Source organism: Erpetoichthys calabaricus, chromosome 13 (genome assembly GCF_900747795.2).
Source record: "Erpetoichthys calabaricus chromosome 13, fErpCal1.3, whole genome shotgun sequence".
In the NCBI taxonomy this organism is placed as follows: Eukaryota; Metazoa; Chordata; class Cladistia; order Polypteriformes; family Polypteridae; genus Erpetoichthys; species Erpetoichthys calabaricus.
Window position 1 is genome coordinate 48,168,917 of NC_041406.2, and position 144,179 is coordinate 48,313,095.

Consider the following 144,179-nt stretch of genomic DNA (forward strand, 5'->3'; position numbering starts at 1 on the left):
CACAAACATGTGTTGTGAAGAGCAGACTTTGATAGATCCCTGTTCTTTAAATAACACAAGGTGCCCACTCACACCTGATTGTCATCCCATTGATTGAAAACACCTGACTCTAATTTCACCTTCAAACTAACTGCTAATCCTAGAGGTTCACATACTTTTGCCATTCACAAATATGTAATATTCGATCATTTTCCATAATAAGTAAATGACCAAGTATAATATTTTTGTCTCCTTTGTTTAACTGGTTTCTCTTTATCTACTTTTAGGACTTGAGTGAAAATCTGATGATGTTTTATGTCATATTTATGCAGAAATATAGAAAATTCTAAAGGGTTCACAAACTTTCAAGCACAACTGTAAGAAAAAGTCCTATGGCATGTGGAGTTTGCTATAACATGTTCGTAAAAGCATTTTTTAGAGTTGGCATTTTGCTGAGAGTGCTTCAAAATTCATTTCAGTGTTTTTCAAATTTTAAAGAAAGAAAATTGGAAGCTTATAATAGTATACTATTCTTGAGCTCTTCAATGTTTCAGTAACTTTTCTTTATGTTCCAGGCAGTGACTGGCAATGAAGAATGTGTAGAGCCACTCCTTCAGCATGGTGCCAGCTTTCTTACCCGAGACAGCAAGGGTAGGACTCCACTACACTTAGCGGCTGCATGTGGCCATATTGGAGTACTGAGTGCACTGATGCAAGCTGCACAGTCTGTGGAAATCCTTCCCAGTGTGACAGACAATCGAGGGTACACGCCTCTCCACTGGGCATGCTACAATGGTAATTTTTTTTTTTTTTAATTTTGTAAAGAAAATAAAATTTTAAGTATCTTTTTTCTGTGTTTATTTATATGTATGACTGTGTTTAGAGCTGGGCAACATTGTGAATTTTTTTTTACAATTTTGTTGTATTCAAAAATATAACCTGTTGCAAAACGAGTGAAAGCAAATCTTGTTGCCAAAATTCTGGGATATTTTAACCCAGAAATAATGTATAGTTTTTATATTTTGTCATATATAGATTACAGAATATATACATACACACACATATTACATTGTATGTATTACTACAATGTATTTTTTCATGTAACAATAAAAGAATGATTTTTAATTTACTTAACACAAATGTTGCAGGTTTTATTAAAGTGTGCTTTACAGATTCCAGGTTAGAAGTCAGAACTAAAGAAATTTCCATTTTTGGTCTGCTTTGTAGCCAGTTGTTAAATAGTATTTTTCTGGCTCACATTATTAAATGGTGGAAATATCGTTAAAAGGTCATTCTGAAAAATCATTTGATGTTTGTTTAAGTACTCCCAGCATACAGTGAATAATCAACAAAATGCATGTAATGGCTATGTTACTATTTCAGCTAGCTACCAGTCTACCTGTAGACTAATATTTTCAAGTGTAAATATCCCCTGATTGAGCTGTGAGGCTATCTTCCTCACGCCTGTCCATTGCAGGGAGAACACACCCACACACTAAACACATAAACTAGGGCCAATCCACTGTCTCCAATCCACCTAACCTGCATGTCTTCAGACATTGGGAAGACACGCACACAGACACAGGAAAGAACCAAGGACTTGTATTACTTTTTTAGATGTGTGAACTTTTAGTTAGCTCATCCAGAATTGTTTAGTGTTGCAGTTTACACATTAAACTTAATATTCAATTCTAGCGCTGTTTAATGTAAACATTTCATGCATTTTACAGGACATGATCCATGTGTTGAACTTCTGTTGGAACAAGAGATATTCCAGAGGATGGAAGGAAATTCTTTCAGTCCTTTGCACTGTGCTGTGTAAGACAGAATAATTGTGTGTCACTTGCAACTTAATTCACATTTTGTTTGCGTTACGTATGCTGTTATAATATTACAATTCTATCTTTGCAGAATAAATGACAATGAAGGTGCAGCTGAAATGTTAATAGATGCTTTAGGTGCAAACATAGTAAACTCTGTGGATTCAAAAGGAAGGTAAGAAAATTGTTACAATTATTTAAGCACCTGTAGTTTGGTGATCTTGTGTTAATCATCTTATTTTTTTACTTACAGAACTCCTCTTCATGCAGCGGCCTTTACAGACCATGTTGAATGTTTGCAACTTCTGCTCAGTCACAATGCCCAAGTCAATGTAGTAGACTGTTCTGGGAAAACTCCTTTAATGATGGCAGCTGAAAATGGGCAGACAAATGCAGTTGGTACATTAATTTTATTAATTTTGTTGGTATGGAGATCAGAATCACTGAACATTCAAAATTATTGTGTTTGTGTATGTATAAATATGTGTGTGTGTGTGTGTATGTGTATATATATATATATATATATATATATATATATATATATATATATATATATATATATATATAATATGTGTGTGTGTGTATATACATGTGTGTGTGTATATAATACTAGCTGTGTCAGCCCATGCTGTAAAAAGCCTGGGGTCCTAAAAACTATTGAAATCGTCAGAAAAAAAAAAATGAAATGTAGAGATGTCAGGTAATGCAAATGAACTACTCTAGGCATCTCTTTCCTAGGTGGATTTTGTTTGCCGAGCTGCTCACATCGCTTGTGCATTTGCGGCGGAAGGAAAAGTAAAAGGGATACCGTTTTGGTGATGTTAGCGGCTAAGCGACTCTGTCTTTCTTCTGTGGTTTCCTTTTGTAATGTGCTCGCCTCACTTCAGTATTAGTGGCTAAGCGAGTGACTCTTTCTTCAGAGGTTTCGCTTTGCCGACATGCTGGCCTCGCTTGTGTCATTAGCGGCTAAGTGAGTTTTATATATATATATATATATATATATATATATATATATAAAATATAAAATTCACATGCACAGATTATATATGCAAAAAATTGGACACCCCTGCTTAAAGTGTCTGTTACCATGAATAGTTAAATAGGAAGATGAATTGATCACCAGAAGTCATAAAGTTAAAGATGACACATTTGTTTTGGCATTTTATGCAAGATTAGTGGATTGTTTTTTGGTTTTGTACAATTGTACAGTGACAAAAGGAAAGGAACACCAAGCAAAGGTTTTGGCACGCCACAATATTTAAGGTCTCGGGTAACTTTCTGAAAGAACTGCTTGGTGTACTGCTAGAAAGGGAAATAAAAACCCCCATTTGACTGCAAAAGAATTTCAAGAAGATTTAGCAGATTCTGGAATGGTGGTGCACTGTGCTATTGTGCAGCGACACCTGAACAAATAAGACATTCACGGTAGAGTCAGCAGAAGAAAACCTTTTCCTGTGTCCTAGCCACAAAATTCAGCTCCTGAAATGAACATCTAAACCAGCCTGATGCAACTTGTGGACTGATGAAGTCAAAGTAGACCTTTTTGGCCACAATGTGCAAAGGTATGTTTGGAGAAAAAAGTGTTCCAAATTCTAGGAAGTGACATCTCTCCAACTTGTATTACGCATGGGGGGTGGACAGATCAGGCTTTGGGCTTGTGTTGCAGCCAGTGGCACAGGGAAAATGTCATTGGTAGAGGGAAGAATGGGTTTAAATAAATACCAGCAAATTCTGAAAGCGAACATCACATCTGTAAAAAATTTGAATCTGTGGATAGATCTCAAAGGAGCAGTGCATGCAAGACGGCCCAAAAATCTTGCAGAATCAGAAGCCTTTGGCAAGGACAAATGGGTGAAAATACCCCAAGTAAGAATTGAAAGACTCTTAGCTGGCTACAAAAAGTGTTTACAAGCAGTGATACTTGCCAAAGGGGGTGTTACTAAGTACTGACCATTTTGGGTACCCAAAACATTGCTCCAGGCCCTTTTCTTTGACATTTTGTACCTGTGAATGATGGAAATAAAAATGTAGTCTTACTTGAAATAATAAAGAAATGTGTCATGCGTTCTGTTCATCTTCTGCTCACTTTACTATTCACCGTACCAAACATTTTAAGTATGGATCCCCAAACTTTTGCATTCCGCTGTATACACGCAGACACACACAAATCTACAGGGAGGCTTCAGGTTACCAGTGAGTGCCATTCCTGCAGACATGGCCCAAATGCTTTGTTATTTATTTTACAGAAAACCTTTAAAAGCTGTTAATGAAATGGCATCGAAGCAGTAATTTTCTACTTTTAAGTCATAAAACACAAACAATTAAAAGTAATTTAAACTAAGTTAAACCACTGGCATGTGCAGTTTATCCACCGTACGTTTAATATTCCTGTACATTTTTCCGCAGCCTGTGACCTGTTTGTCTACACCAGGGGTGCCCAACTCCAGTCCTAGAGGGCCGCAGTGGCTGCAGGTTTTCATTCTAACCCTTTTCTTAATTAGTGATCTGTTTTTGCTGCTAATTAACTTCTTTTGAATTAATTTTATTTGACTTGGTTTTTAAGAAATGTTTCCCTGAATTTCTTCATTTCTTTACTTAAGTGGCATCCAAACAGAAGTGAAATGTGAAGTGAGGGAGCCAGCAGAGGACCAACTAAGTCAGGGCCTCAAACTCCAACCAATTTCACTCCAAGCAGTTGGTTAATTAGGCGCCAATTCTTGTTGTTAATTAAACCCGTTCTTTAATTCCATGGCTTGTTGCTGCTCTCATTGTGCAATATCAGATATTTCTGAAATTGTGAATTTTCTCTTTTCTAAGAGCAGATCAGCATTCCTGAGACCTTCACCTTTCTTTATTTTCAGACTTTGTATGACGGTTTGCTTGCCATATTTTGGCTCATTTTGTATCTCATTATTGTTTGGCTGCTAATTAAGGAAAAAGAAACCATTAAGGAGTCTGAGTGTTCAAGAGCAAGTCAATTACAATTAATTCAAAAGAAGTTAATTAGCAGCAAAAACAGACCACTAATTAAGAAAAGGGTTAGAATGAAAACCTGCAGCCACTGCGGCCCTCCAGGACTGGAGTTGGGCACCCCTGGTCTATACTGACTATGGTTTATGGTGAAGTGCAATAGCCTTTGATGAGCTGGCAGTTGTGAAGGACAATGCTAAATTAAAACCTGGTTCCCTGTACCTAGTTAAATGGTATCGGACATAGAAACTATCACATATTATTTAGTCCACTGTGATACAAATAACACTGCTGATTGTTTACAAATGTTTACACAATTATTACAGTAGCCCCATTTAATCATGAACACACTTGGCTTACACAGTTTGATAGAGCAAAAGTTCAAATTTTAGCCACAACTCAAAACTGTGTGTTATAGGTGAAGGATAAGCAAGAACTTGAGCTGGCTAGGGTGGTACCATTTGTCATTGCTGTTTGTGTTTGAGCTTAAATGAGAAGCATTCATGAATTCTGAGAAGGCCAATTTCTTACCAAGTAGTCTTCCTGTCAGCAGTAGCTTCTATACAAGCTTCAGAGAGTGAATTTTTATAATTGTGGTACATTTTTAAATTTGAGTAACTTCTTGTGTTAAACTGTCTACATTAAGCTGATGCGCTAATTTTTCTAGCAATTATTTAAGTTTTCTAGTATGTTATGTATGTAAGTGTGATCTGTCATGGATGACAATTGCTAAAAAAATATATTCCAGCAATGCTTTCTGCTGACTATTTTGTGTTTTTTTTATTCTTTTTAATTACAGAGGTATTAGTGAGTAGTGCAAAAGCAGATCTAACCTTGCAAGATGCTAACAAAAATACAGCACTTCATTTGGCTTGTGGCAAGGTATGTAGCAAGCAGTCTTTAATGTTGTTTAGTTTAGAATTGGTAAACTGTACATTGTTAAACTCAGTCACTAAACCTAAATTTGAAAGTTCTCACTGACAAGGAAATCGGTCATGGAGATGCTGTCCTCTCGGCCGCTACACATCCTCCATGACACGTTTTCAGCAGGTTTCTGGAATCACAGCTGCCAGTTCTACTGCTCAACTAAAAGTGATCTCCATTTCACGAGCTGCAGATCTGACAGCTAGCTTTGTGTCATGACGTTTGTGCACAGTGGCTCTCTTTTACTGTATGCACAATACGTAACATTTTGCTTAAATAAACTCCCCTCTCTAGGCATGCTTTTTGTTTAAACTGAATTTTACTTATTTTACAAATTTTTCTCTTAACACATTGAAGGCAGTTCTTGTGATTGTGCTGGAAAGATGCCTTTTAATTGCAATGTATTTAGTTAACTACTGTTGTATTTTTTAAATGGATTTTTTTCTGTAGCTTGAGCTCCATTTTTATGCTCAAATGTTTATTTTATTTTGTGACGCACTTTTCTGTATTTTTAAGGCTTTCCGCCCATCTTTTTGTATATATTAATTTTCTTTTACCTCAATGAATAAACTGAATGTGTTTGAGAGATTTTTCCTTTAGCCTGCATTTTGCCCCTGCCCCTCTTCCTTTGCCTGTGTCTATTACAGTATCAGGCATGCAACAGTCACGGGATGGAAGTGGCAAGGTAACAAAGAGGCTGGCATTTGGTACGGCCTTTATGTAGCATTGTGCCACCTGCCTCGTCAGTATCCTATCAAGCACAGTGGGTTCATAAAGTATTTAGAGCCCTCCACTTTCTGCACACTTTATTGTGCTGTAGGTTTAATTTTAAATTGATAAATTTGCCTTATTAGGCCAGTAATCTACTATCAAAAACAATGAACATGTGAAAACGTGTTTTCAGAAAGGTCTGCAAAATTATTTAAAAATCAAAAACTGAACTCCTCTGTATTTTCAAGAGTCAGTTTTGATCTGAATTACAATTTATCCTTATAACTGTACCACTTTTTCTTATTTGTGTGCCTTTTGGTGTTTTGATATGCCTTTTTTTAATTTGATTTGTGTTGTGAACTTTAGTCTACACCCTCAAGCCAAGTTTGTGCTGCCAGCCTTGCTTTAATGGGCAGTGCACTGTGCTGTGGTCTTTCGGCTCAGGTTTTTGCTTTGGATAGGCCTGAGGGGCTGAGTTACTACACTAAGCGTAGTCTTTGCTTTTGGCTGCGGCAGGCCACCAGGTGCATGACAAGTCACTGTTAATACTTACAAAATATGTTACTACTTTTATTTTTTTGCCGTAATCAATATTTTTCTTTTATTGCAAATATTAGGGCCACGAAACCAGTGCCTTGTTAATTTTGGAGAAGATAACTGACAGGAATCTCATCAATGCAACTAACGCAGCTTTGCAAACGTATGCCGTTTTCATCTCTTTATTTTTGTAACAAAGTGCATGTCATTGTTGACTTTATTCAAATATTAGATGCCACTGTTCTGATAACAATGGTTTTTGGCTAACTACAGGTATTTTCAAAATTAAAAGGAAATATTTAAGTCCAAACCGAAGAAGAATGGTCATTGGATCTATTTTTTATATTTAATCGTAATAAAGCTCAAATATAACCCTGTCCTATTAAGAGGAAAACTGTTTGTTTTGAACACAAGCATATTTTTTCCATTCCACTAAATGTTCTGTCTGTTCTGTAGGCCTCTACATGTTGCTGCCCGCAATGGTCTTACTGTAGTGGTGCAAGAACTTTTAGGCAAAGGAGCCAGTGTACTTGCTGTAGATGAAAATGGTAAGAAGAGTACATTAGGACTTTGAATAATAATTGTTGTGTTGCTTACTCCTGTATTTTTTATATACGGTTTGAATCATTAGAGGACATCAGACAGTACATGCTATATTTCTTGATGTCTGATCTTTAAAGGTGTTGTATCAAATCTTGTGTTATACAAAATACTGCAAATATGAAATGTAGCCTTGTAAATTGTGTGTCATTACCAAATGACTGGAATGAAACACATAAGCAAATGAAAACATTTTTCCTCCAAATCAGTAGTTGAAAAATCTGATTGAAAGCCAAGGTATAACATGGCAGACTGACCGGACTTTAGCAGAACTGTTATTCACTGTGGGTGCACAGCATAAGCATCACACTATGTAAAAGCGGGCTTACTTAATTTAGTGAGTCGCATCCTCACACAAGTACATCGAAATGCACCACAGGCTTGTTTTCACATTTTGCTCTATTGAGACCCGTAAAACACAAACTTACCATCATATTGGAACAGAACAGTTCTCATACTCACATGCCACTGGGAGCACCGACCTGCAATTGCTGTAGCTCTCAGATGTGAGAGTGAGTGGTCCGACTTTGATACACCTTTTTATTGGTTCTCATTCATAAACAGAGGTAGATTTACAGCAAGGAGAAAAGTTACAGCAATGAATGTAGTTTTGCTCGCAGCAACTGTCTAGCATGGCAGAGAGAGAAGCAGCCAAATTCCCGATGCGATGTCTGTACCCAGTGAGCGAGCATAAAGTCACAGCGGAGAGGGCTTAACTTAATGTGTTGACATTCTTATAAAAAAAAAAAAAAAATTTTTTAAAAATAAATTAAAAACAAAAAAATTATAAATACTTCTTAGATCCAGTCAGGACAAGGATTGTCATGATACCAAAATTTCAAACTGATACAATACTAAGAATAGTACTGAAATTGAATACCCAATACAATATATAATTATTTTTAAAATGTTATTGCAATTCTATATGCATTAAAATCTTAACATTGATGAAAACAACTATTGGAAATTTTAGTCATTAAATGCAAATACTTCAAGTAGTGCAGTCTTTTGTTAAAGGTAAGAGTTACATTTTGCAAGCAATAAAAAGTAAAGAAGTTTAAATGTCAATATTTTTATTTTTATTGATGAAAACAAACACTATTACTGAGGTTTTACAATGGAATGTTAAAGTAAAGCTACTAAGCGTTATTTGAATAAGTATTGCAATCTTTTGTAAAACAAACATTCAAGAAAAAAACATTAATGTGGTCTTTTGTAAACAGTTACTTAGAAAAGTAACACACAGGGACCACTAACACACACTGTGCACTTAGCATTTCTGTATAAATAAACTGCAATGTTTTTGTAACTTAAACAACTTTCAAAAGAAAGGCTAGCATGTCAGTGTGCTCTTCAGCGAGGCTGCAGCATGCTGTGTTACCATAACAAGCTGAATGGACGCTCTGAAGCAAGGCTGGAAGTGCAGGAGCACGCGGAGGAGTAGCGCCACAGTTTCTGAGCACTTTGTATTGTATAGTAATTGTAATGAAATATATTTTAAAAAATTGTGTAATAAAAGAAAGTAATGGGCTACAGCATCATTCAGTGAGGGAGCTCTACAGTAATCTCTCCTCGATCGTGGGGGTTGCATTCCAGAACCCCCCGCGAAAGGTGAAAATCCACAAAGTAAAAACCATATGTTCATATGGTTATTTTATATATTTTAAACCCTTATAACTCTCCCACACTATTATGAACATTTCCCACACAAGTATACAGCATAAACCCTTTGCATTCTCTTAGATATTAGGTAAGATTCGTTGAAATTATGTATGTAAACACAGTTTATATACAGTAAAACCTAAATATTATTTTAAAGATATCGAGCGTCTCCGATATCACATATGTTACAGCCATTACGACAGACAGGCCACCAGCAATAAATACATACAATGCAAGAAAAATTGTATACAGTAAAATGTGTGTACAGTGACACTAAACTATGCACATGTAATAAGTACTGTATGTAGAAAATTAATTATGGTTACTCACCAACAATGACACGACAACTTGTCTGATAATGATGAGTTTAATTTTACTGCACAACAAAGGAGAGCGTTACAGCTCTTCTAAAGGAGCCTTTTCAGGCGATTGTGTAGCACCGCCATTGTTCTTCTTCCGGCAGTCTTCAATCCAGATCCCTAAAGCAGATTCCATCCGGACTACCGCCTTATTACATCCATTTACCAATCATTTTGCGCCCTGGTTAAAGGACACTGCGGCCGTAGATCTTATATTCTTTTCCTCCTTTTTAAATAAAAAGAACCGTGGACTCAATGATGCCGTAATGATGTCCTGCAGTGGTGTAGCTGTTCCCTTCCTTCAACATATCCAAAACTTTTACCTTTTCGTCAATTGTTAGCATCTTCTGTTGGCGCTTGGGCATGGCCCCTCAAGCTGTAGCAGGAGCACATTGATGCTGAATAAGCGAGATGAGACTTCCTGGTTAACGCAGCCAAATCGAATTCGGCGATCCATCGCTGAGCCAATCGGCACACAGGAACTTAACTGCGTGCTCTGATTGGGTAGCTTCTCAGCCATCCGCCAATAGCGTCCCTTGTATGAAATCAACTGGGCACACCAACTGAGGAAGCATGTACTAGAAGTAAAAAGACCCATTGTCTGCAGAAACCCGCGAAGCAGCAAAAAATCCACGTTATATATTTAGATATGCTTACATCTAAAATCCGCGATAGAGTGAAGCCGCAAAAGTCGAAGTGCGATATAGCGAGGGATTACTGTAGTGCTAAAATGAGTTGTGTCCAAATGAACAGCACAGAATAAAACTGGACCGGAAGTAAAAATAATTTAAGGCCCCGTCTTGGTACGTTAAATGGTTGACTGGCTACAAAAAATGTTTTAAGCTGTGGAAAAAAATAAACACATCACTGCTTCAGATGCAACAGTTTCTAGGTTTATAGGCCTGTTAATGTTTCTGTTATTTAAAAATAAGATACCTCTCAAAAGTTTTTGAATTGACATGACTGCAAATCTTGCTAACACGTTTGCATGCATTTTGTGGTTGTCTGTCCCCATTTGCCACTAAGCCAGAGTATTCCCAGAGCCACCCGGCTGCCCTCTTTGTCAGTAAAGCGTGTTGGTGAAGGCGCCACCGCTGCTGAAATTGTCATCTTATTAATACCCGTGAGTGGAGGGAAACTGGAAATGCATTCATAACGTAGCTGGTAGAATTAGTATCATGAATATTGAAATAATTTTAAATTGTTAAAATTGATACTTTTGAGAACCCTAGTTAGAACTCGCAACAAATGGGTCAGTAACGTGTTCAATCAGGAAATAAAAGGACAACCAGGAATCAAAAAGATAAGATGAAATGTGGATAATTTAGTGGTGCGGTAACTTTATTATTTATTGGATGATTATTGTCTTATGCACAGAGCACAGTGAAATTCTTTTTTGAATGTGCTAATCAACATGTAACATGTCTGATCTTACTACAGCACAAATTTTCTATGTTGATATCTAACAAAAACTGCATTAAAACTTGTGTATTTGCAGAGTGTTTCAGTTTATGAATGTCAAAGAATAAGTAACACTACAAACATGCTGTACATTTCTTTTCTGAAACTATCAAATAGTGAAAGTACTGTATCACGAAGCTTGATTCTCGAAAGGTATTATGGGCGAAGTGTTTTGTCTCATGGCTAATATTGATGTCTTTGTGCTATATTTTTCATTACTATTTTAAACTGTCTTCTCATTGTTTGTAGGTTACACACCTGCCTTGGCTTGTGCCCCCAACAAAGATGTTGCCGACTGCCTCGCCCTTATTTTGGCCACCATGATGCCTGTATCTCCCACCACTACTTTGCCCACCCTTCATTTTAATGCCATTAATCACTACACCAGCCCTTCAAAGACGGTCAGTTTTGATTCACTAGCCATTATGAGAAGTGAGCACAGCTCTTATCGTGGCTTCAATAACATTGGTAGGGAAGATGGCTACCCGTTCAATGAAGATGATGAACTCAATGACTCTGATTCGGAGACTTACTAAAGAGAATAACGTCATTACATCCTGTGGCAAATGACCATGAACTGAGCTCAAAGAAAGCTTTAACTTTCTGTTTATGGAGCTAAGAGGCAACCGACTTCCTTTGTTCGGTGACTTTGTTCGGAGGAGCCTTAAGAGTTTATTTAGCAAAGGATGCCATGCTTCTTAGAATTTCTCAAAACTGCTGGAAAAGCCAATTTGTTCATAACCCCCCCCCCCCCAATCAATTGTACCATATAATTTTCAGTGCCAGAATGTGTACAGTAATATAAAATGTGTATTATTTAGATTGATGCAAAATTTTAAAATCTAAGGAAGACACAAAATTAAAAGTGTCAAAAATAATTGAAGGCAATAATCCAGTATGAAATTCACACTTGAACTATGATTTGCCAAAGGGACCAAACAGTTTTGTTTTTTTTTAATCCCATTTCAGCATGGAACAGAATCCCGTGCAAATGAGACAATTCAGCTTCACGATGGTGAAAAGTCAACAGCGTCGTCGTGCCCTTAACTCTTTAAAATCCACGTCTGCTCTGTGGTTGACAAGCAGGGAAGGGAAAACCTGTTTTAAGAGAATTGCCTTGTGTGCTTCTGGTATTTTAAATGCTCAGACGAGCATTAATGGTGCAGACAGGGTTATAAATTGTACACTAGAAAGAGTCAAATTCACTCAAGAATTTCCAAGGGGAAATTTTAATGTTTTCTCTGATGGAAGAGCATTTTGAAAGAAATTGACAAGTAGGAGTAGGTGTCTGATACAATCCAAATAAACTCCATTATGATGGCCCAGGCCATGCATCATTAATGCAAAATTAATTTGAATATTTTTAAGGTATGTGTTCTCTACAACCGCACGTTCCTTTTTCGTGCCTTCATATGTTTAGATTTTTTTTTTTTTTTGGAGGCAACCTCAGCTAGTGTTTGAAAAGCAATGTTATTCAGTATAAAATAATGACACTAATTTTCTACAAAGCAAGATACTGTATTATTGCAGGCCTCTGCAATCACCGTTTGCTTTGAAATGAAGTATACTGTATATACCAATGACAGGATTGCATTGGATTATCTTTTATCTACAAGAAATGATTGCAATTGTTTTAATATTCTGTTTAAAAGAACCTGGTTTTGCATGCAAGATGTTTACAATCTTGCCTGTAAATGTTTAGGAGAAAGCAGATTTTTTTATTTTCAGTGCATTTAAACTGAAGTTCTGTACAGTATATCAGCTGGTTTTCTGAAAAAAAAAATGTGGAACAGGACAATTTTGTCTTAATACATTTTGTGATATTTTTGGGGAAAAGATTAAATTATAGCATGTATATAGGAGAAAGAGACTGCTTGGGTATCCCGCCTTCCTGCACTCTTTAAACACATCACTGAGATTCCTGTATATTTTATGGATTATAATAAAAATCCAAATGTGGGATATATGTAAATTTCACTTGGAGTTTGTGGTCCTTTTGAAGGTCAGTGAAAATAAGTTAATCTTTTTTTTCCCAACAAAATAAAATTTTAGGATATTTCTTTTATAATTGTTGTCAGCTGGTATTTTCTGTAAGTTTGAAATGGTACCGTTGATTTTTGCTTTTCTGCGAATGCACGTGGATCAAACTACTCGGCCCCGTTAAGGTCACCACACGACTTCCAGAGATTTTTCAGTTGTAGCTGTCACTGACGCAGGCCTAGTGAGTCAGAGGCAGTCGTGTAATGTGACATGCCAGTTTGAGCAGAAATGCGGGTGTTTTGGACCTCGCAAACAGAAGAGAAGTTTATCTGCCTGACGTCTCATGTTTTACAGTAAATGCCACAATAGAATGGAAAAAAGGGAGAGACTGAGGCTGAACTTGCTGTATTATTTTTTATAACAGCTCAGTTAGGCAGAACATTGGCAGTTACAGAAAGCGGTAAGGACAACTGTGCTGGAAGGTTGGCACCCGTTTGTTAAATGATAGATAGATAGATAGATAGATAGATAGATAGATAGATAGATAGATAGATAGATAGATAGATAGATACTTTATTAATCCCAAGGGGAAATTCACATACTCCAGTAGCACCTTACTGATACAAAAAAACAATATTAAATTAAAGATTGATAATAATGCAGGTAAAAAACAGACAATAACTTTGTATAATGTTAAATGTTAACGTTTACCCCCCCGGGTGGAATTGAAGAGTCGCATAGTTTGGGGGAGGAACGATCTCCTCAGTCTGTCAGTGGAGCAGGACAGTGACAGCAGTCTGTCGCTGAAGCTGCTCTTCTGTCTGGAGATGACACTGTTTAGTGGATGCAGTGGATTTTCCGTAATTGATAGGAGCCTGCTGAGCGCCCGTCGCTCTGCCACAGATGTCAAACTGTCTAGCTTCATGCCAACAATAGATGTCCAGCGATTTTCAGCCTTTTAAATTGACGTGGTGTGGCAGTGAGATCAGCAGCTGCAGTCCGCAAGTCTGCATGAAATGTGACATCAGCTTTAGGTGTTTGATAAATGAGCAGATACAGCGTTGTGTCTGATAATCTGACTTTCTTGTATAGATTATTCAGAAGTTATCAATATTTGCTTTTTTCTTTTTTGCATTATTACTATTTATGTATATTATTTATAAATATGGGTCTTCCTCAGCAAATGTGCATTTAATTCAGTGGTCCTCAATTGTGGTCTTGGAGTGCTGCAGGTGTTCGTTCCAGCCCAGTTTCTCTAATCAGAAGCCAAATACAGTGGACAACAAAGATTTTGCATTGGTGGATGCTGCTGGGTGTATCTTACAGATTTGGGGTTTAATCACCTTTACATTTTCCTATCACGTACCATTGTATTGCATTCACCTATGTTTTGGTGATTTCTTCCCCTAAGTTTACATACACAGTACAATAACTAGAACTGCAATATCTGTGGTGATCTGACAGTAGTGGCACTGCGCCTCGGGGTATACCAAGTGCTGCTGTTTCACTTGCAAATGGGCCAGCCATGCTAAAGAGTCTCATTACATTAACAAGAGGGCAGAAAGGTGTGGCATGTAAACTACCCAACAAAGGTATTGTTTCCTTTTCTTCATATAAAACTTGGACTGATAAAACATTTTGTGAAAGCAATCAATAAGGAAGATGAAGGATGTGAATATTTCTGACTGTTTATTTCCACAGGTAACTGATGCCAATATTAAAAAAGGCGTTTACACTAGGTTGATCTACAAATGAGATGCATCATTAGTGATGAAGGTTTGAAGATTTGCTAATTGGGACAGAGGAAATCCCTTTTGAGCAAATTCAAGCGTGTTCTTGGTAACTATAAAACACCTACAGTGGGGCAAAAAAGTATTTAGTCAGCCACCAATTATGCAAGTTCTCCCACTTAAAAAGATGAGAGGCCTGTAATTTTCATCATAGGTATACCTCAACTATGAGAGACAAAATGAGAAAAAAAAATCCAGAAAATCACATTGTCTGATTTTTTGAAGAATTTATTTGCAAATTATGGTGGAAAAAAGTATTTGGTCAATAACAAAAGTTCATCTCAATACTTTGTTATATACCCTTTGTTGGCAATGACAGAGGTCAAACGTTTTCTGTAAGTCTTCACAAGGTTTTCACACACTGTTGCTGGTATTTTGGCCCATTCCTCCATGCAGACCCCCTCTAGAGCAGTGATGTTTTGGGGCTGTCGCTGGGCATCACGGACTTTCAACTCCCTCCAAAGATTTTCTATGGGGTTGAGATCTGGAGACTGGCTAGGCCACTCCAGGACCTTGAAATGCTTCTTACGAAGCCACTCCTTCGTTACCCGGGCGGTGTGTTTGGGATCATTGTCATGCTGAAAGACCCAACCACGTTTCATCGTCAATGCCCTTGCTGATGGAAGGAGGTTTTCACTCAAAATCTGACGATACATGGCCCCATTCATTCTTTCCTTTACATGGATCAGTCGTCCTGGTCCCTTTGCAGAAAAACAGCCCCAAAGCATGATGTTTCCACCCCCATGCTTTACAGTAGGTATGGTGTTCTTTGGATGTAACTCAGCATTCTTTCTCCTCCAAACAAGACGAGTAGAGTTTTTTTCATCTGACCATATGACATTCTCCCAGTCCTCTTCTGGATCATCCAAATGCTCTCTAGCAAACTTCAGACGGGCCTGCACATGTACTGGCTTAAGCAGGGGGACACGTCTGGCACTGCAGGATTTGAGTCCGTGGCGGTGTAGTGTGTTACTGATGGTAGCCTTTGTTACTTTGGTCCCAGCTCTCTGCAGGTCATTCACTAGGTCCCCCTGTGTGGTTCTGGGATTTTTGCTCACCGTTCTTGTGATCATTTTGAACCCACGGGGTGAGATCTTGCGTGGAGCCCCAGATCGAGGGAGAATATCGGTGGTCTTGTATGTCTTCCATTTTCTAATAATTGCTCCCACAGTTGATTTCTTCATACCAAGCTGCTTACCTATTGCAGATTCAGTCTTCCCAGCCTGGAGCAGGTCTACAATTTTGTTTCTGGTGTCCTTTGACAGCTCTTTGGTTTTGGTCATAGTGGAGTTTGGAGTGTGACTGTTTGAGGTTGTGGACAGGTGTCTTTTATATTGATAACGAGTTCAAACAGGTGCCATTAATACAGGTAACGAGTGGAGGACAGAGGAGCCTCTTACAGAAGAAGTTACAGGTCTGTGAGAGCCAGAAATCTTGGTTGTTTGTAGGTGACCAAATACTTATTTTCCACCATAATTTGCAAATAAATTCTTTAAAAATCAGACAATGTGATTTTCTGGATTTTTTTTTCTCATTTTGTCTCTCATAGTTGAGGTATACCTATGATGAAAATTACAGGCCTCTCTCATCTTTTTAAGTGGGAGAACTTGCACAATTGGTGGTTCACTAAATACTTTTTTTGCCCCACTGTAACTGTGTCCAGTTGGTTAACAACACGCTTCAAGCATATAAAACCATGAAGTGCAACATGTCACTAAAGGATGATTTTCTGCATTCACCACACTTGGACTTTCAGCCTTGCTGCACTCTCACCTCCTACTGTAATCTCCTTGCATAAGAGTAGCCATCATTTGGTCTAATAAGAGCATCAGTGAGCACTCAACCAAAGTCCGAACTGGTCCACCATTGAGTTAGCACAGGTGGGTGGCCTGTGGTTTAATCCTGTAATATTTGACCAGGAGCAGGACATCTAAAGTGATGGTCATTTTATGAACATCACCAAACCTTTCAGTCCGCTTGCTTAACTGCATTTATCCACTTTATATGTTAGACATTCACTGAATCTTCTGCTGCTTAGCTCATGTCATTTTCTTGCTACATTCAGACCTTTTCCAAAAAGCTGTGGTGTGTATGCATACGTTCCTGTAAAACTCCTCATGGCTGTCAGTCTGAGTCCCAGAAAAGACCCCAACAAGACATAAAAGGCAGCACATTGACCAAGTGTACAACATGTTGTCCTTCCAGCGTGAATCAGAGAGGCCAGTAACAATTAGGGTTAGGACAATGTGTACCTCAGTTCATACTCCTCCCAACTTTGGGCTGGGTGGCAAGCAGTTGTATGTTGTTTCTCTTTTGAAGACCCTCAAAAGATTTAACGATCTGCAAAAATCAAGGCGGACATTCTTGTTTTCACTGCACCAGCTGTAAACTCCAGTCCTCCATACTTGAGGTCTGTGCCAGTGACTAAACCCAATCTGGCAGGAGATGCCTTCAAACTTCAAGAAGGGAATCCTGACCGCTGAACTTGAGTCACGCTATCCCCTAACAAAGTTGCAGAGGACATGGATGAAGGTGCACCTGGATCAAAAACGGGTAAGTGTACACCTCATCGGACATCCTCCTTAAAAAAACTGTTCATCTGTGCCAAGATAAGCTAGAAGTGTAACTAGTGAGTTATCAGACCACTGGAGATCTGACTCTTTGTGTTGTTACTGAGTAACAAGCTCCTGATTTACATTTGTAACTGATTTAGAGAAAAGGAGCCTTGGCTCCCATCCTAATGGCTTCTCACCAACTGCTGTGTATTCGAGTGAGGTGTCTGTGCCGTCAAAGGTTCCAAAAATAAAACGCTCAACACAAAAGGCCTGAAGAGCCCATAAACCAGGGGTCTCCAACTCTGGCCCTGGAGTGCTGCTGTGGCTGCAGGTTTTCATTCTAACATTTTTCTTGATCGGTGAAAAGTTTTTGCAGCTAACGGACTTCTTCTCCCTTCATTTTAATTGACCTCTGAATTGCACGACCCCCAAACAGAAACAAGATGTGAAGAGATGACCAGCCAAGTTGGGGTCTCAAACTCCACCCGATTTCTTAATTAAAAGCCAATTCTTGTTGTTAATTAAACATGTATGTTTAGTTCCATGGCTTGTTGGTGCTAACAGACATTTCCAAAACAGTCGATTTTTGTTTTTCCTAAGAACAGTGTGAAAATGTCTTGTGGACTTGAGCAGATCAACATTACTGAGACCTTCACCTTTACTTATTTTCAAATATTGAATGATGGACATGTGTTCTTGGTCATGCTTGTTTTGTATCTCATTATTGTTTGGCTGCTAGTTCAGGAAAAAATAAATGATTAAGGGGTCCGAGTCTTACATAGCAAGGCAATTTAAAATAAGAGTAAAAAGTGGTTGTTAATTAATAAAAGGGTTAGAATGGAAACCTGCTGCCGCAGCAGTGCTCCAGGACCAGCGTGGGAGACCCCTGCTCTAAATGAACCAAGAACAGCCTCTTCCATGATGATTGTCTATTTTGAGTCCCTGCTTTGATGGCAATGCATCTCCTGAAGGGATATCATCATAATTTTGGAACTATTGACACCAGGTACAATCTGCCTCTAGTGCATGTTTTTGCTCCGAGGACTATGATGATCTGTAAATGAGTGCTTTGGGACTCTTGAAGGCAATTTATAACCCGACTACATCTGTGCATCCTTTGAAAATGGAGAATATGCTACAGGAGCAAAAGTAGGTTAGACGGGAGGACTGCGCTATTGCTACACGAGACTGCTAATTGCACCACCCCATACCCACTGGTCCATGAGGTGTGACAGGAAACCACAGGACTGGCAGAAGTGTGGCCTATCCATCTTCCAGAAACCACTTGTTGAATCTTAAAAGCCACCCAGGACAACATCCTCTTTTGGTACCGCTGTAAATTTTCAGTACCGTTTCTCAGACTAAATTATATATATATACACACACAGGGTCGAGTAATCAAAGTGTTCTTTCCGCATGCATTCTCCGGTGCACACAGTTGGTTAACTGGTGACACTAAATTGTCCCAGACTGATTTAGTGAATGGCATGCCATCTGTCTGCCACATCGCTCCTAAAAGGTCTGTGGAAATCACTTTGATTGACTTTGAACTACGCAGTGTATCTCCCTGACTCTCCGCTCCATTTCAGAATTGTGACCCCAACACTCGCATTACAGTACACGGACTCAAACTGATTTTTAGCTCACAACCCCGAGGTGAAGAAAAAAAAAAAAACCAATGAGCACTGAACGACGGTACTTCCTATAAGACGAGAGGGGGGCTGGCCGCAGTGGGAGACGTCTATCACAAGGGGCTACCTTTAGAGTTTGGGAATCATTTTTGTACTCTGTAAGTGCTCACCAATCATCAATTTTAATTATTATTATTGTTGTTTTATTTATTTTATTGCAACACCATTTTGTTTAGTGCCTTTGTTGCTAAGGCTACTGTTTTGTGCAGTTTTCTCACGGTTTGTAGTCACAATATGTGGATACAAGATGGTACTGGGATGATGGCACATTCCAGCTGTTGGGTTAATATACAGCAACAGAGTTTTGTGATAAATTATTTGTGTTGGTGAATTTAGCGATGGTGCTGACACATAGCTGTTGCCTTCTTGACTTTTGACTTCTGTCTCAGATACTGAAGTTAGTTACCGTATGTACTCGCCGATAAGTCGGGGCTTGATTTTACTGTGTAATTTCCGGTATTTTATAATGTCGGTCGTATAAGTCGAATGCGGAAAACTCACGCTATTAGTCCAAGAGACTATGATATGCTAACACCCACCTGAGAGACCACGGAGCACACAACCTTTTTTTTTTCCCCATGTATTGTGCCCACGTGACCACACAGTAATACCCCGAACTATTCCAAAGCGACGTTTGCACTGTTTTGTGTTTTTTGTATCTCTCGCCCTCATACATCCTTTATCTACGATGGAGCATTTCGATATGAAGAAAATATGAAGCTGGCTTGAAATTAAAAGTCATTGAAGTAGTGAAAGAAATTGGTAACTACGCTGCTGCAGCAAAATTCGATGTGTCTGAGAAAACTGATGCGAGATTGGAGGAAGCAAGAAGATGTAAAAAAAAAAAAAAGTAGAGTGCTGCATTTTTGAACGGGCATATAAGTCGGGTTCTGATTTTATGATTGATTTTTCGGGACTTATACGTGAGTATGTACGGTAATACAATTTCTGTAAACTTCAAAAGGTAGATTTGGACCGGTTTTTTGTTCACCCCCTCTAAGTTATTGAATTCTTCCAGTCACGTTGGACTCGCACTTTTCCCCAGAATAACACACACTTCATGGTGTCCGCAAGTGTGAAACTGCTGCAGGCCCACAGCATGTGCTCGACTGCTGGTACCAAAGTTACATTGCATACGATCCCAGCGTCTCCTGGGTGAGCGTTCCAAGAAATGAAGTGTTGGTTACACAGAAAATTTCCCTTACAGGTCACCCAAAATAAATTAAAAAAAAAAAAAAAAAGTCTCGTCACAGTGGACAACGTGACATCTCTGCTGTGTCACTCGCCATGTACACCGCTCAATTAACAGAACTGTTATCCCAGACTTAAGTAGTCCAATGAAAAAACTTACTGGACAAAGCTGTCAAACTTCAGTTAAGGAGAAACACTCCCATCAGTTTGCAGATATTTTAAAATTTTCTTTTACTTACTTTTTTAGTGGGTGTTTGTTAGCCCCGCCATGTGTCCATTACTGCGTGTAAAGGCAGCTCAAGCGGATTGGAAGCTCATCTGCCAGCCACGTCCATCACATTCGACGGCTCTGCTCGTTTCTGACTCGCTGCACATCTTCAGCTTGACTTACAAAGGCAGCGTTCTCGCTAGATGGAGACCTGGCCTTCTGGATATGCGACGCTGTTAATGGTAGGGTGGCGTGGCACTTTACTGCACCTGGCTATTCAAGATGAAGAAAGATCTGCACTTGAACTGCTAGATTTGGGCGCTGGAGGCTCCTTCTGTATACCAATTAGCTTTGTCTGCTCCATCTTTGCCTTTCTCATAGTGTAGTATCCAAGCAGCATGTGATTACTGTTACAGCCCCCATAATTGAGCTCAACTCTTCAGAGAAAATGAATGCCTGAATAGCAGTTGACGAGAGCCGGTAAATGAGTGAGGACTGAAGTGACCCTGAATAATGAGCAGAGCTTTCATTCTGAAGGGCTGCAAAGCATTTAATCCAATCCTGATTTTTTTCTAAAAGACTGACGGACACAGTATTTTGAAACAGCTAAATATTTAAAAACTAAAATAAAAATGGAGAAAGACGATCACTTGTCACAAACACACTTGTATCATCGCAATCTTGACCCTCACCTTTGCCACTATTGTCAGTTGTTTTTTCTAGTATTTTGAGCTGAAGCCTTTTTAGAAGCATGAGGTGGATGACAGAGCGCCATGGGAGTGGGACACACACATTCACCATGACACGACTGTTTGTCCCGAGAGAGGAAGCCGAGATGAACAGAGGGGACATGCCAGCTCTGTAAGATGGCACTAAAACTGTTGTTGCCAGGCTTCAATCAAAGGCATTCTCATTCTAAAACATTTGCCGTGTTAAATCTTCGCCATTTGTCAGAAGACACAAGTTCTTGCCTGGTGGTCTCCACGAGTTGTGATTCAGAGATGTGATAAGTTCTAGATGACTAGAAGGATCAGAATTTCCTCAGCAATGCTTGGGACCACAAGAGTGTGTTAAGAGGGGGCATCTGCCTGCCTGGTCAAAGGCGGCTGGGGTAACTGCACCATCAAGGTGGCATAGGACAGAGGTAGGTCCACAACCATATTGGTAAAATGAGAGATCCTGTGCATACCATGATAGCAATTGTGGGCACGCCTTCCTTGGTAAACCCTACCACGTGTGGCTCTTTGTGTAGCAGACTGAGTTATGCCTAGAAGTGAAACAATTAATAGCAGAACGGAACTTTTGAAAGTAGGTGCCCAAGTCACATGAGCCAACACTTGGTAGCGGGGCTACATAGTAATAGTGTTGTTCAATGTTTGTACTGAGTGCGTTTTGTTTCCATCGTCCGGTTTGCTGTTTATGTGTGCGTCAGTGAATGTCATCCCCGTTAGTACAGGGGGGACGGATGATGGAAAGAGACCTGTTTATAATCAATCAATTACATCCGGCTCAGTACTATATAAACAATCAGGAGAGAGAGAGATTGATTGATTACAGTTTCGCGTCAATGTACCACCTTTACCTGCTGTTTTCCACATCGCACTTTGTAACCAGTTTGTTTTTCATTCCGCTGGACTTACTTCAAATCAATCATCACCAGAGACCCTGGGGTTGGACTTCATCATCCACCACAAGCCGAGGATTCACGGTGAGGTTGCACCAGTTTTTCCGGGAAATACAAACACATCACTTATCTGTTGACCAGTCGTCCGCATTCAGGCCAGTTGTGTACTCGGACTCAAGGTCACTTTCATTGGCTTTTTCCGTATTCATTCATTGTTATTCGTATTTTGTGTTCGTTATGTTACTGGGACCAGAAAGGGTTTGTTATTGTGTATATGGTGCTGTCATGTTAGTTTGGTGGAGGGATATACATATCTATATCTATACTTATTTTCCATGTGTGAAATTTGCATTTTGTTATTGTTTCATTTAATATATTGATCCACCTACTTTTACATATCTGCTTTTTTGTGCTTATGTTTAAACCGTCGATTGTGGAGAAAATATTATTTGTTAGAGGTACGGCTTGGTATTTATAGATTAGCCTCAGTTATTTATCCAGGTCACAGGTCTTGGAAGTGTAGCTGCCGGCTGGGTAAGGGGTCAGCCGTTACAAGGTCATGTATGGCTACGTGTCAGCAATGGGTTCCTCCTCTTCATCATTCTCCTTCCACCTCACTGTGAATGGACCAACCAAGGTTCCTAGGAGGGTCTAGTGGGAAACCAAAGCCCGTCTAGGCTTCCTCTTTAAGAGTAAGAGTAGGTGAACAAAGGGCCGCCTTGGTAACTGGTCTTTAAGGGCTACTGAAGGATCGGGGATGCAGGGACAGCCTGAACCACTAGACGGAGTTCCAGTTCAAAGGGGATGACTCTTCTGAATGGATACTCTGCCCTTCCCCCCCCTCCGTCTCTGGTCACGAGTCCTCTGTTTGATTCAAAAGCTCCAACCCTTCTGAACACACCCGGCACTACTCGGACTTTTCATATGTAATTAGTTAACAGCACTGTAGCACAAAATGCCTGCATTTGGACTGCACAACTGATATGTGGATTATGCCGATCGGGCTTTTTCATAGATGTTCCAATATGGTTTGCCGTCCTTCACTATTGGCACCACTGCATCATAAAATCTGAGATCTCCATTCTTCATGAAAACGTGACATTAAAAATATTTCTCACCTGTCATCACAAACTACAAGGGATAAGCAACAGCTAACAAAATATCATTTTTGAGTAAAGAATTCCATTTATTAACATTTTTGTACAGTAATCACAACAATTTTTTTTAATATAAGAAGACTAAAACCACACATCCCAGGCTACTCACTCTGTCAAAGAAAAAAAAAAATAAAAGAAGAGCAACTTGAAAATAAAGTAAAATTTTCGACAGGGGCAAGTGAGGATATCAAGCAATCACGAGCGAGACCTGTAGAGCAGTTTGTGAAGAAAGCGATTCTAAAAGAGCTGCCATGCCAAAGACGTTTGGGTTGCCGGGAAGTGGCTGGGGGGGTGCGTTTTAAGGGACCGCTCAGCATCTGCACGGGTTAAGGAGCCTTTTTCCATTTGGATTGATGGGTCAAAGTCGCTACAGCCAGAGTTTCATTTGTTTAGGCAGGATTGGGGTTTGTTTGCAAGGATATAAATATGAAAGGCCAGAATTTAGCCTAACTTGGCCCATACTGACAAAGTCAAACATTAAAACTGTGAATTTTCAGGATCTGACACTGAGGCCAATGCTTTTGTTATTTTTCACATAAATACCAGCTCACAAATCAGAACCACAATACATTTCTGTACGTTTGTCTAGATCCGGAGCAGCCTCAATCTTTTTCATTGTGACGACACCCAGAAAGCTGACACCATCAAAGACGCTGTGCCTGATATTGTCAGCTATGGTTTGTCGTCGGGCCCTTTGTCCTTTTCATAAACTCTTCCATACAGTGCAGCTGTTATCAGACCAGCAGACATGTTGCTCTTCGTCATAAAGAAGTTTGTTTTTTCCCAGCCCATTTTATCAGGAATATGCAGCTGCATCTCACTCGCTAAGATCTGGGGGAAAATAAAGCGAGTGGTGAAATTACCCCATAAGTGAAAATTTAGAGCGCTGCTAGCATGTATTGTCCCTCCACCACAGCTATGCCAGTGTGAGCCCGGGCATTTCACAAGTGCACACACTTCAAGATAGTAAGTACCATGAACCACGTGTAGACCGTTAAAGGCACCCAGTGCATACAGCTCACTAGATGGAGGGGACCGCTCGTAAGACAAGTGGCAGCATAATGAGCCATCACAAACGGCAACATTGCCCTTTGCTGCCAGCAGCGGAGTGAAGGTGTAGTTATCATACATCATTAGTGCGTGGAAAGGTTTCATAAAAGGATCTTGACTGGGAAAATGTCCTGAACACTCTTCAAATTCATTGTCACAGAACTGTAAGTTGTTTGTCTTGGCCATATTTAAGGTTCTGGAGGAAATTAAATGCCAGTTGTCTACGAGTGTATCATCGTTTGAACTGTCAGAAATGACAGGAATCGTGGCTACAAGCAGCCTGCCATTATGACTATCCATGTCATAGTGATACAAGGAGTGTGAAGGGGTGTAAATGCCACTTCCTGTCATATCCAAATCAGTTTGGTGGATATTAGCAGCCAGAAGGTTCAGTCCAAACGCGGAGGCAAAAGACCGCTGTATTTGAATTGCAGATAAGAGAGGAAGCTGATTCATCCATGCAGTCGGAAAAACAATTTGTTTCAATTTAAATTTTTCTATTAGGGTCACGGCTGGTTCATAGAAAAGTATGTCAAAACATGTAAATATGCCAAAGGGGCCAGCAAAAGACGTATCAAAGATAACATACTCGTAATCCACAGGGGTGTCAAAGGCTGCTTCAAAGTACAAGTTTTGCTTGTGGTACCTAGCAACAATGGTGCCGTCATCGCTGAAGACCACATCCGTATTGAACTGGTACCTTCCATCAGGTGGACAGTGTGGGTCTCTAGGCAGGCAGTCTTGTCGATCCGGCATATTTGCTACCACATAAATGCGGTTAGTTTTTGCCATACAGCTCAATCGGTGCAAAACCTATCAGTGAAAAAAATGACAAGATAATGGTGTGTAACAGCCGGAAAAAAAAGTCACATGAACCGAGAGCGTCTTGAGATACAAAGGGTAGACTAAAATCCTAAATCCTCTAGTGGCTCCCCTTTAGGGAGATCTGATCTGCTTGCTCACAACTGAGTAGACATGACATTACGAATCACACAGTCCTCAGTGGCCAGTTCACTAGATCAGCGGTGGGCAATGCCCGTCCTGGAGAGCCGCAGTGGCTACAGGTTTTTTTTCCAACCCAGTTTCTTAATGAGAAGTCAATTATTGCTGATGATGACGCACTTATTGATGCTTCATTTTAGTGGTCTCACTTGTTAAGGTTCCCCACCCTCGATTGCTTATTTCAATCTTAAACTGCTGCCTTCAGTGTTTTAATGGCTCCTTATTAGCAATAAGATGTAAATGACAAAGCAGCCAGCAGTTCTCCATCTTGCTTGTTTCCATTTACATCTGTGTGTGTTCATCATGCACTGTTTGGTTTAATAAAACATGTAATAGAAAATGTGACAGACTGAAAATGATCCGTTTTAGGCTTCCAATCATTTGGATGATATCCTTAGAGAGGAAAAAATCTACGATAGAAGAAGCTTACAGACTAACAAGCCATGAAATTAAAGAAGGTCTGAGATTGGCAAGGATTGGTTTCTAATTAAGCAGGTGGGTTGGAATGAAAACCGTCAGCCACTGCGGCCCTCCAGGACCGACACTGCCCACCCCTGATCTAGAGCATCTTAAATGCTTCAAGACACAATATTCAACAGAGTGCCACAAACATTTCTTTGGAATTTTGGTCCATGCTTTTTCTCCTCATCCCAGAGACGCTCTACTCAAATGACCTGCACCCGTCTCCTGATCTCAAATCAAGTAAAGTCAAGTTAGTGTCGTATTTATGGAATCGGCTTGAGAAGTTGTCAGCTTTGTGACACGGCGCATTGTTCTGTGGGAAGCAGCCATTTAGAAAGTGGGACTGTGGCTACAAAGTGAAGAAGGTGGTCCGCAACAATGCTTAGCTATGCTATAGCATTCCAGTGAGACTCAGAATTTATTAAGAAGCATAATGTACACCAAGAAAGAGTACCAGCAATATGGCACTAGCACAATTAGCCTGTTCCATTGCCATTAGTTCAGCGGAGTCCCTGCGGTTTACACCAAAGTCTGTCCTAAAATCAGCATGTGTAGTGGAAATCAAGCCATGTCAGGTGAGATGGCATTTTTCTAATCTTCAGCAGGTTGTTTATGATTATGTACCTACCGTATTCTCATCATCCTGTTCTTAGCTGAAAGATGTGAAGTCGTTGTGTTCTTCTGTTGCTGTGGCCCACCTGCTTCAAGGTGTGATGTACTGTACATTTCGAGATGTCCTTTTGTACACCACTGCTGCACAGACCTGTTATTTGAGTATTTTTGGCCTCTTTGTTCGACTGAACGAGTCTCCTCTGATCTCGCTCATTAACACGGTGTTCTCGCCCACACAACTGCTGCTCATTGGATGCTTTGTGTTTATTACGCCATGCTATGTAAACTCTAGGGGCTGAAGTGTAAGAAAATCCTATTATGAAATGAGATGTCGTAACCACCGTGTCTGACACCAACAACGGTCACTTGGAGCAAGTGTCTTTAATACACTCATGTTTGGTCAAACAACCTCTTGACCGTATTTACATGCAGTGTATGAACAGACAGAGAGAGCTACGGCCTCGTGATTGGCCTTTTGGAGTAGCAATATACTGTGTTTGCATTAACGGGCAGGCATAACTAGTAGAGTGGGTGCAGAGTGCAGTCTGGCACAACTCAACACAATGCTTTACTTATTTTAAAAATGTAAACTCCTCTCCATTTCTCATACAGAAAAATGAAATGGTTAAAAACATCTTTCTCTGTTAAACAATGTGACATAAAGCCTTTCTGGACAACAGATGTGTGTTCTTCTGTTTAAGCATACAAATATGAACAACAAGGTAACACGGTTAAGTCTGCTCCATTTCAAATTATTGCATGAAATGATCGATGCATATTTTACTTTCAAATTTCATATCCCAGTATGTTTTTAAAGAAATAGAAATTATATCATCTTAAAATATTAAGGCATATTTTACTTGAATGATGTCTGCATCTATGAAATACATGTAAAAGTGTACATTATCTTTGGTGATTTAAGAGCTTTAGATAATTACTGTAAACATGCTGGGAACAATAACTCTATAACCAAAGGTGACCTGTACGGCCATGTCACTGGACCACAGCCCATTGTTCATGTCCAGTTGGGGGGGGGAAGCAGTTTAAGCTGAACTAATGTCGCTAACAGATGGTGCAGTAGGTAACTAAACTACCTGACCACTCCAGTGGTCCGAGTTCAGTCCCAGTCTACTTGCTGTTAGGGTAGTGTTTAAACAGTCTGCCCTTGTTTGTGTGTGCGCATTTCTCAAATTATTCCAATTCCTTCATCATTCTAAAGCAACGCATGAGTGAAGATCGAAGTATGTGTATGTAATGCAACAAACCTGCAACCTCACATGTTGACTGATGTGTTGTGCCCAGTGCTGCTGAGAATCTCCATACTAGGGATATGAAAAATAAATGAAAGAATGAATGAAAAAGCACTTTCTCCTTATGTATTGTTTTCATGTGCTTTAACCTTTTTACTTCTGATTGAGGTGGAAATACCGGGCAATGTATAATCAAGGAGGACATGCGCTCATTTTTGTCCACACTTCTACAGTTTTTGTTCATGCAGTTTAACTCAAAGAAAACAAATTCTTAATGTTATCCACTGGGAATAATCTTCATTAGCCACAGAATTGTGCAAAGCCAAGTGCTTTGCTGGTCGGGTACTGCCATTCAGATACAGTGAATGATTTACTGGGTGACCGCAATCTACCACATTTCAAAAGCAGAGCTCTCAAAAACAAATCAGATCTGACTGTGCGAGTGTGGGAATGTGCACAACTGGACCCTGCAATGGATTGGCATCCCGGCCAGGGCTATTTACTGCCTTGTACCCAGTAAGGCCAGGACTTGATGGGTTTGAGAAAATTAGGGTTAGGTTACAATACATTATGATAGATTGAAGATACATGTGATTTTAAATTGAGTTACACTCCGACACACTCGCTAATGACATAATTCAATACTTTGCCACAATAAAAAATGACACATAGTAACCGGCTTCATCAAGTGAATGTGATAAATGGATATTGTCATTGTTTTATTTCTTTAAAATATTTTGCTGTAGAGAAAGAACTAATCCATATATATTGACTCTGTAATTAAAGCAAAATAACATCTGAAACAAAGTTAACTTCTGTGCTTCTATATTACTTAGATTAGATCACTTCTAGTCACCACAGTACGACTGACATATAGATATATAGACGAGTGATTTTAATCTGCCCATTATTTAACTGGAAGGGATATATAATGTACATAAACACACACACACACACACACACACACACACACACAGTAGACCCCCCCGAAGTCGCGGTTCAGGGTTCGCAGACTCAGTCGTTCGCACATTTTTTCCTTAGAACCTAACTATTAATTGTTAGCGAAAAGCGCAAATATCCCCTGCAATTTTTTATGGCTTTTTTTGTGGCAAAACTGTGCTGTAGAGAGAACAGGAAGCAACCGCTGAGGGAAACGCGGTTTGGGGTGGTGAAAGTAGCCAATCTGAGAGCGTCATTCATTTCTCCTTGCTGCTGATTGACTGCTGCCCTGTGACACGTCTTCAGCTGAGTGTCCTCGTGTTTTCCATTTTGTTATTGTATTCTTTTTGTTATTCATAAACGCACAAGATGTCGCCAAAACGCCCTGCACCTTGTAAGACTTCTGGCACTGAGCCTAAGCACCAGAAGAAGTTTAAAACACTCCTGGAGAAGGTTGAACTACTGGATTTGCTCCAGGAACTTAAAAGTTATGCTGCAGTAGCACACCACTATGGCATTAATGAAAGCACCGCACGCTACATAAAGAAGAACAAAGCAGCGATCTGGAGTACCGTATCTGTAAGTTTCTGTGATAGTGCCAAAAAGGTAACAACTGTAAGGAATAAAAATATCGTCAGGATGGAATCTGCCTTGGCATTGTGGATCACCGACTGCAGGAAGAAGAACATCCCCTTGGACGGTAACATCATCCGTGAGAAAGCTTGGATATTGTACCAGCAGTTCACTACAGGAGACAATGTAGCAACTTCCCATCACAATGTTCCTGAAACCTATAAAGAAAAACCAGCACGAAACACCACCAGAAGAAGCCCGTCCAAATTTACAACTCCTCCTGAAGCGCCTGAAGAAGAGGCGCCACCCGAGGAGTTTTAAATCCTCAGCCTCATACTGCACAGCTACTTCATAATCATCATTCATCATTGGTGAGTACCCGTACATTTTACTGTATTTTAATTAAATGAAATTATTATGTATTTACTCATAACAAAGAAAACAACAGCGCATACCAAAGAAAACGCGCTTGCCTGAATTACAGTACGTATAGTGGTAACATCGGTATTTTACATTCTAGCACTGCGGGAGACATAGCAGTACAGTACTATACAGTAGACGGGTTTACCTTTACATTCTGTTTTTAGGTAATGTATTAATGTATTAAGCTGAGTTTGCAATGAAATTAAAGTGTTTGGGGGGCATACTGTACTTAGGGTTTAAACTATAAAAATAGGCATTTTAAAGGCATTTTTTAACCACATCCAAAAGTTGCATTTTTTCACAATTCGTGGGTGCTCTAGGAATGTAACCCCTACGAATTTTGGGGGTGTACTGTATATATATTATTTATATATATTAATTAGAGATATAGATAGATTATAGATATAGAGATTTTATATATAATATCCCTTCCAGTTAAATAATGGGCAGATTAAAACCTCTCATCTACCTTTCTTTTGGAAAAAAGTAGTAGAATGTTTCAAATGAGCTGCAAATTGCACCATTTTCTTTTACCTCTGTGTTGGGAAACCTGCCAGGGTTCAAACATGGACTCCACTTGATAGATTTAGGATCTGGTATCCTCTCCAGATACGGCTCAATAGACTGCCTTGTGAAGTTGAAGCCATGGATACCATCCTCTGGAAACACAATCAACTGAGCTCCCTTGTGGAAACAAACAGGCAGTTACTGACTAAGCATGAATGTATGAAGCAGAGTAACTGAAAGAACACAACTGTATAATTTAACTGAAGAACAATGATGTGTGGTAAAGATGCTTTTAGACATGAATATTTTGACAAAATGTCAAGACTGATGGTTTGTAATATGCACTTTAATACTCTAAATTATATACATTCTCTTAGCATTACGCACAGAAAATGCTGAGATCATCAAACTTCACAGTAAGCCATTCACACTGGAGAATTTCATTAACCTCATACATGCCAGGAATCATAAAGAGATTTGACACTTACTGCATATTTACATTAAAGTGGACAAACCGTATTGCAACAGAGACTGACAGCCCACATTGTGTGTTGCATTTTGTTATACACATAATGGTTTCATTCCCTAAACATGAAGGAGCATCTGTTCAACCAAGTGTCAAGTGTGAGCTGCAGTAGGCAGATTTCTCCCTCAGCTGTCACCCCTTAAATTTTATTTTCAACGTAAAATACATACAGAATATCACACCCTACTGTCAAAACAACTGGTTGATGGTCTCATTTACAGCCACCCTTTAGAAATTAAGACACCTACCTAGGGCTACTTTTCAGGATGTGTGCATAAGTACCCAAAATGAATCTTCACATTACAATCTACAGGTTCTCATAAGATATTGTTTCAAGTGTCAGACCTTCCAACGTTTATTCAAATCTAACATGTTTGCTTCTCACATGTAATACTTATTAACATTAAATTTCACTTGCCACTAATCTGACCAAGTCTGAATTCTATTCAGATCTCCTCTCTCTAAACCCGTAATGACTGTTCACTAACGCATATGAATTGGACGTGTTAATTGCCTTCTATTAATGAACCCATGACGCAAGTTAATCTTACTGACCAATATTTATATGAATCGGTGCAATCATTTTTTTTAATAAAACAGCACAAAATGTGCTCGCTTTTCTAAAATATGTACTTACTAACTTCCTTAAGCATTCTAGGATGGCTTTTTCCTCCAAGTTGCCTTGACTATATAACACGGAGCGTTCCTACACACATTTTTTTTCTCCCTTCCTTCCCTTTTCCTCCATTCCAGCAAACTACACTGGGCCGTTAGTACTCGTACCACAAAATTCACTCACTGTTTTTATTCACTTTTATTCATATGACTTGATTATGTGCATTAATATTTCTTGTTATGTTGTATTTGCTGTCTGTGTTTGTGTTCTTTGTCAGTTACAGCCTGTCAGAGACATGCAACTACGATTTTCATTGTATTATGTACACAGTGGATTTGGAAAGTATTTACTCTCCTTTCTTCACACTTTATTGTGTTGTAGATTTAATTTTAAATGGATACATTTGCAATTGGTGCCTATCAATCTATCCATAATAACAAAATGAAAAAATTAAAGAATTTTTAAAAGAGTTCAGAAAACTACACCACAGGATGAATATTGTAATTTCACATTCAAAGTAAATAAATAAACTCAGGAAAAATATACGCATTAGAAGCAGTAGTCCAGTATACATGAAAACTGGCAAACAGGCCAGCGAACACGAGTAAAAACAAATCCCAAAGCCAGAATACATCTACAGAGTAAACGTCCCTCATTGGCTGTACTGTATAAGAAGCTCTGCATCATGACATGGAGTCACACATCCTGTGCTTTATACTATTCAAAATTTCACAACTGCTCCTCCATGGAGGCTATCAGTGCGTAGAGCAGACTTTAGTTTATACAGTATTGCAGAGTTTTGTAAATATGCTCTATTGGAGACCCAGAAAGGTAGTGATGTCAGTGAGAAAGAGTAGCACAGAACTCAGGGAAAAAATAACACAAAAAGTCAAACAATGGTATTTTGCCTACATAGAGAGATGAAGCACTGTGGGGTCAACCGAACCCTAACAAACAGGGCTATTGCAGATGATAGTGTGCGACATCATGACACACAGTGTTTTTGGTGGTATGCTATTAAAGAAAGTTGGCCAGAGTCAACATAATCTCTACAATTTTATGCGTGAATTGATTTAGTGTCAGCCTTAATAATAATACTTTGCATTTATATAGCGCTTTTCTCACTACTCAAAGTGTTCAGCAATTGCAGGTTAAGGGCCTTGCTCAAGGGCCCAACAGAGCAGAGTCCCTTTTGGCATTTACGGGATTCGAACCGGCAACCTTCCGATTGCCACTGCAGATCCCTAGCCTCAGAGCCACCACTGCGCCATAGAAGAAGAAGTAGGACCCATAGCTGAAGATGACCAGACATAAGTCCAGGCCACTCAAGCCCGACTCCAGACCCGATGCACAATAATAGAAAACAGTAAATCACTGATGTTATCAGCAAGGTCCCACGCACTGCATAGTCCAAGCTGCTCTCAGTCATTGAAGAAGGGCGCAATACCTCTGTAGATGGTGAAAACAGTACCATGGGCACTGTGCTTTTCCTGTCACGAGAGATATAAGATCATTCTTGCAGTCATCAACAGCAGTGCAGATGCTACAAATGTACCATATGTGACCATCCATCACCTTGACGGCCAAAAATTCTGTGCCCGTCAAGCCCACCTGACTGTTTGTACAAATCATGGAGGAGTCCTTGTGCTGTCTTAGTGGTGTGTAAGTCCTGCTTTGCAGATCAAGTTGCGTGCCAAACATGAGAGCATCAGACATACAAACATAATCGTCTGTATACTAGGCCATACACGTATCCAGAGCTCTTTTTCATTGGTAATGGACTTCTGCTTATGGATAGCACTATTTTTCTGTGCACATACCAACTACTTCTTTCAGTAGTTATTGTTATATTTTTTAAATGAGAATAACTGCATCTTAACAGTAACAAAAATGTGTTTTTAATAATTTACTGTCAAGTCAGAGGAAAAAGAGGAAAATCAAATACTTTTTTATTCCCAGTAAATATAAATTTATAAAAATACTTATGCTTACCTGCTTAGCTGCTAAGGCTACTTGCTCTTCATATATGTCAAGATTTTTCTTCATATGCTTCAGTGCAGACTGGCGGCTTAAAGGAACACTGGGATTGGGATTCAGTATTACCTGATGTTCATAAACTGCAGCTGTAAAGTTCCCTCTACGGTGCAAAGATGAAACTACAACATGGCAAACATAAAAGCCTACACAGTAGGCCAAGATTTTCCAATCCATTCCAATAAGCATCTGCGGAAAAAAAACATAGCATTGTAAGTAGAGGGGTACAAACAACATTCACCAAGGTTTTGCCTCTTAAAAATTTGATTATTTTATCATTGTTGCATTTAGTCTCCATATATTACAGATAATTGATAATAAAAATATAACCTTACTCAACTTTTTACCTGAATGTATTGTAAAGATGCACATCCATATGTCCCCAACTTTAAGGATGCATAGCAAGCAATACCGGGAACAAGGCATGAACCAGCCCTGAACAGACACAATGTTCCTAAGATATATCAATTTGATTTACCTTTCATTTTATTTAAGCTCACCTTGAATAGATGGCCCTTTTTTATTTAAAACGTTAATGTTCTGGCAAATCGGCAGCAACAAAATAAATTTTACTCTTCAAAATTGGCTTACACGTTTTAGTTCATAATCATTTCGTCAATACTTCTCTTAAACAGCTGAAAGAGTTTTGACTTAGCCAACAGCTTCATAAACAGAGTATTCGTAGGAATCGCATGCATTTTACAGCAGACACATACCTAGGCTCAGATTACAGAACAATTCACAGAAAGTATCAATGAAACCTGACATCTTTATAACAAAAATAAAAACAAAACATGGAAAGCATGGAATAAGCCCATACTGCAGAAAGGCAATGCTAATACTGGGAGATGATAACTTGGTAACATCTAACCCATGTACCTGTTAACAGGCATTACAAATATATGAGAAGCTTGTATCAAAACTTCAAAATAAATGCCATTCTGTTGTGAGTTGTAATAAAAGTTACAAGTGAAGCGAGTCCATAGAAGCACCTAAGAATCAATAAGAATTTACACGTGTTGTAAAAACATGCAGACTTTATGAATTCCAACAGCATGGTGATACTGGATGTCTGTTGACTTTGTTTTGTCAAATTTCACAAGTTTTCTTTGAATGGTGAATGAATATAAAAAACTGGCATGGTAGGTGAGAGTTTGGAAAAGTTTGGAGCCCACATGCACCTACAAAAATGCAAATAGGTAAAAGATTAATTCCACACTTAAAAATGAAAGGAAGGTTTGAAATGCAACATTTTGGATGTTCCTCTTTCTGAACTCAACAGCAAAAACAAGTACCTACCATTCTTTACATTTTTACAGAATTAAGAATGTAATTAAACTTTTTTTTGTTCTATTTTCTTTAATAAGATTATGCAATTGCTTTTAAAATGGGCTGCTTAAGTACTTTAAGATACTTTAATGTACAAACAACCTGGGAAATGAGTAAATGTTGTTTCTGGCAATTGATGTTCATGATGAAAACAACTGTAAAAAAAAATAAAATGAAGGCACTGCCCTGTCTAGTTTCCGATGCTGTATATTCTTATTGAAACAGTTCAATTTGGCAACTTAAGTGTTGGGTTTTAAAGGGATATTGGAGGAAAAAACATCCCTTTAAGTTGCTAGCCATCAAGAAGTGGACAGGAATGAGGTTAAATAACGTTAACACCCTGCAGTTTATGAGGAAATCAAGCAGAAAAATCTCTAGCAGAGTTACAATAAACTGGAGTGTAACTGGACTGCAGTTTTCGGGAATAAACAGTGGCACTGTCGGTGGAAATCCAAAAAACTCGATTGCACCACATGGTCCTACCCTTAAGACACTGATTCCTTACAGCTTGCTAGTTAAAACAAGCGGAGCATGGGCATAGGAAAGGCAGAATAAAAATCAAATTATTACTATTGTGATATATGACCGGCAGTTTATCCCGGGCAATACCCCCACACCGCTAGATGGAGTCCTCCCTGCAACATGGAGGGGCCCCGAATTCCCGCAGGGCATCATGGACATTGGAGTTTTACTTCACAGCCCTGCTGGATACTATGGGGGCCCCCAGGGGACGCTGCAGGGAGGCATGGGGATTTATATTTTCCATATAGCCCGGAAGTACTACCTCGTCACGAGGACGGAAGAAGCGAAGTACTTCCAGGCTGAAGAAAAGGAGTTTTTCATCTGACCCGGAAGTGCTATGAAATCACATGGACTGAGGGACAGAAGCACTTCTGGGTCAGGGACTATAAAAGGATGATGGGAAACCCCAGCAGACACAGCTGAGTTGGGTGGGAGTGGAACGGAGCTGCTGGGAGTGGAGGAATTGTTATGGATTAGTGTGGTTGTTATTATTGATTTATTATTGAGTATTGTGGAGTGGAGGTGCTTTGTGCACAGTATTATAATAAATTTAATTATTGGACTTTTACCTGGTGTCAGGACGTGTTGTCTGCGGGTTCAGGGGTCAACAGCGCCCCCCATCTGTCACACTATTAAGAGGAACATGTCATGAAAACTAGGCTAAAATGTATATGCCAGAGAACTCATACGGGCCATCACTTTACATGTCAAAACTACAACATATACATTTTATTACCATACCAACTGAATATCACATGTACAAGTCAATTTAAACTCACTTACGTGACTAATATTAAATAACTAGTCATTTAGCCCGTTACAATAACGGGCGCTAGAACAGTAGTGCATAAACATTAGTAGGAACAGTCTATATTAAATGGTAAGGAACTTTGACCTCATTCTTTTTGTTGGTCGTATTTTTCTTTCTTTCAGCTTCTTTTGTTGATGTTTACTTGCTGAGCTGACCGTTCTTCGTGGGCTGCCGCCGTGTATTGTATGTCTTTAATTTTCTGTGACAGTAATACTGGCTTGTACGTCCGATGGCTTGAACGTCCGTAATATACCTTTAATTTTCTCTGGTGGTAATACAGGCGTGCGCGTCGGTGATATGCCTTTAATCTCCTCTGACAGTAATGCTGGCTTGTATGTGGCTGTAATATGAGTCACTGTATTGTGTACTTTAATTTCCTCTCACAGTAGTACTGGTTTGTATTTCCGTAAAACACCTGTAACTTTCTCTGACAGTAATATCGCGCATCGCACCGCGCCCTGCGCATGCGCACTTCACCAGAAGACACACACACACAGACACCTGGACGCACACAGGGATTTTATTAAGGAGGATATAAAAATGACTGTCTTTATGGCACAGTAGTAAGAAAGCAGAGGACAGAGCCTTGGAGAAGAACACAGCTTATGTTACTGAGAAAAGCAATATACATTTTTCTGTTAAGTGTTTGCAAAGAGATTAAAGAGGACTTTAAGGAATTAGACACCTCATCACTCAAGAAGTTTGACTCCTATTAAAATTAGGGATGAAGAGTCATTTTCGTTAATCTTTTAGTAAACTATGCCTAATATTTGAAAAAGACAGCACCACTGTGTAATACATCTTATTTAAGGCTTTAAACGTTTCAGACTTATTGTTTTGTGTGTAATAAAAGGAACGGTGTAAGGGTTTTGACCCCAGTCCCCTGCCCTGCCATGCCATGCAAGGAAGTGCTTTCAGATTGGTTCCCTGAGAGTGGAGCCGCTAATCAGATCGCCAAGGATTGTCTCGGAGAGGTCCCATTTACCAGTTTTTTTTTTTTTTTTTCGACCAGGATGAGAAGCTGTACTCATAATTTATGAACATGTATTAACTTATGAACAGTTGGTGAAGATAGTTTCCCTTTTGCCCATTGCTAGAGTGTTCGTAGCTGTGAGGGTGCGGGCTGAAGTTTCCTAAGGGTCTTTCCCAGCTTCACCTCTACATGAACAAGTGTGTTTTCCCCCTTCCTTTACTTACCTACTTGGGACTTTCTCCAACTGCATTTGCTCCTGCTATTGCCTTCAGTAGGAGTTGTGACACAGGGAGCCCTGGAGGGCACCACCTGCCGTCTTCCTCCCTGAAGAGGTGAAGTTCACGGGACTTGGCCGAAGAAAGCCAGTGTGAAATGAGACTGCACTGTGTAATAAGAATGTAATCACAATGCACCATCAATGATCTCAGCCATTTGTTTCCTATTTTAAAAGGATAATGGAAAGGCAACCGACCAAGTGATTTGAAACCCGGGGCAGTCTGATCCTTTTATCAGCAGAATTAACTGTTAAGATCAAAATTCTTAAAGAGCGCTAGGCAGAAATGGAAATTAAATGTGGCAGGAAAAAGTATATTTCATGTGCTTATGGACCTAGCCCCCAATAATTAGTATCTGTTAGAAAAGAAATTAGAAGAAAAATCTGTGTAATACATAAAAAGATGTCAAATAAATCATCAAGTCCAATCAAATGTATTCCACTTTATGTTCTGTAGGTAGCTAGAATATCATTTCAAGAATAATTGTTTTCAAGCTAAAATATATTCATTAATACAAGTAAACTCACAGATTCCCCAAAGCCAGTCTTCTAACTGATCAGATGCTAATGAGGGCATTAAAGGAGGATGTGTCAAAACTAGTGATGACCCAAACCTGAGACCACTTTCACTGTATGGGAGTGTGTGTAAACTAGAATTTTGTTTTCCTCTTCCACACTGTTAGTTGACCTCAGTGTAATACAGTAACCTTTTTCACTGTAACAGTTAAGGCTCAGTTTAAATAAATAAATAAATAATAAAAAAAATGTATGCCTATTTGTAAATTCTGTACCAGTGCTGATGCTGCTGCAAGTGGTCCGTGGAATATCATTCTGTTTTTTATTATAACTACGATGCATCTCTAAATGTGTGACAAACACTAGACTTGTCATTTGGAGTACTCTGTACAAGAATGAATCGAATTTCACGGTTTCAGGTTAATGCTCATTCTACTTGGTGGCACTCCTCTCCATACAACTCCCATTTAGTATGTTTATAGAATTCCTTCACTCCAAATGCTGTAGTGGTAGGGTGTTGTGTTGTATTAGCTATTATGGATGCAATACGAAGTCAAGCAGAATGACACCTTTTATTGGCTATCTAAAAAGATTTCAATATGCAAGCTTTCAAGGCAACTCAGGCCCCTTCTTCAGGCACTTCTCATTACTCCAAACGCTGAAATGTAATCGGAGGTCCAAAAACTTCTATACTGCATTCTTCTCAATCTTACTTTTACTGTATAGTTTTCAATTTATCATCACCATCATTCAGCATTATATTTCATTGGCCCTTATGCTATGCAATGTATATTTACTCCTTTCTTTGCATTCTTAAATCTCAATTTAATTCCCCTGAGCTATAAATTTTATTTGCTTTATTAAAATGAATAACTCATTTATACACATATGGTAGGTCATTAGATGGCAAGATAACTTCATTCAAATCTGCTTGCATAACTTTGCAAATTTTCTATAATGAAATGACACAGGGATGCCAAACAGAAACATAATGTTCATTAAAATCTTTACTGATGATAACCCAGGAGATGTAGGAAGCAAGGTAAAAATATTATGACTCACACTGAATAAAATCTGAATAAGTACTGGATAATTATGCCCACCCACACAAGAAATGTATAAAGATCATTCAACCATTGATGATTTTTGAGAAGATTAATAAGGGCAGCTGCCTTTTAGATGTAGAAATATTAAAGTATGACGCAATTCACTTGCTGCTATTTTCCAGGAAAATTGTGCCTGGTTCAGATCAATAATCTTATGTGTGGCAAAATAACTGTAATTAAGACTTCTTATTAACATTTCAGTCATTAAAGTGCACAAAAAATTTTAATGAGGATTTTTTTTTCAGAATTAATTGATGATTAATAAATAAGAACAACAAATCTTCATAGACTATATTTTAATTATTGGCTGCTATAATTTGATGTTTTCAGCACAAGTCAAGGAAGGGGCCTTGTTCAGCAGTAAATACTGTAGAAGCTCATATGTCTTGCTCGGCACTGAGAATTAAGTCCACAGGACAATGGTGTTTGATTTAGTTTTAGGTTATCAGACCAGCTATGTGCAATATTTAACTTTATCTCCTCAAACTGCTCACATATTACAATCTGCTACTCCATTTTTATGAGCACAATTTATAATATAACCTTCAGACCAGCATACATTCAATCAGTTCAATATTCACAGTACAATAGCATACGTTTACTGATGTATGTGAAGATGGTGAAATCAAGGGATTGCTTATTTCGTTTAAATGAAACAAATAATACAATATCTCACCTTCATTTTAACCATTCGTGTCTGTTTACTGAACCCACTTATCCAAACGCAGAGCTTATAAAGAAAACAGTGAAAGTGACCAAGCTGAGATCTGAACCCAGTCTCCTTGGGCTGGCTGTAAGGCCTTAGGTTTAACCAATGCTCTGCCATGCCACCCAAATTTATTTAATGCCTAAGAATGGAGCAATAATGTATAAAATACAAAATGCAGAGAAAATAAATATTGGGAATACTATGTATGAAAAGGCCAAATAAAGATGATGTTTGCTGTACTGCTGCCACGTATAATCTACAACCGGAAAGTAATAAAGAATGGCTTGATTGAACATATAGAATAAAACCCCTGACAAAGAAAAACATTTCCAAACCTTGAGGTCTGCATCCTTTTAAGAATTATTATGTACATAATCAACTAGGCACAACAAACTGATTTTCTAAACATTAAGATTTCTTCTTAGTTGTGTGCACACACACACACAGATATATATATATATATATATATATATATATATATATATCTATCTATATATATATATATATATATATCTATAACTATATATCTATAACTAATATATATATATATATATATATATATATATATATATATATATATACACACAGTGATCCCTCGCTATATCGCGCTTCGCCTTTCGCGGCTTCACTCCATCGCAGATTTTATATGTAAGCATATTTAAATATATATCGCGGATTTTTCGATGCTTTGCGGGTTTCTGCGGACAATGGGTCTTTTAATTTCTGGTACATGCTTCCTCAGTTGGTTTGCCCAGTTGATTTCATACAAGGGACGCTATTGGCAGATGGCTGAGAAGCTACCCAACTTACTTTCTCTCTCTCTCTCTCTCTTGCGCTGACGTAGGGGGGTGTGAGCAGGGGGGCTGTGTGCAGTTGCTTCCTGAAGGACATGCTGCACGGTGCTTCGCATACTTAAAAGCTCAAAGGGCACGTATTGATTTTTGACTTTGTTTTTCTGTGGCTCTCTCTCTCTCTCTTCCTGCTCCTGACAGAGGGGGTGTGAGCTGCCGCCTTCAACAGCTTTGTACCGGCGGTGCTTCGCATACTTAAAAGCCAAAAAGCCCTATTGATTTTTTTTTTTTGACTGCTTGCTTTGCACTACTTTGAAAAGGAAGATATGTTTGCATTCTTTTAATTGTGAGACAGAACTGTCATCTCTGTCTTGTCATGGAGCACAGTTTAAACTTTTGAAAAAGAGACAAATGTTTGTTTGCAGTGTTTGAATAACGTTCCTGTCTCTCTACAACCTCCTGTGTTTCTGCGCAAATCTGTGACCCAAGCATGGCATTCTAAAAATAACCATATAAACATATGGTTTCTACTTCGCGGATTTTCCTATTTCGCGGGTGGCTCTGGAACGCAACCCCCGCGATGGAGGAGGGATTACTGTATATATATATATATTAGTAACAGTAGGGGGCGCTAGTGCTCCCTTGAACCCTCAGGTAGCACGCCAAACACCAGGTAAAAGTCCAAGACTTTTTATTTTTATAATAATTACGTGCACAAAAGCACCCTCCACTCCACACTACTCATATAATCAATAATCAATACAATGACCAATCCTCCTCTCCCAGACGCGTTGCCACCCTTCCTCCCAGCTCAGCTCACTCGTCTGGGTTTCCCACAGTCCTTTATAGTCCATGACCCGGAAGTGTTTCGCCCTTCTGTCCATGTGACTTGGAACACCCCCGGGTCATATAAAAACTCTTCTTCTTCACACTGGAATTAGTCGTTTCCCCTGTTGCGGTTATTAAGACGTACTTCCGGGTTATAGGGTACATATAAGTCTTTGAGCCTCCCTGCAGCATCCTCTGGTGGGCCCCACGGTGTCCAGCAGGGTCGGGAATAAAAACTCCATTGTCCATGATGCCCTGCTGGTCTTTGGGGCACTCCCATGCTACAGGGAGGGCTCCATCTAGCGGCCTGGGGGTATTGGCCGGGATGAACAGCCGGCCATTTCCCACTAATATATATAGATATATATATATATATATATATATATATTTGCAGTGGGAGATCCACAAAGGGAGAAAAAACGAATCACGTATCATAAAATAGTTTTATTCCTGAGCTTTCAACCCCTATCAGGGGTCTTCATCAGAGGATAATGCTTAGACTTACAAGAATCAAAGGCAATATATAGCAACACATTCAGTATGGGGGTTCGGGGGGATGGGTGGAGGTGACTAAGTCAGTATGATCAAGGGGGGGGAGGGTTGTATAGTTTAATTAATGTGTATATGTCCTTCTTAAGTTGGCATATGCTGGGTTTATGTCCAAGTGTCTGTTGATGGCGTTTTCATCTGATAGCCAAGACTCGGCCCCGAAACACGAAACGCAGTTTATAGTATTCCATGCAATTCTTGCTCAGCTGTATACATAGGACAAACGTCAAAAAAAATCTCAACACGTGTACAGGAACATCGCAACGCCGTCAGAAGAAAGGACGCACTATCTTTGATATATGCACATACTAAATCGACAGGACACACATTCAACTGGGACAACGTAAAAGTAAAATTTAAGGCCAGTACAAAAAGCGCCAGAGAGTTGGCCAAGTCTTGGCTATCAGATGAAAACGCCATCAACAGACACTTGGACATAAACCCAGCATATGCCAACTTAAGAAGGACATATACACATTAATTAAACTATACAACCCCCCCCCCCTTGATCATACTGACTTAGTCACCACCTATATATATAGATATTTATATATCTAAGTCAATGTGTGTATGTATGTTCCAGCATCCCTTCCGAAAGGTTGGTACTTGGTACACGTTTCTCATTGGTCGACTAAAAATACTTCAGGGTGAAATCAACTCGAACGCATCCCCTTCTGGGTAGGGTGGGGTGGGGGGTGATCTTGAGGTCTTGTATACATGTTATCGTCCAGTTGACACTCTGAACAACCACCAGAGGGCGAATTGGAGGTGACTGCCAGCATTCTGTATGTTTGAGCCCACGTGCCCCTGTAGCTTTTGAAATTAAATAGAGTTGGCCGGTTCAGAGCGTCGACTGGATGATAACATACATACAAGACCGCAAGACAAGCACATTAGTGAGTCTTCATTGTTTGTTAATTTATTTTTATTTTTAAAGTTGTGGGGTTTTTTTTTTAATTATTTTTGTCAAACAATTAAAAAAAAAAAAAAAAACACTTATTTTCCTCCCGGGCAACGCTGGGTATTTTAGCTAGTTAATAATGAAACATCAGGACAGAATAATAATCCTAGTTTATTCTTGAGCAGGACTATCTTCCATATCCTTGAATGCAGAATGGGTCCAAGCTGAGACATTTTTGTTTAAGGGTACAGTATTCTTAGTGGAAAATCCGAAATATTGCAAAAAAAGATACAGGCACAACATTATTTATATAGTACTTGCTACAGTGGAAAGGAAACTTTCACTGCTTCTGTGGTCCCAAGATTTCCAATGGAACAAATAATCGAGTCTATACCATATTATAGCAAATGGTATAATAATGATATCCTGTTACACACATTTTAATCCACAAAACATGATACAGAAACACCATATCAATTTGGTGATGCCCACAATACAAAGTGCAAGCAAGGCTCCATCACTTTACAGTACATCCTTATGCAGCTGTAACAGTACTGTACTGTATATATATATATATATATATATATATATATATATATATATATATATAGCAAGGAAAGTGAAGGTGCAACACTTTTGGCTCCTTCTGTTTGTGTTTCTGTATTGCAATATAATATGCTATATGGTCAACTCCACTTCTGTGAATTCATTCTCCACTTTCAGAACACAAATTCATGTGCAAGCATCAGTGACATTAATAAGATGTTAATCACTTCACTGTGATCAACAGAAAAGCAAAGCTACCTGTAATTTGCTGCACAGAGAAAAATCATACTTAAAAAGAGGGACATAATAGCCCTGTTTTTTTTTTTTTTCTTCCGACTGCAGTTACTAGTCAGAACCAGGGTTAATTTTCTGTGCTCATCTCATTGCAATTCACGTATGCATGAAGTGTGGGATGGCTATTATAATCCCAAGGTATAAATGAGAGTAGAAAAACGCACTCACAAAAGAAGGCAGAATATTATTTTATGCTGACTGTTTTCACATTTTGATTTCTTCTAAGAAATATCCAGAATTAACGGCAGGTAATACGTTTGTATATAACTAGTATTCATGTGTAGGGATTTCTTTTTTTACATTTTACATTTTTTACATTGCAATATTGTGAAACTTCTCTTTTATTAAAAGTATAATAAATCTAATTTCTTCTTTATTATAAGGCTGATACAATATAAATTTAAACATACAGTGTTGCAAACTTTCTTACAATAAAAACTGTGTATTATATAAATGAAATTTGTTGTTCTTTTATAAACAGGATGAACAATGTTTACTTTGTGACACTTATAGTGACCATGCTGCTTTGTTCTTGTGTGACTTCTGAATTTGATTCCAGTGAGGAAGAATGGAAATCTCTGAGAAATCCTCAAAATCGAAATCTGGTAAGTAACTTTTGTTATGACTTTAAACACAAGGGGAAATTTAAAGAATGTATCTTAGCTGGCAGATTACTAGAGATTAAATGTTCTTGAGGAAAGGGGAAAATTAAAAGTTAAACTTCAGTTTATTTGAAGTAAAATTACCTTGGAGGTACATGAACATTTAATGAGTTCCTGCAATATTAATATTACAGAACATAATGAAGAATGTCCTAGTCCTTTACAATGAATCAGCATCACTAAATACATTTTATAAACAGCACTAATCAAACTCTCTGATTTATCATCTGCTACTTTGTATAAATAAATAATTTTACCAATCACACCATTTAGTAAATAACTGTACAGTACTGTGGTGATTTTTGGGACATTAATACCAAAAAAAAAAAAACAGAATAAAAATGTTTTAACATCTAATATACAGGCGTGTTCAGACATTACTAAATGAGACATCTCTGGAAAAGATATTTTGAATACTTGATCTTGCACATGATCCACAGCATCTCATATAACACCTGAAATCGGTTACGCAAGTATAATATAAAAAGTGCTAAAACTTACCTTCCATTATTTTCCATCAATATTTTCTATTTAAAATGTAAATGTAATGCACTCACAAAATAAACATTTTTAAACAGGAGCTTTCTTGAAAAGAAAAATCTCAATATAAAAACATCTTACAGCGTTTAGTGTCCACAACACATTGTGAGTCAGCACTCAGTTGTATGTATGCAAATCAAATGAATCTCTCAGTGTATACAATACAAGCTTACATTTGAGCATTACTATGATCTTGACTGGCTTAACGTTCACAGAGGCGCATCACAAATCAGTAAAGCTGGAAGCAGCCCTGTGATTCTAACTTCTTGTCATTAACATGCTTAGCTGTGCACACTGAAACATGAGCTCCTCATTTGTTTGTAAGTAAACTGGAAATCACATTAGCCTTGCTCTGGCATCACTGTTTTTGAAGACAATGTATATGTAACCTTAATTTAAATTGTGTATACATAATCAAATCACTCAGGAGTTATATTTCATAATTCAAAGGGTATGCCAGCTGAAGGAACTTTACAAAGCAAACAAATGTACAATTGAACATAACAGACAAAATACAAGATTATACAACACATGATACAAACTTAGAAGATTCAACATGGTAAGGGTGACCTAATAGTACATGGAAGTTGACAGAGAGCTTAAAACAACAATAGGCTACACAAGAATCAGAATATGTACTGTTGGTATAAAGGACTCAGAATTTGGAGGATGGGTTCAGGTATAGTTGAGTAATATGCAAAAGTTAATTTTTAAGAATTAATTGATTTTGAGCATTTATGAAGCATCACAAACAAGCAAAGTAAAAAGATTACTTGTACAGTAGTGTAAGCCACTGCAGAAAGATGTAAACGTATTCATTAGTTCATGCTTCAGTAATTTTTACCCTTAATTACAAAAGGCATTTTTCTCAACTACTGCAGGCAGTAAAACGTTCATTTAAAGAAGTAGCTACAGCTATAATAGGGTGAACAAAGTACTTCTACTACTGGTAAAACTAAACCTTTTTACTTTTGTTTTATAACTTACTTTAATGAAAACTGATCAAAATGACAATGAGAAGGCACATTTAAACAGTTTTATCAAGGTAGTGTATTTGAGCCTGGTAAGCAAAATAGCATTTAGAATTTAGTCAGACTGAAAGGGATGATTAATTTAAATATTAACAAATTATTAATTGAAAAACGCTGTTTTCCTAACCAGAAACTCATTTTGATTTAATTGCCAGGAGTCAGTAGTACTAGGGTGTTGTACCGTGTTAGCCATTATGGATGTAATGAGAAGTCATCTTGCCTGAAGAACGGGCCCGAGTTGCCTCGACAGCTTGCATATTGTAATCTTTTTAGTTAGCCAATGAAAGGCTTCATTTTGCCAGGAGTCATAAACACAATAGACTGAAGTAAACTTTTATGTCTTTGAGAAGTTATACTTCGTTATTATGTCATAATCCCTCTCTTGCTTTCTTTCAAAACATTTCAAATTGTTCAGTACATGTAGATCTGCTTTAAAAAGACCAGCAGATGCTTAATAGGAAGACCTCTAAGCATACTTTATAGCTTGTGTGGATATTTTTTGGTGTATTTTTCACTTTCTGCGGTGGGCTGGCCCCCTGCCCAGGGTTTGTTTCCTGCCTTGCGCCCTGTGTTGGCTAGGATTGACTCCAGCAGACCCCCGTGACCCTGTAGTTAGGATATAGCAGGCTGGATAATGGATGGATGGATGGATTTTTCACTTTAAACAACAGCAACTCTCAAGTCAATTATAATATACATTTAACTGTTTTTCATCCTAACCAAATATTCTATTTTAGTTTCCATTTCCTGCACAGAGAGACAAAGACACATGGTTAAAATCATTGATTTTTTTTTTTTTTTTTTTATATAAAGTCTTAAATATTTTATTGTCCATTGGTTCTGACAAATTTAGCTACATCGAGAGCGGACACTTTATTTTCCAGGGTAGCTTGACTCTCGTCTGGCTCCACTGAGAACATCAGAACTGGTTAAAGTGGTACTACATAACTATCAATTCAAGGGGGTACTAAGAAAAAGACATAAATAAAACATTATCCTTGCACAGACTTCAGATGCTTTGAGACCTGTGTTGATTTTGATTCCACTTCCAATTTGTCTGGGAGCACCACGAGCAGCTGCAATTTTTGCCCTTGAATATCTAACGTTAGTAACTGGAACTAATTAGGGTTTGGAGTAATATCAGGAATAAATTCTGTGTATTTTACATATTTATTTCAGTGTGGTACAGCAGCACAATGGTAAGAGATGCTGCTTTATAGCTCCAAAGAACAAAGTTAAATTCCGTTTTATACAGTATATAATTTGTACAGCCTTTAGGTTTCTCCATAGGGCTTTCCCTGGGGACTCCAGTTTTCTTCTCAGATTCCAGATATGTGCAGAGTAGGTTAATAATCAAGTCTGTTAAATAACAGACTAGTACCCCTAGCAGTGTTGGTTCCTGACTTATACCTGATGTTGTCGGGGCAGTTTCAGGCTCCCTATCACTTCAAAATTAGCTCAGGAGGTATGTTAGAGTAAATGGCACTCATGCATAGCCAATTATAGATGCTAATTAACCAAATATGCATATTGTTTGGAGGTGAAAGAAAACTACACTCAGACATGGGAAGTAAATGCAAATTCCAGGTTTATTCAGAATGTGATTATATTTGAAGTCATGTACCAGTGTGGGGTAACGTGCTAATAAAACAGTTTCAATACACAAACGTTTTCACACATAGTATTCTATGGGTATTGTAACCTGAAGGGAGGAAGAGGAGGAGGAGGTATGAAGCACGCGCTGATACAGCGCATTGCTGCACCCACCACATGACAAACCAACACAGAATGCCAGGTTAGGACCCGAGTGCGGCCATGCAATGGGTGACCTGAAGGGAATTGATTGTAATATGCAGTATCATTGGGTCAGTTCCGGTCAATCAAAATCTGATAGTGCTCTATTATAGCAGGGGTCCTCAATCACAGTCCTGGAGGGCCACAGTGGCTGCAGGTTTTTGTTCTAACCCGGTCACATAATTAGAAAGCAGTTCTTACCAATAATTTAATTTCATGGCTTGTTAGTGCTTTAACTCTGCAATGTCAGGTAATTCTCATATCCTAGATTTTCTTCCCCTTTCTAAGGATGTCCTCCAAATGATTTGAAGGCTAATTCTCGTCCTTCACTTTTTTTTCTTCACTTTCCTTCGAAGTATTTAATTAAACCAAATAGTGTGCAATAAATACACACAGATGTAAATGGTAAAAAGCTAATTGGAGAAATGCTGCTCTCTCTTGTCAAATGCATGCTATTGCTAAATAGGAGCAATTAAAAACCAAGAGTACAGCTGTTTAAGATTAAAATAAGCAATAAGGGTTCAAAATCTTAACGAGCAAGACGACTAAAGTGAAGCTGAAGTGTTACTTGACCAATAAGTGCTTCTTATTAAGCAACTGGGTTGGAGCAAAAACCTGCAGCCACTGCGGCCCTCCAGGACTGTGATTGAGGACCCCTGAATTATAGAAATGAACAACTGCATTGAGTAGTATTAAACAAAGTCTGCAAAGAGTACATAAAAATAAAATTGCTACCCTAAAACCCACAGAAAATCTCAATCACAGATGTGCTGCAGCCATGTGGTGTTCCCTCTAGCTCACCTCTAGACACTGCTGTGGGGTCAGCTTTTAGCCCCTCTGTGATGTGTAAGTGGCTTTGGAATATGTCCAACTGTAGGACTTGGATTTGCACATTGTGATTGAGCTAATCTGCTACTGTACTTACTGTATAAATACATATTTGTTTTCCTCTTTTTCTAGTTTATCAAAATTCTCCAGTCCTACTTAAATGGAAGAGGTATGAATCTGGTCAACTTGGGCAAAAAGGGAAAACTTACAGGTAACCTGGGAAGCAAAACCAAATCCAACTTTGACATTTATCAACAAGACCTGGAAAGCAACAATGCTTTTGATGTTTGAAGCATCTTCGTGCTAGTTTAAAGAACATTTTTATTCTTTACCAATTTGTTTACTTCTTCCTGTACAATGAACATTTTTGCAGTTCTCTGTCAACCCTGTAAACTATTTAAAATGTGTTTTCTTAAAGCAATATTCAAATCATTCCATTCTGGTTTTGTAAACAAAGCTGATGCAGACACATTTAAAAATTACTAATATATTTCAACTATAGCACAATGTAAGATTCTATTTCATTCTTGCATCATACAAACTTTGCAATACTATGATGACCTGAAACATATACTTTCTAAAAATAACAATAAATATCTTTCAGTAAGTGTTACTGAGCTTATCTATTTTGAATATTAATAGGAAACAATAAAGCCAACTGTATAATTTGTAATCACCTTGAACCTGAAAGATGTCTTTGGATCTGGTAAATTTATATAAATAAATGTGTAAATATCGCCATCTACAGAATGCTTAGGAGAACAAAGTAAAAATGTTTTCAGGCACTCAAGGAGCTTGCCTGTCATTCATTTCTGACTGAAGATAGAAATCAACGTTTACAAGGAGGCTGCTGCAGAGGTAGCACTAGGCAAGTATGGCAACTGTTAAAGTCCGGACCTAAAAGGGTCATAAAGGGTTTACATTATCCAACATTAGAGGATAAATATTACAATGGAAAGTGAGATAGCAGTCCTATCGTGGGATTATTTAGTGGAGCGTTCAGCAAAGATGAAAGATATCAGAATCAACAAACTAACAAATGGCAACCTCATAGCCACATAGTAGTATTTCACCTACTAGCTATACAAGATCATTAAAACAAAAACGGTGGCAAACCTTTTATGGTTAATATGGCTTAAATAATAATAATAAAGGAAAGAAACATTGAAATCTCCTCTCCTCTCCTCTATATTCAGAAACAGGAATTTCAATGATCCTGCCACTTTAAGGGCTCAGTTTAATGTTCAGTCGTACACCTACTACATTTGATCAATTTATCATTAGATGTAGCCACTTTAATTTTGCTTTATTGCTTATCACTTGCACTCCGCACCATCAAGCAGATATGCTCTTGCAGCTAACTCTGAGCTTCCCAAATCCCAAAACACATTAAATAATTATTACTCTTTTACAGAGTTACATAATTTAATGCCCTTATTTTAATTACAAAGTTTGTATAATAAAAATGTTTTGGAGGCCTAGGACCTTCCGGAATTGAACATATACAAGATACACAAAACATAAAACTGTTCTTATTTAAAACAAAGTATGGCTTGTAACAGCAACAGGCAAAAAATAATAAGTGCATAACAAGGCAGCAGAAAATAATCCAATATATTCCAAAAAATATGCAAGATCCTAAGGAGGTGGTAAGTACATTGTCTTTTAATATTGCCCTACTTTTTAACTGTGTATAATTATTTTTAATGTTTCATAGTTTCCATTTATACTTTGTCCAGCCATGCATGCTTCCACTTTTTAAACCAGCTAAAAAGAATTAGTCACATGCTGTATACTTAAAATAATTACTATATTATTACTTACCCCATTTGATTTGTAGTTATGGCTGAGGAAAAAAAATCTCATGCTATAATAGTGATAACAAAGTTTCTGACAGAACAGGCATCTATTGAACTGAAGACTCCCTCATTTTTTGGTCAAGAGCCTTGTCTTTAATTCAGATGTCCACTCCTATTGGAACACATTTCTGTCTGTGGGTTTCTCGCATTGAATTTTGAAAGACTGTTTGGAATATCAGTATGGGAAGATTAAACAGCAGTCTTATGGGAATCGAGTGATATCATTGGGATCAAATCTAGGATTAAAGCAATATTCAATAACACACTACATAATTTCAGTAAGGTCACCATGGTATTTATTTGGGCCACGTTGCTGCACCCACCACACAATGAAACAGCTCGGGATCCTGGTTGGCAACCCCAGGGAATAGTACCACATGGCCATATTGCCATAACTGACGCTCCCTCACAATGTAGGTAATGTGCCTCATTCGGGACTCCATGAGCAGCCACTCGTTCCACACAGTCAAACCAGCAGCACCCTAGGACTCTCTGAAAAGACACAGTACCAAAGGTGTCCAGTCTTCATCTCAAGCAACTGGACAGTGTCCATGCCTCGCAACCATATAGCAAAACAGGAAGCACCAGGACTCTAAAGACTTGGACCTTCATCCAATTGCATGACTAACCCCCCATACTCTCCCAATGCGTTACTAACTTCATAGGAAGAGTCACCAGAGACATGAATGTTGCTGCCGAGGTCGACTTTCTCTCCGCAGACAGACACACTGCTTTACGAAAATTGACAAAGGCTGCAAGACTCTGCCGATATTCGCGTTTGCGATCCATGAGAACACTCAGTGCCAGGATGCAGTCGATGGTAGACTTCTTGGGCGTAAAACCAGACTGTTCCGGTTGCTGGTAGGTGAGCAAGTGATCACAAATCCTACTGAGGAGGACCCTAGCAAGGACCTTACCAGGCACAGAGAACAGTGTTATCCCCCTGTAATTGCTGCAATCCAAGCGATCACCCTTACCTGAAAAGGCAATATAAGTATTATATTCAAATACTAGCTCTCTCCCGCCGCATCGCCCGCATAGTAGTGAAACAGGACAAACTTTAAAAATCAATAAACAAACAGGTATCATGAACTAAGCGGAGGCAGGGTATGCTCCAACACGTGGTGAGAGGCAGAGTGACTCCAATGGAGGCTGGCGTGTGAGTGAGGATGGTCCCGCCTCCCCCTCCCCTCGGCCTGCAGCCTCTGTCTTGGATTCGCACGAATAAATTGCTGCCGTAACCAAACTATAATACTTAGCAGGATAAGAGAAGTTGCAAAATCAACTGGGATGTTCAAGCAAATTACAGAAAAAAAACAGATCTAAATCCGTTAAGTAGTTCTCTCGTGAAATGCGGACAGACAACAGACAGACAGACATTGGATTTTATAGATATATGTGTGTGTATATTTATATATATATATATAGATATAGATAGATAGAGAGAGAGAGAGAGAGAGAAGTAGAGAGAAAGATACAGGTGCTGGTCATAAAATTAGAATATCATGACAAAGTTGATTTATTTCAGTAATTCCATTCAAAAAGTGAAACTTGTATATTAGATTCATTCATTACACACAGACTGATGTATTTCAAATGTTTATTTCTTTTAATTTTGATGATTATAACTGACAACTAATGAAAGTCCCAAATTCAGTATCTCGGAAAATTAGAATATTGTGAAAAGGTTCAATATTGAAGACACCTGGTGCCACACTCTAATCAGCTAATTAACTCAAAACACCTGCAAAAGCCTTTAAATGGTCTCTCAGTCTAGTTCTGTAGGCTACACAATCATGGGGAAGGCTGCTGACTTGACAGTTGTCCAAATGACGACCATTGACACCTTGCACAAGGAGGGCAAGACACAAAAGGTCCTTGCTAAAGAGGCTGGCTGTTCACAGAGCTCTGTGTCCAAGCACGTTAATAGAGAGGCGAAGGGAAGGACAAGATGTGGTAGAAAAAAGTGTACAAGCAATAGGGATAACCGCACCCTGGAGAGGATTGTGAAACAAAACCCATTCAAAAATGTGGGGGAGATTCACAAAGAGTGGACTGCAGCTGGAGTCAGTGCTTCAAGAACCACCACTCACAGACGTATGCAAGACATGGGTTTCAGCTGTCGCATTCCTTGTGTCAAGCCACTCTTGAACAAGAGACGGCGTCAGAAGCGTCTCGCCTTTGGACTGCTGCTGAATGGTCCAAAGTTATGTTCTCTGATGAAAGTACATTTTGCATTTCCTTTGGAAATCAAGGTCCCAGAGTCTGGAGGAAGAGAGGAGAGGCACAGAATCCACGTTGCGTGAGGTCCAGTGTAAAGTTTCCACAGTCAGTGATGGTTTGGGGTGCCATGTCATCTGCTGGTGTTGGTCCATTGTGTTTTCTGAGGTCCAAGGTCAATGCAGCCGTCTACCAGGAAGTTTTAGAGCACTTCATGCTTCCTGCTGCTGATGAACTTTATGGAGATGCAGATTTCATTTTCCAACAGGACCTGGCACCTGCACACAGTGCCAAAGCTACCAGTACCTGGTTTAAGGTCCATGGTATCCCTGTTCTTGATTGGCCAGCAAACTCGCCTGACCTTAACCCAATAGAAAATCTATGGGGTATTGTGAAGAGGAAGATGCAATACGCCAGACCCAACAATTCAGAAGAGCTGAAGGCCACTATCAGAGCAACATGGGCTCTCATAACACCTGAGCAGTGCCACAGACTGATCGACTCCATGCCACGCCGCATTGCTGCAGTAATCCAGGCCAAAGGAGCCCCAACTAAATATTGAGTGCTGTACATGCTCATACTTTTCATCTTCATACCTTTCAGTTGGCTAACATTTCTAAAAATCCTTTTTTTGCATTGGTCTTAACTGATATTCTAATTTTCCGAGATACTGAATTTGGGACTTTCATTAGTTGTCAGTTATAATCATCAACATTAAAAGAAATAAACATTTGAAATACATCAGTCTGTGTGTAATGAATGAATCTAATATACAAGTTTCACTTTTTGAATGGAATTACTGAAATAAATCAACTTTGTCATGATATTCTAATTTTATAACCAGCACCTGTACAGATGAATCTAAGGATCCGAAGAAAAACTGGGTCTTGTTCAGAAAGCGGACACCAACTCCTTCGTGTTGTTTGTTTTAGACTGGTCTACCCCTACTACAAACCCTGAACTTAAGGTTCATGGGGGTAAGGCCAGGTCCACCAGGGTCCCTAATCTTAAAATAGTGTAAGGGTGCCAAATCGTAAAAACAAGTGGCGTCCGCTTTCTGAACAAGAGCTGAAAAATTGAGTGGCACTGGCATTGGCAAATGAATTATCAGGTTTTTCAGCCTAAAATGGTTTCAATTTCTTTACCTTTTGATTGGGTGACCGTTAAATTGGCAACTTTCTAAAAAAAAAAAAAAATTTTAACATACATTATAATCCTTACTACCATCAGAGTCTGGGCATTTGGAAGATATGTAAGATTTGATTTTAAAAGTACAACACAAGAGGACTATATATGAATAAGGCATTAGGAAATAAAAGTATCCTGGGTAATGAGATTACTGATAAATTGAAATGAAAGGCACTGAATAAAGAACTAATAGATTTTGAATTACCTTTGGGGAAAAAAATGACATTAAAAATGTGATTATAAAATGAATTATAAATGAGTGGCAAGTAGTATGGCAATATGGTAATAAGGGAAGGAGCTTATATCAGTTAAAACCAACAGTTAATAATACAATTAAATTTAATAGCCAATCAAGGGGAGGTGATAACAGACTTCAGTTAGGACATTATGGATTTAATCATTATTTATGTTATTTTGTAAAACATTGACACAGGAATTGTATATAATACATGGGATGGGAGAAATATTATAATGCCTTGCAAAACGTTTAGGAATGAACGTCAGAAATTAATTTAAATTAAACGAATAATGAAAATCGTTCAGTAATTTTAGTGATACAGTATTATGAGGATACTTATAGACAACGGACGTCTATCAGGATGATTTACAACGCATTTTAATGACACTGGGGAAAAAATAGCTTTTGTGAAGAAAAGTCCATAGCAAGGAATCCAGGAAAGAATACGGTTGTTTATTCGGCAAATGGCAGCCTGTAAAACAACCGGAGGGTTAAGAAGAAGGCGTTTCCTGTTCGAGCACTGCTGATTTTCCATAAGTATTTGTATGCGCACATTGTAAGCATACGCCTGGATGACTTGAGGTGTGGAATATGTGACACAAGAAACGGGAAATTTTCTTCGTGGATGTTTTGATACTGTTTGTTGCTGTCCAGCGTTGGCCTCCATTGACGCCCATTCTCTCAGAAGTTTGTGTTCTCTGTTCTCCTTGAAAACAGGAGATTTCGGTTTTTTTCCGAAAGCACATTAGTATGCAAGATAGATATCTATCACTATTGGATGAAGAATTCCATTAAAATAAAAAATTTAAAAAAAGGTCTGGGTGATAAAGCCTAGAGTTCCAGGATGGGTTACGTTTGTGAATGTTTTATGAATCTGGAAACTCCTGTCCCCTCATGGACAGTCTTACCTACACGTCCGCGCCCTGTCAGTCATTCCTTACCTGTTAAATGGCCATTAACTGTGATACTGTATTGTAATTTGGTATAGTCGTAGTCATTCTACGCACCCAGCATGGATCTGATGAACCTGGTATTTTCATACTACTACAGAATGCAAAGATATTAAACAATAAACAACCACTTGAACAAAAACTAATTAAGCAAACAAATCCCCATGCTTTTTGTGAAACGGTTCTGTATTTGGCATTACACCGGCCAAAGAACCGAAGGGCATTCCGCCACCAAAACCAACTTAACGAGACTCCATAACTCGACACACGGAAACCCAAGCATTCAATTAATCCAGACTTTATTCTGAACAAGGAAACTGCGTTACCTAGAGATGCCTTTTGAAAATGTTGGAACACAAACAGGACCCGAACACTCCAGGAATACAACACAGGTGCTTCTGACTGTGAAAAAGCGGCTCAATCTACGTCGTGTCTGCGAAGAATAACATCTAAATATTTTTAAATGTTATATTATGAAGCTAGAAGAAGATTAATACGTTATCCTTATTTCGAGGAAAAAGAAACTGCCACTCTTAACTGTGGTATTTTATATTCTGTGTTTCAAAGTCCGACGCACTCTTCATAAGAACCCGCCCCTTCTCCTTAATATTCCATCCTGAGTGGCTCAGTCAGCTTTCAATCATCACCAACACCAAGTCACAAGACGGTTATCGGCAGTCTAACAGTGGCATAAAACGCGTCAGCCTTCAGTTTTGTATCTCGCTCTATCTTAATTTTACTCCCTTAAAATTAATTCAGCAGAAATGGATGACGAAGAACTTTCGGGTGCTCAGCTTTTGGCAGAAGCTCTGCGCACGCAAGTGAGTATACACTTTTTCATAGTTCAAAGCAATGTACACTTCTCTGTGATTCATAATTCATTGTATGTTTTCTCGACATATATCCCTTTAACCTTAAAAAAAAGCCACTTGTTCCAGAAGTTTTGATTTTCAATTCATGGTGCTGTGGAGGGAACCAATCTTGTCAATTCGTTATTTTCAGTAGGGAAGAAGTATATTGTTGCTCCAAATAAAATCGGGGCAGAAGTTTACCGGTCAACTGAAAACAAATCCCAGGCTTTATCATTAATGTTTACAATTGTCACGAATGTTTGAAATTTATCATTATTAGTAACTTTTAAAATATTCCGCCAGTTCCTGCTCTAATGCAATTCAGTTTGTTCTTACTGTATGCATGTGTTTTAAATCCTTAGGCAGTCACGGGGTAATTCTTTACTATTTGTACACGAAGTACACATGGAGTAGTTCAATCGTGTAGGTGGGTGAACGTTCAGTTCATAAATAATCAGTCTGACATTGTATTATAAGTAAACTTGGAAGGTTAAGGGGTAAGATAGTAAATGATTGTCAACCTGCACTGCCATGCTATATGTACAGTACGTCATTGACTGTAAAGAGCACCATTTCATCTCCCTTCAGCATTCCTGAAATATGCTCTACATCAGAAACGGTTCTGGGATTTTTGATGCCCTAGGCGAAATTGTAAATGCGCCCCCCACCACCCTCTTTGCTTTGAGAGGAATCATCACTGCCAGACCTGTAAATTGAGACCAGGAGACAGGAGAGGACAGCATTTAGGACCTCAAATTAAAAATTTGAAAATGCTGAATTATAGCAATGTCTGTTCACCATCTCAGAAAAATACACTCTTGAGGGGTACAGTTTCATAAAATAAATAGGAACATGGCAGTATCAGTAGTCTATATTGCTTTAACATCCATCCATCCATCCATTTTCCAACCCGCTGAATCCGAACACAGGGTCACGGGGGGTCTGCTGGAGCCAATCCCAGCCAACACAGGGCACAAGGCAGGAACCATTCCCGGGCAGGGTGCCAACGCACCGCAGGACACACACAAACACACCCACACACCAAGCACACACTAGGGCCAATTTAGAATCACCAATCCACCTAACCTGCATGTCTTTGGACTGTGGGAGGAAACCAGAGCGCCCGGAGGAAACCCACGCAGACACGGGGAGAACATGCAAACTCCACGCAGGGAGGACCCGGGAGGCGAACCCAGGTCCCCAGATCTCCCAACTGCAAGGCAGCAGTGCTACCCACTGCGCCACCATGCCGCCTGCTTTAACATTTCTCTAAAAAAAATTACAAGCACTTGAATTTTTGCTGCAACTACAGTTTGATTTCTGTAGTTATCTATTTAAACCACCATCTAAACTTGTGCTTTTCGATGATGTGGACATTCTGCATATAAACATTTTTTAGCTGAGAAATTACCATAACATCCATCCATCCATCCATCCATTTTCCAACCTGCTGAATCCGAACACAGGGTCACGGGGGTCTGCCGGAGCCAATCCCAGCCAACACAGGGCACAAGGCAGGAACCATTCCCGGGCAGGGTGCCAACCCACCGCAGGACACACACAAACACACCCACACACCAAGCACACACTAGGGCCAATTTAGAATCACCAATCCACCTAACCTGCATGTCTTTGGACTGTGGGAGGAAACCGGAGTGCCCGGAGGAAACCCACGCAGACACGGGGAGAACATGCAAACTCCACGCAGGGAGGACCCGGGAGGCGAACCCGGGTCCCCAGGTCTCCCAACTGCGAGGCAGCAGCACTACCCACTGCGCTACCGTGCCGCCCTTACCATAACATATACATGTCATTTAAATTAATAAAATAAATTGAAAACTAAGCATAATGACAACATTCAGTGAAACTGAGAATATAGTGATTTTCTTTAAATAGGAATTGTTGGTAAGGATTCCTATTTTCCTCAAATAATGCAATATGCCTATCCAAAAAAAACACACATCTGCTTTAGCATGCCCAGAGCAAATCTCACAAATGGTGGTGAGCAACAGAGGACAATGTTTGCAAAGTTTTACAAGTTTTAATGTATTTCAATTTGGGAGACAGTTATAGTTTGGGTTACAACTGCTTTTAGCAATTCACTCAAGAACTACAGTCCTGTTGCAGTTTTGATCGTTTAATTTTATTTCGCCATGTAAGTCTCTTCTATGCCACAGTTTGAGGACTATAATTATTGGCATCATTGTTGTTGTTCGTGTTGTTGTTGGACTGTGTAGGTTGTCAGATGTTAAGACCAAACATCTCAAGTATGTGAAAATATAAAAAAATATAATCGGACTTTCACTTTGAGTCTGAGTGTTCATAGGTCTTAATTGTTTAAAAAAAAAATGTTGTGTCACCCAGGGCCGTTTCTGGGCAACAGATTGTGCTGGGTGTAGTGCAGAGAGTGCAGGCGCTGCTGAGGCACACAACACAAACATTTCATTGCGTTCCAGTCTGGGGGTATTTTTCGTATGTCGCTTAAATCATCCGAGATCAGGTGCCTCATCTTTGATAAGTTAATGCCGGTGACACTCATCCAGGATAGGTCGGTTTTTCAAACGCAGTCGTGTGTTTGATTAGTCTAGCTGGATCTAATCATCTGAGATGAATGCGCGCACCCGCGCTGATTGAAAAGCCCATATATATCTAGAAAACATGATCAGCAAGTCTTTGATAGGCTGTAACAAAATGACGAAAGAACGGCCGCATTTTTTTTTTCACACACGCGGCGCAAGACCTTTTATTCGAAGGACATGAAAAATTTCAAGATTTAATATGCACAAGGGGTAACACTGCAAAAGCAGCCCAGACCAGAAAAGACGGCTGGCAAAAAGTGGCCGACAAATTAAACGCGAAGTACTGTGCATTGTACTTACTGAATGCAGCGTTTCATTTCCTATGTGTCAGATTAATTATTATTTAATATGTCATAATTCCAGATCAAACGTGAGCACAAGGAGAAAATGGGAACAGGTTAAAGTGAAGTACAAGAATATACTTCAAACTGGTAAATATTGGTATATAACTATTTAAAGAATTGTTGACACAAAGAATCATATATAATATAAAAAACATTAATTTTAAAGCTAATAAGAAGGCAGACAAGCAAAAAACAGGTGGAGGTCCACGCGGTCCACATCTAACCTCTGCAGAAGAGTTGGCTCTCCAGCAAAATGCCCATCGCCCTGTTTCTGAGGGCATTCCAGGGGGAAGCTCCTCCTCAGAACCAGTGGCAGGATGCAGTGGTCACTTCATTTCAGGTAAAGGATGGTCATTGCATATATTTGTCCTCCATGTGTGCCATAGGTAGGTTCCTTATAGCCCTCTTTTTTTGTTGGGTCAGTTGCAGGGAATGTCATATCCCTTGAACCTGTGTCTGACCAATGAGATATTGACGAAGGTCAAATATTTGATGAAGACACTGTGTCTAATTATTCATCAGGATGAGAGGTACATTTTCCAAATAATGTTTGATTAAACTCCACTGTGATCAGTCCCATGTGCCCCAATCACATTTGGAAATCCTGGTAATGAAAATGTTAGGCTGATTGTGAGATTCTTTATGGAACTGTGGGTGTTTTAGCCTGTGTATTACCTACCTGCAATGGCATGAAATGCCTCTTTTATTGTCTGCACACACAGGTGTCCAGGAAACACTATGAAAACCCGAAGGAAATATTTCAGAGCCAAACAGATTTTACGAATTGCCTGGCAAACTGCACTTTTAGTTAGATTTTCCGCATCGCCTACAGTATATAAAAAAGTGCCACTTGTAAAAAACCTCAAAGCAATGCCTACTGTCTTTGTGGTTGTGAGAGCCCGACTTCGCCTAGTTTGACTTCGAATATAAGGTGCTAATAAATCTTTGAGGTACAATATTCCCCCTCAGCTAAAGCGGTATCTTTCGAAAAGAATTTCCTCCGGGAGCAATAAAGGATCTTGCCGATCGTGCAAAACCCTCTCTATATGAAATTCTCTTCTTATAATTTGCGCACCGATATCAATTGGTCGCTCATTCATGAACGGCGAAGCCCTGACTGGATGACTTCCACGCACCGTCACTGATCATGTGTGTAAACTAATCCTTGTGTACGTAGAACAAACCTGCTCCGAGCAGGTTTGCGGATTAGGATGTGTTGCTATGACAACACTTCCTGCAAGAGTTTCGAAAAACCGACAGATCCAGGATCAGGCCAAATCGTCAACAATTACATCCGGCTAAACGACTAATCCACGTACGAAAAATACCCCCCTGGTCCAGACAATTTTTTCTAAACAAAATAAATAAAGATAGGAATCTCAGTATGGGGCTGCAGTAATGCACCCTGACCACTAGAGGATGCCCCAGGCGCTTGCCTAAACCGCCTATGCCCAGAAATGGCCTTGCTCAATATTTATATATTACATAAGCATTTAAGAACTACATAAAAAGTTTGAATGAATTTAATCTTTCATTTATTGATGAGAGGAGGAATGAAAGTGGACGCACATAGACTAGGCCCCTAATACATGGCCGCACTAGATGGAATTCTGTTTGTAAGGCTGGCTGTTTACATAGGTACCTCTGAAACGAGCTTTGAAGCTGCTTATTTCAGTGATCAAATGCCGGCTCATGCTATTGATGATTCATCACCAGTTTGATGCAGCTTGTCAATACTGTTATGTAGCTCTTCTTTTGAAATTGCTGTCCCTATCAGCTGCTTCCAACTTTGGAAAAATTTGCTAAAATTGGATATTATGTCTGCTTTTCATCCCACAGCTGACACCAATGTTGGCGCGGAGTGCCAAAATGGATCCTTTGCTCTTTATGTGGCTCTCTTAGGTTGATCGCGATCCTTAAAAGAACTGCTCACCATTGTCTAATTAGATGGAATACTGTTTGCTACATTGCTGGCTGACTGTTTTTAAAGGACCCTCAGCTGCTTGGTCTGAAGTTTCTCATTTTCATAATAGAATGGCAGCTCATACTATGGGTGACTCATCCCTGGTTGATTCAACTTGACAATACTGTTACAGTATTCGGACCCTTGACCAATTGACCAATCCTCTAATTTTACTAAATAACTAATCTATCCGTTTATTTTCAAACATGCTTTTCATAAGCAGGGTCATGGGCAAACTGGAGCCTATCCCAGCAAGTAATGGGCGCAAAGCAGCAACAACACCTGGCAGGGCAACAGACCATTGGAGGATCAACAAACCGACACACATATTTGGGCCAATTTAGGAAAGCCAGGGCCCCTAATCTGCATGTCTTTAGACTATGGGAAGAAACCAGAGCTCCTGGAGGAAACCCCTGAGGACCGTAGGAGAACATGCAAATTCAACTCAAGGAGCAACTGGGATGTAAACCCTGGTCTCCTTGTTGCGAGGTAGCAGCACTACCATTGCCCCACTGTGACTCCATGAATAATAAATCTTTTGGTTGCATTTTTATTGTAAAAGATACATAATTAGATTTTTAATATGGTATTGTTCTGTGTTAGAAAAATAAATGAGGACAATTACTACCTAAGGGGCACAGCCATCATAAACATTTGCCTCCACCAGTAAATTAATAACTTTTTTGAGTAAAATCTCCACAAAAAAAGACATTACTTAAAAAGATCCATATTATTGTTGGTTTGTCCAAATTGCAGTGCAGGGGAAACGTTTTGTGGTCAGATGAGGCCAAGATTCAAATTTCTGGGCAAAGTTCAAATAGATAACGTTTGGTGCAAATGTTACACTGTTTGCTTCTAAAAAATACTTTCAGTAAAGTACAGTGATGACAACCTTATGCTGCTGGGTTGGTTTTCATCATTTGAGGCCATTTGCTGAAAATAGAAGGAAAAAATGGACGATGAAAAGCACAAACAAATACTCCAGCATAACGTGTTTCAGTGTACTAAAAAACTGAAACTACCAAACATAAGGCCAAAGTAAACTTGGGGCGGCTCAAGTGCAAAATGGTGAATGTTTTACAGAGGTGTAGTTAAAGCCCTGATTTCAGTGTAATTGAGAATATGTGGCACTATTTGAATTTGCACAAGGTGACCGCACACACACACACATACAGGTTTCTTTTTTGGAGTAGGACTCCATCATTATTGATATCTAATCTGCTGTTTGATATCGGCAGATTGATCACCTTATGATATGTCCAGGAGATGCTATTGTGGCAGGCCTGCACAGTGGTATTTTTCTTAAAGGACCATCCCTAGTCAAATACATCAACCATATTTGAGGAATGCTGATGTGCCATCAGGTCTTTTGATGTGAGCAGCAAACTGCTAGAAATGTTCCATCAGTCCTGAAAAACTTATCAAGAAACCTTGCTCCATCACAGGATTAACCCTGGACACACTGGAACTTGTTGTAGAAAAAGGAATTGTGGCAATTTTAGAACAACCCCCTCCATCCTGTCCTGGGGGGCACTATTGGAACACTTTTAGCAACATGCCCATTCCAGCATGGTGAACTAAGAAGGGGTCTTTTCTGCCTGCTGCTATTTTAGACAATTCATTGCTTCCTCCTGACATTCCACACAAAAAGATGATACTTAAGGTCATTTTGCAATTACATACATTTATTGATCGATTGTTTTATTTGTTCTGTTAATCTGTATCTTTGTTTTATGTTTCTGCTGTTTTATATGTCACAGGCAAAATTAAATTTTAAAATCTAGTTTGGCCTGTCGCATATGTATCTAAATTTCCTCTTGGAATTATGTAGTACTAGGGTGTTGTACCGTGTTAGCCATTATGAATGTAGAGAAAAGCCAAGCAAAATGACACCTTTTATTGGCTAACTAGAAAGATTACAATATGCAAGCTTTCGAGGCAACTCAGGCCCCTTCTTCAGGCAAGATGTATCTTGCCTGAAGAAGGGGCCTGAGTTGCCTCGAAAGCTTGCATATTGTAATCTTTCTAGTTAGCCAATAAAAGGTGTCATTTTGCTTGGCTTTTCTCTTGGAATTAATAAAGTTTATATAATCTAATCTAAAATACTGTCCATCAATCCAGAATATACCATTACATCAAAACCAGTTAAGTACATCGAAAGCAGTGATATTCCAGTTTATGCAATTAGCATTTTTATTAACCAACATTTTGCAAGATGGCACATTGCATAGAAATGAGGAATAAAAAGACATTCCAACACAGATTCAAGGAGCTACTGTTGTCATAGAGTGAGCCATTTGAGTGAGCCATTGCATTTGTTTGCATACTTTATATTCACCTGGAGACCAAGTCAAAGTGTTAGCATAAAGTTGGTTTAAAAAGTTGTGGTATGAGATAAAATTGTCAGATTTTTTTTAATTGCTCAAAGATTTGAAGCAGCTCAGTAAAGAGAAATGCCTTCAGGCTGATCAAAAGGTGCAGGTTATGTTTGATAGAAGCTATTCAACAATGTCCAAACACAAATCGCTTGTATCTTGTAGTGTTTGTGCAATTCCCATGATCCACTGTCAAAGTTGTCTATTATATCTTCAATGATAGAAATTAGATGATAAGACCATTAGTCTTAGATTTTTTCTTTTTTGTGTGATGTTACTTAAAAGGATGGCTATGTGGAGATGTTTCTTTGGTGTTTTGATATGTGCTTCTTCAATTAAAAAAATCTGCTTATTGTATAAAACCTTGTCAGGAAAATGCTTCATGACTTTAAAACCATTTTGTTTTGTAGAAATTCAAAGGCAAAAGGACACATTACTCAGTTCATATTATCATTTCTAACTTTCTTAGGCACAAATATAACACGTTTGTTTGAAATGACGATCAGCTGTGAATAAAACATTTGGTAAATCTAAGATGCACCTTATTTAGAAACAAGGGATATTTTTCATGTTGAAATTGACAAACAAGGAAATCTTTTGAAATAAAAGCAAAACATCTGCATTTTGAGACTGGTTTGTCTTTTGGATGTTTATATTTAAAGACTAATAAATCATTGACATGCAGTATGTGTGTTCTTTAAGAGATCATTTGAGTGATAGTGGTTAATAAGCCTGCTTAAAAGCAGTTTTTGATGTTCTATGCGATGTAGGGGTTTGAAAAAATAAAATCTTTAACAGTTATTAACTTTTTGGCATGCTCTTATGTCTTGTTAGAATGTTAAATACATATTTGGCATCGTTGGAGTTCCTGTAATAGAAATTGCAATGGCTGCACAAGCAGCTGGAATTAAATATATTGGAATGAGAAATGAACAAGCGGTAAGTGATCTTTTTTAGTATACCTACAGCAGCTTACAGCTCTTTGCCCTGACAGTAATGTGATGACAGGAGAGGAGGAACTATTGTGGTGATAATGTCATTTCTCAATGTAGTCTCCACCCTTCTCAATGCACTGGCACCACCTGCCTGGAAGTACCTGGATTCCAGCAGATTAAAAGGTTTTGTCTTGCCCTCACAACCACTCGTGCACCCACGTTATTGTCAAACACTACATACTGAGGAATACTACAGTCACTAGTGCAAGTTACTGTGACTTGCTGGAGACCAATGTGAAGCCTGCTATTTGATCCAAGCGGTGGGGACTGCTGTCTCAAGGAGCCCTTTTGCTTCAAGACAATGGCCTCCCACATACTGCAAAGAATACCAAGGCTTGTCTGGAGAAACTGAAGTTTGAGGTATTGCCACATCCTCCTTATCCACCAGATTTTTTTGGGCCGCTAAAAAAAAACCTCTGGGTGGTCGTCGATTCAAGACAGATAATAATGATGTGAAGAAAGTGGTGCACGAGTGGTTGCGAAGACAAGATAAAACCCTTTATTCTGCTGGAATCCTGGTACTTCCAGGCAAGTGGCATAAGTGCATTGAGCAGGGTGGAGACTACGTTGAGAATGACATTATCAGTTTTGTTAAGGTTTGTTTCATTTTCTACTATTATCTTGACTTCCCCTCATATTTGTCTTATTAATTTCCTCTGTTTGCCTTTTTTTTTATGTGCTGCCAAAGTACGTTTAGTTTTACTACCAGTGTAATCCATGTAATGTACTCTTTCTCCTTATTTTAGATGGACTTTTATAAAAAAAAATCTAATCATCTGAAAATAAGTGCTTTTTTGTAGTGAACATTTTATTTTTACCATTCTTGTATTTCCTTACTACTCTTTTTGTTTTTATTCTTTCCCAACATAGGCATGTTATGCTGCATCAGCAGTTGGCTTTCTAACTGGAAGGTATGGATACCTTCATAAGGAGAGATTTTTTTTTGTGTGTTTACAGTTATGGGCCATATAGTCAAGCAGTCTGTTCTGGTGTTCAGTTGCAGTAGTTGAACTCTGTCAAAACATGCAACTAATAACTGTATGAACACACTATACATGATATATTATTTTTCCATCAGCACCCTCATTGTCACTTTCTTCTGATAGGTCAAAATCCTTATCCAGCAGTACATAATCCAATACACAGTACATACAATACACAGGACATCTTCTGCAGGGTTTTTTTTTTTTTAATTAAATGAGAGTGCCAGCTGGTATTTGATGCTGTGCTATGAGGGAAATTAATGACGGCCATTAAATGCATTCATTTTATGGTCTTTGCTGCCATCTGTTGGATAAATTTTAAGTAATAGCTAGATCAGGGGTGTGCAAAGTCATTCCTGGAGGGCCGCAGTGGCCGCGGGTTTTTGTTCCAACCCAGTTGTTTAATTAGAAAACAATCCTTGCCAATAATTACATTTCATGGCTTGTTAGTGCTTTAACTCTGCTATGTCAAGTCATTCTCAAATCCTAGATTTTTTTTTTCCATTCTAAAGATATCATCCAAATATTTTGAAGTGTAAAACGGATGGGTAATTCTCAATTCTTCACTTTCTTCTCTTCTCTTTCCTTCCAAGTATTTAATTAAACCAAATAGTGCCTGATAAATACACACAGGCGTAAAGGGTAACAAGCAAAATGGATAACTGCTGGTTTCTTTTGTCATTTGCATCTTATTGCTAATAAGGAGCAATTACAAACCAAGAATGCAGCTGTTTAAGACTTAAATAAGCAATAAGGGTTCAAAATCTTAACGAGGGAGATAACTAAAATGAAGCAGAAGTGTTTCTAGAGCAATTAGTGCTTCTTATTAAGCAATTGGGTTGGAACAAAAACCTGCAGCCACTGCGGCCCTCCAGGAATGACTTTACACACCCCTGAGCTAGATAGTACTTTATTTGTTCCAATGGGAAAATTTCTTTTTTACAGAACCTCAAGAAATATTAGAACAAACAAGTACGCTTCTCAAATACACATAAAAATTGCAAAAAAAAAATAATTTTTTGTCACAGTGAGGCATTTATAAAGAGGTAATATAGTCCAAGACACCTTTTCTTGACATTTAGCTTTCTGCCCCTTGATATTAACTGACCTGTTTACATAGACTCTTGTAAACACCCAACTTTGCAGGAGTTAATGGTAAATAAGACTGGAAATGCTGCTTATTATCATGCTGGGCCATTCTTTCTAGTAAGTTGAAAACTTGAAGATAACATCTGATCTCATTATCTTGTTCTTCTTCTTTTGGCTGCTCCCGTTAGGGGTTGCCACAGCGGATCATCTTCTTCCATATCTTTCTGTCCTCTGCCTCTTGTTTTGTTACACCCATCACCTGCATGTCCTCTCTCACCACATCCATAAACCTTCACTTAGGCCTTCCTCTTTTACCCTTGCCTGGCAGCTCTATCCTTAGCATCCTTCTCCCAATATACCCAGCATCTCTCCTCTGCACATGTCTGAACCAACACAATCTTGCCACTCCGACTTTGTCTCCCAACCGTCCAACTTGAGCTGACCCTCTAATGTACTCATTTCTAATCCTATCCATCCTCATCACACCCAGTGCGAATCTTAGCATCTTTACCTCTGCTACCTCCAGCTCTGTCTCCTGCTTTCTGGTCAGTGCCACCGTCTCCAACCCATATAACATAGCTGGTCTCACTACCTGTCCTGTAGACCTTCCCTTTCACTCTTCCTGATACCCATCTGTCACAAATTACTCCTGACACTCTTCTCCACCCATTCCACCCTGCCTGCACTCTTTTTCACCTCTCTTCCACAATCCCCATTACTCTGTACTGTTGATCCCAAGTATTTAAACTCGTCCACCTTCACCAACTCTACTCCATGCATCCTCACCATTCCACTGACCTCCCTCTCATTTACACACATTAATTCTGTCTTGTTCCTACTGACCTTCATTCCTCTCCTCTCTAGAGCATATCTCCACCTCTCCAGGGTCTCCTCAACCTGCTCCCTACTATCGCTACAGATCACAATGTCATCAACAAATATCATAGTCCACGGGGACTCCTGTGTAAGCGCGTCTGTCAACCTGTCCATCACCATTGCAACTAAGAAAGGGCTCAGAGCCGATCCCTGATGTAATCCCACCTCCAACTTGAATGCATCTGTCACTCCTACTGCAGACCTCACCATTGTCACACTTGCTCGTACATATCCTGTACAACTCTTACGTACTTCTCTGACACTCCTGACTTCTTCAGACAATACCACAGTTCCTCTCGAGGCACCTTGTCATATGCTTTCTCCAGGTCCACAAAGACGCAATGCTACTCCTTCTGGCCTTCTCTGAACTTCTCCATCAACATCCTCAGAGCAAACATTGCATCTGTGGTGCTCTTTCTTGGCATGAAACAAGACTGCTGCTCACTAATCATAACCTCCCTTCTTAACCTAGCTTCCACTACTCTATCCCATAACTTCATGCTGTGGATTGAAATGTTATTTAATTTTATTCCCCTGTAGTTACTGCAGTCCTGCACATCCCCCTTATTCTTAAATGTCGGCACCAGTACACTTCTTCTCCACTCCTCAGGCATCCTCTCACTTTCCAAGATTCCATTAAACAATCTGGTTAAAAACTCCACTGCCATCTCTCCTAAACACCTCCATGCTTCCATAGGTATGTCATCTGGACCAACGGCCTTTCCATTTTTCATCCTCTTCATAGCTGTCCTTACTTCCTCCTTGCTAATCTGTTGCACTTCCTGATTCACTATCTCCACATCATCCAACCTCTTCTCTTCATTCATCAGCCTCTCAAAGTACTCTTTCCATCTGCTTAACACACTCTCCTCACTTGTGAGTACGTTTCCATCTTTATCCTTTATCACCCTAACCTGCTGCACATCTTTCCCAGTTCGGTCTCTCTGTCTAGCCAATCGGTAGATAGATAGATAGATAGATACTTTATTAATCCCAATGGGAAATTCACATAGTGATCAATAAATAAAAATAGAAAAATAAAAGTAGAAAAGTACACATACACATACAGTCATACACGGAGCTGCTGAAAAGGCTGCCACTCTCGGCGGCGCCGGATGTACTGAAAAGGTACAGGTCCTTTTCTCCCTCCTTAGGGCTCGTTTATATTTCACGCTCAGAATGCGTACGCGCCCGCATCATGGCTGCCACGCATTCTCAGCATTCATTTGATGCGTCCTCTGAGCAGGTCCTCAGAAATTAATGTGACGCGTGTTGCAGTACCGGCAAAAATTCGGGGGGGGGGGGGGGCGCAGTGTGCTAAAAGTTGGAATGTGACGTCAGAGTCTCTGTTAACTGTCTACATGGGACAGAAAGTTTTGCGGATTCTACGAGATCGGTGTGTGCGTTTCGATGTTTGATGAATGGTTCAATGTGGTGAAGCAAAATGCTGACATACAGATGTATTCATGGTGCTTGTATATTCAAGCGTCGCATATTCCTGATCATAATGACACGATACATTTTAAAAGTCTCACATACCGTCTTCTGTGCCATCTTTTTTTCTAGGGCTTCCATCCGGTCCTGACAGCAGCGTATTGCCAGCTATAGATCGCCACATCAAGCACATTAAATATATGATATTCTAACTCTCTGCACATTTAGAATCCTTAGATTTATACTTGATATCACTTTCATGATGAAATGCATTAAAGTATGTATGTTACATGTTACAGATAAATCGGTAATTTAGTTTAAATAATGAACACTGTTAATAATTACACACATGGGGGTGACACGGTGGCGGAGCGTTAGCGCTGCTGTCTTGCAGGGAGTCACGTCGCTGATATTCCCTGCCTGGAGTTTACATGTTTTTTTGCTGGGTTTCCTCAGTGTGCTCCGGTTTCCTTCCAAAGATATGCAGATTTGGTTACACTAAAATGACACTAGTGTAAGTGAGTGCTTGTATTCACCTTGCGATGAGCTGATGCCTTGTCCAGGATTTGTTTCTGCCTCGTGCCCAATGCTAGCTGAAATGTACAGATCCCTGGACTGATGGATTTAATCATTGAACACCCTTTTCAGAGATATTGCTGTAAAGTGTCATCGGAATTTAATGGGTGTTACAGGCAATTCATAACACAGCAAAGCCGAACCTGTTCTCACCGTGATAATATCTTGCACTGCCACCAGATGGATTCCTCCAGATTTACACAAAGTACACGCGCAAGTATAAACACTACAACGCTTGCGTAGTAGGAGCGTCCGCTGCAGCATGTGTTGCTTCGCGTGAAGTATAAATCCGGCCTTAGTGTCCAACCTCTCATACAACTCATAAACCTTTTCTTTAGCCTTCGCCACCTCTCTCTTCACCTTGCACCTTACCTCCTTGTACTCTTGTCTACTTTCTGCATCTCTGACTATCCCACTTCTTCTTTGCCATCCTCTTCCTCTGTATACTCTCCTGTATTTCCTCATTCCACCACCAGGTTTCCTTTTCCTCCTTCCTCTTTCCAGATGTCACGCCAAGCACCCTTCTTGCTGTCACCCTTACTACATCTGCTGTAGTTTTAAAGAATTCACCTTAAGTGTATGTAAACGTCTGACTACACCTGCAAGCTTTAAAGGAGACTTGAAAGTTTAATTGTCCATTGGATTCTGTGTGTCTCTCTTACTTCAGAATGGGCTGTTTTGCAGAATAAAACAAAGATCTCTCCTAGTTTGTGTTATTTATGCATATTGACAATTTTAAAGATCAAGTAATAATCAGACATTAAAAAATTAGACAAAAACTTTTCCAGAAAGTTAAAAAGGTAAAATCTGTTACACCAGATAAAGCATCTGGTATTTGTTTTTTCATTTTTGTCATAATGCAATATAGTTTACTCCTAACATGATTAACATGGTTCTTTTTTAGACTTTATCATCATTTGGTCTTCTATTATAATATAGTTTTGACCATGCCCAGTAAATTATGGGATACAATTTTAAAAATGTATGTGTTTGTCACCCTTTAACCTGAGAAAGGGCAGGAGTGTACACTACCTGTACATTCTAGATAATTTCCAAAAAATAGATATTTTGTGGAAAAAAAAAATAAAGATCATTAAGAAAAGGATGCAATTAGTTTTCTTTGACTGAATTATTCTCCCAAACAAAAACAGCTATAAAAATCCCATGGAACAGCACAGTGCTGTTTTGTAATCTTTAATATTGACTTGTCAAAATATATATTGCATGAATGGTACAGATGTTCTATGTGTCCACAGACATATGGAAATGACATTTTTAGATGTCCTGAAATTTAAACTATAAACCATAAGAGCTGTCTTGTAGGCTGTTTGCTTGCCCTGGAATGAGACCTTTATCATCCTGCTGAACTTGTTTATGTTTAAAACACATCTGAGTGATAATTTTCTGCAGGTCTACAGGTCAATGAAATGCATTTTTTTCATAACCGTACGCTCATCAACCAACAACTGAAACATTTTAATCAACCTTTAGGTTTATTCAGAGATGGGAGACGAGCAAGGCAGAAACCAACCACTTACGGGATGCTGGTACATACTCAAAAAAACAGCCACATTCACTCATACTTATCCAGTATGGTGTCATTTCATCTTTAGAATTTCACAAGAAACCTAGAATGCCAGGAGAAGAACTAATGCAGATATTAATAAAAACTGTAATTTTATTGGCCACCATCTTATTTCATTATACAATTCCACAAATTGATAATGATCAATGTTATATTTTGAATAAATACTATAGGTCCCTGTTTATTTCTGAAGTTTCTGTTTCACCAACAAACAGTTGAACCATCATTATTGTTTTATGGTATAGAATACTTTTTATATAAGAATTTTAATGTGTGTAACCATGAAACTGTCATTTCTGTTATTTGATTGTTTCATATAACTGACTGTAAAATCAGTAAGCTTGGTTAATTCTATAGTCTATTTAATTTAAGATCAGTGAATTTTATTCCATTTACAGCACATATTCACAAATATTCTGCATCTCAGGCTTATGCCTTGGTTTGTCAAGTAATTATACAAAAGACATCCTTACCATTTTAAATACTTTTTGTATTTTAAAATATAAGTCTGTGTTCCACAATGCAAATGTGTTTGTTTACAATAATGTTTTAGTGTATGTTTGTTTGCCTTTTGTCTACTAAAGGTTCAATATCTCTAATCCTAACTGCATGGGACTGCATATTGCAGATATTTTCTGATTTTTTTTAGTATTTGCTTATACATAATGAGATAGCTTGGGGAAACCCTGGATCAGTAGTGAAATTCAGCCCAACAGGCTTAATGATGACTCCTGCATATAATAATTTACATCACTGAGCCATTGTTATAATAGTTGTTGACATAACACACATATTAAACCTAAAAAGTGATGAATATGATGTATATACTCCCTTAGTTCCATTTTAATAGGGCCAATGCTGCGTATTTGCACTGAAGAACATTTTTGTTTTTTTATCAGTTTATATACAGTAGGATACCTTCTGTCACTTCTCAGTGAACTGGCCAACAGGTCAGGAGTATCTCTGCCAATCTTCACTTTAACATACACACAGTGGTAAAAGTCATTAACTGATTGATGAGGCGTTACATTCAGCCTTCATATGGTGTGAGTGTACATACATAAAACATATATTTTTGCCAACCAACATAGAAAGGCAATTTGCAACAGTGTTCGGCTATTCCTAACATAATCTGAGCAATTTGCTGTACTTCTATTACAATAAAGGCACCTAACAAGAATGTGATTGCTTTTGTTAACTGTAACTGTAAGCAGTGAAACTCTATTAATACATAAGTTATCAGTCTTAACAGTGCTGCACAACACTTTTGAACTGCTGCACAAGTGTTATGTCGCTTCACCGGGGATAAAGCTAGTCGACCATCTTTCGTTTCTTATTGGAACTCAATGCTTTACTGGGTATACCCACCCCCAGTCGTCAACCATTGTCATTTCCTCTTTGCTTTGTGATGCTCTAAGCTCCAAGGGAGACACCTAATCCATCCAACCCTAAAAGAGTAAATCTATTTTAAAACTGCACATATGTTATTCACATCCACTTATTGCCATATGCATATTTACATACTCGGATCCAAGTAATGTTTTATAAAAGAGAACCCTGATGTGGTGAAATGAACTTGCAGTGTCAAGTTGGCACTCAAAAAGTTGTCAGAATTTAGAATTTCAGATTTGGAATGCACAACCTGTATACACTTTGGCTTTCCTCAAACTTGATAAAGCAGAAAAGGCACTATTTATTGCATGAATATTTTTTTCCAGTAATCCATATTTTTATTTTTACCATAATTTGGCCAATCGAAATGTGTTTACTTCATAAATAATTTAAATATACACACATTAAAAGAATTAAGTCACAGATTAAATTAGTAAAAAAAAAATCTAAAATATTGAAGAAACATTGTTTATATGGTTATAGATATGTTAATTATGTTAATATTTTTTGTTTCTTAAATCATTAAAGTACAATTAATAGATATGAAGTCCCCAGCTTCAGACTTTTTCATTCTGGAAAAAACTAAAGGCTATTTATGCTTTTTTTTTTTTTTTCTTCCTAGACCAGGAGTCTGCCTTGTTGTCTCAGGTCCAGGTCTCATTCATGCCTTAGGTGGAATGGCAAATGCTAATATGAATTGCTGGTAAGGTCTATTTATCTAATTACCTGTATAATAATAACTCAATAAATTGAGTTTTCATTGTACTATGAACACCATTTGTCAAGGAATTGTTAAGGCACAAGTTATGGAATGTATAGCTCAGGGATGTTGTCCTCCAAATGTGCCAAAAAAATTGGCACATCCACGGTTTGTGGACCTGTATTCCAAATAGGTTTTTGTTATTTGTTCTAGAAATATTTGATTGAATTTAAATCTGGTGACTGGGAGGACACCACATTAAGTTAAATATAATGCCATGCAATTGTAACAATTTTGAAATGTCAGTTGTTTTGTGTGCATATGGTGCAGTTATCCTGCCATAAAATCTCCTTCTCAGATGAGCACACTGCTACCCCGAAGGAATGCATTAGAAACAGACTGTGATACTCAAAAGTTCTTTTGTGTCAAAAAAAAAAAAAACATCCTGTGCCAACAAAATACAATCCCATAACACTACATTACAACCAGTCAGCCTTTATTTTAAGAGTCTCTGATCCCGCAGTAAAGGGGATTATATAAAATGCATCCTTTTCACCACCACCACAGTGTTACGTGACTGTCTACAAGCCATGATTTAATAAGTACAAATGAAATTAGCCTATTCCTTTCATCAACTGTCCAGTTATGACTCCAGGATGTCCGCTGGAAAGGTGTTTTTGAATTGTGGCCTGTTCTCAATATAAGAGTAGCATTATCATTTATTCAAGCCTCGGCATGGTTGCTGTCCCTTCTCTGCTCAAGACAATGCATTTAGCCCCAGCTGCATTCAGAGCCAGTTGTTTCATGGGTATCATTAGTTCTCCTTTTGCACCGTGAAAGCGCAGGCAGACACAAACGCACATACCCATACCCCACACAAATCCAATCCCACCTACTTACCAGATTTAAACAGCATTAACTTTTCATGTACTGTATATTATTATTGTACTGATTTACCAGTCCATGTGTGAGGTAGGTGAATCTGAATAAAAGTGGTGCATCAAGATTACATAGTTGTTTAATCTGTATATATTTTTTGTTGTATTTACTGAAAATGTTCTTGATTAACTTTCTGACATCTATTTTTTTTCTTTAACATATTACTTATTAGAAATTGTTGATTATTTTTTTTTCTTCTCCAAAATGTTTTCTTAATTCTTCAAGTACAATCTCAAAGCAGTACAAGAGTAACAATTATTCTGTATTATAGTTACATTATGAAGTCCGTGACTTGTGGAAATAGTGACATGCTGAAGACCTGTATCAGTTCCCATATTTAATATAGGGGTAGCACCTCTATTTTTGCCTTTTTAGCCTGAAGTACATGTCCCAATAAATCATAGTCTTGCTGACACTTTTATATTGGATTTAATGTGAGCAGAATGTAGTTAGTTTTTAAATATCTGTCATGCTTGGCATAGTCTTCATACAACATGTAAAACTGTCAAAAATCAATTTCTTTGTGGATAATCCATCCATCCATCCATCCATTTTCCAACCCGCTGAATCCGAACACAGGGTCACGGGGGTCTGCTGGAGCCAATCCCAGCCAACACAGGGCACAAGGCAGGAAACAATCCTGGGCAGGGTGCCAACCCACCGCAGTGTGGATAATCTGTTAGGTAAAAACTGATATAAGTTGGTAACTTACACTGTAACCATATATTGGATCCTGAAAAAATAGTGCCACACTCCAACCCTATTGTTGACCCTGCTAGGTTAGAGTCCGCTCACGGTAGGCTGTCAAAGATTTGGGCTGATCATTTACAGATCTTGATAATCTCTTATCAAAACTACAAAAGGAAAAAGGCATTGTAAAATACTGAAGTGAAAGAGTAGACACTGTAGTAGAATTTGTATACCTATAAGAAATTAAAACTTAAAAATATATTTATGCATCTCACGTACCTCAAAGCATTGCTAGTTAAATACACATGTAGACTCTTTAACAAAAGACATATGCCATGAATTAATTGAATTGCATTTTTAAAGAATATTATCAATACTAGCGACTTGGCGCGCGCTATGCTGCGCGTTGGTTGACCACAGTTGAAGGACTCCCTGTTTAAACGCAGCTGCCAGTCGTGAACTGGGTCCTTCATCGCACCGCATTTGATTTTTGCATGGGAAACAAAATTTCAAAACAAAACCCATGATTCACGAAGTGTGGGACGCAGACTAATCAGAATCGTATACGTTGTGTAAATGGTTGTAAGGAAGAGGAGGATCATACCGTTGAGGACGTCCTGTGCTTGTCGAGGGGGCATGTAGTGGTACTTCATTCTGAAGAGCAAAGCGATGTAGGTCATTTGAGTGGTTTTCATTAACTTCGTCAGTGACATGCAGCATTGTGTCATCGCATCCGTCACCTTCATTGCACATAGTAATGTCTGTGGAGTCACACAATCCCGTGGCATTCGAGTGGACAGAGTCGAGTACTTCTTGGTAAACAACGTTCTGTGTGAAGTGTTTATTAGTATCTTGTAGTAATTTCCCTTGACTTTTGCAAGGCAATATTTTGACTTTCACTTTTTGAAAACGTTTTCCTCTGGAGAAGGCGACATAGAGCTGGCCATGTGTGAAGACAGGCTCAGGTAGGAATATACCTACAAGATCTAGTGTTTGACCCTGTGCCTTATTTATTGTAATAGCGTATGCCAATTGAAGTGGGAATTGCCTTCTGTGCATGTCAAAAGGCAGGTCAGAGTCATCCATAGTATCGAGACCTATCCTGGGGATGAAGACATGTTGACCACAGTGTTTACCAGTGATTATGTTTGCTTCAAGTAAGTGATCATGCATAATGTGTCCTCTCTCTCTGTAGGAGTTTGTCTATTACGGTTGTTTTGCAATCGTAAGGACCTCTCGTCGGGTGTCTCATTGGCACGCTTTTACCTCTTTCTTTCGCGATCACGCCGTAATCTGTCTTCTCTCTCTGTAGGGGTTTCAGTTGCCTTTCATTGTGTGGCAGAGACGCGTCGTTGAGCTAATCTGTGTGAATGCTGAGTGTCCGTTTCTTGCGAGCGACTGGCACGCCTTTGCCTCTTTGGTTCGTGATCACGCTGTAATGTGTCCTCTCTCGCAGCAGCAGGTTCAGTTGCCTTTCGTTTCGGCATTGTTCCGTAAGGTCTTCTCCATACAAGTGCACATGGGTATCTGAAGACGGAAAGGCATAGTGGGCCGGAAGGGAGAAAATCGAAAATTGCGGCTTGAAACACACGAATTGGTGACCAGGGGAACCATCCGACTCAGACGCAGGGCTCGAAATACTCACGTGCACAAAGGGGAAAGAACGGAGGGGGGTAAGCAGGAATTCTGAGAGGGGAAGGACTGGGACAGCCAAAAGGAACCCGGACCCTGACACGGACGCCGCGCTGGGCTTTTATTGTATAGATTGGTAAATTCTAATAAGGTTTATGTTTTTTGATAAATTATGATTGGCACACATGTCAATTTCAAACAGCTGTGTTAAAATTACAAAATGTATTGTTTGTTTCCCTAGTAATTTAACAAGTGGGTGCATTTGCAGATGTACTGTAGAGTAAATGTAAAAGTTGTGGTAAAAGTGCTATATTTAATATTTTCATTCAACTGCATTTGTATATTGTTTGATAGCTTATTCTACTGTGTTAGTATTTTTTACTTTTTTGTACAGTAATCCCTCACTTATCGCGGGAGATAGGTTCCAAGGCTGACCGCGATAACTGAATTTCCACGAAGTAGGGACACTATATTTATTTAATTATTTAATGTGTATTTGGACGTTTTTAAACCCTCCCTGTATTGTTTACAACCCACCATTTACTCTATTAAAAACAGGGACAACTGCTAAGCAATATGAAATCAGTAGATAAGTTTACACTTACTGTATAGCGAAGTACACGTAGCAGCTTGTAGGCGGTCATGACTTCGTCGACCTTGTTGCAAAGATTCCTAAAGCAGATTCCATCCAGACTACTGCCTTATCACGTCCACTTGCAACTCGTTTTGCACCCTGGTTAAAGGACACTGCGGCCGTAGATCTTATATGCTTTTCCTCCTTTTTAAATAAAAAGAATCGATGTCCTGCTGCGGTGTAGCTGTTCCCTTCCTTCAACATATCCAAAACTTTTACCTTTTCTGCAATCATTTGCATCTTCTGTTGGCGCTTGGACACGGCCCCTGAAGCATTAGCACGTTAATGATGAATGAGTGAGATGAGACTTCCTGGTTAATGCAACACTCCGTCGCTGAGCCAATCAGCAGCACACAGGAACTTAACTGCGTGCTCTGATTGGGTAACTTCTCAGCCATCCGCCAATAGCATCTCTTGTATGAAATCAACTGGGCAAACCAACTGAGGAAGCAAGTAAAAAGACCCATTGTCTGCAGAAACCCGCGAAGCAGCGAAAAATCCGCGTTATGTATTTAGATATGCTTACGTATAAAATCCGCGAAGTCGTGAATCCGCGAAAAGTGAACCGCGAAGTAGCGAGGGATTACTGTAATAAATAATTTGTCGCATACCTTCTTATTATAGAAAGTTCAGTTTTTTCACTGTACACTAGATGTTTCTCCAGATGTCCTAGGCTATGTTGGGTTATATGCATAAATGTCAGTCTGCCTTAATGATTAATACTGTTTTAATTTGATGTCACTGGTTAAAAATATTTGTTACATTTGCTTGTCTTTCGGTGTTTATTTTAGTGGCTAAAATTGCCAGGTTCTATACAATATATTTATGATGATATTAATATCATGCTATAATAACTCCCCTTTTGCAAAAAAAATCTATACTACACCATTCTGCAATGTATTATTTACATTTTTAGACTGTTACATTTGAAATAATATTTTTTTAGGAAAAATATGTATGTCTATTTCACCTTAAAAGAAGACTAAGGAAACACATTCCACTTACTGTAAATCTTTTTTTTTTTCTTCTATTAGTTCACCAATATATACTGCTTAGACTGGAAATAATTACTAATGGTACCTTTAGTATGCTTGCATTGTCCTACTTTACCCCTCTAGGTGTTCCCTTCTGAGATGAGCTGTTACACTTGTAACAGGGTTGTCAGCCAATGGTTTGGGATAAGAGTACCTTTCCTTTATAATACATTATTTGAGTACATATAATTGTGCATTTCACATTCTTGAAGTGTACATACAGGTAAGTGTATGTTTCCATGTCTTATATGCTACTTCACAATTTCATGTGCTATTTTCATTAAAAGAATGTGTACATTTTTATGCCCTGAAGAGCATATATTTATTTGTTTGTTTATTTTTCAAAAACATTAAACATTTTTTCACCTAGATGCCACATTTAAACTGCATTGATCTTTGACCAGCCAGGGGGAGGGTAAACAAAATGTTATATCTGATGTGTGATTTAAACAAAAGTTTCTTCTAGGCAAATTCTTGTAATTCTCTCAGAGTAGTAAGGAAAAAGAGACACATAGGACATGAGTGCTTCTGTATGCTTTGATTATGCTTTTATTAATTATATTGTTGTCTTGGATTTTATATGCTGTAGCACAACCATTTTAAACATTTTTAGTTCAATTCGAGGTCATATGGAGCCAAAGTTTATTTCAGGTAATATTGAGCACAAGACAATGTATTATTCCTGGCCACTTGCGCATACATTCGTACTTACACTCACAAATGGACAGTTTACAATTGCCAGTTCATCTAACATGGATGACTTTGGGATATACAGAAAAATATATACTGCTTAGACATAAACCCTGGGAAACACAAATAGAATGTGCAAGCCTCAAAAGGATCGCAGTTTGGTATGAGGTGTGAACCCAAAATGCTGAATCACAATAGCAGTAGTGCTAGCCACTTCCCCACTAGCAAATTCAGTATAACTTGTCTTCAAAACACTCCTTGCTGCCAAAGAGGAAAGGCAGTTGTATTTTTTAACATTACCAGAGTTGTTTGATTTTATATAAGAGTGCTTATAAATTGTATGTTCCCTGTAGGACAAGGTGGGCATTGCCCATTTTGCCAGGCTTTTAGTGGCACAGAAGGCCTATTAGGACAGTAGATTTCACAGGGATGCAGAAAGCCAATTGCCCTGTTCTCTTTTTGGGGGTGCTGAAAGCTAACAATCTGTTCTTATGAGCTAAAAGCTGACAAGCTACTTTCTTTCTATTAGGTAGCCTCCCACTATATGTGTAGCAAAAAGCACACTGACTTTTTTTTTTTTTGGCTTGGAAGCTTCATAGTGCCTTGGAGATTGACACCCTGAACTAGCTCTAAGATCCATTCTGTCAAGCCAGGCACTGTGCCCCTGACTGAGCCATGTCTGAGAAGACTGAGGAGCAGCTATTACTTCAATAAGGGAACTTCAGCACCTATCCTGTTGTGCCGGAAAGAGTAACATTTTTCCCTTGAAGTGCCAGAGAATACAGCAAAGATGCCAACAGCAAGCTGAGGAAATTATCATTTCACCACACCATGGTCAAAGGAGAGCACTCCAATGCAAGAAGAGTCCACCACTTGAATCTGGAGCACCGACACTAACCTTCACACAGAATCATACATAACCCTTAAAGCCTTTGTATTGTAAAACTGTTTATCTGTGCCAAAATAAATTAGAACTCTAAATAGCCACTAAGCAGCCAGTCCCTTTCTTTGTTGTTTATCTCTTATTTCTGTCTTGCATCCAGTCTTTTGTGGTAATATACAGTATATGCAGTTATTATATTTCTGTAATCCTTGTGTTTATCAATAAATTGTATTATTCTGTTTCTTAAATCGAGTGTGCTTTAGTTTACTTGATTCACTAAGTATAATGGCCAGAAACCCCTCCTACAGAGAAAGGTAAGGAAAAAAAGTGAGAACCTTACCAAATTATTAAATTTACTATTGGTACTGCCAAAGGCAAAACTGATGATAAATTAACTGATTAAAATTAACTGATTAAAATCAGTCGATCAGTTCTTCTCACACCACTACATAACTTCCTACATTTGTTTGGTATCACTGGGTGGGCCATGAAACAGAGATCTCTCACTTATTTCCTACATTACCAGTGCTCCACTTAAACACAGAGTTTCGTGTTTCCACATCTCTTCTGCAGGTGGCTGCAGTGACATAGTGGTCGTTACTTCTGCACAATGATTTCTGCACCTGATCTTTGTTTTGTACATTCTCCCTCTTATCTGTATGGATTTCGCCTTTGAATACTCTGGTTTTCTTTAAAAATTCCAAAAGAGGTAAGGTTAGGCCAATTGGCAATTTTGAATTGCTCTCTGTGTGTGTACAAGTGGGTCCAGCAGTGAACCGTCTCCTTATCCACGGCCGGTTCCATCCTTCCTTGCTTCTGATGCTATTTCAATGGACTCTGGCACTCCACAACTTTTGATTGGATTCTGCATGTTTGAGAATAGAATATTTATCTCTGCTACAGCACAAGTGATGACTTTAATATTGCACTATCTGTTTTATCAAGGAATGTACAAGAAATGCATTTTGTTGCACAAGTGCTAGTAAAATGACAGAGCACAAAAAACAAACTGCACAAAGAAACCTGATAAAGTAAAACAAAAAATATTTTAATTATGTAGTACTTACACCTATCTTTGATGAATCTAAATTTAAAAAGGATTACTTGTTTGATTGCTCTCTTGGATCAAAGACATGCTTTGTTTGAAAAGGTTTTTGTTGCTAATAGCTAGCAAATATACATGCTGCTAATGTAATGTGCTCAGTGTTTCAAGAGACGAATACGCATACAGGAAACTGAAATTATTACAAAATGCATTTAGTTAATTAACCATTAAAATGTTCTTAATACCTATATAATCAAGTTTTTAAATTTATTTTTAGGCCTGTAGTAGTTGTTGGGGGCTCCTCCGATCAAAATCAAGAGACAATGGGAGCTTTTCAGGAGTTCCCACAGGTAACGGCCATAAAACAGATAAATATGGAAGTGTGTTTTTCACTTTTAAGTGATAAATATTTTTTCTAGCATAGAATATAATTTTGGGGCAAAGTAAAATGTTATTGGTATGTTTTAAATTAGGTTCTTTTTTTATTTGCATTTCTTAGGTTGAAGCCTGTAGGATGTACAGTAAATTCTCTGCAAGACCAAGCAGTTTGGAAGCCATTCCTATAGTTGTGGAAAAGGTACTGAAATTACATTTTATATTAAAAGTTATAGCATAGACCTGGTTTAAGCACTATTTATTAACTTTGTAATGTATATTATTTGGTTGCTCATTTCATTCTTAAACCCACTTTATCTAATTTAGGGTCACATTGGGGGGCAAATCCTATCCCAGTAGCACTGGGTACAAGGAAGTAAACAACCCTAGCAAGATGTCAGTTACTGTCATCACATGGCTCACTGTTGTACTTGCCAACACTCCCACTCATACAGAAACCAATGTGGGACTGCCAGTTAACTTTACCAGTATGTCTTTGGACCTGCAGAAACAAAACTAGAGTACCTGTAGGCAAATCCTTGAAGATGTAGGAAGAAGGTTCAAATTACATTTTGGTGCTGTATAAAAATATTATTTGCCTTTTACTTCTTCTGTAATCAAGTGTTTTAAGTATAAGATGTTCAGACATTAAAAAGAGAAGTAGCACATTTTTATTTTGGTACAACTTCAAGAAAATGTACAGAATACAATGTAATAGCAAATGTTACTATAGCAAATAATATTTAAATAAATCCCAAACACACTCGCACACTGAAACCTTCTATGATGAATGAAAACTTTGGACGGCGTTTTCCCTTGCCCGGACGTGGGTCACCGGGGCCCCCCTCTGGAGCCAGGCCTGGAGTGGCTCGGGCATCTGATCAGGATGCCTCCCTGGTGAGGTATTCCGGGCACTTCTAACCGGGAGGAGGCCCAGGGGAAGACCCAGGACACGCTGGAGGGACTATGTCTCTCGGCTGGCCTGGGAACACCTTGGGATTCCCCCGGAAGAGCTAGAAGAAGTGGCCGGGGAGAGGGAAGTCTGGGCATCTCTGCTCAAGCTGCTGCCCCCGCAACCCAACCTCGGATAAGCGGAAGAGAATGGATGGAGACTCTGAGTGCTATATGTATGTCATAAAAATGTGCATTTATTATTAAAATGTGTATTTTTAATTGTTCATATTATATTAAAAGTAAATTGTGCACACTGTGTTATATGGTATATACATACATGCACATTATATGTCAATGGTCCTCCAACCCTCACCGAAAGCTAAGAGTTTCATAATGTAAATCCATCCATCCATTTTCCAACCCGCTGAATCCAAACGCAGGGTCACGGGGATCTGCTGGAGCCAATCCCAGCCAACACAGGGCACAAGGCAGGAACCAATCCCAGGCAGGGTGCCAACCCACCGCAGGACACACACAAACACACCCACACACCAAGCACACACTAGGGCCAATTTAGAATCACCAGTCCACCTAACCTGCATGTCTTTGGACTGTGGGAGGAAACCGGAGCGCCCGGAGGAAACCCACGTAGACACGGGGAGAACATGCAGACTCCACGCAGGGAGGACCTGGGAAGCGAACCCAGGTCCCCAGGTCTCCCAACTGCGAGGCAGCAGCGCTACTCACTGCGCCACCGTGCCACCCCCATAATGTAAATGCTGGAATCAAAGTTAATTATGTTACATGTTTAATTCTGTAATATTGTATTGCAAAAATATCAAAGTGAAAAACAAATGAATCAGTCAGTCATTATCCAACCCGACTATATCCTAACACAGGGTCACGGGGGGTTTGCTGGAGCCAATCCCAGCCAACACAGGGCACAAGGCAGGAACAAATCCCTGGGCACAGCGCCAGCCCATGCAGCCTAACCTGCATGTCTTTGGACTGTGAGAGGAAAACGGAGAACCCGGAGAAAACCCACGCAGATACGGGGAGAACATGCAACTCCACGCAGGGAGGACCCGGGAAGCGAACCCAGGTCTCCTTACTGCAAGGCAGCAGCACTTGCAACACAGCCTACAAATGAATCGTTTTAGTCCAAATAAGTAAAAAAAAATAAATAATAATTTTATAAACAAGTCCAAGGATCAAGAATGGAGATGTAGTATTCAACCAGCTGTCTGTTGCCCAGTTGTGACAAGACCACTCTTTCAGAATATGCCATTAGTAACAATGTGTCCTTGTCAATGTGAGAAGACATTTTTCTGTAGACCGTGTACCACTGTAGTAAGACCAAACTTTCATCACTCTGAGATTTTTGAACCAATTAGGACCATTTTCCTACTCTGGAACACTTGATAAATACTGGAACAGAAGTCACTTACCAGGAGCTCCAACTAAATAAACACACACTACTCATTTTGTTATTTTTTCAGGGAACTCCTATAAGAAGGAAGTGATGGGGAAGAATGTTATACCTTTGACCCCAGAAGGGAAACCCAAACACTTTTGGGTCAGTTGTCTGGCAGCACCTTAACAAAACTCCACAAAATGGCAGCAGAACAGAATTCAAAATGACAATGTGGCTCAAAATAATTATAGGTGTTATAGAACAACATTCTAGAATGGTGATAACCACAGAATTCAATTCTGAAACCTCTAAAATCTATATTCACATAAAAAGGGAAACAAATATAAGTGTCACACATGCACAATAAGTAAGAAATTAATACCAGTCATAACAGGGTTGAGACTAGAGTTAATTACATTTGCCTGGTGTAATGTATTTTCTTCTAAAACAGTTATTGTGAGAGTCATTTTATAGTTGCACTTGTGTGCATTCATATTAGAACGATTTAGTAGAGAACAGGCCATTTAGCCCAACAAAGCTTTCCAGTCCTTTCCACTTAATTCTTCTAAAAAAAAAAACACACACATCAAGTTCAGTTCTGAAAATACCTAAAGTCTTATTGTCTACCACGCTACTTGGTAGCTTATTCCAAGTGTCTATGGTTCTGTGTGTAAAGAAAAAATTCCCAATGTTTGTGCGAAATTTACCCTTAACGAGATTCCATCTGTGATCCTGTGTTCTTCATGAGCTCATTTTAAAATAACAGTCTCGATCCACTGTACTAATTCCCTTCATAATTTTAAATACTTCAATTATGTCACTTCTTAATCTTCTTTTGCTTAAACTGAAAAGGCTCAGCTCTTTTACTCTTTCTTCATAATTCATCCCCTATAGCATTGGAATGGGCCTAGTCGCTCTTTTCTGTACCTTTTCTAGTGCTGATATGTCTTTTTTGTAGCCTGGAAACGAAAACTGCACACAGTAGTCAAGATGAGGCCTTACTAGTGCATTATAAAGCTTGAGCAGAACCTCTTTGGACTTGTATTCCACACATCGTGCTATATGACCTAACATCCTGTCTGCCGCATTATTGGCTTCTGAACACTGTTTGGAAGTTAATAGCATAGAGTCCACTACGACTCCTAAATCATCCTTGTAAGGTGTACTCCCAATCTTCAAACTTTCCATTGTGTATTCAGACCTAACATTTTTACTCCCTATGTGTAATACCTTACATTTACTGACATTAAATTTCATCTGCCACAAATCTGCCCAAGCCTAAATGCTGTCCAAGTCCTTGTAATGATTTAACAGATTCCAAATTATATGCCAATCCACCTATCTTGGTATCATCTGCAAATTTAACCAGCTTGTTACTTATATTTCTATCTAAATCATTTATGTACTATATATTAAAAATAGCAGCAGACCTAGCAATTACCACTGTGGGACACCACTCTTAACATTACTCAATTCTAATAAGGATCCTCGTACCATAACCCTCTGCTTCCTGTGTCTGAGCCAATTCTGCAAATATCACCCTGAACTCCCACTTCTTTTAGTTTGATGCCCAACCTCTTATGTGGCACCTTATCAAATGCTTTCTGAAAGTCCAGATAAATAATATTGTAGCCGCAGGAATGTAAGGCAAGTTCAAGCACGGGTAAAACGTGTGCCGAAAGAAATCTCTCATTCCAAAAGTTTGTTTTAAAATATTTAGTGAAAATTCAAAGCAAACAATCCACACAAGAATAAAGAAAAAAGTTGTTACACACATAGAATAAAAGGCCAAAAAAAGAAAAAAACGTATCTTCTCTAAACTTAGCTTTTGTTGTAAAACTTTAGTAGTTTCTATACTTAAAGATTCTTAACTTCTTTTTCTGTATGCTTTAAACTTACGGTGCAGCACTTTCAATTAAGTGCTTTGTCTTATATGTTACTTAGTGCACAACACACAAGGTACGAAAGGCACGGTTTAAAACCATGTGCCCTCTGCACCTTACACATGGCAAGTCTGATCACTAACTGAGAATAATGTTTAGTCAGAGAACTTAGAAATAGCTAGAATATACCAATTCAATTCAAATTATGGAAGTCATTTAGTAAAACATTTATGAATCTTATGTAACTAGGAAATGGCTCTTACAAATATAATATGCTCCACTTTGATCATATCCTTGTGTTGCTTCCTCATAGAATTATAGCATATTGGTTAAACATGACTTCCCTCTTCTGAACCCATGCTGATTATTCAGAAAAACTTGTGTACTTCCCATGTGCTGCTCAATCTTATCCTTAATAATTCCTTCCATTAATTTTCCTATTATGCATGTTAAGCTTACTGGCCAATATTTGCTTGGATCTGCCTGGTCACCCTTTTTATATAACGGGATAATATTTGCCATTTTCCAGTCCTTCTCCATCTCCAACTGTGCAGTGACTTCCTAAGAATATGTGTGAAGGGTTTATGTATATACTCGCTAGCCTCCTTAAGAACTTGAGGTTAAATATCCTTAGTATTCCCATTTACTGCTAGGAGGTTATCCACTTCCTCACTTGTGAAAACCTCAGAAAAATGCAAGTTTAGAGTGTCTGCTATTTCACTGTCTGTATATTTTAATTCCCCTTTACTATACCTGATGCACTTCACCTCCGCCTTGATTTTTTTACTACTAAAATACTGAAAGAATCTCTTCAGGTCATCTCTCACCTTATCTGCTATATTCCTTTCCAACTGTCTTTTAGCCTACCTAATATACTTCTTAATGGTTGCCCTCAAGTTCTCATATGCCATACAATTCACTTGGCAGTTATTAGTCTTATACGCCTTATATAACTTTTTTCCTTTCCAGGCTTCTTTTGTAACTCTTTAGTAACTCACTGCAGAGATTTTTAATATTTCATATTAATTCCAAATTTAGGTATGTACCTGTCCTGCATTACATGTCAAATATTTTTAAACCTGTTCCACTGCTCCTACACTTTCTCCTCCTTTAAAAGCTTATCCCAGTCTATCCTCCTTAGACTTTGCTACATCTGCTCAAAATGTGCCTTGCCAAAGTTTAACTTAACAATTTCAGTCTTTGCATCTGCACTGTTACAAAACACTAAGAATTGTATTATATTATGGTCAGTTGACCCTCATGGTTCAATCACCACTACACCCCCATAACTATAATATGCCCCTGTAAAATTGCCTTTTTATTATTGCTAAAAAGATGTGTGTTTAAATTACTGTCTGCATTAGATGGTCTATAACACACTCTTAAAATAAGGCCTCTTTCCCAAATGCTTTCCAGGCAAAGCCACATATCCTCATTAAGATGGGTCTCATTGTCCAACTGAAGAGGCCTTGCATTTAAATTCTGTTTGGCATAAACAGCAACCCCACCTTTCTTTTGGTCCTGTCTATCCTTCCTGAAAAATTTGTATCCCTCTATATTATATTCATCCCCATCTTTGTTGTTTAGCCAGGTTTCTGTTATTGCTATAATATGATAATTATGCTCTGCTACATGCAACTCCAACTCGCTTGCCTTATTTTTGATACTTATAGCGTTAAATCATTTTTAATGTGTTACTCCTTCTAACATTTAAACATTGCGATCGAATTGACATTACTACATATTTTTATTTCTACACTGTTGTTTGTTCCTCCATGTATAGTTCTAAGCCTCCCCATTCCCTAGTTTAAACATTCCTCGACTAATTTACTCATATACTTCCCCAGTACATTGGTGGCCCTCCGGGTTCACATGTAACGCATTGTTCCAAAAGGAGTCCCAGTGCCCCATAAACTTATATCCTTCTACCCTGTACCAAGATTTGAGCCACATGTTAAGCCTTCTAATCTCCTCGATCTTACCTGGACTAGTGCGTGGTACAGGCAGAACTTCAGAGAAGCCTACTTTAGTTCTGCTCCTCCACCTGGCAGCTAACTCTTTGAATTTGGATTGTAGAACTGGCGGACTACCCTTATGTATGTCATTTGTTCCAACATAGATAATGTCAACTGGATCCATCCCTGCCCTGGCCAAGAGGTTATCCACCCTTCCAGGGAGGTCTCCCACGTGCACCCAGAAGGCAAGACACCATGCGAGACTCTGTCTCTGGAGCAAACCTGCGCTTCAGTCTCGCTAATGATCAAGCCCTCAACTATCACTAGCTCTCTTTCTGGGAACTGGCCCATTGAGGCTCCTCATCCCTGCCTACCACCACATAATCATCAGAGACACTGTCCAGCTCTGCAAGGATCTGAAAACAGTATGAAACTTCTATTTCTTGGTTTGATTCCCCCAGACAATGTGCACCCTTTACCTTACACCTTGTGACCATGACCCACCTGTTTCTACCTGTCTGGCCTGGGATGTCCTCCCATGCCACCTTAAGGGTGCACACTATCTCTCTGAGGGATACCTGGCAATTCTCTACTACAATGCAGGCTACACAACTCCTCCTCCAGTTCAGTGACCCTGAGCTTGAGGTGCTGCATCTGCCGATGTAGCCCTCTTAGACAACTGGCTCCTCCAAGCCATCATGTAAAAAGTCCAACATCTAACAGGACTTGCATTGCACTGGCCTCATCATTGAAATTTGATTTAGGATTACTGAAACTTAAGTTTTTCTTTCTTTCTTTTTTTAAATTAAAATTAAATGATTTGACTGAAATGGTAAAACTAAAAACATTTAAGGCAAATAAATTAGACTATAGAACTGCTACAGCTCCTTCTGGACCCTTAAGCTCCTATACTATTCTCCCTCTCAACTGCATGCTGTTTGTCCTTCTATGAGGTTAACTTTACTTTTCTCTGTCTGTTTTCCTAACTTTGCGCTCCTCTTATTCCTTACTTAAAAGCTCTGCATTTGAACCAATCATATTCCCCCATATTAATGAACCCTAACGCAGTTGGCCACTTAACTACTCTACCTCCAGAACACTAACAACTGTTCAATCTAAAATTAATAAATAAATAAATAAAACCCCTCCTCGAACCGCCACCTTACCGTGGTGGAGGGGTTTGCGTGTCCCAGTGATCCTAGGAGCTCTGTTGTCCGGGGCTTTATGCCCCTGGTAGGGCCACCCAATGCAAACTGGTCCTAGGTGAGGGATGAGACAAAGAGCGGTTATACAAACCTCCTATGACGAATAAAAAATTTGGACGGCGTTTTCCCTCGCCCGGACGCGGGTCACCGGGGCCCCCCTCTGGAGCCAGGCCTGGAGGTGGGGCTCGATGGCGAGCGCCTGGTGGCCGGGCTTGCACCCATGGGGCTCGGCCGGGCACAGCCCGAAGAGGCAACGTGGGTCCCCCTTCCCATGGGCTCACCACCTATGGGAGGGGCCAAGGAGGTCGGGTGCAGTGTGAGTTGGGTGGTGGCCGAAGGCGGGGACCTTGGCGGTCCGATCCTCGGGTACAGAAGCTGGCTCTTGGGACGTGGAATGTCGCCTCTCTGAAGGGGAAGGAGCCTGAGCTTGTGCGTGAGGTTGAGAGGTTCCGGCTAGATATAGTCGGGCTCACCTCGACGCACAGCTTGGACTCTGGAACCAATCTCCTTGAGAGGGGCTGGACTCTTCACCACTCTGGAGTTGCCCCTGGTGAGAGGCGCCGAGCGGGTGTGGGTATACTTATTGCCCCCCGACTTGGAGCCTGTTCATTGGGGTTTACTCCAGTAGACGAGAGGGTAGCCCCCCTCCGCCTTCGGGTGGGGGGACGGGTCCTAACTGTTGTCTGTGCGTATGCGCCGAACAGCAGTTCGGAGTACCCACCCTTTTTGGAGTCCCTGGAGGGTGTGCTAGAGGGCATACCATCTGGGGACTCCCTCGTACTGCTGGGAGACTTCAGTGCTCACGTGGGCAATGACAGTGAGACCTGGAAGGGCGTGATTGGGAGGAATGGCCCCCCCAATCTGAACCCAAGTGGTGTTTTGTTATTGGACTTCTGTGCTCGTCACGGATTGTCCATAATGAACACCATGTTCAAGCATAGGGGTGTTCATATGTGCACTTGGCACCAGGACACCCTAGGCCTCAGTTCGATGATCGACTTTGTGGTCGTGTCGTCGGACTTGCGGCCACATGTCTTGGACACTCGGGTGAGGAGAGGGGCGGAGCTATCAACTGATCACCACCTGGTGGTGAGTTGGCTTCGATGGTGGGGGAGGATGCCGGTCAGGCGTGGTAGGCCCAAACGTGTTGTGAGGGTCTGCTGGGAACGTCTGGCAGAGCCCCCTGTCAGAAGTAGCTTCAACTCCCACCTCCGGCAAAACTTTGACCATGTCCCGAGGGAGGTGGGGGACATTGAGTCCGAATGGGCCATGTTCCGTGCCTCTATTGTTGAGGCGGCTGACCGGAGCTGTGGCCGTAAGGTGGTCGGTGCCTGTCGTGGCGGCAATCCCCGAACCCGTTGGTGGACACCGGCGGTGAGGGATGCCGTCAAGTTGAAGAAGGAGTCCTACCGGTCCCTTTTGTCCTGTGGAACTCTGGAGGCAGCTAATAGGTACCGGCAGGCCAAGCGGAATGCAGCTTCGGTGGTTGCTGAGGCAAAAACTCGGGCATGGGAGGAGTTTGGGGAGGCCATGGAGAACGACTTTCGGACGGCTTCGAGGAGATTCTGGTCCACCGTCCGGCATCTCAGGAGGGGGAAGCAGTGCAGTGTCAACACTGTATATGGTGGGGATGGTGCGCTGCTGACCTCGACTCGGGACGTTGTGGGTCGGTGGGGGGAGTACTTCGAAGACCTCCTCAATCCCAATAACATGCCTTCCAATGAGGAAGCAGAGCCTGGGGACTCGGAGGTGGGCTCCCCCATCTCTGGGACTGAGGTCACCGAGGTGGTCAAAAAACTCCTTGGTGGCAGGGCCCCGGGGGTGGATGAGATACGCCCGGAGTTCCTCAAGGCTCTGGATGTTGTAGGACTGTCTTGGTTGACACACCTCTGCAACATCGCATGGACATCAGGGACAGTGCCTCTGGATTGGCAGACTGGGGTGGTGGTCCCCCTCTTTAAGAAGGGGGACCGGAGGGTGTGTTCCAACTACAGAGGGATCACACTCCTCAGCCTCCCTGGAAAAGTCTATTCGGGGGTTCTGGAGAGGAGGGTCCGTCGGATAGTCGAACCTCGCATTCAGGAGGAATAGTGTGGTTTTCGTCCTGGTCGCTGAACAGTGGACCAGCTCTACACCCTTAGCAGGGTCCTGGAGGGTGCATGGGAGTTCGCCCAACCAGTCTACATGTGTTTTGTGGACTTGGAAAAGGCATTCGACTGTGTTCCTCGGGGAATCCTGTGGGGGGTGCTCCGGGAGTATGGAGTACCGGACCCCGTGATAAGGGCGGTTCGGTCCCTGTACAACCGGTGTCAGAGCTTGGTCCGCATTGCCGGCAGTAAGTCGAACCCGTTTCCAGTGAGAGTTGGACTCCGCCAGGGCTGCCCTTTGTCACCGATTCTGTTCATAACTTTTATGGACAGAAATTCTAGGCGCAGCCAGGGTGTTGAGGGCATCCGGTTTGGTGGACTCAGGATTGGGTCACTGCTTTTTGCAGATGATGTTGTCCTGTTTGCTTCTTCAGGCCGTGATCTTCAGCTCTCTCTGGATCAGTTCGCAGCTGAGTGTGAAGCGGCTGGAATGGGAATCAGCACCTCCAAATCCGAGACCATGGTCCTCAACCGGAAAAGGGTAGAGTGCCCTCTCGGGGTTGGGAGCGAGATCCTGCCTCAAGTGGAGGAGTTCAAGTATCTTGGGGTCTTGTTCACGAGTGAGGGAAGAATGGAGCGTGAGATCGACAGGCGGATCGGTGCGGCGTCCGCAGTGATGCGGGCTCTGCATTGGTCTGTCGTGGTGAAAAAGGAGCTGAGCCATAAGGCAAGGCTCTCAATTTACCAGTCGATCTGTGTTCCTACCCTCACCTATGGTCATGAGCTATGAGTAGTGACCGAAAGAACGAGATCGCGAATACAAGTGGCTGAAATGAGTTTCCTCCGCAGGGTGTCTGGGCTCTCCCTTAAAGATAGGGTGAGAAGCTCAGTCATCCGGGAGGGGCTCAGAGTAGAGCTGCTGCTCGTCCGCATCGAGAGGAGTCAGATGAGGTGGCTCGGGCATCTGATTAGGATGCCTCCTGGACGCCTCCCTGTGAGGTGTTCCGGGCACGCCCAACCGGGAGGAGGCCCCGGGGAAGACCCAGGACACGCTGGAGGGTCTGTGTCTCCCAACTGACCTGGGAACACCTCGGGATTCTCCCAGAAGAGCTAGACGAACTGGGCGGGGAGAGGGAAGTCTGGGCATCTCTGCTCAAGCTGCTACCCCCGCGACCCGACCTCGGATAAGCGGAAGAGAATGGATGGATGGATGGATGGATAAATAAAACTTGCTTAGTGAATATATGCTGCTAGTTAATTTCTGTTAATTTTTATATCACTGAGCCTTACCCTTTATTGCTTTGAAGTCAGCCATAGCCTTTTTTTTTTTTTTTTTAGGAATTGCTGTTACTATTACTTATTAACTATTTTTGCTATTTACTTACACGTGAATGTTGTAAGTAACAAGTACCTTTTCCAAGCACACCCCCCACACCCAGCTACTTTTGCTGCTGTGCAGGCGAAAAAAAAGCAAAAAACCCTTCTAAAGGGAAAAAAAAAAGCTTTAACAGTTCCTGCAAGGTTCTTTACTGCCAGACAAAACCCAAGTTTATAGGAGCAAAGTATATTTTTTAATTAAATTTCACACAACAGAATACACAAAACTCTCAGCAACCCTCAGCTGCCTCTCTCGTTTACTAAGTTGATGTCAGCACATCAGCACGTCCTGATAGCAGTAGACCCGAGTGTTGGAAATTGGTGGGTGGGTGTGTGTGTGTGTGTGTGTGTAATATAAATATAGTAACACTAGATGGTGCTATACCAGTGCTTAACCCAACATACAGACGCTGACAACATGTCTTTAAAGCACCAAGAAGTTGTTTAATTTCTTTTCTTTAAATAAACCATGCCCAAAGCACCTCCACCACAATAAATAAATAAACACAATAATATTTAATTCTTGAAATCCCTCCTCCACACCTCCCAGCAAGCTCTGTCCTCTACCTCCCAACTCCAGCTCCCTTGGTGGGTCTCCAACAGTCCTTTAAATAGTCCTTGACCCGGAAGTGCTTCTACTCTTCTGTCCATGTGATTTGCCAGCACTTCCAGGTCAGACGGAGAATTAAAGTTCTTTAATCAGCCCGGAAGTACTTCAGTGCTCCCACCCACGTGATTTCCTAGTACTTCCGGGCTATGGATGAGGCAGAGCTGAGTTCTCATACCCTTTAAGAAAGGTTTAGTAATTGTAATGTTGCAAGACACAGCTCTAAGAAACAGCGGGTAGAAAAACCAGTGACAATAGAAGGGGCAGACACAAACAAAAAAAAATCAAAGAAGAATGTTAATTGGTGAAAAAGACGTCTCAAATTCTGCAATGTATTTCCACAGAAGCTGGAGTGTAAGATAGTCAGTTATTTTATGCTGTCTGCACATAAAGTGAGCAGGAATGCACCATGGTGTAAAGTGGAAGTGATGAGAACACCAGTTGTGTAAAACAGTCCTCATGAGTATTATCTGCTATGTTTGTTTGTATGGGTTTATTCCGAAGTCACTACTTTCATTTCATGGTAGTGCTCTTCAGGTTGACTAAGAGAGCTATGGCCATATTGAATGCAGCACACTAGGAGACATATTCAAAGTTTGCATGCTGCAACTGGGGCTGTTTGATTAACTTTCCATTAATGAAGAAGCATCACCTGCAATGATGGTCTGATAATGAACCCACTGATAATTATAATAAGGCAATGATTAAATTATTTTGTCTCTTTTAAAAAGATATATAATATATTATATATTGCACTCTTAATAGGATTATTTAATTTTAATTTTTGTTTTTAACTTCCCAATATATTAATTAATTTTAGGGTACCTGACTGCTGACCATAATTTATGATTATTCCTTTCACTGAAGTCCTTTTATCACCACACTCTCCATTATGTGTATTCACCTTAACATACAACTTAATTTTCAGGCAGTTAGAGCCAGCATTTATGGAAGGCCAGGCGCATGTTACATTGACATTCCCGGAAACATGGTAAATGCTAAAGTAAACAAAATAAAAGTGCGGTAAGTTTGATCAGCTATTTTATAATAATCTTTTTAGAAATGGAAAACAAGCATTAAAATTTATTTATTTACTTTTTTAAAGGAAAATATCTTGCTGCCTTCCACCACCTGTAAGTTTGGCTGAATCTGATGCTGTGTGTAATGCAGTATCAATTCTCAAACAATCTAGAAGACCACTTCTCATCATTGGCAAAGGTAGTACTACTGTATATGTTTGTTTATGAACCCCTTTCTATTGACTACTAATGTGACTCCCCACACAGTTAATGATGATGGCAATACATTAGTAAAAACATTTCTGAAAAGATGAGTTGTTTTAATGGTTTGCTGTTGTGACTATCCTCCTAAATACTGTACATAAATGGTACCTTTTCTGTTGTTTCTCTTTTATTCATTTCATTAGTAGGGCTGTTGTTTAAAAAACAGCAGGCGGCAAACAATGATATTATTAAATCCATGGTTTTTGCTTAATGTTCTTGTTACAAATTTCTAATATTTCTACATTAATTTTCAAAAGCAAATATGTTCAACCAATCATCACATATAAACCAAATTATTATTTGTTTATTAGGGGCTGTTTCAGGCAAAAGATCGCATTTACACATTGCAGAAAAGGAAGTGATTCTGACAAGATGGCAGAGCTTTTTGCTTAAGAGGGAAAGTATTTACAGTATATAAAATATACAAATGCTTCCACCATCGTGTCTGCACCTTGGATTAGCAGTTTAAGGAGCACAAAGTGAAAAACCTTAAGTGTTAACAAGCACCAAGTTTCTTGTGTACCATTAAGTAATAAGTCTACTTTTAGTTTTGATTCCATGCTGCCCTTTGAATGCACTTGGAATATTCTCACATTGTGCTTTTTTAAACAGTGTTAATTTCATTGAAGCTGGCAGATGCCTACTACTATAAGCACTTATCCAGGTTACAAAGTGAATGTCTTTAGATAGTTTAGTAGGCTTTTTTTAATTAGGGAAAAATTAAATAATAAATTAGGTTTACAATATCATGACACAGGCCAGTATGAAATTACAGTCTTCAAAATTATGCATCTGGCATAAATATAGGTAGTTAGGCATTAATTTACACCTATTCTACATGCTGCTACATAATATAATGTGAATTCAGATGTACCAAAGTCTTCGGCATGTTGATGATTTAAAAAAAAATAGTTCCACTAAGGATGCAACTATTCAGGGCCTGGAAATTCTTACTCTGCATGTAGATCATGAAGTGTAAAGGTGTTATTACTTTACTGAACATTAAGGTCAGGCTAAAGAACCTATTTGTGACTAATGCAGAGATTCTGCTGGTATGTACTGCATACTCGACTGTTATGCAGAGTTGCTTGCATATACTGAGGCTATGACAGCCTTGCAGTGTTGAAATGACCAATTTAATGGTAGTCCTTTGTTAGTCTTACAAATGAAAGAAACTACTGCCACTGTCCCGAATAATACCAAACAATTTCACTAATATTGTAAAATGAAATATTTAAATAAAGCTTTTGTAATGTAAGGAATTATTATTGTACAAGAACTGTTCTTTTAGGGGGGCAGGAAAACACAGATTATATGGAATTCCCATCCACACCATTATTAGACTCTTAACCAATTAGAAAGTGAGACTAATGTAGATATGTTATACAGTAACTGTTGCAGCGTATTTAACTATAGGATGAAACTGACTTAGTAAATATGAAGTCAAACATAATGTGACCAAATAACATGATTTTCTCACTCATTAACATTGTTTAAAAGTCACATTTTTTGCCAGCCAGCTGATGTGTGTGTGTATTTATTTGTGAATTTTGCTTTAGCAATAAAACACCCTATAGTTTAAAGTTTAATGTGACTTACATTATGGATTCTTAAAATGTCATTCCTATATCTGCATCCCAATTTTGTAAATTGTCAGGTAGTAATAATAGTATCAATCCACTTATTGTTTAGTTCTAATTTTTATTTTCCGTAGTAGTGGTATTGTCATGTGTATGGAGTGATTTACTTTCTTATACAGTAGTCACATTTTCAGGTCTGAAAGGCAAAAATCAAATGAGGTATGTTACAATTGCAATGTTCGACTATTACTACCCCCACATATACTGCATATACTGTGTGTGTGTGTGTGTGTGTGTGTGTATAGTAACAAAAGACACAAAGAATGCATAAAGGTTTGTGGCACCACCAGATGTTCCCCATATAACTGAAGATGTTAACTAAAACAAACATGCAATAACGTCTTTCGAAACATCTTTCCAGATGTGAGTGTTCAGCCAGACTACATGCATGGTAGTAGTAGAATCATGCTATGGAAATACCTCAGTGGCATAGCTACAGTTCGTGCTGCTCTGGGCAGGGCGGTGCTTCAATTTGCCGCCCTCCAATATATCTGAATATGTTAACCTATATAAATAGAACATTAAAATGACGTATAGATAAAAATTGATAAATTTTGCATAGATTTATTCATATATTGAGAAAACATTAATAATTTTTCACATATAATTATTTATAAGCATCAACTAGACAAGAATATTGTATAGATGCACTGATAAGCCATGTTATAATTATTAGTTTAATATAATTACGCTGCAAAAACCAGAACCAGTATAGTGTACAAGTGATAGGTGGGGATGTTTTCTGTGCAGAGCAAGAACGCATTCGGATTGATAACAAAATGAAATTATAAATTGTAAATTAGTTGTTTATCTTCATAGAAATTATTATTGGTGTCATAATTTTGTTCATGATTGGTGTCAAAAAAGCCAAAGGAAATCCACTGTGATTCCACGTTGCATTACAATAAAATGTGAAAGGGGAGTCAGTACTTTTTATAGGCACTGTATGTGATATTAACATTTTTTTTATGTAATGAATTTACAGTACATGATTTTGGCATCCCTAAATAAAATTTGACTACCTATCCATCTTTGTGCACCTACCAGCATATAAAAATAAGAATACTCCCAAAATATTATAAAAGCATTTCTGAATATTTGATTTTACTTATTTAATTAGAACATAACAGTACTCTGGTTTGACAATTAACATGGAGCTTGTATTCAATATAATGTAAATATACAAATGATTCAAATAAAAAATACTGCTACCATTTTACTGCATAGTTTGTCTTTTCTTTTACTATACAGTAATCCCTCCTCCATCGCGGGGGTTGCGTTCCAGAGCCACCCGCGAAATAGGAAAATCCGCGAAGTAGAAACCATATGTTTATATGGTTATTTTTAGAATGTCATGCTTGGGTCACAGATTTGCGCAGAAACACAGGAGGTTGTAGAGAGACAGGAACATTATTCAAACACTGCAAACAAACATTTGTCTCTTTTTCAAAAGTTTAAACTGTGAGAACAAAGCAAGCAGTCAAAAAAAAAATCAATAGGGCTTTTTGGCTTTTAAGTATGCGAAGCACCGCCGGTACAAAGCTGTTGAAGGCGGCAGCTCACACCCCCTCTGTCAGGAGCAGGAAGAGACAGAGAGAGAGCCACAGAAAAACAAAGTCAAAAATAAATACGTGCTCTTTGAGCTTTTAAGTATGCGAAGCACCGTGCAGCATGTCCTTCAGGAAGCAGCTGCACACAGCCCCCCTGCTCACACCCCCCTACGTCAGCGCAAGAGAGAGAGAAAGTAAGTTGGGTAGCTTCTCAGCCATCTGCCAATAGCGTCCCTTGTATGAAATCAACTGGGCAAACCAACTGAGGAAGCGTGTGCCAGAAATTAAAAGACCCATTGTCCGCAGAAACCCGCGAAGCAGCGAAAAATCCGCGATATATATTTAAATATGCTTACATATAAAATCCGCGATGGAGTGAAGCCGTGAAAGGCGAAGCGCGATATAGCGAGGGATCACTGTATAGCTTTTTCACTTCCATTATTTACTGAAGTGCTTATAGCAAAGTTTTTAATCTTTACACAAATTAAAACACAACACAAATTAGACGATCTGCAGGTCTCAGACTTAGTTAAAATCTGAACAATATATTCAATCTCTTTTCGCTGTTCTGTTATTTCACCGAGTAATAATTTCCATTTGCTAATGCGATCTTTACTATCATTTTTTGAGACTTTCAAATTTTAGTACTTGCATTATCTCTAACCTGCTTTGCATGTGTATCACGCCAACGTTTTTGAATTCTTTACAACGTTCTACTTTGTCATCTACTCTTTGTCTTTTATTTCTGGCCCCGGGAGTGGTTAAATCTCTTGGCACAAAGTCTCGTCTCGCGGGATGTGAAAGTATCTCTCTGAAAATGGAAATGGGTCACGTCTCATCCCAGGCTAAAACTTCTCATCCTGTCTCAGTATTTTTTTATTATAATAGAGAGACATACAGGTAGTCCTCAGGTTACAGACATCCGACCTACAACTTACGAACGGGGCTGCAGCTGTGACGCATGCGGCTCATTAACTGCCGCTCCGTCATCTTTGGCTGGAGGATGCTGCAAGTAGTGCCTGGAGGGGTGCGATTTCGTTGCTCGCGCAGTGTAGTGTCCCTCGGGTGGCTCCCGGCGGCAAGCGAGCAGTGACCCGTGGTCCATAGTCACTGGGGCCACAGCTATCGCTCGTGTGCAGGACGGAGGCTTAATGGGGTGGTTCGCTGTCTGCCCACTACACCGCCGTAGCTACTGCTCCTAACTGAACGCAGGCTGGATGGAGCGGTGTAGGGCGTTTCACTGCCTGCCCACTACACACGGCTCCCCCCGAATCATTTTCAGTGGGCGGCTGGTAATGCTGCAAGCGGTGACCCGGTTGTGGCTGAACGGAGGCCATTGAGGGTGAACAGGGCGGCGGAGGGTAGCATTGTAGTGTGCGTTGGGTAGCTGCCTGTTGAATGGAGGCGGTGGTGGGCGATTCACTACACGCCTTTGGCCGCACCGTGTTCGTTCTTGGGAGAACGCACGCTGCAGGCTGCATACTGTAGTGGAGATGACTGTGTGGTGGGTGGGTGCGTGGTGAACCGCCCCTCGCTACTCCCATTCATTCTCAATAGCAAGCCTGCTTGTACTGTTACGTACATAGCAGGAAGTTGTCTCTTGTCAGTACACCAGACGTGCTGACGAGGGATGCCTGGCTGCTGTGATAGCTGTACAGTGCTGTGCAGAAGAGCTCATCTTAACCTTTTGTCTTCACCTTTCAAGAATGTCTCTGAAACACAAATCTAATGCAAGTGCTGGTTATACAGTAAAGAAGAGAAAAACCATCACCATTAAAAATAAAGTAGAAATAATTAAAAGGTCAGAGAGAGGTAAAACTCCATCATTCATTGGCAGAGCACTTGGTTACAGTCTGTCAACAGTAGCATTTATTAAAATAATGTACCTGTTCCGACTTACATACAAATTCAACTTCAGTACAAACCTACAGTCCCTATCTTGTACGTAACCCGGGGACTGCCTGTATATGATTTTTAAACTCTCTAATAATGCTGTCTTTCGTTCACTTGCTACTTCTCTCATATAAAATAATCTGCATTCAGATTCCTGTTTTCTGCAAGTCATTAATGTTGTTATAACACGGACCAGACTGAAAACGTCAACCTTTTTTGTAGGAGCCGCTTATTCCAGAGCTGAAGCTAATATCAGAGAGTTGGTTAATCTATATGGATTTCCATTCTTGCCCACTCCCATGGGCAAAGGAGTTGTGCCAGATGATCATCCAAATTGTGTCTCTGCAGCACGATCCAGGTATTATTTGTATATGTGTATTATGTTTTAAAGGAATAGCATTTAAAAGTAGCATTTTCAAGGATAAGTTCAGTATTTTTCAAGTCAGTTGGGATAGGCAGCTGGTATAGGCTTCAGCTTTCCCACATTCCTGCTCTCAATAAGTAGGATAGGAAGCTGGATGGATGGATGGATGGATTGATGAATGGGTTCTTATCTGTTCAGTTCTTGATGCCCGATTACATACTAAGTGTCTGCTCAATATTTCTTCTTACTGAAGCATAGGTGTGCATTATCAATCTATCGATAGTAGGCAATCTTTGTGACAGCTTTATAAGCATAACTTTACACATCAATATTCAATAATGACTTTCCATGGCGAATCCACACTGTGGAAGACCAACAGGATAGTTGGCAACATAAAATGTATAGCCAGTCTCCTGTTAAAATGGCAGAATCTCACAGCAGTGATTAGCTTTTTGTTTTTACCTTCTTTTTGTAATATCTGTGGCAGATCAATACTCTTAACATTTTTGGATTGAAAACTTGACATTTTGGTAAGTTTTATGGATTTTTTTTCAATAATTTGTGAACTCATTTACCCTTAAGCCTTATTGTAAGTTGTTATTTTTTAAATTTATTTTAAAAAAAACCCTGTATGCAATACTATACAACAGGAAATGGTCATAGTGATGGAATATTATTTACAAATGACATTTTTTTTTGTACTAATACAGTTCACCCCTTAGGCAAATTAAAACTAAAGCTGATACATTCATCAAATTCTTTTGCCTATAGATTTAATCAAAAATAGAAAAATCAGTAAACCATTTTCATTTTAGTATGAAATACCTCTACTGCCCATATGACCATCCTGACTGTTTTGATTGTCACAACTTCTTACTGAACATTGTCTGTCATGCAGATGTTTCATTAATCAAAACAGCACTTTCACAAAACTGACGGTATTATACATAGTTTTTGAACTGTGATGGACCTAAAAGGTGCATGATGCTAAAATGAAAGCATAGTCATAGAAAAACATAATTATTTCAGTATGCTTAAAAATGAAGCCCAAAACTTTTCCTCAGTGCAAAACTTTTGATTAACATTCCAGTTACTGTATACTGATTTAAGATTTTCTGACTGTTTTAGCATTGCAGTAAATTTCAATCAAATATGAAGTAGAGTGTGTCGACTACAACTGAGGTGCATTTCACATTCTCTAAAGTACAAGTTCCAGTGCACTTTTACCTGAAGATTTGTGAATTTCCCCCTGGGATTAATAAAGTATCTATCTATCTATCTATTGTTTATTATGTTATTGTGAATGTCTGCTTATTAAATTTCATTTACACCTCCTCTGAGTGGAATTATTAACTGTGCCTAGAACAGTGGACAAAAATGAATGAAATTGTTCTGAGGGCATTTTAAAATGAGATTGCTTAGAGAATCTTGCTGTTTAAAAACAAATACGTATTCAGTGTAAATAATGTGGTATAGCCATTTCAACATGAATAAAGATTTATTGACAGCTTTAATTTTTTTAGTATATTTTAATTGCCTTCAATGTCAGCTTTGTACAAGTTAAAGGTAACACCAGATATCAAAATGGGTTGTATTTGCTTGATTTGATCTATATATTTAAAACAATTTTAAAAAACATAAGGTTACATAAACAAAAACCCAAACAAAACTTGTGAGCTAAAATATCAATGCTGACTTTGAGATCTGCATTTAAATATTAATATACTGTATTTGTAAATGATGAAAAATCAAGTGAGATTGATGCGTAATTCTTTTTGTTTAAGGTTTCTTTATTTAGTCCTGTCTACACAAGAAAACATGTAATTTGCCTTCTCAGTTGCATCTAATAACAGACAGAATTATATAAAACAAACAAATAGAACAAGACAGGTTAAGGTAATGCAGTTAGATAATGCATATTTAACACCAAAAAAAAAAAGGTTACAGGATTTATATCAAAACCTTAATCATTATCTCCAATATTTCTTATTGAAAAGTCGTATGGCACAAGGAAGAAAGGAATTTCTAGAGTGAAAGCGACTATCCTTCCTGATTTACTGAAGTTTAGTTCTATATGTAATGGATGTCTGTCATCAGTTGAGATGATTTCCAGTTTCTTTAACATTGCCCTCTGACACATACTAGTCAAATCATCTACATCAGTAAGGTAGCTAACCTTAATTATATTACATTTTGTTCTGTTTACAAATGAAATACAGTATACAATATAGCACAAATTGTGTCATTGTCTTTGTAGTATTAATTTGGTGAAGGATTCCACGAAGGTTTCCTCACAATTTTTAAAGTTTTCATGACCTCCCTTTTTACTAGGGCCCTGCAGAATGCAGATGTAGTCCTTCTGCTTGGTGCCAGGTTAAACTGGATTCTTCATTTTGGCCTTCCACCAAGATTTAGTCCAGATGTGAAGATCATACAGGTCAGGTAACATCACATTTCATTTCAAATTAATTTTTCATCTTTTTAGTTTTGTAGGTAATGTTTTCATTAGATTCCTCTCGCAAACAAAGATGTTAAGTCAGGTTAACTAATACATCTCAAATGCATCTATTAGAATGCTTGTGTTTTTTTTAGTTGATGGGCTTACTGATGGACTTCAGATTAAGAAAAAAATGAAGAAAATTGAAGGCATTTTTTTGACAGTAACAGGGCTTTATAAAAAAAAATATTGAGTATAAATGCCTATCATTGCCAAACATGTAAAGGCAGATTAATGGAACTTCTCCCTCTTTTATTCTTTCTGACTCTTGCAAATTATCTTCCTGCAAACTGATCTCCAATATCAGGGAAGGCCTTTTAGGTGGCTGAACGTCTGGTAGCTGGAAATGATGGGAGCTCAACCACCTCATTTCCTTTTCTATTTTGGTCTGGTTGTGCACTGGTGCTGGACGGTCTCATGGTCTGGAACCCCTGCAGATTTAATATTTTTTCTCCAGTCGTCCGGAGTTTTTTTGTTTTTTCTGTCCTCCCTGGCCATCGGACCTTACTCTTATTCTATGTTAATTAGTGTTGTCTTATTTTAATTCTTACTTTGTCTTTTTTTTCTCTTCATCGTGTAAAGCACTTTGAGCTACATTATTTGTATGAAAATGTGCTATATAAATAAATATTGTTGTTGCCCTTATTGGTTTATCACACAGATGCCTTAAAGTAATATCTTTTGTCTTTTTGGTGTTTTTGTACCTTAGAATTGCATGTCCTATTTTTTTTAATTTATTCATTTGAATAAAAATTTAATCACAAAAAATCTGCCTAATTTTAAGTATCAAACATACTTTTTATAGCCCATGGCAATAATCATATTGTATTGTTGAATGCCTGACAATGTTGTCATTTAATTTATTGCCACTGTGAAAAAATGAAGGGAAAAATATAAGAAAAAAAAAGTTGGTGATCCCTACTAGAAAAAAAAAACATGTAGAAAAGAGCAATTTTTTAAAATAAAAGCAACATTTCATTCTGCTTTTATGTTCACTTGCCAAACGGGGAGAAGTCAAGTGCAAAGCCAATGTCAAATCACTGCAGTTTGGGAGGGTTCATTCTAGGGAAAAAGTGAAACTATGTGTGTCACGTAAAGTCAGTCCCCATAAGGTAGTCACCAGACACATGTATGACAAGGTATTTCTAGTCCTAATTGATACCAGTGGTAAAATTCTGCATATCATTATTTTGCTTCTAGGTGGATATTTATGCTGAGGAGCTTGGAAACAATGTTAAGCCTACTGTTGCATTACTTGGTGATATAAATGCAGTGGTTGATCAGGTATATTTCTGAATCATAATTTAGTTTATCAATAATTTGAAAATCCTGCAGTAACAATTCTGTGCAATAAAAGTAATTGGTTTATCAGCTATTCATATTGTTTCAGTCTTTCAATCAATATTATTAGTCAACACTTGTTTTTTGTATTATCATTTGAATTCATTTTTCATACACTTATTGAGAAATTACTTAGGTAAGTCAAAATTTTTTAATCTGTTCTTCTAAACCATTATATAGTAACATTATTTTAAATCTGCAATAAAGATTTGTAGATTAATTGTATATCTGAGTATATAATTAGACATATTTGATCTGAAATAAGTTTATTTTTACTGCTTTTAAAAAATGATTATGTACAGTATTGTCAAATAGTGCTCATCTGATTTCCCCCCCCCCCCCATAGGCGTGTAAGTTACTTTTGTCCTCACAAGATTTTAATACTCCTTTCTTTAACAGCATTTGTCCTCTTATGAAATCCATAGTTTTTGTAGTATTATCTTTTGAAGTTTCTGTTTTGCAACAGGTTAAGTCAATGTCAGCTTGCTAATGTGTCTACTACAAAATAATTATCTTGGTCATTTATACTATGTCTTGCTCAATAAATCCATAAAATGCAGATCTGTTCAATAACTACCATTTGATTTAGTCTTTCTCAAATTCCTATTTTTACGTCACATATATTTTTATAATAATTGATGTGTGTTTTTAAGCTTTTAGGTTATCTCAAACATGATACATGGACATATCCATTAAATACACAGTGGTGGAAGATGTTAAAAGAGAGAATTAAAAGCAACGAAAACACCTCTAAGGTATTCTACTCTTTAGTAAATACATATTAGTTGTTCCAGATTTAGTTCTTGCTTTGTACCTTAAGCTCCCAAAATGGGCTTAGTATCCCCACAACTAAGAAGGGTTAGTAAATAGATATTATTTAGATATGCTATGCATTGAGGTGAACGTATGCTTTTATTTTATAACAAAAATGATTTGTTTTCCGTAAGCAACAGAACATTTCAGGAGTGCATTGATACATTTCCAATTCTGAGGACTGAATTCTGTATTAACTAAATATAATATGGTAGCAAACAAAGTGTAAACTGGTCCCAGGGCTTTACAATTATAGAACTACCTAAGTAGGAAATGTTTTATGCTGAAAAGAATTCACTGATAAAATAAATCCACTGCTTTTGCAGTCTAGTTACCAGTGAAACAGCTGAGTGAGAGAATAAGAGCAGACTTGTGCCAGACATAAAACTAAGGGAGAGTGTTGTTTTTTAAATGATAACATTAATTGCACTTCTGCATCACGTTTCCTCATGTTGATTTACTTCTAAATGTACTCATCCTAATGAGGACTGTGACTGACTAAGCTGGTCAGACCAGACTTCCCCAATTCCAATATGCTCTTTCACTGTCTTACAAACAGTTTATAGTCTTACTATTTTTTATGGTTTGCAATGTACATGATATTTGGTGCGACAAGCACAGGTTTGTTTTGCAACATTACTTTATTGGTTGTCATGCTCCTTTTTATTAATCAGTTTTATTCCCTGGAAAAGTAAATTTATTAGTATATAAATTATTTACATACCAGCTATATAGTGAATCTATAGTACATTGCTAATTTCATTTTTTAACATATTTGGTTTAAAGATGATTTTTAAACATTTTTTGTTGTAGGTACTTGCTCTAGAAAAGTCTGTGCCAATGAACTATTACACTGTGTTTTACTGTGTCCGAGAGTTGTTGCCAAAGAACTGTATTATTGTCAGTGAGGGAGCTAATACCATGGACATTGGACGTACCATTCTCAACAACAGCCTTCCACGCCACAGGCAAGAGAATTTTTGTATTGGTCAATTTTATGTAACATATTGGTATTTAACATTTAGAAGCAGAGGTCTGAAAAATTGGTTGATGAATATGGTTACATAAATGCTCTTTTAAGGATTAATAATTCTTACCCCAACATGCATATGAAATAAAATGTCCAGAAATACTTGGATTGTTTAGAAGTATAATAATGGGTTGGAATTGAATTGTGTACAATAGTCATTGTGTACTGCAGTATTGTAACAACTGTAAGTTAGTTACAGTGAGAAGAAAACGTGTAGATATAGTTTATTTATAATGTTAGCAGGATCTATAAGTAATACTGAGTTGTTGGTTGATAAGTAATTGATCCTCAGATTATTATTAACATGACTTTTTATTATTACTGTGAAGACCTAATTAGTATAACTATCTGTCTAACATAGTAACTGCACATTTGATGTAAAAGTTTACTGTTAAGGATAATGCTTAAACAAATGTGAAGTATCTTTATGTCAGCATTAATAATACAACCCTACTTCCAAAAGAGTTGGGACGCTGTGTAAAATGTAAATAAAAACAGAATGCAATGATTTGTAAATCTCATAAACTCATATTTTATTCACAATAGAACATAGAAAACATATCAAATGTTGAAAGTGAAACATTTTACTATTTCATGAAAAATATTAGCTCGTTTTGAATTTGATGGCAGCAGCAACGCTTCTCAAAGAAGTTGGGACGGGGCAACAAAAGGCTGGAAAAGTAAGTGGTACTAAAAAAGAAACCGCTGGAGGAACATTTTGCAACTAATTAGGTTAACTGGCAACAGATCAGTAACATGACTGGATATAAAAAAAGCATCTTAGAGAGGCAGAGTTTCTCAGAAGTAAAGACAGCAGAGGTTCACCAATCTGCAATAAACTGCATCTACAAATTGTGGAACACTTTCAGAGTAATGCTCCTCAATGTAAAATTACGAAGACTTGAAATATTTCATCATCTACCATACACAAGATCATCAAAAGATTCAGAGAATCTGGAAAAATCTCTGTGTGCAAGGGACAAGGCCGAAAATCAATATTAGATGTCCATGACCTTTGGGCCCACAGGTGGCACTACATTAGAAACGGACATGATTCTGTCATGGAAATCACTGCATGAGCACTGGAAAATCATTGTCTGTGAATACATTTTGCTGTGCCATCCACAAATGCAGGTTAAAGCTCTGTCATGCAAAGAAGAAGTCATATGTGAACATGATTCAGAAGTCCCGCTGTCTTCTTTGGGCCAAAGCTCATTTAAAATGGATTGAGGCAAAGTGGTCAGACAAATTGAAATTTGAAATTCTTTATGGAAAAAATGGACACCACGTCCCCCAAACTAAAGAGAGGGGCCATCCGGCTTGTTATCAGTGCTCAGTTCAAAAGCCTGCATCTCTGATGGTATAGGGGTGTATTACTGCCTAAGGATTTGGCATCTTGCACATCTGGAAATACACCATCAGTGTTGAAAGTTTTAGAGCAATATATGCTCCCATCCAGACAATGTCTTTTTCAGGGAATGCATTGCATATTTCAGCAAGACAATACTAAACTACATTCCGCATCTGTTACAACAGCCTGGCTTCATATTGGAAGAGTCTGGGTGTTGAACTGGCCTGCCTGCAGTCCAGACCTTTCACCAATTGAGAACATTTGGCACGTCATGAAATGAAAAATATAACAAAGAAGACCCAGGACTGTTGAGCAACTAGAATCCTATATCAGACAATAATAGGATAACATTCCTCTCCCAAAAGTCCAGCAACTGGTCTCCTCAGTTCCCAGACGTTTAGACTGTTGTTAAAAGAAGAGGGGAAGCTACACAGTGGTAAACGTGGTCCGCTCCCAGCTTATTTTGAGATGTCTTGCTGCCATGAAATTCAAGATGAACTTATTCTTTTCTTAAAATGGTACATTTTCTCAGTTTGAAAATTTATGTTTTCTATGTTCTGTTATGAATAAAATATGGGGTTATGAAAGTTGCAAATCATTGCATTCTTTTTGTATTTACATTTTAAACAGCATCCCAACTTTTTTGGAATTGGGGTTGTACATCTATAAATAAACTGCACTAATCACAAAGTATCAGTTGAGAAAACTCGCTTCCTTGACTTTTACAACAATAACTTACTTTTAGAAAGAAGAGATTCTAGGCAGGGTACATTAATGCAATAATGATTTTATGTGGTTTAAAGCAAGATAACGTAGGGTTAATGTATTACTAGCTGTATTAAAAACTCTCTTCAGACAGAAACTATTGGACTAATTCTTGGTGGTCAATTTAATTATTGGTTTAATGTTAGCTTTTGTTGTTACTTCTTTTTACTGATATGTTGTTTAGAGATGGACTCCTTTATATTTAGTTTAAATCCAGCATGTACCAAGTTGGGTAAATTTGCATTTATTAAGAGTTAGTCATCTTATTTCATTTTTATTTTTTTATTTGTTGAAATACTGCTGCTTTGAATTTGTGTCGAATGAGCGGTTGCTCACAGAGTCCTGAATGTGAGGCACATTACCTGCATTGTGAGGGAGCGTCAGTTGCAGCACTATGACCATGTGGCGCAATTTCCCTGACGGTGATCTGGCTCACAGGATCCTCATTGTTGAGGGCCGGAGCAACTTTACCAAGCCAAGGGGGCTCCCATGTAACACCTGGCTGCGAAAGATAGATGGTCATTTCCAGAGGGTGGGATTGGACCACATGTCTGCTTGGTGGGTTGACAATCAGGATCCTGAGCTGTTTTGTTGTGTGGTGGGTGCAGCAACGCGCTGTACCAGTGCATGCTTCCCAACCTGACCTGACCTGATTTGTTGAACTGTAGTATTTGCATACTCTGAAGTTGTGAGGTGCCCTTTTCACCAAAACATTTTGTATTACTTTTATTGTACGTGGTTAAGGGAAGAACAGTAACTCAAAAATGTATGCAGGACATTCAAGTCCCCTTCTTTGGAGTGCTTATGTCTGTGGCAAGTTTTTCATCTCCTATTATATAGCAAAATCTGCCTGTACAATGAAATTGCGATTACATAAGTCATCTGTTTTGTAATTATCAATTTTCTCATGCACAATATGTTTCAACGTTAAGCAGAATCACTTGAATTTTGTGGAGCACATCAATGTAATCCTTTGGTCAAAATGGCACTGTGTAATAGACCTAAACATTGATGGATTCATTTCAAGCAATGTTTAAAACTCTTGCTTTTTTCAAAGTGAATATAGAAAATGAAGATTACAAAAAAGACTGCACACTGCTGCAGTATTTACTATAGCTGCCTCATGGATCCAATGTCTTGGGGTCAAACCCAGCAGCTGAATGCACCCTTTCCCCATGTCGGTCAAAACTCTTCTTTGTGTACCAGAGTTTCCTCCTACTACCCAGAAATATGTTATTGGTTGTGTTAATTGGTGCCTCAAAACTGTGCCCATGTGGGTGTGTCCATGTCCTTATCCATAGTTGACACCTGCCCAATGCTGCTGGCATACAAGATGTGCACCTCCTCTACAACTTTGAACTGAATTAAGGAGGTGTAAGAATGTTATGTTGACATGTAAATTACAAAATGGTAATAATGATTTTGGAACCAACATTTATTTAAATTAATACCTGTCTTCCTGTTCAACTTGGTCCCAAATAATTTAAAAATATGAAAAAGTTGTGATGAGAGTAAGCCGTTTACTCAAACTAAACTGTTATATAGGTTGTTGTGTATGTTGTTTGTGGGAGAAATACAAGGGATGTTCAAAAAGTTTCGGAACTTTTTTTTTTAACTCTGTTTATTGAGAATTTCAAAAAACAAATTACATCACTTTTCTACATAGTCACCAGCGTTGTGCCAACTTTTTAATGCCCAATTACTACTCCTCCCGGCTTCACTGTTTCCAACGAAAATATAATAATGCGAAAACCTTTTGAACGTCCCTCATATTTTCAAGCACGTGTGAAAAAATTCACCCTTCACCATCTCCAGTTGGGCTCCTGTCTTAGTTGAATAGCTGATTTTAAAATCATAGTTGGCATACACCTTACTTATTCTTTTCTTAATTTTAAGCACTTCTGTTTTATCACTTTTTTTAAATAACTTAAATTGATTAACAAATATAATTAATTTCAAGAATTGGTTAGAGAGAACACAATACAAGTAGCTAAAAAAGGCTAGCAAATGTTTGTTTATGGAACAGTTCAACAGGAATTTGTCGAACATGTCACTTTTTTTTTTATTTAGTGTGATGGAGATACTGGATTTTAAAATTTATTTTTAATGACATTTCTTTAACTAAGCTTAATTATGTACATGACATTTCTTTTCATTATGTAGTTGTAACAGAGAAAATAACTTGCCTATTTAATTACAAATGTTTATTAAGTAAACACTCATTTGTTTTTCCCCGAAGGCTGGATGCTGGTACTTTTGGCACAATGGGTGTGGGTCTTGGATTTGCTATTGCTTCAGCAGTCGTTGTAAAAGAGCAAAACACACCTGAGCGTGTAGTTTGTATCCAGGGTGACAGTGCCTTTGGATTTTCTGGCATGGAAGTGGAAACAATATGCAGGTAAAATTCTGATTTGACATTTACCTTTTTGTTTATTTTATTTAGTAATAGTGAAGAATTTCCAGTCACATAATGCAGCTGTTTCATCAGAAAGTTGCGATCCAAGAAAGGTCCTCTTTGGTGGAAGTTTATATGATCTGGTACTTTTTGGTTAATTGTCTATGCGGTCCATGTTTCATTGACTGATTCACTCTAGAATTGCAGTGTGGGCTTATGTTTTAACGTTAGTAAGGTGAATTGTTGCAAGGTAAAGTTTGGCGCCAGGCGATCACCTTATATTTTAGTGACTTACATGTTGGGGATGGCGATGGACTGTAGGAGAATGGAATATCACCATTTCAGTGGAGAAGGCAAAAGAACTTGCATGTGAGTTAGAAAAGACTGCAGTTGCATTAAATTAATATAATTACATCAATTAAATACGTACATCTGCACAGATTAGAATCTAGCCTTAATTTATTGATTAGGTTGGTATCTTTCTCGTTCTCGAGTTGGCTATCTTGAAAGACCTATAGTGTATGTAGAGACATTCATAAGTTTTACATTGAGAGCAAAGATTTTTTGTGAGGTCTGACATGGTTGCCTTACTACATCTTACAAATGTCAGAGAGAGAGAGAGATTGACTGTAACCATCCAATAGTTTTGTTGATCACTCATTCATGTTGGTCCATAGTTTATCAATTGTTATAATCAGTCAGTTGAAAAACATGATTGTTCTTATAAATATTGCCTTTTTTATGTGGATTTACAGTATATGGACTTGTGTTTTAAAAACCTAAATATAGTGATGTGCATATTGTGCAGGTGTTTTAGCAATTCATACCAACTGCTGACAACATAAACTTTGATAAACAGATTTACAGTGTTTTGAACATGATACAATTTATGAGCTTTAGCAATAGGTGAAATTGAGAAGGGAGAGGGATGGTATGACAGCACAGTCCTAGCGCTTCTGCCTCTTAAAAAATGACTGGGGTTCAGGTTTTGAATGTTCCCTTTTTCTCTAGGTGGTCCAATCTTCTTCCACAATCCAAAGGTGCAGGTCAGGTGGATTGGTGGTGCTAAATTGGCCCCTGATATGTTTGTGTGTGTTTACCCTACCGTGGGCTGATTGCCTGTTTTAGGGATTGTTCTTGCTTTGCACTTGATGGTTGCTGGGATACTGTCCAGCTTCCCTGGGACCCTGATCTGGATAAGCTGGTTTAGAAGAAGAATGGATAGATGGGTGGGAAAGCAGGAATGAGAGGAGACCATGGTTCTATAATTATAAGAAAAGAAGTGAGAGAATTACTTAAAAAAATAAATGAAAAAATAATAGCTTAAAGAAAAAAGAAGAAATAGAAAAAAAGACCATGACAAAGATGAAGGAAGTGCTAAAAAATTGTAGGGAAAAGGAAGAGCAAGAAAAACTGGAAAAGGAAAGAGAAATTGAAAAAGAAAATTACGAACAGTATGTGATTCAAATATGAAACAAAGGAGAATATGGCATTATAATATTTGCTTTTTACAATAAATGCAGTTAATCTAACACATTATTGCATTTTGAAAATATTGGGGAGTTATTAAGTGCCTGAATACTTGTTTCAGTGTGAGATTTCAGTTTTTTATTTTTAGTACATTTGCAAAAATTTCATAAATTCTGTTCTCTCTTTCTCATTTAGGCGCATTGAGAGTTGCTTGATGTGGGAAAATAATGAATTTTGAATGATTTTAGCACAAGGCTGCAACACAGCAAAATGTGAAGTGAAAGGGTCTGAATACTTTCTGTATCCACTATATATACTGTATAAAGGAAACAAATACATGGAAGAAAGTGTATAGAGTCGACTTGCTGGGTCTTAAAAGCTGATAGCTAGAAGAAAAAGGAGATGGGGTTATTGGGGTAATATTGAGCATACTTTAAAGGTGAAGCAGATCGATCAGGATAAAGACTACCAGAGAAAAACAACAACATTTATTTATATAGCACATTTTCATACAAAAAGTAGCTCAAAGTGCTTTACATAATGAAGAATTGTAATTTGGGTTCTCACGGAAGGACTTGATGATGATGGTCATGCAGACTTAATCCATCACTGTTGGAACATCACGGTGCTTTGAGTAGATGCGCCACCACTAAAAGGACACCGGAAAAGGAAACAGAAGAGAAAGTAGGGGTTAGTACAGATTTTAGAGCCACCATGAATAGTTATTATAATGAATTGGATATACAGAGTATCAAGATTTAATTACAGTGAAGTTATGAGAAGGCCATGTTAAAATAATGTGTTTTTTAAAGTGCTCCACTGTATTAGCCTGGCAAATTCCTATTGGCAGGCTATTCCAGATTTTAGGTGCATAACAGCAGAAGGCCGCCTCACCACCTCTTTTAAGTTTTGCTCTTGGAATTCTAAGGAGACACTCATTTGAGGATCTGAGGTTACGATTTGGAATATAAGATGTCAGACATTCTAATATATAAGATGGGGTGAGATTATTTAAGGCTTTATAAACCATAAGCAGAATTTTAAAGTCAATCCTGAATGACACAGGTAACCAGTGTAGTGACATCAAAACTGGAGAAATGTGCTCAGATTTTCTTTTCCTTGTTAGGATTCTAGCAGCTGCATTCTGCAGTCGTTGCAAACGATTGATGTCTTTTTTGGGTAGTCCCGAGAGGATTGTGTTACAGTAATCTAGCCGACTGAAAACAAACTTGTGAACTAATTTCTCAGCATCTTTCAATGATATGAGGTCTAACTTTTGCTATATTTCTTAAGTGAAAAAATGCTGTCCTAGTGATCTGATTAATATGCGATTTAAAATTTAGATTACAGTCAACAGTTACCCCTAAGCTTTTTACCTCCGTCTTGACTTTTAATCCTAATGCATCCAGTTTATTTCTAATAGCCTCATTGTATCCATTATTGCCAATCACTAAGATTTCAGTTTTCTCTTTATTTAGCTTGAGAAAGTTACTATTCATCCATTCTGAAATACATGTCAGACATTGTGTTAGTGAATCAAGAGAATTGGGGTCATCATGTGCTATTGATAAATCTGAAGAATAGAAGAATCAATATTTCCAAAAAGAGAGGAGAACATCACTCTATTAGTTCTTAAGTACCATGCTAAAATGAGTAGAAGACAATTGGGTTGATACCCACGATTCTCAAGCTGTGACTAAAATATATGTAAATTATTCATATTTTGGCTTAATTATTTTTCTTTATTTCTCTTCTCATATTTACCTTTTAGGTATAAACTACCAATAATCATAATTATTGTGAATAATAATGGAATCTACAGTGGATTAGATGAAGAATGTTGGAAAGAGATGGAAAAAATAGGAGAGCTTGAAACCACGTAATGCAATTTTTGAGGTTTTTTTTTTTAATTATTTTTATAAAGTAGTTTAAGTCACAATGAGAAGATTAAAGAATTGCAGTGTTTAATAGTCAAGCATTGTCCAGTTAGGTTTATCCAATTATAACTATAGTTTTACCAGTTCACCAGGGTAAAGGAGTGTGGTGTTATGGTTTCATGATGTTTAACATACACAGAAATCATCTGAAAAATATTTGCAAAATACATTTACTTCCATATTAAGTGGACAATTGAAATAATAAAGGACTTTAAAGCAAGAAAGCATGGTGCTGTATGTTTAGAAGTATTGCAGGTCCTGTTGAATTAACCCTTTGGTTCCTTTTACCCTAATCTACCTTTTAATAGTATATTTCTCTGGTCCTCAGAGCTCCACCAGTTTCTCTACTACCTAATGCTCGTTATGACCAAGTGATGTCTGCATTTGGTGGAAAAGGGTATTTTGTTCGAACACCAGATGAGCTACACAGGGCTCTTGAAGAGAGTCTGAATTGCGAAACACCTTCTCTTATAAATATCATGATTAATCCATCTTCAGATAGAAAACCACAGGTAATGATAAATTATATTTCTAACTGCTAATTTTAAACATGCATCCAGATTTGCCTTGCTTAAATCATGCTTCCGAACTGATTTGCCCCTTTTAATATTTTCTTGCAAAGCAGTATATTTTCCAAAAAAATGGTTTCATTTCATTTTACTACAGAGATACTCAGTTTGTCTTTAATCGGCTGGTGTCCTATACCAAGCTGGCCTCTGCCTTGTATCACATTGGGCTAGGGCAGGTGGTAGTTACACATGACCCTTTATATAACAAATAATATATAATGTAACCTGGTAAATATAATGTAATGTAACTTGGTAAACCTATTTAGAAAATACATATAAACCGATAACAAGCAAATCTGCACCTCCCAAGCCAAAACTCATAATCTATTAACTAGTCTTCCATCCTGTTTTAATTTCTGTTAAGTACATCTTATTTCTTTGGGACAGTCGAATTACATTTGAAAAACAAAGAAATCATGCTTGTCCCTACATACTAGGTATTATTAGAAGCCATTATTTTTGTGCTGTGTGTATCTGCTAATTAACAACATCTCAAGTTCTTGTGGAGGAGACTGTATAATTAAGGTAGACAACCATTCAGTGGAAAATTATTTTTGAAGCGCCAAAAGAAAGCACCTTGTCCCTCCTGGAAATAAGAGTTAGGTCAGCTTTATAATCAAGCAGAGAAATAATAAATGATGCAGAAATAATTTATTTCAGTCTTGCAGAATTTTTTCTGAGCATTTTTGTTAAAACCAGTGTGAATGAGACCTCAAAATTTGCCTTAATCCTGACCCCTTTTGAAAAGACATCACGTTTAAGAAAAGCATCCTAGTTATTTTGTTTTTATTACATTTTTTTTTACAAACAATGGAATTTTTACTAGTGCTTGATTAATTGCTATGTTTAATTTTTAAAAAGTTATTTTTTCACAATCTACCATGTATTTTATAATCACTTGAAGCTGTTAATTACCAAACCACTGAACCCATTATTTAGTTGCTATAATTGGTATTCTTATTTTAACAGTGTGTTGCCAGTGATTAAAAGTGCTCCAAGTCATTCACACTTATAATAATAAATATCAGCAGAGAAACTACTGTTTCTCAATGTCTGTTTCTTTTTTTGCTTTGGTAGGTTGATTGGTAACTCTTGGTAATTGAGTTTTGTATGAAAGAGTGTGGATATGTGTAGCTGTGCCTGGATAGGATTTGTGTCCTGTCTAGTGTTGGCTCCTGCCATTCCCAAGATGCTGCCGGAATTGACTCTAGTTTTTTCAAACCGAATGCATAGAGTAGAATAGAATGTGTTTTATTGTCAATGCACAGATGTACAACAAAATTTTTAGTCCCCTGAATAGTACATACAATACAATAAAAACAGAACCTTCAATAGATTTAACATATGCTCTGCATTTTAATCTACACACATTAATTAATGTAAACCAATATAACAAATAAAACATTGGAGGTGGAAAATATAAATAGTAAATAGAGTTTAGTTCCATTTTATAGTGATTGTAATGAGTCCCCAAGAGATTGCACTTGTCCCATTGATGCCATGGATGACAGTGAAAGACATAAGATCAAAAACACTTAGATGCAGTAAACAGTTTAACAAAATTTATTACTATAATAACGCTCGGGTAGAAGCTTTTCAGTAGTCTGGAAGTGTGCATATTAATAGAACTATAATGCCTTCCAGAAGGGAGCAGAGTAAAAAGGTGGTGGCCTTGGTGAGGTGGTTCCCTAATGATATTTTTTTTGGCCATTCGTAAACATCAAGTTCTGTATATGTCCTCTAGTGAAGGTAACTGGGTGTTGGTAATTTTTTGTGCTGATATGATGACTCTATGAAGAGTCTCCTTGTCAGTCGGAGCAGCCAGCATACCATACCAGGATGCTACAGGTATGTATACTTTCCACAGAGCAGCGATAGAAGGACTCCCAACAGCTGTTTAGGCAGGATAGCCTTCCTCAGCATCTTTAAGATGCTTCTGTGCCTTCTTCACCAGAGAAGTTGTGTTAACAGACCAAGCAAGGTCCTGGGAGATGTGTGCCAACGAATTTTAAACCTAGGTGCTCTCTCCACTATGTCCCCCATGTCCTGCCTTCATTCCTCCGCTGTGGCCCTAAAGGATTTGAGTTAGACACCACAAGTGTACATAGCCGTTGAGTAGATGTAGTGCTTCTGCAAAGCCACTTGAGGTCATTGTGAATACATTCATGGGTGAAATTCTAAAAGTGCTGAACTGCATAAGCAGCACAAATCCACTTGTTTTAATCACTTGACATAAGTAAGTTATTGGTTATGGATAATGTAGCAGGTGACACTGCACCTCTCTTGCCAGCCCTTGTAATTCTTGTTCTACATGCATCTTGGGTAGGCAGCATAAATTTAATGTAAGGAGGCATTAAAATATTAAGCTTTGCCACAGAAAAGAACATCTTGGAGTATATTCTCATATTTTTTTATGAGGAATAATTGAGAACTGTACAGTGTGCAGCTGCTGAAAATATAAAATATTGCTTGCGTTACTTAAATTACATGTATTTTAAATTTCAGGTGATCCATAAAATGTTGGTCTAAATTTAAAATTATTGGGACCTTATGAACTAAAATGCACACTTGCAACCTATATTATATACAGTAGCTTGTTATTTAGCTTTTTACAACTTACTTTTAACCTTAATGTTATTTAAAATTCTTGTATTTGCTATTTATTTTAAAGCAAATCCTTACTTGCTTTGTGTAATAAAGCAGCTTATGATGGTGCATTCTATGAATGTTACTGTAGTTACAGTACATTACTTTTCAGACCACGTAGCAACAGAAGAGTGACTCCATTTCTCTTGAGAACAGCATCCAAAATGTTTTAGATCTGATTATGTAGTACTTAATAATATTTATATGTGCAACAATATAAACTTTTTTTTAAATGCTGTTCTTTCACATTCTCTGTACATTTTTCTATGATTTATATTTGTTTTGTAAGGTGTGTTTTTGTCATACCGACATGTCTATTCATTTTTTTTACATATCCCTTTTTGTGCAATACCCCAAAGCCAGCACTGGGCACATGTTAGTGACATTCCAGTACAAATTACAAACACATACACATCTACCCAAACCAGAGTAATTTTACTGTCCGCAGATTGCCAAATACTTGTGTTTTGCATATGAAAGGCAAACATAGAAATAGTAGGGGGAGAACATGACAGCCCCCATTATTGGCCAAATCAAGTATTAAACCTTGGCAGCTGGAGCTGTGAGGCAGTAGCACAACTTACTGTGCACTGTGCTCACATTTATGTAGAGCATTTTGAATTTTAAATGCATACATAGTTATTGGTACACTTTTTTGTATTTTAGTTTTATATTTGATCAGTATAAAATAAAATAGTGTATTGTTTAGTTTATCATAGTACCATTACTTTGCTTTCTGAAAAGATTTTTTAACTGTTGTCCAGGCATTTTAGTCTATTTGGGAGTATTGCCAAATGCAGAAGTCTCTAGAATTAAATATATGCATTTTATATTGTTGTGTATGTATGTGTTTGATTCTGGAAGTAATAAAAATTGTATACATTTTTTTATATAATGAAATGCAGCTTTTAACTCTATGCACTCTTATACATGTGGAAAATTAAAACGCATGTGTTATAAATGATTAGAAGTGTCCACTAGACTAATCATTGACCAAAGCCAATTTTTCACCTTGAAAATCTTAAAGTGCTTATTGCCAAAAAATCAAACCATAATAAACCTGTGACAAAGCTTTGACCTGAAAACAAGAGACCTCCTCACAGTTTAGATCTGCATTTCAATTTTAGGTTGAACTGGAAAGTAAGTTCAGAGATGAGTAACTCGATATACATAAACTTGTTCATGGTGAAAGCTTATTCCTTGAACTCTTAAAGCAGCACCAGGAAAGTTCACCAGAAAAGTATATTCACTGCAAAAGAATGTGAAAAGACAGTGTTAATTTGAATTTAGATTAAGTTATTGCCTCAGTGAAGTGTCATTGAGACCCCATAGTATTATCCATATCTACAGTACATCACTTGTAGTGACAGAAGCTGCAATCAGTTTCCACCAGCTTTATACATCAACTATCTGGGCAAAATGAATGACAGTTCTAACAAAACAAACAAACAGACTATTTTATATAGCATCTTTCTATAGTAAAAACCTTCCCAAGGTGCATTACAAATACAGCTATACGGTACTTACAATTCAACTTTTTACTTGTATTTTTAGATAGGAGTTTATTTTCTTTAACATAAGGTAGTGCAATCATTGGCATTGCTTGCCTCAGAGCTCCTGATTACTAGGTTCAAATTATGGCACTAGATGTGTAGAGTTTGCATCATTCCTCTTTTTATGCATGTATTTTACTCCACATTGACAGTGTTGATTATTATTGGGTGATCTGTGGTTTGTGTGTGTGTGCACACACTCAAAGTCACTGAATAATTTTCTCACATGAACAGGAAAAAAATTTCTCATTCCATCCATTTTCTTAGTTTGCATAATGTAGCTCAGAGTTATTGTGCGTGACAGCAGCATCAGGCTGGAGACCTGAACCAACCATGAAAATGGCCTCCATGGACTTAAAATAAATAAAACATTTAAGTACAGTTTGTAATTAACTGTTCTTTAATAAATATGTTTATATTGATGCACAACTTCAGTAGAAAATACTGTAAAACATATTCACATTGCAGAAAATGCAGTATATTGTATAGAAAATATGTTCATATTATTTTTGTATGGAAAAGTGTTAATCTGTCAGGCAAACTAGACTTAATTTAAAATATTCAAAAGATATTCATGGCGTTTAAAATAACATTTGTTTCTAAATATTTAGTTTCAGTCATAAAACAAACAGTATTCTTTAGGATAGTTCTTACGGCCTACATCAAAAAGCCAGCAGGCTATAGTAAACCAAAGGACTGCATTTGTTGGGCACAAGGCACAGTCTCCTGTCTGAAAAGAAATTGGTGGTAATATATTTAACTGCCATGCCAGCTGTCAGCTGAAGTGTTCTGAGTGACATTTTTCCACATGACACGAGTCTGGCTTTTCCATCTCGGTGTGCAGTAGTGTTAAATTGGGTTTAGTATTTGTTTTTGTTTCTTATCACTATGCAACACCATTTAGTGACACTCTGGCATAGTGATTCACATTTACTGTATAGCTGAACTTTGGTAAGACAAATTAACAGTTCATGATTTTACCAGAAACTACTCAAAGTTAATTTTAGAGTTTTAATGCACTGTTGTAAGAGAGTTAAGGGGATTCTTTTACCTACATAGTGAACTTGGAAATATGACTCTTCCCCCACCCCCATCTCTGGCCATGTTACACTTTATAAGTATTCTAAAGTTATCAACCACACTCTCAATGTCCAGCCATAATGTATAAGCTATTTTGAGTAATCTAAATAAGTGGACACAGTTATAATAATAAAAATGGTATTTTCATTTTCACAGTAACACTTTATACATTAAGAGAATAATTGTATATCAGTTTTAAAAAATAAAATTGTAATGCATTCAGCCAAAATTTAAGTATTGATTTCTTACAGTTCTCACAATTATGTAAAGCTATTTAAATGTTTAAAAGGACACACAAAAACAAGTACAGTAAAATGTAATTGTCTTAAAGAACTGTGATGCCTTTCTGATATTTTTCTATTCATGTATTGACTTTTTTTTTTTCTTGTTTTGTTTCCAGGACTTTCACTGGTTGACCCGTTCAAATCTATGAATTGAAAGACATGCTATTCTTTGTAAAGCACTGAACCTGCAATTTGAATTTTTTCATGATTTTTTTAATTACAAATATATAAAAAACAATTGCATATATAACTGCAATTAGTTGTTTACATTGCTTTCTATTCTCCTTTGTTTTGCCTCATAGTAAATGGGATACCCTCCTTACATATTTGCAATAAAGTCAGAATGTTTGCTGTATATTGAAGCAATTTGGATTTGAAATGAAAACTTAAATATGTGTATTTGTGACTGAATAAACATATTCTCCTTAGATTTAGTTTAATTTCATCCTAATTATTATCTATCCATCAATCTAACCACATTAAGTTTCAAACTGCAGTGAGCCTATGCCTATTCCTTATATTCACCAGAAATAGAGAATTAGACCTCAAAATGTGTTTATATTCTCGTAAATCATAACCAGAAATAATAAAGTGGCCTTCTATACCTTCATATTCATTCGTAAATGGAGCAACCAAAGCAGTAATGCCTCTCTACTTCTAGAGGACATTTTATATTTGGACTATTTTTCAATTTTAATATTTGAACATCTATACGTTTTAGAGGCAGACAAAATACACAAAGATCTTAAGGTTTTTTCAGAAATTCTCAAGTTAATCCGTTGAAGAGCAAAGCTTTGATCATCCATCCAAACTGCATAGTCATCACAGAAGATAAGTCTAACAAACATGTTAATTTAAATATTATTTAATGATAAATGCACATTTTCTCAGGTTATGAGAGGAAACAAAACATTTGTGCTATAATCATTGTAGCTTAGGGACATAAAGTTGCATGTACAAATATTAATATAAATTCACAACAAAAAAAAATAAACTACATAAAATTTATTTTTGAATAAGAATACTTAAACATTCACTCTACAAGAAAATTAATATGAGCAAAATATAAGGTACGCTACACCAGAAACACCAGAAGCTGACACTAGGATCCAAAAGAACATGCAAATAGTTAAGCAAGCAAGAAACAGAAATTTAATAATTTTAAATAACCAGGAAAGCAAATTAACCAAATAGTTGTAGGGCTGCAAATGTGACTGAAATACCCAAGAAAGTAGTTGTTCTTTATGTTAATTTCACATGATTTTTATTCTTTTACACAGTATTATATAATACTGTATCTCCCAAATACCAAAATATATATATTAACCACTAGAGGGCATTACTGAGTCCCAAACATAGCAATACTCAACACAATTCCAGGTTCAAATAAATGATTTTTATTTGACACAATGCCTTCCACGTATAATTAACAGCACAACCAACCACACACAAATCCTTCTTCCTCCTCCAAAAGAGTGTTGCCTGCTGCCTCCCAACTCTGACTCCATTTAAGTGAGGCAGTGAGTTTCATTTTAAGCTAAACCCGGGAACTGCTTCCAGTCTCCTGTCTAAATCCTCTGATGCACTTCCAGGTCTTATGAAAACCATGGCAGTCCTCCCCCAGTGGTTCCCAAAGACCACAACAGGGCTATGTCTCTGGACTCCAACTCCCATGCCACCTTGCAGGTGTCCTGATCCGGTTTAGCTCTGAGGGACACTGCCACCTGCCGTATGAGGAAATGAACTGCTCTTGGTCTGTCTGATCCTTCCATTATGACCTGTTATTCCTCTCTGGCACCTACAAAATATATTGGGAATCAGTTAAAAAATTAATCTCATAAATGTATATAATTAATCGTGATTAATCATATCTACTATTAAAACGTAATTATAAAATTAATACATAAATCATGAAGTAAGTACACACTGAATCACAAATTTAATGTAGAATCAAGACAAAGGAATAAAAAAAGGCAATGTATTAATTCTCAAATTGGCATAGCATATGAAACACAGACGTGTCAAAGTAAAAAAATGATCAAAATGACTGTGACTTTGAATGCGCTTCTAAAGACTGATGTAATTGAAAGAATAAGCATTTCTTAATTGGGCATACATTAAAGCTTGTGTTAAAACTCCACAAATGCTATCCTCAATTGTTCATCACCATCAACGATTGAAATTTACATTTTACACAGGTGCTGTGTCTGTGAGCCTCCAAGTTTTTTTTTTTTTTTGCTGCCCCTCTGTGGACAGTTTAGCATGTATAAGATATTTAATGCTTATTTTGGTTGGTAGAATTGTGGTGTGCCTTGGGATTTTTGTGTGATATGGCATTGAATCGATCTTCATACAGAAATATAAAATGGAAAAAAAGCACAATTTTTACTTCTGCAACTTCTCTTTAGCAATGCACCAAGACTGCCATAAAACATATTTAACATTTTAATATTTAATATACATTTTTGTGTTGATCATTTGTGTTTATAAATTTAGCCTTCTGAGGCAAAGCCTTATATCAAAAAAAAGTTTGACAAGTAGGACCTTAATTCTTGCACATATCAAAATCTCCCAGAAAAAAGAAGTTACAAGGACAGAAATGGACAGTTTGCAGAGATGAGAAGGAGTCAGAGCATAGACATTTTCTTCCCATGAGTCCTCCCATTTTATGTGCAAGTTCATTATGACATTAATATACCTTTTGCTTGTATAATGTCAGTGAATTGTTTGAATCATCCATCCATTTTCCAACCCGCTGAATCCGAACACAGGGTCACTGGGGTCCGCTGGAGCCAATCCCAGCCAACACAGGGCACAAGGCAGGAACCAATCCCAGGCAGGGTGCCAACCCACCGCAGGACACACACAAATACACCAAGCACACACTAGGGCTAATTTAGAATCGCCAATCCACCTAACCTGCATGTCTTTGGACTGTGGGAGGAAACCGGAGCGCCCGGAGGAAACCCACACAGACACGGGGAGAACATGCAAACTCCACACAGGGAGGACCCAGGAAGCAAACCCAGGTCTCCCAACTGCAAGGCAGCAGCGCTACCCACTGCGCCACCATGCTGCCGTTTGAATCATCTTGTATTCAAATTTTAATGCTGGTATTACTTTGAAAAGAATATTATAACACTACACATAACACAATGTATGTACATCTGTAGTAGTAATCTATATTTTTTCTTGTGTTCATTTACTATAGCTGTATGGGAAGAGTTCAGAATTAAAAAGAAAAAAAACAGGAGTTTAAAGGGAAGTATTTTACCTGTTTATCATTACCGTAATGTAAAGAAAAATGCATTGAGAATCTTTTATCTTAGCATGTTGGAATCGGGATGTTTTCTTTAACACATGGGCTGTGTACCAGAAACCCATAGTATAAAAAATGACTTCCTACATACACAAATGACCAGGCTCTCATCTGTGCAAACAAATGGAATTTGGAATCTTTCAGTAAGTTTTTTTTTCTTTTCTTTTTCTCATAAGAAGTTCATTTCATTTTTTAACCCACATAGCACTGATGCCCTGTCCAGGATTTGTTCCTGCCTTGTTCCCAATGCTAGCTGGAATAGCCTTCAGCACCCACCCTGACCCTGATCAAAACCAAGCGGGTTAGAAAATGAAAGCCCAACAAATAGGTCAAAAGCACAGAATGCAGTAGTCATAATAATAATTCTTTGCATTTCTATAGCGCTTTTCTCACTACTCAAAGCGCTCAGCAATTGCAGGTTAAGGGCCTTGCTCAAGGGCCCAACAGAGCAGAATCCTTTTTTGGCATTTACGGGATTCGAACCGGCAACCTTCCGATTGCCAGTGCAAATCCCTAGCCTCAGATGAGATAATGTAGAGTTTAATTGTTATTGTCTATAAGGAAGGCCTGGACTTGCTTTTGAAAACTAAATAATAAGAATTATATAATTTTGTAATCCAAAAAATACACTTAAAAAGAGAATACAATTAAGCTCAATCTGTATGATTTTTTTTTTTTTTGTCATGATCTGATTGTTGTCCCTTTCTGGAAAGAGAAAGGTGATGTCCTGGATTACAGCAACTACAGAGGGATAACATTACTGTTGGTGCCAGGTAAGGTCCTTGCTAGGGTCATCCTCAATAGAATCCATTTTCACTTGCTCACCTACCAGCGACCAGAGGAGTCTGGTTTTATGTCCAAGGAGTCTGCCATGGACCACATCCTGGCACTGAGGGTTCATAGAGTGCAAATGTGAATATCCACAGAGTTTCTTTGCAGCCTTTGTCGATTTTCATAAAGTCTTTGACTCTATGGGACATCCTGATATTTTCCAGGATCCCACCAAAGTTGCTGGATATCATGGAAAGCCTGTACACTGATACTATGAGTGCTGTACAGAGTGGAGGCAGAACCCTCTACGTTTTTCACAGTTGTTTCTTGGGTTCATCAGGGATGTGTTCTTGCTCCTACTCTGTTCAGTGCTTGCATGGACTAGGTGTTGAGCAGAATCGTGGGGTCCAGCAGCTCTGGAGCATCTGTTGGTGAAGAAAGATCCACTGATCTTGACTTTGCCAAAGATGCTGTGATTTTCACGGAGTTAATGTAGGCTCTGCGTGAGTCTGAATGAGGAGTCTGAGTTTCCTGGATAACAGTTGTGCCACTACGGCCATGTAGTGCGATTCCCAGAGGGTGATCTGACTCGCAGGATTCTCATTGTTGAGGACTCAAGCAGATACACCAAGCCAAGGGGACACCCATGTAACACCTGGGTGCAGCAGATAGATAGTCATTTCCGGGGGGAGGGGGACTGGACCACATATCTGCCCTGGGGGGGTTGCCAACCGGGATCCCCAACTGTTTCATCATGTGGCGTGTGCAGCAATGTGCTATACCAGTGCATGTGACCTGACCTGACCCTTGTTTTTAATTTTTCTATATAGTTCCTGGTTTTCTAAAAAAAAATACTATATGCATTATTTTTGGGGTTTTACAGACCATGGCATCCAATGGTCACATCTACTTTTCTATTTTGGTATATTTTTACTGATGTTAAAATGAATGAAATGTTATTTTCTTCAAATCTAAAATTGATTTCTGGTTATGAACTCTTTTCTGTCTGATTGAACATGATCTTCATCTTGACTTTTGACTCTGTTTGCTTGTATTCGTGGTTTGTTGACTATGATTATTATTTCACATTATGGGCTCTGTTTACTTGATTCTTGCTCTCCCGGTTTTAACCTTGACTAGAATTATATAAACACGACCATCTCTTGATTCCATTTCTCTATTAAAACTGCTGCTACTCCATGTAGCCAGTACAAAGTCAATGTTCAGTTGTTAACCAAATTTCTAATGTTCTATAACTTTACAGCAATTATTTACCGCTCTGATGCTGATCTTTCTGATCGTCAAACAGGTCACTACGATAGCAATTGACGAGAAGATTTCATAATTAATTGCAGAGGTACAGTGCCATAATTCTCGAGATATAATCAAAATTCATCTGAGGGTACCTCTAGAGTGCCTCTTTCTCTTGCACAATTTGGCTCAAAAACTAATCCGCACATCATCATCTCAAACCGGCTTCAGTTTCGAGTTTGATATTTTTCTGTCCAGCCATTTTAGCTCTAGACTGTCCTCAAGAAACTAACAAACAGACACAAACACACAGAGAGAGAGAGAGAGAGACACACACACACACACATCCATCATCAATATATTAATGTTTTTGGTATCAAGGGACCCTAAAACGTCGAGATCTGTCAAAAACCGGAGATCAAAATTTTTGACAAATCCAAATCTTTCTCTCCTCCCGCATAGATGATAGGTTTTGGTGGGGGAGGGCACAAAGCAAGAAGGGCCAAGACTGCTGCTAAACACTCCGTACCTGTAGATACATAGATAGAGATAGATAGATAGATAGATAGATAGATACTTTATTAATCCCAAGGGGAAATTCACATACTCCAGCAGCAGCATACTGAAAAATAAAATATTATATTTAAGAGTGATAACAATGCAGGTATACAGACAGACAATAACTTTGAATAATGTTAACGTTTACCCCCCCCCAGGTGGAATTGAAGAGTCGCAGAGCGTGGGGGAGGAACGATCTCCTCAGTCTGTCAGTGGAGCAGGACACTGACAGCAGTCTGTCGCTGAAGCTGCTCCTCTGTCTGGAGATGTTTAGTGGATGCAGTGGATTCTCCATGATTGACAGGAGCCTGCTCAGTGCCCATCGCTCTGCCACAGATGTCAAACTGTCCAGCTCTGTGCCTACAATAGAGCCTGCCTTCCTCACCAGTTTGTCCAGGCGTGAGGTGTCCCTCTTCTTTATGCTGCTTCCCCAGTACACCACCGCGTAGAAGAGGGCGCTCGCCACAACCGTCTGATAGAACATCTGCAGCATCTTATTGCAGATGTTGAAAGACAACAGCCTTCTAAGGAAGTATAGTCAACTCTGTCCTCTCTTGCACAGAGCATCAGTATTGGCAGTCCAGTCTAATTTATCATCCAGCTACACTCCCAGGTATTTATAGGTCTGTACCCTCTGCACACAGTCACCTCTGATGGTCACGGAGTCCATGAAGGGCCTGGTCCTCCTAAAATCCACCATCAGCTCCTTGGTTTTGCTGGTGTTAAGGTGTAGGTGGTTGGAGTCGCACCATTTAACAAAGTCATTGATTAGGTCCCTATACTCCTCCTCCTGCCCACTCCTGATGCAGCCCACAATAGCAGTGTTGTCAGCGAACTTTTGCACGTGGCAGGACTCCGAGTTGTATTGGAAGTCCGATGTATATAGGCTGAACAGGACCGGAGAAAGTGCAGTCCCCTGCGGCGCTCCTGTGTTACTGACCACAATGTCAGACCTGCAGTTCCCGAGACGCACATACCAAGGTCTGTCTGTAAGGTAGTCCATGATCCATGCCACCAGTTATGAATCTACTCCCATCTCTGTCCGCTTGTCCCTAAGGAGCAGAGGTTGGATGGTGCTGAAGGCACTAGAGAAGTCCAGAAACATAATTCTTACTGCACCACTGCCTCTGTCCAAGTGGGAGAGAGATCGGTGTAGCATATAGATGATGGCATCCTCCGCTCCCACCTTCTCCTGGTATGCGAACAGCCATCACACAGGCACCAGCTCCATTAGGCAGCACATTATTGGCTGCCAAAAAAAGGGGTGAGCTCACAATAATTTGGAAATGTGCAATTGTGCTGGAACATCATCACAGAGTTGTGTAATTTGACACTTTTGGCAGTTTCCACTCCTGTAATCTGACAGGCTCAGGCAAAGATTAACTGCAGTCATCAAGCCTGACACATTGTCCAGGTACAACTTGTGGAATGTGACATCATCTTAAGATGGATGGGCAAATTTGAAAGTGTATGGTTAGCATCACAAGCAGAAATTTTATCCTAAGCAAAAACAATGCACAATTTTTACATTTGATTGTTTGTCATTAGTAGTTATGTAGTTTTAATGATAACTTTTAAATGTTGCAATGTACATAATTTGTATAGAACTGTGTGAATTAGATGCTATATAGTGCCTGACTCAGCACAGACTGACACAGAGGCACGTGTAAAAAAAACAGACTTTTATTTTCTTCACCTGTGGGGCACGTCTTCCCCGTGAACCCCATAGGCAATACACAGTCCCAACAAGCACTTTCAAAGCACCACAACACTCCCGTTTTGCACCACCACTCCTCCTTCGCACCCTTGTCCTCTTCCTCCCGATTCTGGCCCCTGAGTGGTGGTGGCTGGCCCCTTTTATAGCCCACCTGGAAGTGCTTGAACACCTTGTCCCAATTGCACTTCCGGGTGGGGCCGAAGATTTGTCAAGATGGGCTGTGGAATCCGACAGCACCCCCTAGTGGCCACCCCAGCTCCCAACCAGGTTGTGGAGGACTCCATCTCCCATGGAGCCCTACGGGAGGTTGGGGGATCATCGTCGGCCAGGGAGGCTGCCACCAAGCATCCTTGGGGAGGTATTGGGCTGCCCATGGTTGCTCCCCCGGAACATATACAGTAGGGGCATCCCGGCCCGTCACAACTGATAAAATGAGCTTCTATAAATATTTATTCTAAATGCGCTATTGTGTAAAATTTGCCAGATAATGGAACTCCTGCTATTTGAAATCCTGACATGGGTACAGCTTCTTCTCACATCCATATTTATATTCTCACGTGTCACGTGGGTTTAAATGGCGCATGTGAAAGTAAGTGCAGGGGATAACCACGAAACAAAGATCTGAAATCATTGTGCAGATTACTTTGGCAGAAACCGAAGCACAGTTTGAGGTAAATGGACAAACTTACCCATAAAAGCACAGCGGTACTGTTTTAAGATTCATATGAATCTGCCTGAAGAAAGAGAATCAATGAGCAGGGTAGATTCTCAACAAACTGAAATACTTGGTTTTTAGACTTGCTGATATTTTGAATTAACTGGAGTTAATAACCTTAAATTTTAAATATGTGATTTTTATACTTATAGCAGGAAAAAGTATATTATCCACTAAGGTATTTGATATGCATACTTTAATAATCTGGTTTATGAATCAGAAAAATATAGGTTGATAATCAATAAAACAAGATAACATGCATGCATACAAAGATGTACATGTATCAGTATTACAGAAAGTCTTTGCAACCAAGTGGTTAATCCCATGTTGAATATTTGTTTCTGAATATATTCCCTCTACTGCAAGATCAAATGTTACAACAATGTGCCAGTAATTTTTTTTTGCAAATAGCAAACATGAAATTATGATTGTCACACATGTTGTTGTTATTATGTAGAAGAGGCATGAAAAAATATTAAACTACGGTATAAACTTAAAAGCTTCTGGTCCCACAGATTTCTGCCTATGATACATAATCAAAAAATAGGAAAAGCAGAAAATTTAAAACAAATAGTAAAACTACAACAAAAGCTTAATGAAATAAAAATGTAGTATCAAAAGAAGCTTGTTTGCAAAACGTCAGATGGTCATCTTTCTCCTCTGCGTTCTCAGCTGATCGTTTAGTCTTGCTGATGCCATAGCTAATCAGGGTCTAGCTTGTCTTGCAGCAGTAAACACTGATGGCAGGTTAGGAGACGCACACACATGGCACGATGGGGAAGTTCTGAAAGAAAGAGAGCAGTTCAAAACCAAAATGTTAAGCAGATTGTGCTTCTTTAATCTGAACAAGGATGCACAACTGACCCTGGAAAATTACATATGTTAATCACTAGAATTAATAATATGTTTTAAACTTTCATAGACCTGAAAAAAATTGCTAATTTATTGCAGAATTTTTGCATACTGACCCAAAGTGTAGACAAATATTTCTCATTCCTAAAAATACACATTAAAAATCTGTTTTGTATTGTGTGATGTAAATGCAAATTCTTATTTAAAATTTATTTTTTACTTTTTGTTTTTTGTTTTTTTTTGTTAAACATCCTACAGTTTTTTAATTTCTTAAAACTATAAAACACAGTTATCATTGTTAAAATCTTTTCCATGCATCTGGATTATAATTTGAATTTTAAATTTAGAAAGAAAAAAAAATACCTTTCAAGTGAATGTTTTGGAACAAATATTTCCCTTGGGCCTCAAAGAGTTTTAGAGAGTAATTGTCCCTGCCCATCACTACTGACCTTTTGTCTATATATTAGTGTGCTTTGTGTAGCCAACACCTTAAAACACTCAAGGCTAATGTATCTCAGATTTATAGCACTTGTAAACGAATAAGAATTGGTACATAATCTCAGCACTAGATATACTTTGGCCCACGAAAACTTTATAGTTGCATAGCCTTCATCTGCATAGACAACAACTAACAGATGCTGGCTCAGAGGACTCCGGTCAGATTTCATTGTTCATTCCTAGTGCCCGTTAATTGGCCATTATTCTAAGGAGAGTTAATGCATCACCGCACTCTAAGACAGGCAGTGGCAAGTGGGCAGTAAGCCCTTACTGATGTGTGGCTTTTTTCTGCCTGACATATAAATAGTATGGATTTGTAGATTGTGGGTTAGATTTACTGTACATTAAGTATGTATTTGAATCAAACCTGCATTTTCTAATTTTGAACATTTTACTTTTTAAAGAACATGGCAAGTTTTAATTTGTGTGCATTAGTTTAAAGTTCTTATGTAGATGCAATGTTATGTCATTTCTATATTTAAAACAAAATATGGAATCAGTTATATTTTAACTTCCACATGATTAAGGTAACTAAATAGCTATAATTGGCAATTTTCCTTTAATGTATAATTAACACAAAACTTTATTTCATTTTGGGAAAAAACACTAAGTCATACCAACTGCTCTCTGAATCTCATACAACTTCTACCCAGCACCATTATCTGACTTAATGTGTTTTTTGCTCCTTTCGCTCATTCTTTTGCCACAAACTCTGTAACTTGAATGTGGGGGGCAAAAGTTTTATTAAGCAATTTTATTATTGCAAACTACAGCCAGGTTTAGTATATATCTGAAATTACTTAAGCTTTGAATCATGCTAGGCTCCTGAGTCTTTTACTACATCTGAACATTGATGTTCTTACCCATCCATTTTCTTAATCCAATTTTTCTGTTACAGGATCATTGAGAAGTGGAGCCTCTCCCAGAAGCACTGGGTGCTAAAGCCAATCTCAGATGGTATGTCGGTCCATCTTAGGGCAAACTCAAGGATCAACCACTCAAATGAAAATAAAGAATGAGGGGAAATAAAACATTCATGTTGACGAATATTGATTTTTAGAATACAGTGAAGGTCTGATGTTCTGTCTGACAATAGTGATAATAGAACAGCTATTATGAAATGGGTCCCAGGAGGATAACCATATCATAATGGTAGAATACAAATAAGTGAAAGTCTTAATTACTGCCAATGACAAAGTTTGACACAATTCTAGTCATACGCCAGTTTATGGCCAACTGAGTTGAGGTGATTTGTACTTACTGAAAAGGGCCATAGGAAAACAATAGCATAATAATAATGTTGTAGAAATTGCAAAAGCCAGCTGCAGTACTATATCTTTTGTTGTTGTTGTTATTATTATTATTATTATGAGATCCTGGAATTTAATAATAATAAGTTTCTGATTCTTGAAGTGCCGTTTAAGCTCTGTTGTGATTGGCACCTCTCCAAGTGCCTAATTCTTAATGTATTTGGCCTCCACTTACTTCCTTACACCAGTGTTTCTAACCTTGATGGTCCAGCAACCCAGTTTTACCTTTTTACATTCATTGATGAAGCACTAGCAGCAAATGCAAAACACTTCCTTGGTGAAACAAGCAATCTTAGAAACAGGGAAACGTATTGCGCAGAGCTTTCTATTGTTTTGGTGACCCACTCGTGAACCAACAACAGCAACCCACCCACCGGTGCGACTCATTGAGAAACAATGGGTTAGGCCAGGGGTCCCCAACCCCCGGTCCGCGGCCCACTACCGGTCCGCAGCCGTCTGACAGCCGGGCCGCGAGAGAACTGCCGGCAATGGAGTTTCACTCAGACTTTTCAGAACGCTTGGTGGGCGGGGCTTTGCAGCGGTGCAGAGAGAGGAGAGAGACCGAGGTGAGAGACTATTACAACAAAGTATTTTTATGGTCCCGACAGTTTCCCCATATGACATGAGTCTATAGAAATCGCGTTACTACGAAGTACGTTCAACAGATGCTTTCATTACAACGAAGTGACCTTGAAATGCTTGAACGAATCATCCACAGAGCAGTTAGATCTGTGGTCGCAGCTCAGTTGTGCACGTTTGTACAACGATCCCCAAACAGAAACATTGTAAAAAAATCTCTTTCTTCGAACTTTCCTCGTACTGTTTTTTTTCTTTTTTTTTTGCTGTTTTTGTTTTCTGTGGTTTTCATTGATTCCTTTTGCTTATTGCTTGTCAACATTTGAAAAACATCCATTGGAATTTAACTCATTGTCACCCTCCTATAGAAACGGCAGACACGAAAAAAAGATAGCAGTGTTAATGTTTGTGATGTGCAATCTGTTGGATTGGCAAATGTAAAGCATATGTCTTTGTTATATGCAAAAAAAGAAGAAAAATCTCAGATTGCAAACGTATGCAAACTGCTTAATAACTTTAATAATAATAGAAATGTTATGTAAATTGTGTATAAAACTGCCCCACCCCCCAACCAACCCCCCCGACCAGTCCATGGAAAAATTTGCATCTAATAAAGTGGTCCTTGCTGTCAAAAAGGTTGGGGACCACTGGGTTAGGCGACCCACTTGCCAATATGAGACAGAAACTCGTGACCTATCAACAGCATGACCATTGGTTCAGAAAAGCTGCTTTGTCTGGACCCAGTATGTGGAGGCAGAGACTTGAAGATCAGTTTGTGCAACTTCGTACTAGCAATTAAAGTTTTCATACCAGTGACCCACACCAGACTCACAGAGCCTCAATTGCAGTGACCTGTACACTTTGTGACCAACATACAGCCAGTTTGACATATGGCCAAATGGAGCCATAAGTCGGCACTTGACTGTATTTTCAAAGCAGTATGGACAGCTTAACCTGCATCTCTAAGAAGAATATAGTAATCTACAATAATGAGGTTTTTGGCCTAATTTAAATGTTCAGACAGTTCTGGCCTCTGTCATATCAGTAGGTAGATCACCTCAGAGTTACAGAGAACCCAATAGGTAAAGTCTCTTATACTACATTTATTTTTTCTTGCAAAAAAGTTTGCCTCTTGTGGTCACAGTGTCTGCTTTGGGCTATAGGCATTAGCAATTTCTGTTAGGTAAGTGTTGGTAGAATAACCTCTTTACAGCTTCATATGCTAATGAGGATTTTTAAATTGGCTATAAATTTAAAATGAATCTAATGATTTAAGGACTGAATATTTACATGCTTATTTCTTAAATATGGTTACAGTTCTTGCTGCCATGTTTTGAGTTGATTTTACTGTAGTTAGACAGCCAGGTAAAGAAATGGAAGGGGCAATTCAGTTTGATATAAATGAACTGGCCTTTAATTACCCTGCATGTTAATACACCCGCTTAGTTTTGGAATATTTGTAGGATGGTGTGGTATAGCAGGTCCACAGCTCCCATTCTAATGCCAGTTTTTAAAATAAATAATCACCGCACTCGCAGCTTAGCGAGGGGGCGTGGTGGTTGTGTGGCTGAAGTGGTTCTCAGGGCGATTCGCGATGTGGGCGTTTCTCACCTAAGTGCACAGGTCAGAAACCGCCTGCATCCATGATTGTTCCTGGGGCTGCTAATTTGCCACAGCTGCCATGCCCTCTAGATACAGTGCATCCGGAAAGTATTCACAGCGCATCACTTTTTCCACATTTTGTTATGTTACAGCCTTATTCCAAAATGGATTAAATTCATTTTTTTTCCTCAGAATTCTACACACAACACCCCATAATGACAAAGTGAAAAAAGTTTACTTGAGATTTTTGCAAATTTATTAAAAATTTGAGAAAGCACATGTACATAAGTATTTACAGCCTTTGCCATGAAGCTCAAAATTGAGCTTGGGTGCATCCTGTTTCCCCTGATCCTCCTTGAGATGTTTCTGCAGCTTAATTGGAGTCCACCTGTGGTAAATTCAGTTGATTGGACATGATTTGGAAAGGCACACACCTGTGTATATAAGGTCCCACAGTTGACAGTTCATGTCAGAGCACAAACCAAGCATGAAGTCAAATTGTCTGTAGACCTCCAAGACAGGATTGTCTCGAGGCACAAATCTGGGGAAGGTTACAGAAAAATTTCTATAATTTCCCAATGAGCACAGTGGCCTCCATCATCCGTAAGTGTAAGAAGTTCGAAACCACCAGGACTCTTCCTAGAGCTGGCCGGCCATCTAAACTGAGCGATCAGGGGAGAAGGGCCTTAGTCAGGGAGGTGACCAAGAACCCGATGGTCACTCTGTCAGAGCTCCAGAGGTCATCTGTGGTGAGAGGAGAACCTTCCAGAAGGACAACCATCTCTGCAGCAATCCACCAATCAGGCCTGTATGGTAGAGTGGCCAGACGGAAGCCACTCCTTAATAAAATGCACATGGCAGCCCGCCTGGAGTTTGCCAAAAGGCACCTGAAGGACTCTCAGACCATGAGAAAGAAAATTCTCTGGTCTGATGAGACAAAGATTGAACTCTTTGGTGTGAATGCCAGGCGTCACATTTGGAGGAAACCAGGCACCGCTCATCACCAGGCCAATACCATCCCTACAGTGAAGCATGGTGGTGGCAGCATCATGCTGTGGGGATGTTTTTCTGTGGCAGGAACTGGGAGACTAGTCAGGATAAAGGGAAAGATGACTGCAGCAATGTACAGAGACATCCTGGATGAAAACCTGCTCCAGAGCGCTCTTGACCTCAGACTGGGGCGACGGTTCATCTTTCAGCAGGACAACAACCCTAAGCACACAGCCAAGATATCAAAGGAGTGGCTTCAGGACAACTCTGTGAATGTCCTTGAGTGGCCCAGCCAGAGCCCAGACTTGAATCCGATTGAACATCTCTGGAGAGATCCTAAAATGGCTGTGCACTGACGCTTCCCATCCAACCTGATAGAGGAGCTTGAGAGGTGCTGCGAAGAGGAATGGGCGAAACTGGCTAAGGATAAGTGTGCCAAGCTTGTGGCATCATATTCAAAAAGACTTGAGGCTGTAATTACTACCAAAGGTGCATCGACAAAGTATTGAGCAAAGGCTGTGAATACTTATGTACATGTGCTTTCTCAAATTTTTAATAAATTTGCAAAAACCTCAAGTAAACTTTTTTCATGTTGTCATTATGGCAGTGTTTCCCAAACTCGGTCCTGGGGACCCACTGTGGCTGCAGGTTTTTGTTCCAACTGGATTCCTAATCAGTGACAACACCTGATAGCACTGATCTCATTTAATTAGCTGGTATTTTTTTTCTTTTATTCGACATTCAGAAAAGTACAGCAGCATGATTTTTACATTTATAAGACACTTAGAAATATTTCTGCTTTTGCTATAGATTTAAATGCTTACCTCTCTTTTGTTGATTTCATTATACTTTGCCCTTTCTCTGTGCAGTTTTCACCCTTCCTTGTATCTTAATAATGACAATTTAAAACGAGCAGAGCAGACACGCAGGCAAACAACACTGCATAATCAAAGGCTGCAACTACTTCAGAGTCAGACCCACTAATTACTAAATAATGGATTAATTAAACAATTAGAATACCTAGAAAAGTAGAATGAAAATCAAGATGAAAATACTGTTAAAAAGAAAAAAATACATTATTCCTATATAACTGCTTGGTACATTTGAATTTTTTTTTTTTAGCAAACTTAGTTTTCTAATTTCTATATTGTTCCCTAAACACAGAACTTGGGAAATATCAGTTCACTTAATTAGCCCAGGAGTTCAATTAAAAAGAGAATCTGGTTGGAGCAAAAACCTGCAGCCACAGGGGGTCCCCAGGACCGAGTTTGGGAAACACTGCATTATGGGGTGTTGTGTGTAGAATTCTGAGGACAAAAATGAATTTAATCCATTTTGGAATAAGGCTGTAACATAACAAAATGTGGAAAAAGTGATGCGCTGTGAATACTTTCCAGATGCACTGTAAATAGAAGCACGAGTCGGCTAGGAGCAAAAAAGAGAACAGATGAGACAAAGCCGGAAGTTGCAGCAGAGCAGGAAGCTGCAGCAGCAGGAGGAAGCCGGTGCGGAAGAGCAAGCGAGCGAGCAAGTACAGGCTCACGTTGCAGCTGTGCAGTGAGCCTGGTTGTTGGGCCGACACCCGGGAGTAGTAGTAGTGGTCGCTCCCGCAGAGTTGATTCTGAAGGGCGGGAGTGACCGGAAGGACGGATGACTCTCCGCGGAAGGCAGTGGGAGTCGGGACTTGGGACGTGGTGTCCCCAGCGTGAGAGCCCTGGTCGTTGGGGAATCCCAAGTCGCTGTTCGGCGGTGCCTACCGGAGCCAGGGTTCGGTGAGGCAGTCTGAACGGCTCTAGTAGGCAGATTGAAAGACAGCTGCAAGTAGGGCGACTCCCCTGTTGAGAAGCCAAGACGGGGGAAGCAGGGGAGCCGCCAGAGAAAAAAGACACCGAGTTTGTTGTGGTTTTTAAAAAGAATGCTTCCTGCATTGTGTTTTAACCTCGTTTTTTTAGAAGACTTTTTTCTAATGATTTTAACCTCCACAGTTTCACTCTGTTTTTATGGATTATTTATTTATTGATGTTTTGAATCATTGCACTTTATTTAATTTGAACACTGTTTTGTTGTGTTGGTTTAAATAAAAGCACTTGACACTTTTGCACCATCCCCTTGCTATGTTGTTGCCTCACTGCTTAGCTCATCGGTAACATTACTGATGGTGTTGGGTTAAGGGCTGCCGGACAGAAGACGGGAGCATGCAGCAAACCCGCATCGTCACAGATGGAGAGTATTGGTGTTAGCTAATATGGAAGCGAGATTATGAAAGAATTAATCTGCCTCAAACATATTGTATATGCTGTAAGAAAACACCGACAACTGTGAAGTCTTGGGGCACTCGTAGGCAAACTCTGTATAATATAAACAAAGGATTATAAACGCATTGAAAGAAAAGAAAAACATCATTGCAGATGCAAGTCTCCAAACAGACCGCCTCAAGATGGCAGAGCTTCCGCTGGTAAGGACTTTTGGAAGGAAGAGGCAGGTCCAGGCAGGCGGACACCGGAAGTGACGTCAAAGGTGGTGAAACCGTCGATCTTCAGGTATGCAGAGGTAGAAGGAGATAAGGTGTTAGTTAACAGCGCCCTGTTTTGTTCTGGTGGGAAATTACCATTATCTGAGCATTTAAGCTGCCCCCAATGAGTACGTGTGTGACAATGCTTACGTTGTTTGTATTTATTTAAAATTTAAGCTTTTTGTAAAATACAAATCCATTTAAATCATTTTTTTCAATAAAGATTAGGTCAAATAATTACCATCTGACTGAAGTAGTTAATTGAGGTACATGAAGTTTATTTGGGTTTTGGTTAAACATATAACAGAATGTTGTCTTCATTTGAAATTAAATTTAATAATATATTTCTTAGTTACATCTTTTAATGAATAAAGAAAATATGTAATTGTTTCCAGTAGTGGTTGCTTGAAACAAACCAAATCTGATTTAATACCAGAATGATGGAGTACAGTATTTAGATTTCTGAACTTCTTAAGCCCATACTATATAGCTTAATGCCATAATCAACAGTACTGAAAGTATAATGATGGTGGAATTTCCTGCATCATCATTCTTGCACTGTAATATCATCTATATCTTCAGTTAATGTGCTTTGGCTGAAGCAAAAGCTATAGTGACATTTCTCATAAAGGTTTAGACACAACAATGTACAGGCCTGGTGTGATCCATACTTTAAATAAGGAGGCCACAACGGTAATTGGAGAGCCCCTTTCAAGTGCCAGACTGGGTAAATATATACCATGGGCGATATGCCATATCAACTTAAAGAACATTCAAAAGTAATTATCCCATGAGAGATGTCATTAAAGCGTAGCAGTCCAACAACTAACAGATTTAAGCTGTAAGATAATAATTCTCTTTAAAACATTCAAAAGGTGTAGAAAATTTGAAATGATTCCAAAATCCTTGACAAATTGTCTATTTAAATTACATTTGTTTATTCAAGTTCTAACCATGGCCAGTAATCAAAGACAATGGCATTCATTTAAGGTATATTGATTATACTAAGCATGAGCTGTGTAAGTACTGCAGGGAAATTTTCCATGCTTGTTGGAAAGGGACATGTGTTTAGGTTTCTGACGAGACTGAATTATTTTTAGTGACGTTCCCTGTTAGTATTCTTTTTTTCTTTTCATTGTTAATATTTTTTGCCATCTGTTTTGGTACTTTTTCATTGGTTATCAACATTTTGTTTGGACAACAATGCACTCATTATTACCATGTGACTGATTTAACACGGAGGGATCCAGCTTTCTTTATGATGTTGGCTCCCATGCTTCATTATCCTATCACTGTATCAAAAACACTTAAAAAAACAAACTACAGTAATCTTTAGCATAGTTTGGGGGTATGGGTCTTTGAAATTAAGCCAGTCTTAAGAGTATTTTTGGGGTTGACTTTCTTTGGTTTTGATAATTTTATTGTCTTGTGCAATTTTGATCCATGACAGTTTTTGTCTGATCACACTCTACTTCTCCCTTCTAGTCAGTTAAAATCCCAGTCAAAACACCTCACTAATCTGAGTTTGGTGTGCTGTGTTTGTAGCAGGTTTAATGTCAGAAAGCAATCCCAAAAAGACCTGTTTGGGCATCTGGAAGCTGCATGTTTTATATGTATTTTTATATAATATAGTGTAAAGAAATTCTGAAGTCTGTGCTGAACGGGTTCTTTGTCTCACTTGTTGCAGCATATCTATTGCAGTGTGTCACAGTGGTGAGCCTCACAGAGCCAGTAGTCTGGATTTGAATCCCACACTCAGCTTTTGTCTGTTGTGCAGTCAGTAGGTTCTTCCATCTCTTTATGGGGAGGACCCTAAAATGCGCTTGTTAGTTTGTCACTTGTAAATTAGCACAATGTGTTCTATGTGAGTAAGTTGGCTCTGTGATAAATGTCGCCTTGTCCATAGCCGTCCTCTGCATTGATCATGATTCTGCTTTGATAGGTTTCTGCCCCTGTTACCCAGAATTGAATACAACAGGTTGCATTATATAAAAAATTCTACGACTTCTTGAACTGTAGAAATGTTTTTTTTTAACAGCCTAATTTTCTGCTATAACAATCTGAAAGCAAATGCGATGCGTTTGAGGCTGTCATTACTATGTCTTATCAAATATATGAAAAAACAGAACTCTCTCCAGTTAGAGTAATATTTAATGTGAAACATGTGCCATTTGAACTGATAAAGTTCAAACAGAGACGGATGGCTAAGTACACACTGATGGATCAAACCAAGAAGTGAGCGAGCATCTCTACATAAAGGGACACGAATGTTGTCATGTCCTAGAAGTGTTTAATGCAATCTTTGGTTATGTTTTTTTATCATATTAATCCTTTACTTTAATGACATTATGTACTTTATGAAGATTTCTGGTATATACGCCGGTACCCTACGTCACTACCAACAGTCGCAGTTGTCATTTCTCTGAAATTAATCTTGAGAATGAGCAGTCTTCCTTGAAATTAAGTATCCAGGAAAATTCGAAATATATTATTTTTTGACTAATTTATTTGGTAATGTCTGGGCCGTTCTGACATCTTACCCCATCTTCTTCTTTTCTTTTCATCATTAAAACCTTCCCTGAGTAAAGACCAAGGACTTAACCTTTGCCCCATTTTGACATTGCCACTGTAAAGAAAACAAGCCATCTTCAAAGGAAACTGTTCAGTTTTCACAGATGGGTAGTAGAGTATGTGAATTTCCCCTTGGGATTAATAAAGTATCTATCTATTTAAAAATGTATGATACTAACCAAAGAACTTCTTGCTGCTTGTATTGGCAGCTGTCCGAAACATTAAACATTTGTTAAGAGCTTGTTCAGAATTGTGATCTCCATAATATACACTGCTTGAATAAATTTGCTTTTATAAAGTACACACCTTGACAATTTAACACACCATGTATATTTAGTTTATAAAGTACCTTGCTGTTAGTTGGTCTTTATTGACATACAATTCATGCACAAGTGGCATGAAATAACATTCTTCCAAGACAATAAGAGGTGTTTTTTATATATAAATAATATATACATACATACAAACACACATGGTGCAAAACAAGACAGTCCATATTAAACAATAGACCCTAGACTACACAAAATGCATTTAGACATGGAGGGAGGCTGCATTAAATCAGAAAAAAGAAAATGAAATACGTTATTCAGATGACTAATTCATTAGTAGGATAAAATTTAAAATAGAACTGCGAAAGTGAAAAGAAAAGAGAAGTACTAAAGTAAAAACAACAGTAAAAGACAGCAGCATGCGATTACAATATCTGAGTTCAAGAGCAGACAATAATACATTGTGTAAAACGACATGAATTGAATTGAACATTAAAACGTTAGAAGCTCTAGCACCATTGGAATCCACTGTTTACGGAGAGATACTGCCAGACCACAAGCGAGTAGAGTTTGCTCTTAGGCTTTGAGTTAAATGTTGTAGCTGATGGTGCAGCCCCCTATGTAACTTAACTAGAGAAGACCACAGCGGAGGAGACCAAAACTCAAATGAATGTTCATATTTAGCTATTTGGGGGGCTCATTAGCCACATGGGTTAATACATAAAGCTCTTCTGCTGTAGGGTGTTAGTGTTAAGGTCTTTGTACATTAAATGCAGAGATGCATCTGAGAAGCAGCCAGTGTGAATTAAACAGCTGAGAAAGAATCTCATTGCTGCATTTGGTTGGAGTAAGCAGCATCTTGTAATCTATTGATTCTCCCATGATTGAAGGCTATTAAATAGATAAGTAGGAGCTGGGATGAAGGGATTGCATTTAGAATTGAACGTAGGAAGCACTTCTTTATGTAAAAAGTCAAAGCAGAAACTTTGAGAACTTTTAGAAAGTATCTGGATGAGATATTGGGACAGCTTAACTTTTAGCTAAACAATTAAGAATAATGGACTGAGTAGTGTCTACTTTGTCAGATTTCTTATGTGCTTATGTGGAAAAAGTCTTCATTACTGATACTAATTCCATTTTGTGTCCAATAAAACATCAAGTCTAGTCATAGAGGTTCATGAACTCGTTTGTCTGTATTCATTGAGAGAAGATTCAAGCTTTTCGAGCTGTACAGGACCTACCACAAGAAGCAATTACCTTTATTGTCAGTTCAATTTGTCCTCACAGGTGGCACAGTGGTAGTTCTGCTGCTTTGCAGTAAGGAGACTGTGGAAGATTGTGGGTTCGCTTCCCGGTTCCTCCCTGTGTGGATAGCGCTTTGAGTACTGAGAAAAGCGCTATATAAATGTAATGAATTATTATTATTCAATGAAGTAACTTCATTTATCTGATGTGCATGCAGGACTATTTTTTTCAAGTTGGGGCGTCTGCATCTGGTGGTGCTGAGTGCATTCCTGAACTAAAGAGGTATGTAACATAAATGAAAAATCATACAGGACTACTTGAAATGTCCAACTTCCCAAAGAAATGTCACGTGAAAAATGGACCAACTCATTTTAGAGCACAAATTCCAGGCCTGAATTTGCAACTATTTTGGCCTGGTAGAAATAGCTTGTGTGTGTGCGTACATGTATATTTTAATAAATTATGTAACAGAACATCTACTTGCGCAAAAATTTTGCAAATCAATATGCCTCTTCCCATGATTAAAGAGAGCAGACTGCAAAAGTCCTATTTAAATTAAGCAATTTCTACAGCACTTGTCGTTGGACATTAGCCAGAACGGTTTTTGAAGAACATGAGGATAAGTACAAAAACAATAAATAGGTCTGGATCCTGTGACAAGACACGCATAATGCGACTTGTCTGGAGAACATAAGTATTTTTTTTTTCAGAAGTTATCATTTACACCTAGGTCTTGGCGTTCAGGGTGGATATCTTGAAACCACTTGTTCTACAATTTTCTATCATTGCTAGGCAGTAGTCATCTATGATCTCTACACAATGCAAAAAAACCATACAATTCTTCAAGAAAAATTGTCATTTTAAGATATAAAAATCAATTTCAATTTCCCACAGATTCTGAACGTGGTAGAATCAGAATCTTAACTCCATCACTGGGCTACCGTTTATGTGGAAGTTAAAAGGGGAAGGTTCTCAAAACACATTCATGACACCAACAGAAGTAAATGTAAGCTGAACAACAGATGCATCATCACAGCAGAAAAAACAAAACAATATATTCAAGATATGCTCATGGGTGTCATGAATTTCCGTTATGATCAATTTTGTATAAATGTATTTTATATTAAAGTAGTTCCTTATTTTTGGCTTTGGCATAACAACAGACAGACAAGCAGACACAGCTCTTTCTTGCATTCTTTCTTTCTTGAGTTATGCCAAAGCTTTTATATTGCTGGCACTGTATGAGTATACTAAGTTAATAACTGAGTATTATAGTGCTTGTATTTGTAGACAATACACATGACCTATGCAGCCGCACACATTTCTGAGGAATTTATTTACAGGGTCAATGGATAGGAAACAAGCTGTTATCTGACATAATAGAAAGCATTGTCGTACATGGCTGGGGGTCAGACCCGGCCGGGACGCCTGGAAGGACTAGGTGGTGGCATATTTGTCCTCCGGGCCACGAGGGGGCAACCGACCTGGAGCAGAAGAGGCCCACAGAAGGAGAGCAGGGAGGCTCAAGACCGTTGGGGCCTCTGGTCACCGCCAGGGAGCACCCCGCGTCTCATGGAGCCCGGGATTTATTTACTTCCGCCACACCAATGGAGGACGATCCTTCCAGGGTCACCCGGAGTGCTTCCGGGTGCTCTATTGACGCTTCCGCCACATCAGGACGTGACGTCATGGAGAACAGCTGGAGCTCATCCAGGTGAGGATAAGAGGGGCCGCCTCCCTCCAATCAGGGAGCTGGAGTCGGGAGCAGGAGCAGGACGAAGCTCCTGGAGAGAGTGTACAGGTGGCCCAGGGACAAGGCGAGAGAAGGCCCAGGAGAAGGGAGACTGGGGCTAGAAGCACTGTGGGAGTTGTGCGGGACTGACTTGTGTGTTGTGTGGAAGACAAATAAAGGTATTGTGTATTGACTGGTGGTGTCCGGGCAATTATCACAGCATATGGAAGTCAAATCATTACCACTATGTACAATTACACACAATTAGACAGAAGTAACAGTGAAATATTAGACCAACTCAAACAAGATATTAGGTGGTAGAGCAGTAGTAGTATTGTCATGGGTACAAAGTACAGTGAAAGTCACATCCAATTAGCATGCAACATATTGCATAAGATAAAGTTATGTAACAGAATACACTAATCAGCATAATCCTATTTCCAAGCTCCCATTCCTTACATAAACCTTATTGCAAAACCCTAAAACTACTGTAGATTTTTCAATGGGTAAATGATGCCAATTATTTGAAATCTTGTAACCTTAATTTCTGTTGTAGAACCTCCAAGTCTCAAAGGGTCATGTAAAACACGAAGTTTACTCATATTTACAGTAACGTATTAAGCTCTGGCCCATTCCGAATACTTCCAGGTTAATAGTGTAGATGAAACAGAAATATTCTTTGTGTTCTGTTTTTGAAGACTTTTTAATTAAAGAAAAAAGGGCAACATGAACTGTCAAGGGCGGCACGGTGGCGCAGTGGGTAGCGCTGCTGCCTCGCAGTTGGGAGACCTGGGGACCTGGGTTCGCTTCCCGGGTCCTCACTGCGTGGAGTTTGCATGTTCTCCCCGTGTCTGCGTGGGTTTCCTCCGGGCGCTCTGGTTTCCTCCCACAGTCCACAGACATGCAGGTTAGGTCAATTGGTGATTCTAAATTGGCCCTAGTGTGTGCTTGGTGTGGGTGGGTGGGTGTGTGTGTGTGTGTGTGTGTCCTGTGGTGGGTTGGCGCCCTGCCCGGGATTGGTTCCCTGCCTCGCGCCCTGTGTTGGCTGGGATTGGCTCCGGGTGACCCTGTGTTCGGATTCAACGGGTTGGGAAATGGATGGATGGATGAACTGTCAAAATCCTTGCCTATATTCAAAAAGCACATTTAATGAACTTTCTAAAATCACAACTACAAATACATTCTGAAGTTTTCTGATGGACCATTTTATTCATGTACATTGTCAACGAGGTCGTAAAGCTTAGCCTTAACCTCAGGGCTTTAGCACTTTGGAGGCATCTTGTTTTAACTACTGAACATACGTTGGTCAGAGTTATAATATTTGCAGACCCATTGTATAATCCCTGTTGTTTTCATGTTTTCACTATTGAAGCATAGGATCATTTGTGAAGTTTAAGCTGGCATAATTGCATTTTTTTAACCAATATGGCTATAACTGCCTGCCTGTGCAGCCTGCTAATTAAAATGGCAGCACGGCAAAGCTCTACAAATTAAAGTGCAGACAGCCAACCTTCTCCTCATCACGATGCGCCCTGACCTGATGTTTATCTTAGTTTGGCCAAACACATTTTCCTTAAGAGCGTCCATTTAACTGATTATACAATTTGAAAAGCTTATCTGTGAACAATTACAAAGAAAACTGCGTACTACAGGCTAACATACATCTTAGGAACCAAGCTTGCCTGGTCAGTAAAGGCTGTGTCACATTGTAATTAATTATAAACAGAAGAAATTAAAGCATTCATAAAATAACAAAACCTTCTAACAAGGTCATTGGATTCTATTACTTAATATAAGTAGGATTAACTGGTGATAAGATAATACCTTTTGACCCTTTGTGCAATCTTTCCATCTGTCCCTTTTTTAGAAACTACGGTGGCCTGCTTGTGTTAGGTTGCTTTAATTTATTTCTGTTGTACTTTGTGGAGAACACATTACCTTCTGTCAAAATTAATGAAGGTGTAGAAAGACAAGTGACAGGTGAGCTTACGCTTATGAGAGCCTTTGCTGCGGCCTAGAATATCTCATACCATCCATCTATCAATGTACACCTGTCCTAGCTAGGCCTCTTGATGAGGGGGAGACGAGAGAAGCTGCGATGTCCTTTACTGCTTTCACAGGTTTGTATTTTCCTGTCCTGAGTGTCCTGGCATTCTGTGGAGCTAATAGTGTGTTCATATGTTTATATTTTGTACTTTGAGCAAAACTGACAAGAATGGCAACCAAGCTGGATATTGTTATGAGCTGCTGCTTTCAAAATTGGAATAAAATAAGATTATTTAGTTTCCATAAATCAGAAAAGTGATGTTCATTCCTAGAGCAACCACAGAAAACTATTGCTAAGTATACAAAATAACTGAGGAAAACAAACAAAGCAGTAAGATTCAAACTCACTCAAACTTGGCATAAACAGTTAACGTTTTTTCAAAATTTGAGAAATTGTTACCACTTATATTTCTTGTACTTGTGAGGTTAAAATATCTTCTACACACAGTGGCAGGCATCATAGTGAATTGATAAGAGTTATTAAAGAAAATCTGGAAATGTAGATCTTCGTAAAATACATACAAGATGCACTCTTCTATTTTAAGCTCCAGAAGGCAAGCAACGTGTGAAGTAAATGAGATTTGACACCCTGGAACACCATTGATGGTCTGAAAGATATCCTAAAGTTCATTACTGTTAGGTTATGTTCCCTGGCTTATGTTTATTTTCCATTTTTTACTGTTTCTGTTCATTTTGAAGTATTATTTTTCATGTTGTTAATATTGTTATATGTTTGTTTATCATTTAAAACATATGTATTGTGCATAGAACCGGGGCACCAGCAAACCCTAAACACGGATACACAATCGCAGTCTCATGTTCAAATAAAGACTGATTTAGTGCTCAGTACCTCTCCACAAGCAACAAAAGTATAAGTTATGTCTCCTCCAGTTCACCTCTCCTCTCTCCACAGCACTGCATTGCATTTCATTGCCATCTTCCAGTTGAGTGTTACCTTCCTTCCTCCCAGCTCCCACTCTCCTGGACAAGGGAGTGCGGTCCACTTTATTGAGGACCCAGGAGTACTTCCAGTGCCAGAGTTACTGTCCATTGGTAGTACTTCTGGTTCACATGGAAGTTCCATATAATAGGGAGTATATTTCCCTGCAGTGCCTTCTTGTGGCACCCATGGACCCCAGCAGGGCTGTGATGCTGGACTACAACTCCCATCATTACTTGCTGGTTCTCAAATGGGCACCAATATGGGGGGCTGCTGCCATCTAGCGTCTGGGAGGAATAAACACCTCTCAGAGACAGTCCTACCCTGTCTTCTACTTTTATCTCGGCCAGGGAAGGTCTGGAAATCCTGTTTGGGATATCTGTCTCCCCTCCTGAGAAGTCCTTTTTGGGTCTGATGCCTTTCTCTCCCATGGCCGGGATGTCTGTCTGTCCTCCAGGAGCTACCCATACTGGTAAGGTACCAACT

At 38.8% G+C, this 144,179-nt stretch overlaps 4 protein-coding genes across 6 annotated transcripts in view; 3 read left to right on the top strand and 1 right to left on the bottom strand.

The window, feature by feature from the left end:
* Positions 1-11,966, top strand: part of ankrd28b (ankyrin repeat domain 28b) — a 167,833-nt gene extending 155,867 nt beyond the window's left edge. For both annotated transcript variants that reach the window (XM_028818209.2, XM_028818208.2), the window contains exons 21-28: positions 555-774; positions 1,710-1,797; positions 1,891-1,974; positions 2,053-2,198; positions 5,569-5,651; positions 7,022-7,104; positions 7,398-7,489; positions 11,273-11,966. In XM_028818209.2, coding sequence (XP_028674042.1) covers positions 555-774; positions 1,710-1,797; positions 1,891-1,974; positions 2,053-2,198; positions 5,569-5,651; positions 7,022-7,104; positions 7,398-7,489; positions 11,273-11,559 — 1,083 coding nt within the window. In that variant the 3' untranslated portion in view covers positions 11,560-11,966. The remainder of the gene's footprint in view (positions 1-554; positions 775-1,709; positions 1,798-1,890; positions 1,975-2,052; positions 2,199-5,568; positions 5,652-7,021; positions 7,105-7,397; positions 7,490-11,272) is intronic.
* An 11,261-nt stretch (positions 11,967-23,227) lies between these two features.
* btd (biotinidase) lies at positions 23,228-55,256 on the bottom strand. Its single transcript, XM_028818211.2, has 4 exons — positions 54,999-55,256; positions 33,172-33,402; positions 30,065-30,214; positions 23,228-25,082 (listed from the first exon to the last, which is right to left on the bottom strand). Exons 2-4 carry the CDS (start codon positions 33,400-33,402, stop codon positions 23,892-23,894), a joined length of 1,572 nt encoding a protein of 523 aa, XP_028674044.1. The 5' UTR covers positions 54,999-55,256; the 3' UTR covers positions 23,228-23,891.
* Positions 43,521-48,865, top strand: LOC114664197 (uncharacterized protein C2orf66). The gene is made up of 3 exons (XM_051935914.1): positions 43,521-43,610; positions 43,844-43,967; positions 48,350-48,865. Exons 2-3 carry the CDS (start codon positions 43,845-43,847, stop codon positions 48,506-48,508), a joined length of 282 nt encoding a protein of 93 aa, XP_051791874.1. The 5' UTR covers positions 43,521-43,610; position 43,844; the 3' UTR covers positions 48,509-48,865.
* A 51-nt stretch (positions 55,257-55,307) lies between the features above and the next one.
* hacl1 (2-hydroxyacyl-CoA lyase 1) lies at positions 55,308-118,649 on the top strand. 2 transcript variants are annotated; one of them, XM_028818210.2, is made up of 17 exons: positions 55,308-55,493; positions 63,619-63,723; positions 64,650-64,690; positions 72,337-72,417; positions 80,239-80,311; positions 80,461-80,538; positions 92,687-92,781; positions 92,864-92,976; positions 98,347-98,482; positions 100,820-100,925; positions 102,186-102,269; positions 102,980-103,081; positions 103,953-104,107; positions 108,525-108,683; positions 111,922-112,029; positions 112,416-112,599; positions 118,336-118,649. In XM_028818210.2, exons 1-17 carry the CDS (start codon positions 55,437-55,439, stop codon positions 118,366-118,368), a joined length of 1,710 nt encoding a protein of 569 aa, XP_028674043.1. In that variant the 5' UTR covers positions 55,308-55,436; the 3' UTR covers positions 118,369-118,649. The 2 variants fall into 2 exon arrangements, with proteins under 2 accessions (XP_028674043.1, XP_051791869.1); XM_051935909.1 differs by lacking the exon at positions 64,650-64,690 and having other exon boundaries at positions 55,461-55,493.
* The last annotated feature ends 25,530 nt before the right edge of the window (positions 118,650-144,179 follow it).

Bases quoted from the DNA above. Each gene is read 5' to 3' on its own strand.
- btd (XM_028818211.2), bottom strand. From the start codon at position 33,402: ATGCTTATTGGAATGGATTGGAAAATCTTGGCCTACTGTGTAGGCTTT. The intron at 30,215-33,171 runs GTAAGCATAAGT...TGTTTCCACAAG, and splicing joins TAGCCTTAGCAGCTAAGCAG to GGAGCTCAGTTGATTGTGTT. The intron at 25,083-30,064 runs GTAAAAGAAAAT...TTTCACTGATAG, and splicing joins GCAGGTTTCCCAACACAGAG to GTTTTGCACCGATTGAGCTG.
- LOC114664197 (XM_051935914.1), top strand. From the start codon at position 43,845: ATGAACAATGTTTACTTTGTGACACTTATAGTGACCATGCTGCTTTGT. The intron at 43,968-48,349 runs GTAAGTAACTTT...CTCTTTTTCTAG, and splicing joins ATCCTCAAAATCGAAATCTG to TTTATCAAAATTCTCCAGTC.
- hacl1 (XM_028818210.2), top strand. From the start codon at position 55,437: ATGGATGACGAAGAACTTTCGGGTGCTCAGCTTTTGGCAGAAGCTCTG. The intron at 80,312-80,460 runs GTAACGGCCATA...TGCATTTCTTAG, and splicing joins CTTTTCAGGAGTTCCCACAG to GTTGAAGCCTGTAGGATGTA. The intron at 112,030-112,415 runs GTAATGCAATTT...TCTGGTCCTCAG, and splicing joins ATAGGAGAGCTTGAAACCAC to AGCTCCACCAGTTTCTCTAC.